Source organism: Aplidium turbinatum, chromosome 4 (assembly GCF_918807975.1).
Source record: "Aplidium turbinatum chromosome 4, kaAplTurb1.1, whole genome shotgun sequence".
Lineage (NCBI taxonomy): Eukaryota > Metazoa > Chordata > Ascidiacea > Aplousobranchia > Polyclinidae > Aplidium > Aplidium turbinatum.
This window is the reverse complement of record NC_137475.1, coordinates 9,126,174-9,270,352: the sequence shown is the minus strand read 5'-3', so window position 1 is coordinate 9,270,352 and position 144,179 is coordinate 9,126,174. Positions and strand designations below refer to the sequence as shown.

Genomic DNA, 144,179 nt, shown 5'->3' with positions numbered 1-144,179 from the left:
GTTGTGTTAACCTGTTTTAGCCACCTTGATAAAGTCAGTCGTGCTGACTGACGAAACGTCGGAAATACAAAAGCTAGTTATCATCTTGAACATCACGAGGTAACCTAGTAAATAGTCACCAGAAGAACGCAAAGTCAAAAATGTTGATAAATAAGCTTGGTCTGGCAGCAGCATAGCATAATGTTCAATTAATTATTTTTCTTGCAGCAGATCTAAGATCAACAACATGTAGCGATATATTGGATACTGGATACGGCACGCATTCTTTTCCAACATGGTCTATCCAAAATGTATGATATTTAGTGTGGCCCGCTACTGCTTTCCTTGGTGCCAAATTGGTATGAATGCAAAAAGGTAGGCGAACCCCTGCGTTACAAGGAAGAAATACTATTTTTTAAGTTTGGAATTTATAATTGAGATAAAATGATATTATATATATTTTAGTTTCTTTGATGGTACACTGCCAAAGTCATCAGAGTCAATGCACCAGCCTCATTGTTGTGAATGAGAAACGGACTTCGCTATTAATGTGGAGCATCTTCAGTTTCAAATATCAAACTTTGACACAAGAATAATGATTATATAATGAAACAATATCAACGGCAAAGTGAAAATCCAGGTAACCTTACTTTATTGCAAATATCTTGAACTTCCTTTGTTGCATTGGCAACACTAGACCACCCTCCACAAAGTGTACCACGATGTTTTTTCTCAGACATCACAGCATGAAAATCTCTATAATACTTTTCATTAACATCAAATATATCTCTAAACAAGTGAACTGATGAGTTAAAACTGTTGTAGGGTGAAAACACTGAAACGGTAGGTACCACATTAAAAACTTTGTTCAAACATAAATATACTTTTCAAAACAGCGATCATCAAACGCCCAGTGCTTCAACGAGATGCATTCAAGATTCAAGTAAAAAAAACACGTAGCCAAATAAGCTACTTAAAAAAAATCCACAAACAAAACATTTTAAAACGTCATTGAATGGAATCCATCATTGGAATGTTGTCTGTGCCACACACAACTCTGTACATTAATTTCCCAAAAAATCTCGAACAATAAATCTGGACAATGCCAGTCATACATAAAGTACACTATACACAATAGTTTGTCAAGAAATAATACTTGCAGAAATTGTCGATAACAATTGCACATATTTAATAATCCAAAAAAAAACAATTCATAATCATAAATGGCCAAGTTAAGAAAATACAAGACAAGCTGCGTTGAAGCGGTCATTGCATTTACTGTACTTTACAAATCAGCCATCGCCATATTACACAAAAGCGGTTCTCAATTTTGGCTCTAATAATTTTACAAAACTGGAAAGTGCACGTAGAAGATACAAACGACCTGTTTTAGCCCGACACTGCGGGTTCGCTATGGGGGCAGCGGTGAAATAGACTTGTCGTATCTACACTGGTGAAACAGCAAGCAATCATGTTGCTAAAAGCGAAACTCAATGAATTATAACATAACTATTAGGGTGGCTCATTTTTCTTGATGTTCTTTAAAATTTTTGTCAGTTTGGAATAAAGTTCCGTTTTGCTCACTGATATTTGTAAACTAAACATTTTTGTTGGGTTTTGACCTTTGACCCTGGTTCACCCAAGGAGAAATTCTGAATTTTTCTGAAAAATTAGTAAATTTCGAAGTGGTTTAGCAGTATCTGAAGAGAGGATTTCTCAAAATCTGACCACGAGATTTTGACGTCACTTCCTCTGTTAACTTCCACGTGGAACATCTTCACCCTACTCCAAGTCTGAGAGTCACTAATAGTGCATGCTTTTAGTGTCATTTTAGTTGATTTTACAGCCTTTTCGCAGTCAATGAATCTATAACATATCGACCAACAAAAATTTTGGCACAAAAGATGAGAGTCATTTTAGAGTATTTCAGGGCCCCTGATTCCGAAAATGCACTTAGTTTTTTCGAATTGGCTCTAGTTTTTGAGATATTCGACAATGAAAATATTTTTGAAATCGTTTCTCAAAAGCTTTTAATTAGCAAATTACTTATTTTCAGCCCTGTTTACCATTATGATGTCATAATTGCACTTGTCTAGTTCAATTGGTTCATATTACACGAAAGTTCAAAACGCAAGCAAAGGTTGAAATGAACTGTGTTTAACGTAAGGGAGACATAAATACTCAATGAAAACAGTTGTGAATCAGTAGGCCTACATCACAAGAAAAATATCCCGAAAGTCATGTGTTTATGAATGCAGCTTTATATTGAAAAGGTAGGCCTACTGAAATGCTGCAATCTTGGCTCCTCATCTCGATCAACATGGCATTCTTGACTCCAAGGCCAAGATTACGTTCTTCCGCAGCAAGGATAAAATTCTAAGCAGCTACTTTACTGAAGAACATAACTTTGTATTCTGCAATTATATAAATGGCCTTCGTACCTTGTTGGGTGTTGCTCAGTAGGCCAATCATAATAAAGAGAATTTTGCGTTTGTTCATCGATAGCTTTGTTTTGCTTATTTGTCTAGTTTGTTAAGCAAAACAATGTATGCATTTTGTTTGTACTGAGTAGCTTACTTAGTAAGTCTGAGACTGTTGAAATCAACAAATATATTAATGCAAAACGCAAGTTATAGATTCTACATCTTGTATCCTCAGGCTTACTTCACATCATATTTTGATTGATACACGGCCAGTAAACGTTAAATAGATGTTTGTTTGGGTTGTAATCAACGTGATTGGTTCCAAATAGCGTTTATACAACTCAGAAATGTGCCTGGGATTACTTCCAGTTTTGTCTATGTAGTAAACGACACGACGTTAAATCTATAGGGGCTCAAAATTGCTAAAAAAATATTTTTGCTGTAACTCAAAAACTAAAGCCAATTCGAGAAAACTTAGTGCATTTTCAGAATCAGGGGCCTCGAAATACCTTAAAATGGCTCTCAGTCTCACGTGTCCTGCCTTTATATAAAAAAAAGTGTTGTTGGCCTGTGAAAATCGATAAACATCGTCAAATGATTCAAGAAACTGAAAGCAGTAGATATTATATTTACTACGGTGAAGGGTGCACAAAGAAAATCATGTCTGAAATGTGGTAGAATTCGACAGTTTGAGAGTAATACATGTGTCAGTGTTCATGGAGTTGCTAATTAAACCACTTTGGTTGCTACAAGTTTGTGTTACTGCCTCTTATTGTGTCCATTAAGATGCTAGAGTGCATTAGAAGATAGCGGGTGAGCAGTTTCAGGGATAAGCGAAAATTCGATATTTTGAAAAAATTCAAACCAGGTGAACCAGGGTCAAACGTTAATATTTTTTTGTGAAATTTGGTGTAGGAGATACATTTACCAAAAGGAACAATATTCCAAACTGACGAAAAATTTAAAAGAAAAAAAATTTTTTTTCGAGATTTTGCGCCAGCCTAATAACTATTCTATTTATCAATCAAAATAAATATAAAGCAAGGTTGATGTGAAAATGCGGATACGTCGAATGGGTTGCATAATCGAGACGTTATTGTCATCACTTTTACGCATGCTGACATTGTCACAATGTAAAATGCATTCCGAATATGCAACTACATATACAGGTTTAAACATATTAACCATAAACTTTTGAAAGGAGGCAAGATTTCGTGTTGTTTAGATATATTTTGTTTAGTTATTTGGCAGCTTTCATGCAAAATTGTACATATTTAATCACAATTTTTTGGCGATGAGAAACATTCAAGTAAGCATACAATTAATGAATATCATCAATGATGATTCATAATTGATGATAATTGATTGATTGAATCTTTATCCTCGGACTGGGAAAGCTTTTTGCAGAGCTTAATCCTGGCAGATTCGCATACTTGTAGGTAGAGGCTTTAAATCCCCCCCCCCCCCCCCCATTAATAATTGAACCAATGATACCAAAATTATGCAAGTTATATAAATATAGAGTTCGACTTGTATTGCTACCACCAAATATTTAAAGGATCATCTTTTGTTTTGTTTTCTTTAACCTCGCCGAGTGACACCTCTCCTCCATAACAGGGCAACTCTCTGCATATTCGTGCATGTATGTAACTCTCACCGCCAACATGAATCTAAAACAGAAAAATATTTGTTTTGTTGTGAAGTATATATAATACAACACGCAAAATTAACATCAACACTCGAAAACGAATTATGAAATGTTATATCTGGACTACGTTACTTTACAATGCAGAAACATGGACACTGTCATCACAAATGGTTAAACGACTTGAGGCATTTGAAATGTGGATTTATAGAAGAATGCTTAAAATTTCATGGAAGGATAAAATCACAAACAAAGATGTACTATCCAGAATACAAACCAACCTGGAAGTTCTACAAACCATAAAATCAAGAAAATTGAAATATTTTGGCCACATGATTCGCAATAATTCTATTCAAAGACAACTACTAGAAGGAAAAATGAACGGAAAACGAAATAGGGCAGACCACCAAGAATTTGGACTAATGATATTGAAGACTGGTCAGGACTTAATTACAAAACTGCAGTAAAAAAATCTCACAACAGAGAAACTTGGCGTCTCATTGCCTCCAACCCTCGACGAGAGGAAGGAACTTAATGATGATGATATATAATTATATATATAGAAAAAAACATAAGGAATATGAGACATTCCCAGTGCTTTGGAACACAGCTGAGCCTCCACGCAGCATTACAAAGGCAAAAGTCAGCACAAAGAATCATCACAATAATGAGGACAAAACATCAACTCAACTTTCCGGTGCATGATGAGTTGCACAAGCAATTTTCGACACCTGTGCCCCGTAAAATATTGTTAATCAGGGTACCGTACTACAAAAACAATTCAAATTTGAAATTTGGGGTAGTTTGGTTTCTCTTAGTATAACCAGTACATGACATCTGGGCGAGCCCAGCTGGACAAAAACCCACTTGGGCGACGGCCAAAGTGGGCGATGGTAGCAGAAGTTTAGACATTCGGAACGGTGGTGACCTATATAATTTATCTACTTGCTTTGCGTGGGTTTCGCTCAGTTGGGCTCGCCCAGATGTTGTGTACCCGTAGTATAGCAGCTTCAAGTTTATTTAACTAAAACTCGATACTAGAATTAGTTGGGGCTTAAGTTGTCAATCTCGTAGTGGTGAGTAGGGTGTACGGTTTTTTACAACCTATAGTGAAACCATTGTTTTTTGTCGGGAAATAAGTAGTTATGACCACATGTGAAATATTTTTTCTCAACTCCATGGTTTCGAGGTCCCAACTGCCACTTTTCTACATTTAAACAAACCTTATCTACAGTGTGTAACAAAAAAATAAACGCATCTCTTGATTTTCATTAACTGATATTTTTTTTTTGCTTCAGCTTCAAAGGCACCAAACCCAATATGTTAGCAAGTGCAACAATAACTTCTGTCCATTTTTTATTATTACAAGGACATGAGTACTGAGCACACAAAAAGGTAGATACATTTTTGGTACACACTGTATGAAACCATCAACACTACTACAATGTCCAATGTACTCCTTTGATGCTTGTCTACACCAAAATTTTGAAATATCAGTCAGAAAACAAACATTTTAAACACTACCATAACACAAAAAGCACATAATCACATCAAAAACGAACAACAAGATTGAAATTTATTGCAGCAACATTCAGGGCTGTGGAGCCAAGCATTTTCTCTGAAGCCTTTTTTTAAATGTCTGTGGAGCCGGAGCTACAAAAATTTTATCTGCTCCAGCTTCAGGGTTGGGTAGCCTAATCTTGATTAGCTTAAAATCAAGTAGTAATACTGATAAACTGATGACATGAAGCTGCAAAATTACTACTTTAGTGTGCTTGCCCCTTTAAACAGAATTTTATATACAGGGTGTCTCACAAAACTTTTAACCCGTATATATAACCTTGCATAACTTTGTCAATTTTAATGCTTTTTTCATTCTTTTTCAGATTTAACTAAATTAATTAGCCCATAACAAATTTAGATCTGCAAGGATGAAGTCAGGGTTGGAAAAAGTCATGATTTTTTAAAAAAAATCAAAAAAATCGGATTTTTTTGATTTAAATCGGATTTTTTTGATTTAAATCAGATTTTTTTGATTTTTTTTTATATAAAAAAGCGTCGAGTCTACTTGGGGGAAGAGATCATTTTAGTAAGATAGCAGAATTATTTTTAACCCCTTGATTGATTGAAAGGCTTTGCGTTGCATGTGTTTAATCATTTTTATTATCATATTGCAGGCTAGCCTGTCTATTGCACATATTTTTAAGTAGGTGTGATATGTTGCTTTACACTAAATCATAATGTGCATATCAAGATTGAGGTACGCCTCAGACTGTCATCTCACTACACTAAGATCTTTCCTATTACGTTTGAGCACACATCACGTTGCTTTTTTGCTCAACTGATGCATAGCCTACAACCAGACTTTTTGCAAAGAAAGTTTAACTGTGTAATATAATTATGTTACCGACGTACCATACCAAAACAATAAAAGTTCAGATGACACAAAATTGCAGTTTATTTTGCATTGAGAAGTTTGTACATAAATACAAGCTCGCCAGCTTTTGCAGTGCCCAATCGATTTCGAACTTCTGATTGAACCAGACCAAAAGTGGAAAAAACTCGCTCAAAAACTATGTTTAGTAAACAACACTGTTTGTGAACTGCCAAGTAAACTAAGTTGCCTTTCAAAACATGCATAGCTTATAGCCTTAAGTATTTAAATATAACTTTTGTATTACAGAGAAGCAGTGAAACGTTTGTTGATGTATTTATTTTTATTTTAGCAAATTTTAGCAAAATTTTAGCAAATAAAAAAATCATTTGATTTTTTTATTGATTTTTTTGATTTTTATTGTTTGATTTAAATCATGATTTAAATCAATGATTTAAATCATTTGATTTAAATCAACCAACCCTGGATGAAGTACACCAAGGAAGAGAAAATTTTCTGTGTGACTTTGTATTTGGAGTCAAAATCGTACAAAAAAGTGCAGTCAAAATTCAGGCAAAAGTATGACTTCAACAAATTTCCATCAAAACCACTCGTTTTTTATTGGGTCAAAAAGTTTCAAGCTACTGGATCACTTCACAACAACCAGACAATGCCTACAACACCAAAAAATGGGAGAAAAAAGACAGCTAGGACTCCAGAGAACATTGCTGCAGTTAGGGACTCCGTTGGGAGAAGTCCAAAAAAATCGAAATCCGTAAACGGCCCAAATGCTTGGTCTGACCCGGCCCTCTGTACAAAGGATTCTGGAGGAAGATTTGAAACTCTATCCATACAGGATCCAGATAAAGCATAAACTTACTGATGCAGACAAGGCTAAGCGAGTTACCATGTGCCAGTGGTTCATGGACATCGTCGAAGAGGACCCTGACTTCCTTGACAACCTCTGGTTCTCTGACGAGGCTCATTTCACCCTGTATGGGTATGTCAACAGTAAAAACAATGTGGTCTGGGGCACCTCTCCTTCTGATGAAGTGCTACAGAGGCCCCTGACTCAGTCAGATGCACTGCCTGGGTTGCAATTTCAAAACATGGCATCATTGGCCCAATCTGGTTCGAAGATGAAAATGAGAACGCAGTCACCGTTAACAAGGAGCGTTACCTTGTGGTCCTCCAGCAGTTCTGGACCGCTCTGGGGCGTAGAAACAGAGCCAGAGGAAGAAGCCCGTTCCTAAAAGCAGAGCAATCGTTCCAGCAAGATGGTGCCACCCCCCACACTGCTAATGTCACCCTGGCGTGGTTGGATTAGAAGTTCCCAGACCGCCTAATCAGCCGCCGCAGAAACCCTGAGTGGTCCCCCATTTCCCGGACCTCAACCCCCCTGACTTCTATCTGTGGGACTATCTGAAGGACAATGTGTACCAGGATAATCCTCAGACCATCCCTGAACTAAAACAAGCCATCACCCAAAAGATCAGGGCCATCCCAAAGGAAGAATGTGTTCGGGTCATTGACAACTTCACTCGCCGTGCTCAAATATGCCTCTAGCGCAACGGTGGCCATCTGGAGCATGTTTTATGAACTGCTGTATTACTACTGTAGATGTAGTATTACATTGTAGGCATGTTGTTTTTCAGAATTGTTAACATCTCAGCCTTCCATTTCAGTTTAGTTTTTGTAACTATGTTGATTGGTTCATGAAATAAAGCTATTTGAATGGGTTACTAAACCGTTGTGTCCTACTGTGGTAAATGCCATAAACAATAAACATACTTAATGGAGCCGGCGCTGGAGCAATTTTTTAAAAATTTGCAGCTCCCGAGCTATTGCATGAATGCTTGATGGCTGAATGCTTGATGGCTTAAAATGTTTGTTTTCTGACTGATATTTCAAAATTTTGGTGTAGACAAGCATCAAAGGAGTACATTGGACATTGTAGTAGTGTTGATGGTTTCATACAGTGTGTACCAAAAATGTATCTACTTTTTGTGTACTCAGTACTCATGTCCTTGTAACAATAAAAAATGGACAGAAGTTATTGTTGCACTTGCTAACATATTGGGTTTGGTGCCTTTGAAGCTGAAGCAAAAAAAAATATCAGTTAATGAAAATCAAGAGATGCGTTTATTTTTTTGTTACACACTGTAGATAAGGTTTGTTTAAATGTAGAAAAGTGGCAGTTGGGACCTCGAAACCATGGAGTTAAGAAAAAATATTTCACATGTGGTCATAACTACTTATTTCCCGACAAAAAAAATTGGTTTCGTTTGAAAATTTAAAAAAAAGTTTAGAAACCGTACACCCTAGACTGACTGGTGAGCCATGGTAATTGATTTTTACAATCAAGCAAATAACAACAAATCGAGAAAGTAACTTTCGATCACAGAGCCCTATACAACTTCATCCTGTGCTAGTACTGTACTGCATTAGTTGATACAATGCGTTACAAGCTCACAATGCATGACGTTTTGTGGTGGTGGTAGGCCATGGCAGGGAGTTTGTTTGACACAAAAAAGTATCACAAGTCAAAAACATAACGTTACACTATCGTAAGATGATGTAAAACAACACGTCATAAAAAGTAAGCTATAATATGACACTCTTACCTCGTCTCAATAGTGAGATAGCCTACAAATTGAAAGCTACACTTGTAGACTAAATAAAGCATAAGCTGTGATATGTACAAAATCATTAAAAAAAAATCAAACTGGCTTGTGCATTAAAAATAATTATGTAACCTAGTGTGCTATTTTGCAAAACTACAATGTTTCAAAAACTACTCCTAGACATACCTTTACAAGATGATGAGATCCTGCGACAACTTGGTATCTAAACTTAGTTGCTTTGAAAGTGTTGTATTGACAATTGGTACTGGCTTCAATTTGTGCTTTGGCCTGAAATAGAGATGAACAAATTTAGATCAGTTAAAACCTAAACACAACTTTAGCAATTGATTACGCCACCTTAATGAATACAAAAGCAGTAGCCAAAAGAGAAAAGTTGTAAAAAAAAAAAACGATTAAAAACACTACAATTTCTGTGCATAACAAAACAATGTTCTGTACACAAAGGTGTTATAATACATCAGGTATCCCAAGCTGGCAGCCTGCATGCTGTTATGTGCCTTCACGCGAAGTTATCAATGTATTGTAGGCTAAAAGTAATCAAATTATAGTTCTAAGTAGGCATCTAGGTGTTTGTGAGCATAGTAGAGTTGCTTGTTTAAGTTTGTAACTGTGATGTAAATGGTGACGTGCGAATCACCGCTGTTGTGTTTCATGAGTACAAATGTTCAAAGTACATACAATACAAACGTTTTTCGGCGTTTTCTACAAACTTTTTTGTCATAATTCCTGGTTTCTTTCTCTTTGTTATTGAAGCGTATTTTGTAGTGGTCAACCATAAAGTGAAAATCCAGGAAACCTTACTTTTTTGCAAACTTTTTTAGTTTCCTTTGTAGCTTTGGCAACACTAGACCATCCTCCACAAAAACCATGATGGTTATTCTCAGACATCACAGGCACAGCTTAAAATGTCAATAACATTTTCTGTTTTTTAACATTTTTATTATTATTCTTTTATTAACATTTTATAACAGATACTAACATTAAATGTATCTCTAAACAAATGAACTGATGTGTTAAAACTGTTGTAGAGTGAGAACTCTGAAACGGTGGGTATCACAATGAAAACTTTGTTCAATCATAAATATATATATATATTTTTAAAACAGCGATCATAAAACACTTTTTGATTTTATTAAATGTCAGATGATTTAACAAAATATTGCAAATAAAATCTCAGACCTTGGCAAAGTATTTTGGAATAAACATGACACAATCGATCTCATTTCGCGGAAGCGTTCACATTCATTGCTGATCCAATACAGATTGCTGAGTAAAATTTCCCGTTTAATCTGACCAATTAGGTCTGGTCAAAACATAGGCGAGCTTGTCCAACAAAATGGAGTTGCTGGTATTTTGCATTAAAATTTCAAGCAAAAAAGGCATAGCCAAATATTTGAAAAAAATCCACAAACAAAAACATTTGAAAACGTCATTGAATCGATCGTTGGAATGTTGTCTGTGCAACACAAAACTCTGTATTTGAATTTTTTTTAAGAAAAATCTCAAACAATAAATCTGAATAATGCCAGTCTATACACAATAGTTTGTCAAGAAATAATACAGTATATACTTGTAAAAATGATGATATTTATCATAAGAAATGATAATAATAATTGCACAACATGACAAAGCAAAGCTGGTATTGACATTGAGGGACATTGTGTAATGCAGATATGTCATCTGGGTTGCATAATCAAAATGTTCTTGTGGTCACTTTTATGCATGCTGACGTTATAACGAAGTTAAAATGTATTTCGAATTACAAGTTTAAACATATTAGCCATAAACTAATAAAAAGGGGACGAATATTTTTTGATATTTTTTAGGTGTAAAACTGAAGTTAAATAACAGATTTAATACAGCTCCAGAGTAGGTTTAAAGCTTGATTAACTTGCCAGCAAAGGTTTCTAGTACTGGTATTGTATTAGTTTTTGGTAATTGCAACATCAGGCTGCACCTTCTGAACTATGGAAGGTGTGATGTGTCATTGGATTAAAATGACCAAAATGTAATTGTAAAGGTTCTTCATTTTTCATGGACAGCAACTGATTTAAAATTGTATATAAAATAGTTGAGGTTATGGGTTGCTGACCAAAATTTGACTATAGCAGCATATGCGTTGTTACTGATGGCTTGGTGTGGCCTTATCCCTGTAATACATTGTCCCAGGCCTATTAAAAATTGTTTGGCAAGCTATTTGAACATATATTATACTGTATATAGAAGGATTCAGATAGTAATAAACTATATTTGATTTTATATTATTTAAGAATATATAGAACTATTTTTACGGTAGGAGTTGTTGTATGTATATCATACAACATACATACTTCATACTACATAAGTCATCAATGTTTACCTGATCACAGTGACCATGCACACCTATCACTTTGTATTTTCATTGCATGTATGGAATACATGAATACCAGTATGTACAATGAGATACAAAATAGTAATAACAACATGGGTGATGCAGTGAATGTAGTGGATTGTGCTGAACTTGATGTTAAGACCTCACAAGACTAATAATTAGAGATGGAGTCAACCTATTAGAAGAATATGATGACTCTGAATTTTTTGATAGACTTCGATTTTATTATATAAATCTAGTTCTACATCTATATTATATAAATATTGTCATTATTATTTTCTAAAGGAAACGTTTCAGCATTACTGAAACTGGTTCTTGTTGATCTAGTTTCTAGAATATAGATCTAATCAAAATTCTTTTGTTTCCAATTTCTGACTACTATGCGTTTTTATGCGACTGGCCACTTTCAGAGAACAGATGGTGACTTGGTTGGTGTTGACCAGTCAACAATTTGTCGCATTATACACAAAGTGACTCGAGCTATTGCCAAGCGAAAGTCACATTTTATTAAATTTCCCACTGGAGATGCCCACAACCTGACCAAAAGAAAGTTCTATTCAGTAGCTGGATTCCCTAATGTTGTAGGGTGCATTGATGGAACTCATATATACCAATCATGTCACGAGGAGGAGATGAAGGGGTGCTGTTCAGAAACCGGAAGGGATACTTCTCTATCAATGTGCATTGTGCAAGCTGTATGTGATTCAGGCTTATGCTTTACAAACATCGTCACCAGATGGCCAAGATCTACACATGACCAGAATGTTTGACAACTCTTCGTTATGTTCGCAGTTTGAGAACAATCTCATTGGTGGACTTTTTTTGGGTGATAGCAGTTACCCATGCCGCTCTTACTTAATGACACCGCTTTTAAGCCTAATTGATGAAAAACAGTGCAATTACAACCATGGTCATATTGCCACACGAACAAAGGTGGAGCGAAATGTTTGGAGTTTGGAAGCAAAGGTTTCGGTGCTTGCGAATTCCTCTCCGAACTAAACAACACCCTTCCCATTATAGTCGCAACTGCTTGTTGTTTGCATAATTTTTCTGTTCGCTGTGGTGGATTTGAAGAATCTTCATCTCACGCCAACTCCAGCATAAGGAGCCAACAGCAACCCATGCCCACAGTTGGTGGAAACGCAATGAGACGGCAAATTATCAGTCAACATTTCTAAAGTAATCCGGTCTTGGAACTCATACACCAATCTTGTTACCTACACCAATCTTGTCACCAGGAGGACATGGGTTGTCAATATTTCTAAACCATAATAATGTTTTTAACGTAATCGATTGATTTTCACCCGGTGCTGTAAATGAGCCGGTTGCTGTTTTCTTTCATTATACAGTGTACACCTGATGAGGGATATGCGAGTAAATACTCAGCCAGCAAATCAGTTTTTTTACATTGATTCAACGTTTACAGACGTTGAATCAATGTAAATAGTGGTTGATTTGCTGACAGGGTAGTATCCTAAAGTACTAGTTTTTCTCTGTTTTAATAAAGTTATGAAACCATGGCTACAGCTACCTGCTGTGTTTGTTTCTAAATTGTTTTGTATGAATCACAATTACGAATAGCAAAAAGTTACAACCATTCAATTGTACATACACAAAACGTTATCACTAGGGCAATTTTTTTGTAACCAAAAAACTAAAAAAGGTTATATACTTCAATTTTGCGAAAAAGTAACTTTATTTAACAAAAACAAGAAAGCGAAAGAAATAGCAGCAATTTCAGATAAAAAAGCATCTAAATTAGTTTCAATTTGTACTCAAATCAGAATGACACATTCAAATTACACAATGTAATGTTTTACATTCTCGGGGAGGAAGTTTCTGTCAATCAAACACTTTAGACAACTTAGCTGTTTCAGGGAAAACAACAGGAAAAAACAAACACTTTAGCTGTTGCAGGGAAAACAATTGGTTAATTATAGTTAATACAATTTGTTTGATCGCAAAAATTTATTAACGAGTTTTCGGTAATACACATGATACAAACAAGCATGGGCTCATGCATACCTAAAATCCATATCATACCATATTAGAAGATATAAAACAGTCTTGGCATTACATAAAATGTAACTTCATCTCTCCAGTAGTAATGAAAGATATATATATATATATACAAATAAGGGAATTAGGCAAAAAAGTATGTAAAATAAAGTGACCTAAAAAATGATAAGTAATCTAAAAACATAAAAAGTGACTTTTGGTAACTTTATAACATCTTAAACATTGACCCCACACAACCATGAAATTTTGGTTCTGCATTTCTTTTGTTAATTGGTACAACTACAAAAAGTTACTTTAGTGACAAAAAATCGTCCTAGTTATCACATAAATACTTAAACAGAGTAGAAAAGCTCAAATTCGTTATTTTTTGTATAGCTCGATTTGTGCCTGTATCAGTTGTTCAGCTAATTCAATTTTTTTCATGTAATACAGCTTCATTTTGTGTTCTTTTTTCTACATTCCAATTCATGTTCAAAAACTTTTATTTTTAGTTGAATTACATCATCGTTGGAAAGTTTACTTTTTTTCGTTTATCGATAGCATCATTTGGGGCTTTTCGCTTGCAACCACCCTGCATGTGCCCTCATTTGCAGCAGTGACTGGTGTCGCTGGAGAGGGGTTTGAACTTTGTACTTCGTGCACACTTTCAAGTTCGTAAACATCATTCTCTGGAGGCGATGCAGTGCTGACCTCTTCTGTGCATGGCTCAAGAAGAAATACACGCATACCTTCATTATTTTCAGTTTCTGCAGAACAAATAAGACAGATTAACTAAAGATAAGATAATAGTAATGTATAATATACATTGTGGTAAGGGCACAACCACAATAAAATACAAACCTGAATGTGGAGGTAATATCGTAGAATTCAAAAATGAATCATCATTATTATTGACATTGAAGGGAGTGCAACTGAGATGCTATCATATCTGCAAAATGAAGAACAACCATAAGACCTTCTACACATTCATGTTAAATAGCATTTGTAGCACTTATTTGTCAGAGTTAACTTACTTTCTACACGATCAACAACACCATCTTTTCGGTGTCACTGCCCTTTTGTGAAGACCTTCTTTTTGCTTGGGCCTTCATGTTTGTCCACAACCTTCGAAGCGTACCCTCTTCTCTAACTGCGAATGTGGAGGCACCATTAAAATCTTTTGTGAGTTCCCGCCAGGCATCATGTTTGTTCTGTGTAGTCACACCATCAGTCTTCTTGCATTCAATAATATTGCGATATGTTGCAATGCAAGTCAGAAACAGATCTTTTTCATGTAGAGAAAAATTTTGTGATCGTTGTTTTAACGTTTTATAAATGAATTAAATTTAACAATCAAGAAAAAATTGTGAAATATTTGTTTTACACTAAAATACAAAACAGTAAAATAATGTAGTGAAATCATTTCAGAAAAATTTACATTAGCCCAATGTGTATGAAAATAAATTTCTAGTTGGCAGTTGTGTCTTGATGAAAAGCATTCCATTATCTCCACCTTAACATCTAGCCGGTTGAGTGGTGAGAGTGTCTGCTCGATAACTATATGGCTCCTTTGCTGCTTCCAGTCGTCTGTTGTGTTGCGTGTGTAATCGCAGTGTACTGTATGCTGTCGCAATGGGGGCAAAATAAAACAGGTTGTTTTTAACAAAGCCTGAGCACTACTGTAAACTGGTCTGGACAGTTTAGCACCCTGTAGCCTTGTAGTGGCGTTGCCAGGATTTTAAACAGCAAGGCGTTGATCCATGCAGATGGACCTCCTCCAGTGTGTTGACTTAGGCAACCCCATTAACAAGTGGATGCCTCCCTCAGAGAATTTTGAAAAACTTATATATATACATTAAATTTTGTTCATTCTGAGTATTTCGAGCACAAAATGGTCAAAACCAAGATAAACCTTTTTCAAAATGCGATGGTTTCTATCAGGGCCGTTGAGAGAACGCTTCGGGCCCGGTACCAAGCAAAAATCCAGCCCCACAAAGCTTTGAAAAGCAAAGCGACCTTGCACAACCATCGCTGACACTTGAAATGCCCTTTCACAACTTCTTAAAAAAGCATGAGATATGGTTTTCCTGATATTAGACTGTCATAACACCTCTCCCACCCCGGTTAGGAAACACTGTTCAAAGTGGAATTGTCTCAAGATTCACTTTCAAATTTCTGATGAACAACCTTGTAGCCTAACTGCATCTGCTAAATTCAGCTGATTTCAGGCTGCTTCAATGTAGTGAAAGTTACGTTACACCAACTTCAGTAATCAAAACCAGGGAGCACTCTAAAAAGGTGTTTCATTGGCACCTGACAAAAAGGCTGCTTAGTACCTGGCTCACATATTACACCAGACATCATTTCGAGCAAATTTGTGAATACGGTACCGGTCTTTAGCTTACGTTTCTACCAAATAATTTATCAGCAAATATAACGCTTTTTGTCATTGCCATAACAAACAATGTATGTATATACCTTTTTCTACCACTGAACTGTACTGGACCACATAACAAATCAAAGAAATACAAATTGCTAGAGTTATGACTCAGCAAAAACCATCAACAGTCTGATTGAATCATTGATCAACTACCGGTAATCGTTTTTAACCCATTTATGCCTAGCGTCCTATATGTAGGACACCTACTCAAATTAAAATTTTTCTTCGCACATTCAGTTTTTAGATTTAGAAGAAGTCAAAATACATTTATGAGTACTTTTGCAGCATATATTACAACTTTTTTCAAAAATTGCTTTTTTGGTTGAGACTTGACATCATTTTCAATTTTCCCGATTTGCTAAGTCTGAAATTTTGAAAGTGCATGTCGAATTATATGAATAAATCTGCATATGCAAACAAGCTTCTAAAAATATTTGTCATTGTCTTTATTTGTTATGTATCAAGATATTTTACAGCAAATGTTTAAATTTAATTGAGAGCAAAATTTTTGAGAAAATTGGTTCAAAAGATCGATGTCCTATATATAGGTCGCTAGGCACACGTGTCAGCAAAATGAAGCAAAATCGGCAATCTTTTTTCACGCATCAAACGGTATCAAACAGCGATGATTCCTTACGATTTCTACCCTGCATAACAAAGTAGTTGTGTTTGTTTTTAGAACAACAACATAATTATCGTAATTTACTGAAATTTTTGATAACTTTTTAGTTTTTTCTTGGCGTTTTTACATGGAGGTCATCTTGACGTAGGCGAATTCGGCCTCAAAGCGATTTCGATCCCCTAAATGACTTGTTTCAGTGATGTGTTGCTTTGCTAATTTTCATCTTCATATTTTGTGAACTTTCGTTTCAATAAAATGCTCGATGACAAGAGATTTCCTATTTATCACCTTGAGCGATAACGATTAGGCCTACGCATTACGCACAAGAAACTTGCGAAATTTGATAGCGGATTTGCCTAGTGTCCTATATGTAGGACGGTCTTTTTCTCGACCAGTACTAACATAATTAAGAAAAAATTAATTGTGAAATGTTTTTTAGGTCATGATTATGCAATACTTAAATTTTCAAATTTTTCAAGTACTTTCACTTTCGGCACAAATGGGTTGAAGGAAACACTGGAGCATAAAAATAAAACTTCATTTAAATCATGTTTTTCATAACGACATTGAAACTGTAAACAAATGTGGTACCGTACTGAAACGTGACATCATTTGAAATTTCAGGTCATTTTGACTTCACAAAGCGCTGTACATGAATAGAGCTTTCCACTTTCCAGTGTCAGCTGAAGACAATAGCGATAGCACATGCTAGTTTTGATTTGAGTGGAGGGATTGGTAGCACATTACTTATCATCGACTGGTAGTGAGTAGCAGATACGCCACTCTTTTGGCATACTGTAGCTGTAGCTGGTTACTTTCAAAGTGGGTCTGCTATAGTGTTGGGCGATATTGAAAAAAAAAAACGATATAGCCAAACCAGCAAATGCGCACTTACAACTGCTGCCAAAACAAACCTCAGGAGTGATTTCCAAAAATTGTTGTTTTTTTTGCTCCATTCCATCTCCTTAGACCTTCATAAATGTTTTAGCCGAAACAGCCATCAACATAAGGAATGGCGCATTGAAGTGTAGCAGTGCGCATTACATATCGATTCTGGAAATGCGTCCGGGCGCATTAGATAATAATGCGTGCTCGCATTAGACAATGCGCACCCGAATTAGATAAAGCAACACGCAGTGTTCAAATCTATAGAAATTTGTTTGTTGGCTGTGTGTAGCACAGTAAAATTTGACCTGATTGTTATTACATCGTATAATTATGTTTCACCATTTACACAAACTTGTTTTTATAGACCACTCCAAGCAAGAATGCAGAATTCCAGCGAAAGATAAAGTGCAAGCAATTTTATCCTGTTCAGTTTATTAAATGGAAGCGATCGCAAGAGTGCAGAGTATCAACATTCTTATTTATAACTACTAAGACTATTGCAGCGTTCTTTTAGTCAAGATATATACCAGTGGAAGATGCGAGCTATGTTTTCAAAAATTAAAGATTATGTAGAAAATATACTGAGTGTTTTTTTGAGCAAAGATGTAGTGATGAAAAGTATAGCTTCTTGCTTATGAAACGGCAGTTTATGCGATTCCTTCCAATCATTGCAGCCAGTGAAGGGTGTCATCGTTGAGGTCTGTCAGGTTAGCAGGGCCGAGAGCGGCACAGTGAAAAAGTATAGCTAACCGCGTGCAAACACTTGTCATTTGTTTGTAAATCGAGTGATTTGTACGATTAGCATAAGTTAACACTCTGTAAAGCTCAACCAATATAGGCTGTGAAGCTCAGATGGTTAAAGCGTTAGGTTAGTTTACCCTTTTGTGTTGACCCAGTCTGACTTGCTGCCTTCACATTATATGACAACCATAAAAACAGTCATTTAATTGAGTGTTGAAATTTTAAGCACGAAGACAAACGCAAAGCATAATAGCACAGGACATAATTTGCGAGTCGGAGACGTAGGCCTAGCCGTAAGCAACAGGGAAAAACCATCCATTTCAAAACAGTATTATTTTAGTTACAAGAACAGGCAAACAGTTAAAAATAAGTTAGAATTTATAGGTTTACTGGGCTACATCACTGACAATTAATTATCATCAAATATCAACAAAAAAACATCACTTTTTGAGACCAAAATGGTTTAATTGTGCTGCATTCGGTCAAATATTGTTGATACTGTCAAATATTGTTGGTCTGCTCTTTTATTTCGGTCAAAATATGCTCTTGCATTTCGGTCAAATATTGTTGGTCTGCTCTTTTAAAGTCTTGAAAAAATTCTGCCATTTTAGCAGCATCTTCTAATTTCCATTTCGATCCACGCAGAGGGACCATCTTTGCTGCGGACATGACATCTTCAATATTAAAGATGCCAATGTCCTGTGGTAAGTGTTCTGGTAGGTTACGATATTGTCCTTGCTCTCCTGCCTCTTCCATCACATTACAATCGATTTCTAAAGCCTTTAGAGCACATTTTTCTTAAATCAAAAATCGTCGTCGAATCCTCCCAATATATAGCAGATCCCTTTTTCCACATGGATAGAGGCAAGCACACCAAGTTCCAATCAATTTGCTTTCCTCCTTTGGTGGTGAGAGAAACTTCCAATATTTTATTGATTCTGCAAGTTTGGAATCAACAATTGCAGTTCTGGACGAAGATTTCTTGGGGGCAACAGATAAAAAAGGGGCTGCTGCCAAGTTTTTAGCAGAACTGCTGGAACTGGGTGTGGTGATGCTCACCGCTTTGCTTCTCTCTCTTTCGGGGTGTAATTGTTGGATTTTTGCAATGTAATTTTTATCCGATATTACAGCTGTTCCTAGATCTATTTTTCTTCGTTTGGTGGTTTTGGGTTTCTGTGCGGGCTTTACTTTTTCTAGAAGAAGCTCTTCGAATGAGGGACAATCTTTTCGAATTGGTGTTGATGTAAGTTAGGGATAGGAGCCCAAATGTTAGGGATAGGAGCTCCACATTTTGCCTTCACCGGGGTCTGCTGTTGGCATTGGGCCGAGTAATTGACAGTATCCTGAGCACTGCGAGTCTTGTGCAGATGTTTGCGCATCAGGTGGAGGCTGAGTCTTTTTTGGAGTATGGATACTAGTTGCCATTAATTCCATACTTTCTTCTTTTCCTTCGGCTTCCCATTTTTCGTATCTTTTCAGCAAGCGAGGGTGAAACCGAGATTGCGGATATTTTGTTTTGTTAACAGGAAAAATTCCTGTTGACTTGAAGCCGCTGATGACATTGCTTTGGCTGAGACTCTCAAACCAGACTTCGGCTAATTCGTCGACAAAATCAGCTTTTGTCATGGCATTTCGGCTTCCACTCACACTAGCACGAGCTTCCAAGACAGCTGACCATTTCTTCTTCAGAGGGCCAAAGCATGTGACGTCTAAGGGTTGCAGAACGTCAGTGACATGAGGAGGCAGCTTGAGAAGAATGACGTTGTTGTCCATTGCTGCTCTTATCACTTCCACTGAGACATGACTTATGTGACCATCAACTATGAGAAGCAATGGACGGTGGGGAACTTTGCGAATAAATTCAAGAAACCAGGCATGAAAAATGCTGCTGGTCATCCACCCTTTTTCGCTTACTGCATAAAGAAAGCCAGGATGACTTCGGCTTCCTTTCCATGATGTTTGAAGATTTTTTTCTTCAAACACAATCATTGGCGCAATAACTTCTCCTGCTGCACTACAGCTTGCCAGGACTGTGGTATTCTGGCGTGCAGGGCCCGGGGTGACGTTATACGCCACTTTCCTTTTGCTCCGATTACCCTACAGGAGTTTGGATCGTGGGGAAATCCGGTCTCATCGCAATTCCAAATTTGATTTGCAGATAAATTGTTCGACGAAATCAATTCCTCAAGTAGCTCGTAAAACGGAAAAATTACAAATGGATTTGCGGTTATCGGCTTCCTTGCTCGGCTGATTATGTTTGCTTTTTTTAAGGATAGGTGGTGGCGCATCATAAAATTTTCGAGCCAGCATTTACCAGGACGCCCTTCCTTAAATCGTGTCGTCATATTGTGTCGAGCAACATACTCCTGTACCAAGTCCAACACATCAGCAACCGTTGGACTAAATCCATGCTGGCATAAAATTCTGATGCATTCGGCCAGTGCACTCTCTATTCATTGTTCAGTTCTTGCTGTCTCCCCACTTTCATGTCTGGAAATCCATCCTCTTTCTTCATACGTTTTCGGATTGAGCTTTCGGGAATTCCAAATTTTTTTCCAGCACCTCTAATCGAAATACTTCCATTTTTTATCTCATTCAAAGCTTTCTCCATGTCTTCTATTCTCCAATCTACGTTTCTACTCATCTTGTTCGATGCCAGTCGCAATTAAAAATGATAATTTTTGATTAATAATACAATATCAAGCTGCAAATTATTTTTTTATTTAAAAAAATAATTGAATTCATTCTAATTGTAAGTTTAGTTGGGTTTGTTGAAAAAAAATTATAATAAAACTCGCCTAGCTGGGAGCGACTTATCAGATTTTTATACTCTCAAAGTTTTGTTTAGCTGCCTAGCTTCACATCAAGCACTCAAAATGATTTAACTTTAAAGTTACAAAAAAAGATGAATCGGTGACCTCCAGTGTAGTCTTTCACTGTCCAGTTACTAAAGGCACCTTGTAATTTGTAATTAATGCTATTATTCTGTCTGGAACTGCGTTTTACTTTTACTTGCCTGAGATAACAAATTATTTGATTGATTGATCATCTTCCTCGTGGCTGATCACGTGACTTCACGGTCTGATACAACCCAGCTATCTCCTGTGATATTTAGCAACCTATATTTACCACTCCTTTCTGTATTAGTCGCATGTATAATGATTTATTGTACAAATAATTGACATCACATTCTTTATAACTTTGCTCCAACTGAACTCTTTCCTCCAATCACACCTTCAATGCGCACACTCTCGGCTTGCTCTTCGCTGGAATGGATTTTTTTTGTTCCATTTCTCTCAAATCATAGCTGAAGAACTCCCCTTAAAATAAAAAAAAAGATTTAATCTCTGCGGTCTTTCTAAAACAAATTTGAGCGAAATTGCCGAAGTCAGTTAGAAAGTTTGTGGCGCGCATTAGCGTTGCGGTTTTGAGTAGCGTAAAATAAAAAGTGGATTGTGACGAAAGCGTAAGTTCATTTGCATTGAAATTCCGTTTGGGAATTCAAGGAAGTATATATTAAATAGTTGTGGTTTTTATTTGCTGAGAAAAGAGTGAAAAATATTTCTGTGAGGGCAAGCGCGCATTACACACTCAGTAGACCGGCGGGCGCATTTGCCACTTTGACTATACGATATTTGAAAAAATACTCGATATTTCGATACTTTTCGATATTTTTGTTCTAATTAAGAAAAGAGTTTCTCAGTCTTCGAAATTAGTGTCGGCAATAGCCGAGGTGATTGCCGACGCAGATGCATGAATGGCGCATTAGCGTCGGCAATAAAAATGCCGAGGCCACACGAGCCAGGGTTGTCGGTATTTTACCCGACCCAAAAAAACCCGGGTGGGTTTTTTCAAAAAAACCCACTTAAAAAAAACCAAAAAAACCCATAAAAAAACCCAGAGCATCATATTTGTCCAGTTTTTACTAGAAAATTGAAAAAATGAACAAAAACACTACAAGGCACTTAAAACAAACTTTAAATTAGGACTTAAGGATGTGATTGTGAAGTAACTTTCCAAGAATAAACTGAAAACGCAGTGGATATTGTACAGTACACAAAAATCAAGTAATACCCCTTTGTGTATACTACACTAAAACTCATGCAAGAAGGCCTTATAGTTAAACTGGTGAAAGTACTACTCTACAGTAGTCTGTATATATGATGTGAAATGCAATTTAGGAGGCTATTTACCAATTACAGATTCTGCGAAGCAGGATATTAAGGCGCGAACAAAACGGCGTGAGACAAAACGGCGCAGAGACAAAATGGCGCAGAGGCAAAACGGCGCAGACATAACGGCGCCAAAGTCAACACAACAAGTTCAATTTATAGAACGATAATACTCTGCAACCATAACGAAAGTTTATGTGTGAATAAGGATTTTTGGAGCTGGTATACAAGTCCCCCCCCACCACCCTTGGCAACTCATGACAAAGAGGAATTGACCAAAACATGTTAACAAAATGAGGAAAAGGTTCTAAGCTTGTTACGTTGACTTTGGCGCCGTTTTGTCTGCGCCGTTTTGTTCGCGCCTTAATGTCGTGGACCGCAGATTCTGGATTCTAACGCTTGGCTGTTTCAGAGCATTTGCCTAAATGGCCATTGGCCACGCAATCGCTCAATTGCTCATCCATTAGTATATATAATATATTTATAAATGATAAAAAATATTTAAACATGATGGCATAAATGCTCCTTGCCTTCAAATCTAAAGCAAATGATGCAATAATGTCATTTCTACCACGGTAGCATCAACTTGGTATAGAAATCAGTGGATATGCAACATCCAACTTGATCTTGAAATTAATGGATGATGCAACATTCAAGCAACAACAGCCTTAGTGCATTATTTTATTGAGTTATGCAAGCATTGTACTGTGAGTGAAAGGCACTTCATTCGTAAAAAGTAGTTTTGAGGTGAAATAAGCATGAATCTACCTTTTTTTGCATCTTTTTTAAAAAAACCCAATAAAACCCAAAAAAACCCGGGTTTTTTTAAAAAAACCCGGGCGGGTTGGGCTTTTTTAAAAAAACCCGGGTTTTTCTCAACCCTGACACGAGCGCTTGCAAAGTTAGGGTTAGACATTCCTCCCAGTCGTTATGCCACAGCCATAGATTTGCTCCTTAGTCAACACCCTGATGGAGCTCTGCAAAAGAGGCGTGTGGATGGGTATCAAAGCACGAAAGCGGCAAAACGTGGACGCTTCATTGCGAACGGCGAAGACAGTGTAGATTTACAGCCAAGCAATGAGCCTCTTGATGTGTTCGATTCCAGTGATGACACGACAATCTCATCCTCCCATATAGCATCTGATGATTCCGATTCTGACATCTAGTTCTTCATCAAACATACCTTGTGTTGCTCGCAGTATCCCAACTGTGCCGAAATTATGTTAGTGCATACCTAAATCGAGGCAATCTTCTCGCAGGGAGCGATTAATTTGTTACCGGTACTTGGTTGAGCAATTAACGTTATTTTATGATAATTCAACGTCGCTAGATGTCGAATTAATGCAAAACAAACGTAAATTTCTAATTGGGCATTGTTGTTACGCAATATAACCCGCCGGGAAAATTAAATCGATTTGTGCTGACTCGAACGTTGAATCAACCCAAAATTAACTTACTTTTCCTCCCCGAGGCATTCCATTATAATTCAACAAATTTTAGAAAGAAATGTAACCACTAGGGGTCAAAAGGTGTTGGTTTTGATATATTTTGTTGTTTTCAAAATTTCAATTTGGGCAAAAAAAAAATTTTGAAAATCGAACAAGTGGTTTTTGAGATATCGCGTTTTGAAATTTTGTTGCTTGTCACTAGGTGGCGCTGTTGATGATCCCAGTGTTTTTTGATTTTAGGGTTATATTTGGGGTAGAAAGTTGGTTGAAGTGTCTATTCCACCATTTTTCATAATGCAGAATTCAAAACTGGTCTCAATTTTAGTCTAAAAGCATTAGCTAAGGAGTTATGGGGCATTTTAAAAATTTGGGGGATGAAATGCCAACCCTCATATTGTCATGTGGGTAACGAGATATCCCGAAAAAAATTCTGTTCTTAAAAGTTTCTTGCATATACTTCATGATAGTATAATATTTTTTTATGAGACTTTTGTCCTTTTTGCACAATGCAACCTTATATCAAAGATCTATTAATGCAATATTTGAATGGTGCTTGCTTATGATGTCACAATAACAAATTACAGATTTCCTCAAAAAACTTTTTTTTATTGTGAAAATTGCCCGGGAAAACAAAATTTGACTGCAATTTTGAAACAAGGGCTGGTTTTCCCAAGCAATTTTCACACAAAAAAAAGTTTTTTGGGAAATTTGTAATTTGTTATTGTGACATCATAAGCACGCATCATTCAAGTATTGCATTAATAGATCATATAACTTCTCATGCAAGGCTTTGATAAAAGGTTGCATAGTGCAAAAAGGACAAAAGTCTCATAAACAAACAGTATATTATCATGAAGTATACGCAAGAAACTTTAAAGAACAAAAAAAAATGTTGAGATATCTTGTTACCCACATGGAAATTTGGGGGTTGGCATTTGGTCCCTCAATTCTTTTTAAATGCCACACAACTCCTTAGCTAATTCTTGTAGACTAAAATTGACATCATTTTTAAAATCTGCATCATGAAAAATGTTGGAATAGACACTTCAACCGACTTTCTACCTCAAATATAACCCTAAAATCAAAAAACATTGGGAACATCAACAGCGCCACCTAGTGATAGCCACAAAACTTCAGAACGCGATATCTCGAAATCCGGTTGTCCGATTTTCAATTTTTTTTTTGCCGAGATGCATTTTTCACATACTATGACATTTGCTTTAGTCATCAAAATTGAAGACTTAGTGGTCATTTGGATTTGTTGAATTATAATGGAATGCCTCCCCCGTGAGTTATTCAACGTGAATTACCGTAACAGCGTGCGTATCGCGTTGCTCACTTTATCGCTACTTTTGGTATTATTACATCACAACAAATCAAACAGTGCGGTCGTGACAGACTAGCATATTTTTCGCTTCTTGTTTTACATGTTTGGTACAATTTTTTTCGTAATAAACGTTCACAGCAATTGCAACTTTTGCCGTTTGGCTTCGGCAACGTTTTTGTAGGGGTTTGCAGTTACGAGTAATCGAACGATATTGAAATAAATATCGATAATGAAAAGATATCGTATCGAAAATTCGATATCGCCCAACACTAGTCTGCTATCATTCGGCGAGTCCAATTCGGCTAGTCTGATTCGGCGAGTGCCCTATTCGGCTAGAGCCCTTTTCGACGAGCGCCCTATTCGGCGATATTTATTAGCCGTGGCCTAATTATCATTGCTGCTTTTACATCATTTTAACGTCGCTAAACGTTCAAATAACCCCCTAACCCTTAACCCCCTAATCCTTAACCCCCTAGCCTTAACCCCCTAGCCTTAACCCCCTAACCCTTAACCCCCTAACACTTAACACCCCTAACCCTTAACCTTCTAACCCTAACCTCTAACCCCAACCCCTAAAACGACAATGATAATTAGGCTACGGTACCCAACAATTAAAAAAAAAATCAAAAAATAGCCGAATAGGGAACTCGCCGAAAAGGGCTCTCGTCGAATACGGCACTCGCCGAATCGGACTCGCCGATTGGACTCGCGGAAACGGGCCATTTCGTTCAAAGTAGCCGATGCTCACCTCCTCTAGGTACAAGCAATCTTTAAAGTGAAATATTGTTTAGATGTAAAACTGCTTTCTCTTTAATTGTTTCAAAATTCAAGTATTGAAATTTCTTTTTGTCATGCGGTCAAAATGAAATGCACGAAAAAGCCAGGTATATAAATGTTTTTTAAACCTTTGATAAATATTAGAACTTACAGGCGTGTAAATAACAAATATTGACCTAAACAAAAATTAATTTTCCTATAAAATATGATTCTCTTTGTTTTGATAAAAAACAAGTTTCTTAGTATGAAGCAAAGCTTTTTGCATGTTTAATGGCTTAGCACGGATTATTTTTTTAGATGGAGAATAGGAATAAAGACAATCGCCACAAGAAAAGGATTGCCTTCCACACTAGTGGGGACAAAACCAAATTTGGAGCTGATGATAATGGTTTTGAAAATCCCTCTTTGCATAAGGTTCAACTTGTCTTGCTATTCAATATCATTTAAAGCAGGGGTCGGCAACCTTTCTTCAGTCGCGGGCTAAAACAAAACTGCGCAGATGTCAACGGGCCGTACAAGTTTTCCATTTGCACTTCCGTTTTCTTTACTTTTCATAATATTGTTAAAATTGGCGTTCTTATCAGAGTATCTCCATATTTAGCTACTATAGGCTTATATAGATTAATATAAAGAAAATTAGTAACAATTGGTAACGAAAAACACCAAGTACTTTATTTATTGACAGCACAACATTAATGTGATATTTGATGTTGTTTCCTGCTAGAAAGTTTCTGAAGGTCAGGTGACAGGTTGGATGAGGCAAGAATCATAACATCTTGCAAGTGGTCATCAGTAAGTTGTGTTCTCAACTTGCCGTTAAATATACGGTTAATTGACTATTACTAATGCAACTCATGTAGCCTGCAACTAGCATGCAGTAAATAGGCTAATATAACCGGACTTCAAGGTGAAACTGCCAAGTACCTTGATGCTACCTTCTGCAAGCTTAAGCTAAATTTTGCCCCAAACCTAGTTTACTATAACAAAGCGACCCGTGATCGATAGGTCGCGGGTACAAAGGCGCTTTGTGATAATTTCCTATGCTTGGTGGATTCTAACAAGCAGCAAATTTTTCAAAGACAAGAATCACTTGTTGAAAAAAACGGAAAAATGGAACTGGGAGTAAATTATAACTCTAAAAAATAAAGTAATTTAAAAGTCTGGACGGATGCAACCTAGTTCGTACCCTGAACAGTTCGGACCCTCAGTTCGTACCCTATAAAGATCGAAAGAAAAAATTAAAAAAAGCGGAAGTCGCTGATCGCAGTTTCCGCAAACATTTTAAAATTTTCCCCCTGAAAAGATCGAGAGAAAGATAGCACAAAGCCGAAGTCGCTGATTGCAGTTTCCGCTAACCTTAACCAGCATAGGCTAATCTATGCTCTAACCCTAACCCTCGCTGATCGCAGTTTCCGCAAACATTTTCCGTAGATTCCGCTGACCGCAGTTTCCGCTAACCTTTACCCTAACTCTAACCATAGATTAATCTATGCTCTAACCCTAACCCTCGCTGATCGCAGTTTCCGAAAACATTTTTCCGCAGTTTCCGCTAACTTTTACCCTAACCCTAACTATAGAGTAATCTATGCTCTAACCCTAACCCTCGCTGATCGCAGTTTCCGCAAACATTTTTCTGCAGTTTCCGCTAACCTTTACCCCAACTATAGAGCAATCTATGCTCTAACCCTAACCCTCGCTGATCGCAGTTTCCGCAAACATTTTTCAGCAGTTTTGCTAATTGCAGTTTCGGCTAACCCTAACTCTAATCATCGAGTAATCTATGCTCTGCTCTAACCCTCGCTGATCGCAGTTTCCGCAAATATTTTTCCGCAGTTCCGCGGTTTCCGCTAACCCTAACCTTCGAGTTTGTTTGCGGAAACTCCGATCAGCGACTACGGCTTTTTTTAATTTTTTCTCTCGATCTTTTCAGGGTACGAACTGAGGGTCCGAACTGTTCAGGGTACGAACTAGGTTGCACCCGTCTGGACCGGCTGTCACTAAAAAGGCCAATTCCTGCTTCCTAAGCTACACATATTTCTAAATTATCAACCTTCAAACAAACTAATTCTTAAAACTTCAAATCTATCAAACTATCTGTCAGGCCTGCAACGTCGCTCTCTCTAAAATGCAGTTCGCAGAGAAAGAATATCAAGGAAATTCAAAATGGCGACAATGCCCTAACTAAGCATTGTTGCGGCATAAGTACACAGGCTACGTGATTACAAGTGAGCGTTACGGATAAATATGGAAAAGTAAAAATTGCGAAAGTTTTACATAACATTTAGTAATCTTAATTCTGTTATGTAAAACCAAATGGCAGCATAAAATAATGGGATGTTCGTTTTGGCCCGCCAACTACAATTTTCAAAAATGCTGCGGGCCGGATAATTTTGCTTGGCGGGCCGGATCCGGCCCGCGGGCCGTAGGTTGCCGACCCCTGATTTAAAGGATCATACTTTGTTTTGTTTGCTTCAACCGCAGTGAGTGACAACTCTCCTCCATACAATGGCAAGTTTTTGTACATATCTGCATGCAATTCTCACCACCAACACGAATCAAAAAAAATGTTTTTCTGTGTTTTGAAGTATCAAATGATGAAATTTAAGAGAATTACACCATAAATATGTGACATTCTCAATCCTTCAAAATGCAGCTGAGCCTTAATCCAGAAGCACAAAGTTTGTACGGTACAAATAATTCTAAACCTACAAGTTCAAAACAACATCTCAATGTCTGATAGAAGATACATTGCACTTAAACGAGTATCGCAAAAACTATTGAAATTTGATATTTGGGGTGAACATAAAAAAATTAAGTTGGTACCAGTAATGGCGGTAAGATAGATATCTCTCAAGATAGTAGCTTTACCAGTTCAAACATGACCCACTTTGTCATTAGTTGAAGCAATATCATCATTAGGCCTATGCATGCACCTTTTTATGACTTTTGTGCTGGTAGTGTGTCAAGGAATTGTTCAAGATAAAAAAATGAACTATTTATTTTCAGAAGAAAAAGATGGAACCGATTTAATAAACATCATCGTTGGCCATACCTGAACAAGGTGTCAGCTACCGTGAGTCTCCACAATGATCGAATTCTGAATAATATCAGTCAAGAATAAAGTCACATATAATAGCCTATCACCTTGTCAAGCAAACAACAAAAACACATATAAAAGTAGAAAGGAAACAAAACTGAGTATAATATACTATTTATCTAAATCTTAGACAAAGTATATAATATATATAAAAGTCAAAACAATGTTGATTGCTTTGCATAATTAGTCAATTAGTCATACTTGTAAAACTTCGCCCCGATAGCTCAGTTGGTTAGCGCGTGACTTCTGGAACGACTTCTATGTTTTTTTTCATGCCGAATATAACTTTACAACAAATAATAATAAGAAAGCCGCCCCGATTGCTCATGCTCAGTTGGTTAGCGTGCGAATTCGTGAACGAAGTAGCTTCAAGATCAAGCGGCGCTGGTTCAACTCTCGGGGTGTACGCTTGAGCAACACACGTTAAGGACTGCTCTCCATTCAGCGGCATCTAATAGATGGAATAATTTCCTGGCAACAAGTCTTCAACAAACGGAAACTTCTGCTGTCAATCTCGGTGACCGGGCCTGCGTCAGTGATTTAAAGCCACTACAAGTATGCGAAACTGCCAGGATTAAGCTCTGCAAGAAGCTTTCCCAGTCCGAGGATAAAGATTCAACCAATCAATCTTCAAATCAACTTATGGTTTGCTGTCAATGAAGTCAAAAAGTATTCCCAACGTAGCATTTTTGTAGGGACGGTACATTACGGGACGCGCAACTCCGTTGTTCCTTCAACATTAGAAGGGTCAATTGCCAATTTGACATTTTTTTTACGCTTTACTGCTGGCTTGCTTTCAACTAAAAACCTTAAATTACTTTAAAACCAACTTCACTCTTCTTATATAACCCATAAAAAGTAAAATATTTTGTAAATTACAAAAAAACGTAATCCTTCTAGTGTTGCGGATAAGCCAAAAGCGGATGAAGTTTCGCATCCCCATGATCTACAATCCCTACATTTTTGTAGATTAGATGGCTTTTCAAAGAAGCATTTGTATACAATAAATAGAGCACATGTCCATGGTTTTCAAAAATATCTTGGTCTTGTAAGGTATAATACCGTATCTAAATTAAATATCTTCACATAGGATAGGCCTACCGTACTCTCTATAGCCTATATAATAATGGTGAAAATCATTTCTGAATGTGTTGGAGTGCAAAAATGAGGCATCACTAGATACGTCAATTGTAAATTTTTTGTGGGATTTTGAGGCAATAGTACCGTATCAGGCCTTAAAACTCGTGTTTTTTCCCGGCAGCCATCGTGGCCTACCGAGAGCTCCTTCTCGGCGGCCAAATCTGCGTACTTGGAGGCCAAAATACAAAATAACGATAGCACAAGTAAATAGAATTGACTTGCAACAATGCTAAAATAATCTCTTAGTGTTGTTGAAGTATAGGCGACGTCCTGCTATAGAATCGTTGTACCACACAATAACTGCTTTATCGGGATTGTAATCCGGCATTGCGGGACCATCTTACGACACTAAATTGTTTCAACTGCTCAATACAATGTTTCAACTGCATACCGCCTTTCATAAAACCTGACCATTTATTTTATACCGTTATCATGTCACCATTTGGGGTGTAAAGTCACCAACCCACAGCGGAAACATTTCTCAACTCTGAAGAAACGTGTTTTCCCCTCGGATGTCAACTAACCTACCCAAACAACAAAATCCGTCATTTTTACATTGATTCTAAGTTTGCTGTCGTTAAATCAGTGTAAAAATAACAAATTTTGTTGTCTGGGTAGTTCCCCTTTTTCACAACGATTCAATGTCCGACAACATTGAATCTACACAAACACGACAATATTGCCAGTTGATGTAAATTAATACTTCGGATTAACATTTTGCTAAAATAAATATCGGAAATTACAAACAAGACTTATAGCTGGATATTTTCCATACAATAGCAAATGTTTCCGCACAATGCAACAGTGGGGATTATGACGCGCTGACCTAATTCTGCGTCACTCTTTGATACTAGATATTTTCGACAGTTAATTTACGATGATTCTATTGCAAAATTAAATACGGTAATTAGCTAGAAGAAACCAGCGGCCAAATTGGCCGACTGAGGAGACAGCACTGGCGGACATTCAAGCACTACTTAGCAGCCATGGCCGCCGGCTGCTTCAAGGCTTGCGTATGCATCCATTTCAACAATCAGACATCGGGAAACTCATTCCAAAACTAAGGCAGGTTAAGGACTGGTGTTAAAATGGCTGTAGCTATATTTACACTATATGTATGTAGTATGTACTATAGTGTAAATATACACTATATAATGTAAATATAGTCTCAATAGCATTGCCAGATAAGGAATTCTTCCTTAACTTGAGAAAAGTTTAAAGCTGTTGAAAACAAAAACTTGCATTTTGAAAATTTTTCTTAGTCCTGGGCAAAGATCAAAACCCTAACCTTATTCCTGACTCTTACCCTTACCTAAACCCTTTCTAACTTTAATCCTAACTCTGGCAACACCTGATTGTAACCACGACAACAAGTGTGTAAAAATAGCCACTTTGGTTAAAAATATCTTCAACAAAACTTAGAAATATGTTGCATTTTTACTAATTTATTTAATCAGAAATGCAAGTAAACTTTCTGAAAGACACTAATGCCTTTGACTCCAAATTTGGGCTCGATTTATCTCTAGCACTTCTTTTTCTAGTTTTTAAAATATGTGCACTTTAATATTTTATATATTATACGGTATTAGTTTATTGAAACAAAAGTTCCTTTTATGTTCTTTTACTGTAATTAAATTAATCTACAAGTTTTCATTCAAAATTTCCACAACACTTACCCTTTACTGTACCACTGTTTTAAAACGAAAAACGTATTTTGAAATCCACATTGCCCAAGCCCTTCCAACTCTAGTCTTAAATTTTATTTTACTATAATAGCCTACTCTATAATTATGTTGTTGCAATGGGAGCAAAAAAACGTGATTAGGTTAGCCTATTAGGCTACTGGACTTCATGTCAACTTTACTGGGTGGCTTATATGAAACTGCCAAACTGGGTAGGCTAAACAAACAAATAATTGAAATCCTTCTGTGGTCGAAAAAAAGATTAAAACGTAGCTTCGATTTCATATCTAAAGTAATCACCAAACTTCTGCGGAAATCCAGTTTTTATTGGGTTGGATGAGTTTAGGCAACTGCAAAGTGTGTTCCCTCACGTCTTCATCAATGGGTTGACCGGTTGGGCAATTGAGCCAAAAAGCGGCCAAAACAAGGTATAACTAAGCATATACCGGTAGCCTAGTAACAATGAATGTTTGTCAACAGTTGATTGTAGCAAGAATTGACAGCAATAGACAGTTAAACACCAGTGTTTCGTGGTCTGCAGCTCGAGCGAGCTTTCCATATGTCATTTCTACATTCTATAATAGTCTAAGCACAGAAACAAATGGAGGCCTAATAATTGTATCGTAGCCCAACTGATGAAGTTAGGCTACGGCCTTGATTGAATAGCAGTCCAACTTATTAGCTTACTTCAGTTGATTCATATTCAGTGCAAGTAGGCCATTAGTGATAGGGCAGATAGGCTACAAATTAAAACCCACTTAGCCTACTTAGCCTATTGTAGCAAATAAGACAGTGATTCTCACTTAGGCTATTATTATTATAAAGACATAGTAGCTAAAGTAGGAAGAAATTTTAAGTCTATCAGAGTTGCAGACCAACAGCGTTTTTCTTGCACATTAACACACTACCAGTAGCCTAGTTCCTTCAAGCGCCATAGCTTATGCGCAGTTAGGCTACTAGAGCCCATTAAATAAGTGGCTTAAGTCAATTGTCATTGTATCAATTGACTTGTTTTTCATATAAAAATAACTTGAATAAAATTTAACAGTCAGATTTTTGTTTTTTAACGTTGATTCCATGTTTTTACGAAGATTCTACTACCAACTCAACAAGTTATCAAGTACAAGCAATTTGGTGCTTGCCAATGAAGCAAAAGCAGCCAGCCTGATTGTTTTCAACGTCACACTTCATTGCACAGAACTGCGGGAAAGGTCTATAAATAGAACTTTCCTACCGACCAACTAATCAAGTGTGACTTTGTTTGTTTGTTTGTTTATCTTTATCCTGCATTGCGGGAAAGCGGACTTGAGCGCTATGCATCGGTGTACGCCTTCCGACGTACACCTGATCCACGCTGCAGCCGACGGCAACGTCTGTTTCCGGTTGTCTACTCTACTTATGACTTAAATTTGGTATTACCCATTACTCGAAATCGATCACTATGGGTAGAGGCAATTATCGTAAAGTTTCTTGCCCAGAGAAACAACAGCAATTGCAGGTGGCTGGAGTCGAACATGCAGGCTCTCGGCTGCGAGCTCAACGCGCTAACCACTCGGCAACTGCTGCCGATTACGTGATAACCACTTACATGATAGAGAGGGAATCTTTTATTTCGTCTGTTGCGATAATAGTAGGGTACAAGTACACAATACAAGAAAATAGCACTATAACAATTTAGATACCACAACAGACAAGAAGCATCGAAAGACTATGTCAGTTATCGAGTCAGCTGCTTTCCTGTTCTTCATGTAAAACATGTCAAAAATCGGCAAATTACGTTGAAACAAGATTCAATTCAATTTATTTTTCTTTGTCTGAAAACAACAGCAATGATAAAGTTACAAATGGTGAACGGGAACAAAATCAACAAAAGGAAAATGTGGCAAAACTACAAAAGTTTAAAACGTGCATGCGATGCAGATTTAAAGGTTACGTACATGAAAGTAAATTAAGCACGGGCACCAAACCTAACAGTTTAAAGTAGATGAATTAGTTGGAAGAACCAGTTGGCTCCACATACCTAAAGAAACTGGAGGATAGGCTGATTTTGTGTAAAAGTGAGGAAAAAAAGAAGTCATGTGCTGCTGCGATCCTCAAGTGAAGTCATATGGTTATATTCAAATATAAATTTTATTTCGGGTTCAAAGAAAATGAAGGGGTGTAGGCTACCACAACGGTAAACCATAATCTCTTCGTGGGAACATTGTAACATAAAGTTCCCGGATCCGTTCGTCTGTATGTAGGCTAATGACCGAAAGACACACTTTTCTGAAAACGTCTATTCAAGAATTGTATTTCTGTAAAAATAGCCCCAAGGCTGTCGAAATTGCGACGCAACACCGTACGCCACTAAAAACTTTTCACTGCAATACATATTACTGAGATAAAGACGGAAATTTCGTCCAGCTGGCAAGCACTAAGCAAACAGTTAAATATTCGACCAACTTTTCAAGCAATAATTTTAAAATGACGAGAATAGATTGCAATATTTCAAACGCACGTAAACTTCTTGTGTGACGTAATAATGATAAGCATTATGAAGCTATTCCAGCACCTGTTGGCTTTGGCTTACACCATGTCTTGTAATTCAAGATTTAACGATGATGTATAATAATGTTATGTGACGTTTGGTTTGGTTTGGTTTGGTTTTGAATCTTTATCCTCGGACTGACAAAGCCTTGATAGGTTATTCCTGGTACTTGTTCGCATACTTGTAGACAAAGGTGGGCAGTAACTAGTTAAAAAAGTAACTAGTTACATAACTAGTTACTTTTTGAGTAACTGTAACTGTAACTTCGTTACTTTTTTGAAAAAGTAACGATAAGCAGTAACTAGCTACTATTATAGCGTTTTTCAACAGTTACTAGTTACAGTTACTTAATTTCCCAAACAAAAATTGGTCGTTTGTTTATCAGTTTATTTGTAATGGTCAAATTATTTGTTTGGAAGAGATTATACGCATTCGGCGACAAGAAGCGAGGCTGTGTACAGAAAGGAGCTGTGTAAACTGCGAGATAGGATTTTGCGGTGTACCAGCGACAGAAAGGAGGCCGCGTAAACTGCGAGATAGAATTTCGCAGTGTTCTATAAGGGTTGATGTCTGTGACGCCACAATCCTTTGTTTGTTCCCCCACTTAGCTGCCTGTTTTTAGAAATTTCAGGTTCTTCTTTTTTGTAAAGCAATTCTTTTTTTGTAGATTGTGGTTATAGGCCTATAGCTTTGAACACAGGTAGACGAGGACTCAGTGGTCGAACGTCGAAATGGATAAGTTTCTGTCTATATCAGTGATTTTCAGCCTTTTTGGTGGAACGGAATCCAACGAAACATTCCAAAATCTCGAGGAACCCCTGTTCAATAATTTAATTTCCTTATGCAAAAAACATAGTTTGATTAATAAAATTAAATTAAAATACTCATGTTCAGAATTATTTATGTACCGGTACAATAAAAATACAAACTGTAAAAAATTACATTCAATCTCATAAAAAATTCAATGAGAAACTTAGCTTGGTGTTTCTTGCACAAGTCTAATATTGGGTCGTGTGTTTGACAGACACACACGAAGTTCAGTGCAGCAAATTTATTAATAGTGGCAAACCTAATCAATATTTGATTACCGGTATATTTAAACAATATGCATATAATAATAAAATAGACTCTCGGATTTGAATGTAAACTTGCGGAACCCCTAGACTTACTGGCGAAACCTTAGGGTTCCGCGGAACCCTGGTTGAAAACCACTGTTCTAAAGTATGTGAGACTGAAACAAACCCCACTGGTAATGCGACCAATATGCCAATCTCTAGACATTCTGCAATCAGAAGAGAAGGCCTATATGGGTATGACGAGGAAAAGACTATAAGAACTTCGAAACAGCAACAAGGTGGCTGTGTGCTTGCCATTTCTTACCCGATTGGCGGAATCTTTGGAAAACAGATTTGGCCATGTTTTTGATGATAGTAACTGCCAGCTAGCTGCTGCGTTTCACCCACAATTCCAACTTTCTTGGCTTTACAAGGGTGAAGAAATTAAGACGGCTCTACATCTCAAAATAGTTAACCTATTACAGAACCACAGCAATTTCAACATCGACGATGCAGCAAGCAACCGTAACACTGCTGATGTTGACAGGCATGAAACAGATGACTTTTTTGCTCCGTTATTTGAAAACACAAAAAAAAGAAAGCGAGTGCCGCAAAAATTTTAAATGAATTTCTCGAACGTAACCCAACAAAGGCAGTTACGTCTGATGCACTCCCCAATAACGCCATGAGGCGTTTGTTCTTGCGATACAATACCCTTATCCCCTCCAGTGCTGTTGTTGAAGGACTGCTCTCGCTTGGAAAGGACATTTTGAAACCAAAGCAAGCTGGACTTAGCAATCAACATTTTGAAATCCTGATGTTTCTGAAAAGAAATTGATGTTGTGCCTCTTCGTTCATTTTAGATACCCGTATCAAAATATTGACACGGCCTACTGCTTATCAGCACGGAATTTCCTGTGCATGTCATTTTTTCGATTTTTTATTGTTTCATATCCGGTAGGCGGACGTTTAGGGGTTAGATTATGGATTCTTAGAAGCATTATAGTATGCGGACAGCTAGCAGAGTGGTCGCTGTTTTGTAGTTAGGCAAAAGCTACGAACAAAGTATCATCTTGCTCTTTATCATGTATTTTTCAACTTGTACTTCATGCAAAGAAGAGTAGTTGTAGATCAGTAGGCCTACTCACATGCAACCATTTTTTTTTTGAAAAGTAACTGTAACTAGTAACTGTAACTAGTTACTTTTTAAAAAACGGTAACTGTAACTGAAACTAGTTACTTTTTAAGCGAAGTAACTGTAACTGTAACTCAGTTACTTTGAAAGTAACTAGTGCCCACCACTGCTTGTAGAGGCACTTGACGCAGGGCCGGTTACCGAGATTGGCAGAGTGAAGTTTTCCGATTGTTGAAGTCTTGTTGCCGAGAAATTATTCCATTCACTAGGTGCCGCTGAATGGAGAGCAGTCCTGAAATGCGTTGCTCAAACGCACACCCCGAGAGTCGAACCAGCGCCGTGTGATTTGTACAGATATTGTCCGGAACATTGCGACCCCTAGTAATGACAGTCTAACATGGCATGACTAAAAAGGAATTTAAGGACAATCTTGAGCCAATAAATAAAAACACTCACGTTTAAGTTAATACGCAAATATAAAGGGCATGCAATAAATGAACAACAATAAGAATAATATGCGACGATACATGAAATCGGTACCATAGGTAGGCTACACGCTATATACAATGATTGCGATAATAACCGACTGTTCTGGGCTCAGACAAGTGTCGACCACCGCAGACAAAACTAGGCTCAAATCCTAACACTTAAGCAGGCTATTCTTTAAGGGGGCGAGGCACGAAATATCCCTCAACACATAGTCTACTTTCACTTCCCCCGTACTCTCATCATAGTTGCAGACGGCAACTTTAGCTCTACGAACCACAGGCTTCCCTTTCCTAATTTGTGGAACTACCTCATGCACCCTCCCAAGTTGATACTTCCCACGTTTACCAATGTCTTGGAGAGAACCCACCACTACAAGTTAACCAGGCTCCAAATTCTCGGCCATTTTTAACCATTTTTTTCGGCCCTGAAGCCTGGCAAGTAAAAATCGACCCATTTACTCCAAAACTGCTGAGAAAGTGACAAATTGAGCCGATAATCTCTTAGTTGGTCACGATCATGTGGTTGCCCAACAGCACAGTATGGGTCTAAATATGGGGTCAACAGTGAGGCAGGGGTGATGACAGTAAAATCCCTAGGGTCGTCACTCAAAGGTACCAAAGGGCGTTCGTTCACGATCCGAACGGCACTGCCTGTGTACGTAAGCAGTTCAATGAAATTGGGCTTGCGTATTGAAGTGTCCAAAATGTGAAAAAAGTACTTGGTCATATCGGCCACGAAACCAAATCCACTAAGCCGAAATCTAGCCAAGAGATCTGACAGAGGGTTTAACAAATCAGGACACGAAAACATTAAGACAAGTTCCTCGAAATTCAGACTTGCCATCGTAAACAATGCGCTTTTTTAATTGTGACGTCACAAAATGTCATTGCCAAACAATTCACAGGTTTCATTTTGCAACATCAAATCCTGAATGACTTTGTACAGGTCTGCTATTTCCATATCACGAGACTCAATTTTACGCTGAAAGCCAGATATGACATTCGACTCTGAAGACGTCTGCACTCTGCACACGTTAGCAACGCTTTCATCTAATGGTGACTTACCACCACAAGCCAACCAACCGAGAGGAGTGAGTGAAGCATGCGGTTCACTACGATTTTTACCAACACGCTTTTCTTTAGCCCACATCAAATAAGCGTTGTCGTTGCCAATCAGTACATCTATGGTACTACAATCATTCAAATGAAACATATTCACGTCATGAAAATGACGGAAACCACTTAAATCCTGCTTATGCGGTAAAGTTTTAACATCGTCAGCCCAAGCTGGGTAACCCCCGAAGTTATATCACAAAACAGTTCATCCGTTTCTAACGACTTGATGTTGAGTTTAACAAGGTCAGCACAAGTAGCTTTCTGACCAGCCAGAGTATCCATTTTAAACGATGCTTTATCGTACGGTTTAAGGCCAAGTTCGCACACCAAATCACTCGAAACAAACGTTAACTGCGAACCAGGATCATACTTACAATACACCAACTTCGATTTACCCGTCATTGGATTCAAAACACGAGCAGCAGTAACGCGGTTAAAGGCTGCTTTAACATTTCCAATCTTAACATTACGCACAGGAACTCTGGCACCAGCATCATCTTTGCCGATCGAATCCAGAGAATCACGTGACGTCACATAAAAATCATGCAGAAGAAAAAAGTGTTTCATATGTGTTTCCTATCGTTGTTAGGCCCACATTGACGACAGTTGTTTGCGTGATTACAGTCCCTAACCATATGCTGGCGCATGGCCACCTAAAGATAGCCTACGGCCTGATTTGTCACATTTTGCAGAAATTTCCAGGTTTTTCTAACTTTGGGCGAACGTTTAAATAATTTTTTCTAAAAATTAGATTTTTATGCTTTCTTTTCTCTTTTCCTCAGATGACACAATAGGTTTTAACTTCATCATTCGTCACATGTTGAAAAACAAAGAAAATTTGATTTCGAAGATTTTTGTCAGACTGTTCATTTTTCATTAACAGTCTGATTTAAAGTTTTTCAACTTAGGCTACTTTTTCTCATTTGCTACTGCTGTGATAGCGAAATCGATTTATGTTTAAAAAATGAAGCTGATAAACTGTTTGTTGCGTTGAGTAACAAGGCTTATACTTATGATACGAGACAGTCAACCGCTTCAAGTGAACAGTTTGTTGGGTTGGTTCACAAAAACACGTCCTTGGACTCGTCACTGCTTTGATAGATATACAACCGGTTATAGGTAAGCTTCATACGTATTAAGTGTATGATTGTGATTGCTTTTACTGTAATCAATTTATTTGATGGCCAAGGGCATACTTTCAACCAACTCACACTCCTGACTGCCCTTTTGATTGAATGTTTTCGCGACCCGGTAAAGACCATATTGCGAGCCTGCACTGAGTCTTGACACGGTGATTGAGGACCCCTGGTATATACAATGCAGAAACTACAAATTTGCTGATAGAAAATGAAAAAAATTAAGATGGAACGGTAGCCTATATGAAATAGAAAATTTCTGTGACGGAATAGAAATAGGTTGGAAAAAGAATCTCAAGATGGAAGATGGAAAAAACGAAATCAACTCCATACCTTGTCTAAAAGTGTGCTTTACAAACTTACTATGAACTCAGCTCGTGAAGTGGTTTGTTTTCCGCGTCACGCTTCATTGGTTGACAGTCGAAAAGGTCTATAAAAAAATAAACAAAAAACACATGTAGGCCTACAGGCCAGCCATGTAGCCTAACCTAATACAGTATATCGGAAACGGATGCTTTCAATATTTGTAAAGTAAACGCTTGCTACAACGATCAGTTATGGCGCGTTAGGGAAACACATCTTGACCTCTATTGGCAATATAAAGTAAATAATGCCAAAAAATAAAAATCTATTACATCAGAAAAGGGGACTATCCAACTTCTATTTGAATCGGTTGAGTGGTTGCCAAGACAACTGTCCTCCCCGATAGCTCAATTGATTTGCGCGTCACTTCTGGAACGAAGCTTTTTTAAAATCAAACGGCGCTGGTTCGACTCTAGGGCTGTGCGCTTGAGGAACCCACGTTTAAGGACTGCTCTCCATTCAGTGGCATATAATAGATGGAATAATTCCCCGCTACAACCCTTCAACAATCGGAAACTCTTCTCTGTCAGTCTCGGTGACCGGGCCTGCGTAAGTGATTCAAAGTCTCTACAAATATCAAGCAATCAATGTTTTATTTGTCAGTAACAGGAACATAGGTACATGTTTGAAATATGCAATATACACAATACAAAAGTTACACAAGTTTCCATACCGACAGGAAGACAACGAGACGACCATACGGTCTACTAGTCAATTGCCACCCTACGGAAATTACGATTTTGCCATTTTAAATAAGCTTGCAAGAGAAAATATAAAATAAAATGTTGAAACGTTCCTGCGCTTCAACAACAACATATGCACAAAAAAAAACATTTTGATGATAACGTAGGCCTAAACACAAAATTCCATATAAATTCAAAAGTCCAAAATTCTCTACAAATATGCTATAAAACTGCCAGGATTAAGCTTTGCAAGAAGCTCCCCCAGTCCAAAGATAAAAATTCAATCAATCAATCAATCAACAACTCAAATTACATTTTTACTACTACTGGCAGTAAAGAGCTAAATGTGTGAACATGAAGTGCCAATATCTTTAGACTTAAAGGTCCAATTCTAAAACACGCTGTTTTAAATTGTGCAGAAAATACAGGGTTATGTTTTGAAGGTACGTTTAATGATTCAAGTTTAAGACAGCGTCCTTTAGAGAAAAAAAATTGGACTTTTGAAATTGAATTTGAATGCCGCGGATCTCATTGGTACTTGGAACAAATTATCCTCTTAACGATTCTGTTCAGCCTTGTCAGTTTCACTTTAAAATAACCAAACTTTCAATGCACACTTGGTCTGGTAGCCTACTGTGGTGCATACGATACATCGACTTTATCATTCATCAGATTAATGAATTAGTGAGTAATATGATTGTAAGGCTACTGTGCAGAAAAAAACAACACTTTTCTCCTAAAGATACATCGTTTCATTCTGGTTGGAATTAAACTTTTGTTTTTTTTATTCAACAAGAACACCAACTTTGGCTTTGTTATCGTGATTATTCTTTTGTTTTCTTCAATAAATGTTTTTCGTGACAATGTGCTTTGTTCTTACTACTTATTGTAAAATGGAAGAGTTTGTCTTGTTCTCAAAGGCAATTATATCCTCGCTAACTCCCTTTGTTTATTGTGAAGAATAGCATGTTCTTGTAAATGAACGCCATGTTCTCTCAAGAACTTCGACTGTTTTTATTATCCCACAGAGCAACGGATGAAACCTGCGTGGTTATTACAACTAAACAATTGTGTTAAAATCAAAAGATTCTTGATACAAAAAACCGTGTGATTGCGTAGTGATTTGACAACTCATCTTCAACGATTTAAAAGACGTTGCTATGAAACAAAAATTATACATCTTTAAAAAAAATTCTTGAGTCAGTATAGGTCTTGAAAACGGTATCGAGTTGTAAAAATAAGATGTAGTCTAATTTAAAATTAGTAGTAGCCTAACTATGCAATAAATTGAAAAAATAATGTTTTTTAGCTTCTGAAACAGTGGTTCTTATTTTAGGTTCGACGGCGCTAATTTAAATAATGAATTAAGAAATGAAAAACAAAATTTTTATGATATCGGTTGAACAGGTTGTTGGCCCTATGTAGCCTAACTGTCTTGCAAATGGTTTGTATAGACAATTTCAATACCGAGCCGCACGAAATTTTGTTTGAATGGAGATTTCAAATAATCACTCGGTGTGAGTAGGCTAATTAAATGAAATCAAAAAATAAACATAAGTTACCAACTAAGGAACGCAATTTAATGTTAAATCAGGTTCGTTGCTTTCTGGAAGATCTGGGAAGTTCTTCCTCAGTTTTGTTATGTCTGATTTTTGCGTATTAATTTGTCTGCAAAGACACTCAGATCACCAATTAGTTGCAAGATCAACTCAAGACGGCTAATTTTGCTGCTTAAGGCGAACAATTGCAAACGTACCGTCCTTGAATCTGACTTTTGCTAAAATCCAAAACTGAATGCCAAATTTGTCTGGCTCATTAGGCACTAAAAGAATAAACGGGCATCTGCTTTTCGTTGAGAACAACTAACTGTTCGTCAATGATTAGGTTCCATCGCAGTGCGTAGTTGTTTAAGTTGTTAGAAGTAAAGACTTCGAAAGTCTCTCGAATATGCACAAACTTATCTGTTGCCAATCTCTGACCTTGTTGCCAAAATTCAGAAATTTTTTTTTCTACAAAAAAATCCCTTAAGTGTCAAAAAATATCTCCGCCGTTCTACGTAGTGTGTTTTGTCAAAAAGCTACATTTTATGAGTGCAATGAGCTAGAAGAGTGAAAAGAAGAAACTTTCTTAAATAAGCTTTCTAAGTCCAAAGTTAAAGATTCCCACAGTCACCCAAACAAATGATAATTTCATTTTTTCCGATCTTATTATGCGTAAAAAACACAAACAATTGGGAACGATACAAAACGCTTTTTTAATTGTTTTTTTTAGTCACTTTTTTTGCTTTTTATACTATTTCCAATGAGTTCATATATTTTTTCAAGTGGAAAATGTTTTCATTAATCATCATAGCAAAGAACTACAAAAGAAAATGTAAAATTAAAGCTGCTTACTAACTTGTGATTGAAAAAATTTACTGTAGCTTTGACTTGGTTATGTAAGTCCGAAATGTGGCCATATGCTCTGCAAGTGGTACCAATAAACCACCCAACTCCGAGCGCATTTTTTTTATGAGTAAATGTTCTTATAGTTGGTGTATCTGCAGTCAGGTTGACTGTTACAAGTTAACTTATCCATGTCTTAAGATTATTTCCGAATATATTTTTCAGAGAAGCAAAAGTGCAAATTTTGTTTCAGCATTTAAATTTTAGACAAATTGTTTGCCTAAAAAAGACTTTTAAAATATGTATAAGCGCAAACAATAACTATTATGTCCTTACCCACAATAGCCTACATGCATACCTAATAATGGCGGAAATACATGTTATGAACATATTAGAGAAAACAAGGCATAAGCGTTTTACCTCTGAACGCCCTTTTTTTCCAGTTTAGTATATAGGTCTAGCTTACGTTTTGTTGCTTTATAGCCTATGCAAATTACCTAATTCATATCTTTTTGCAATTGTTGATATATAAGTTATATTTTTATTCAAGCAAAGAATTTGCAAGAAGCCTATATGCCATCCAAGAGGTCTTTACAATGAATTCAAAATTGAATGTCTTCTTAGCTGTGGCAGTTGCAGTTGCTAATGTTGCTGTGTTCACTGCTGCAACTATCAGCAACCAAAAAGTACCACGTGAGTTTGTTTAAAGTTTTTCAATTTCTGCGTAAAAAGTAACTGTGCACAATATCATCAACACAAAATGTGCAGCAGTGATGTCGCGAGAACAATTTTGTGAAGGCTGATAAGAATAATTTTTTTTAAATCGAGCTGCTGTCACGGAACGCCAAAGCCTTTCTCATCAAAAATATGCACTGCGCCGTATAAAGGTTCGTCTACATTATGACTGTTTTCTTGGTTAAGCAAGCTAGGGATTTTTCTTGACCTTTGCTATGTTGATGTGTATTGTTTTGATATGATGGTCAGAAATAAAAAAACAACTGAACTGAACTGAACTGAACTGGATGCGAAACTACATCCGCTTTTGGCTTATCCGTGACACAAGGGTTAGGCTACTTTTTTCTGATTTACAAAATAATATACTTCTTACAGATTTTATAAGAAAAGTGAAGTTTGTTTTAAAGTAGCCTACCAATTTAAGGTTTTTAGTTGAAAGCAAGCCAACAGCAAAGCGTAAGAAATATGTCAAATTGGCAATTGACCCTTCTAATGTTTGCAGAACAACAAAGTTGCGCGTCCCGTAATGTTTTGTCCCTAAAGCATTCTTAAATTATTGCTTATTTAAAATAATTGAGCTGTGTGCCGCTAACTGAAGTTTTAGCGCCATCATTGAACACGTGCAAACATGAAAAAATAAGCTCCAGTGTAAACAGCTCAGCGAAAACATTCGCTTAAAGAAGCAAAAATACACTTGAGTAGTGAGCACACATGTTCTTCTAGTTTTTTCTTCTTTTATCAATACAATAATTTTTTATTCAGATGTCCAGTGTCTTGTTCCAAACCATGCTTCAAACGTAATCATATCCACAATTAGCACAACTCTGAGTATTGGCGAGGAATTGACATACATTTGCGCATCAGACTCGTACATAATGGCAGATCAAACTTCAGACAAACTGACCGTAACATGCCAGAATGACGGCACATGGTCTGCTGCACCACCAGTGTGTTACAATCGTGAGTATAGTCTATATTATTTTTCATTGAGCTAATGTTTGTAGACAAGTTTTGCTGCATGTAAACCCAAAATAATGAATTCTTCAGAACTTGTTACCTTGGTGAGCAATTATTTAGGTGATCACATTTGCGGAAATGGAACCGTACGATGTCACTTCCCATTCACTTTCAAAGAAGTCTCATACAACCGATGCACAACTAGGAATCACGGAGTGACTCCATGGTGTTCGTATGACGAGGAACATATAACAGGGCGATGGGGAAATTGCCAAGAATGTGGTGGTAATTTTATTGTATTAGCATAAAAATAATATAATTTAAATATGTAAAACAATGAAAACTATTAATACTACAAAAAGTGCTCAATGCTAAGCAAAAAGCAAAGCAGAGCGAATTAAATCAATTTAATTATTTATTTGATTTAATTCGTTCTGCTTTGCTTTTTTGCTTAGCATTGAGCACTTTTTGTAGTATTAATAGTTTTCATTATTTTAATCTTGCTCCTGGCACTGAGCTAGTTGAGCACTCTCTTTTGATACTGCTATCCAGTTATTATGAATCTGGAAAAAATTAATTGATTTAATTTAAATATGTTATAAACAGACAAAACATTAAGCTTGACAATTTCTTTTATCAGGCAGCATAGCCACATATTCGAGGAATGACACAAGTATTGCTTTCGTTTTTCTCCCAACTGCTGTAAAAACTTTTCAACCACTAAGCATAAGCAAGCTTCAGAACTTCAGGAACTTTTATCCAGAGTCTTTCTACCATCACAGCAACAAAACTTAAAGAGTCATAATAGCCATTGTGACGTAAAGTACAAACATTGATGAATAAATCGAGTTTTTAACCCTATTTGTAGCGACACGGGGCTTTATGAGGACGCCCCACTCTAGTACTGAAATATTTTACAGAAGGAAATATTCTAGAAATGTGAAATTTCTTGACTTTTAGTTTTTATTCTTTGCGAATTTTCTAAACCTAAATTAGTCATTTTTCTACCTTCCTGCCCTTCACAACAAGCATTTCGTCTCAGATGACTAGTCATTTTCGTGCAATGTTAGTTATATATATGTTAATGTTAAATCAAATTAATTCGCTCTGCTTTGCCTTTTTGCTTGGCATTGAGCACTTTTTGTAGTATTAATAGTTTTCATTGTTTTTTATATGTTAATGTTAGTGCAATATAAATGTTAGTGCAATTACTTTGAAATGTAAAAACGCCTAAAAATGGCTTATATTTATGAGCAAAAGTAATTTTTTGTTTAGATTAGCATTACTTTATGTTATAATTCAAAAATTTCAATTTTAAAGCTATTTTCGGGAAATTAAATAAAAACCGACTTTTTGACGATTTTTCATCTCAAACACTTTATTTCAATAAATTTGTTAGGTAAAAATTTAGTTTCTACAATACACATGGCTATTATCTTGTAAAATATTTTGGCTCTGTGATTTTCATAGCTCCTGTTATTAGCGATTAATTACCACTTGGCTAAGATAGCCCATAACGTGCTTTTCGCGTACGAACACAGCTCGTATTAAGATAGGGTTATAGTGTGGCACATTTGTCATTAAAAAAGGTTTCGTGTTTTTTTTTGTTAAAAGCAAAAACTTTCTTGATTTTGTCAGATGATACAATAAAGATGACCTGAAATCGCCTATCAAAATGGCCAAAATGAAATTTTGGCCCAATTCATTAACAGTAAAAAACTTACAAAAGTTATTTATGACGTAATACTTTGTAACAAAGTTACTTTGTGACGCACATACAGAAAGCTTATTGAATCATTTTACTCAGCTGTTTTTCATAATTTGTGACGTCATAGATGAATGACAGTAGGCTACCAGAGAGAACCCAAGCTTGTATAACGGTTTTTACAGGTTTACTCAGGCTGCTGGGTAAAAATAACAAAGAAGTGATGCCGGAGTAAAGGGCGAAACAGGCTGTTAAAGATTTTTAATAAATTGAAGAACTCATAGTGGCTGCTTTTTATGTAGAAATAGTTTCTGGCGATGATTTGTGAAGCAAACAGTCTGCGAGTAGTCAGAGTGTCTAATGATAACATGTGATGCACAAATAAACCACTATTGCCTATGATCATTTAAATTATGCACGCCTTTTACCACTTTACATTTCTACAATGCAGCAAGCAGAAAAAGAGCACCCAGAGATCTTGGCAGAGTTCATGAAAGGGAATTTCTGCGTAACCAAAGGTGTTGCTGGATTCACATCAATAGGTGCAGACCACGGGATTGAACAAGAAAATCGTGAACTCAAGGTTATTGGAGGCATAGTTGGAATTACACAGAATCAAAAGTCACTGGACAAATGCTTTCTCATTGCATCCGAACTCTCAAATTTGCAGCATGATTTTGAGAAAAAGTACTACTCTGGTAGCAAGGTAAAGAGAACGCAACACCATGAGCTCACAGGAGGAAAACTCTCCCGAATGACGCAAAATGCTATCAAACTCAGCGTAGTATTTCACGAGCATAGAAACCCATTTGAATCCTCTGACGAAGATAAAATTTACAATTTGCTCACCAAAGCAGTTATGAATGAAACCGCTACCGACGACATCCTTCGGCGTGATGAGATTGGGCAACAGATTTTCGAAAGTTTCGTCACTGAACGAGTGAACGTCTTGTAGAAGGAAAACTTTCCGTGTGGGACAAAATGACCAGAAAGAAACTGTCCATATTCGAAAGTGCCAATGCAATTGCAAAAATCAGCATGGGAGACAAGGTAATCAAAATTAAAGAAGAGCGAGGACTGTTGCAGCGTTTCATTGTAATATCAAGAAGTCGACCGGAGATGGACCTCAAGGAATGCATCAGAACGTATGAGTTTGGTGTGGTGCCCCGATCCCTGTTTGCTTCAGATAGATCCCTCCTGTTGGCATATGATAAGGCATCAATACTCCGTCATCTTGAGAAGCTGCTGGATACCGGTAGTAACAGACAACGGGTACAAGTTGACAGGATTGAGGTAACTGTTACTCAGCGGTCTGACAACCATTCATTCCAAGTACCTTTAAAGATGACAGACACAGCAGTTGAATATACCACTGTGGACATACCAGATGAACTGACAACTCACCAAGTGATCATCATTGATGGGAGGGCTATGGTAAACGCAGTTACCAAAACGGAACAAATGAAAACATGCCAAGACTTTGCCGAAGCCTTTCCTCAGATAATTTGTAACATGGGTACATAGCATGATGAGATCAGGTTAGTGTTTGACCGGTACATCGAAACATCACTCAAGCAACAAATGCGGACAAAGGAGACCAAGGGAAAGCCAACATATTACCACGTGAAAGACAACACTTTAATCCAGAATATTTCCCTGAAGGACTTTCTCTCAAGTATCCGCACCAAAGGAGAACTGACCGAGTATTTAGCTGAAAAGGTTATACAATGTACATCACAGCAAGAGCTCCAACAACAGACTGAAAAAACTACTGGTGACATCGGAAACACAAACCAAGGGCAATGCTAACCTTTTGCGGTCCAATTTTTTTTTTCCGGTTTTGGTCCGTACAGGTCCAATTTTTTTTTTGCTTTTTTCCGATAGATTTCAGTATGCCTATTGCAGATTTAAACTTTTTTCTAAGAAAAAAAAAAAAAATCTCCTTTTTGTCCATCAAAATTTGCCCCAGTTTAGCAGAAAAAAAGTTTTTTTTCTCGTTATAAAGCATGCTTGACACACTCTTTACAAGATAAATGTGAATCCTCTTGACATTGCCTCGCTCATATTTACATAAAAACATATAGTAGATGCATGTAGCAATGTTTTTATTTAATGTACCAATAACAAACGGTGCAATAAAGGGCACACAAAAACACCACAAAACAGTAATTTTCAACAAAATGTTTAGGGTTTGTAATTTTCAAGCGTGTGATACTTTTCGAAGCATTCTCCTGGGCGGAGACCAGGTTTTCTTGTGCAAGTTTTACAGAAAAATAGCGTTGTTTTTCTGCTTTGTTTGGTTGAGCAAACCATGCAGATTCTGTTATGTCCACGTGGCCGTTTGGATACGAAATGTGGCCTTTTGTTCAGTCGTTCACTTGCATCGCTGGTACTTGGTCTTCCTCGGTGTGGATTGCGTCGGATATCTCCAACAAGCTGCACAATCAGTTTTTTCCTGAATTGCAGATGTCTTGCTCTGGGAAGACCATTCACCTCTTTGAAGAGCAAATACGAATTCACAACACACACCTCTACAAGCCAAAAGAAAAGCTTCCTCCACCACCTTAGAGTTTTTCGGGTGAAAGAATATGAAGAACAATAATGATCTGAACGATCAACAGCACCCATGTTGGAGATGTAATCACTGATGACTACAGGCTTTTTCACATCTTTTTCTCTACCTTTTACCCATCTGTGATGCAGAGATGTACTTAGCATGAGAATCAGTCGTCTGTCCTGCCAAGCCAGACTCATCATATCATCTTGATGCCTGTAGAATTTTATGTCACCGTTCCTCAGACGTACCGTAATCTCTTTATTTCTTCAGGCAATCCAACTCTGTTTTTTTGAATTGTCCCTGTGAGATGAACCTGTCGCTCTTGTAGCTGTGCAGCCAGAATGCAGCTTGTGTAGAATCGATCGGTGTAAACATGATACCCTGCTCCTTGAGCTTTGTTGAGAATTTGGTCTACCAAATGTAGCACTATTCGTGTCGTGAAAGGCATCCAAGGATATGGCAAGCTATCAGTGGTTGGCGTGCCAAGGTAAGGTTCAAAAGAGGAAATGTACCCATTTGCACTATCCGATAGAACGTAAATGCGCAATCCCTATTTTGTGGGCTTTTGTGGGTTATATGTTTTGAAAGAAATTCTTCCTACGAAGCCAACAGTGCTCTCAACGGCAACATTTTGGCCTGGTGTATAATTTTCCAAGCATTTTTTCTGTACATAATCGACAACATTACTGATTTTGCTGCCACGAGTAACAGGTCCCACAGTTGGCTGAGGTGATCGTACATGCAACATCCAATGAATCTGCAGAAATCTTTTTCGCGAGAAAACATCAAGAAAAAAAGGACAGTATTCTGTCCACTCTCTACTAAAGTAGTCTTTTACATTACTTTTTTCTGTCAAGGCCATTTTCAATACCACTCCAAGATAAGCTTTCAGCTCTGTCAAGGACACATCTTTCCAGTTATACCAAACTAAACAGTTACTGAAAACTTTTCCTCTCAAACGAATTGTTGCATATGCATTAGTTGCTGTGACCATTTGCATGAGCAATTCATCTGTCATAAAGCTCTGGAAGAATTCTAACTCTGTCTCTGGTGCTGATGGCAAAGTTGCTCCAACACTTTGAGGCTTGAAAGGACAGTGAGGCAGATCTCCATCATTAGGAAGCCATGCTCTCCATCCATTACTAGTCGTTCCACCACGGTCAAGAGATACCGGCTATCCTTGCTTTGCTAAACAACCCTTCAAGTAGTTGCAATAAGAGAGGTAAAACAATGGTGACCTCATTTCTCGTAACATTCTAGAATGTAATTGCTCTAATCTAAAATCGATAAAAAATATTTTTTCGCAAAACAAGCACCCCACTGACGTATTTGGACCTTGTTGAGCAGTGATATGTAGACATCATCCCAGGAATGGTGTTGGACCATATTACATAATTTTATTTTGCATCCCAGGGAAGTTCTTGGACCGCAAAAGGTTAATATTGAAGACTCGCTCCTGACTCACAGCCAAGAAGAGGCAGACACTTTGATTGTTCTGCCCGCTCCAACTGTTCTCAATGAAACAGAACTGGTTGTCAGTTCCCCAGACTCGGACATCTTGTTGTTGCTCATCTACATGTATCCACACTTACCCGGGTCTAAAACTTTCCTTACGGGAAAGGGCAGATTAAAGAGGGACATTTGTGTGTGAAACATATACAACAACTTGGGACCAAAGTGTACTTTTGCACTTCTAGGTTTTCATGCTCTGACTGGTTCCGATATGACTGGGAGATTTGCTGGCAGAACCAAATACTTGGATGCGAAGATGCGAAGGAAACATAGATGCGAAGGAAGGTGCAGCTGCCACAAGAACAATATTCCATGTACAGAAGTCTGTGGCTGTGGTCTCAGCTGTAAAAACAAAACTATCCAACCAGTGATAAATGACGACTGAACAGTTGAAGATGAATTGCTTTCTTTGACATTCAATAAATATTATAAATTTCGTAGATGTCGGTTGTTAACGATAACTGCCATTTAATCAGAAGGCCTAAGACTTCTTACATCTTTCGCATGTAATACGACTTGAAGGATCGAACATTAATTCAAGTTTCATTGTATTTATATCAGTTCATTGGCTTTCTAGTTGCGTATTCTTTGTGAAAATGCATGCATTTAAGTTAATACAGTCCTTTGTGTAAAATTACAAAATTACGTAAATAGCTTAGCATACGTTTCGGGTGCGCGGGGGGTATTTCGAACAACATTTTAAAATTTGGCACATGTATATCATATATGAAACCTAAATTCGATGATCCCATTAGATTTCCTGGCTCAGAAAACATATATTCAGATATTTTATTTGTAATTGTAGCCTATATAGGCTACTTGCGAAAATATTGCATAATTATTGTTGTGCCCCATTTTGGACGCCATCTTGGAATTCGTGGCCCAAAAATGTTCAGAAAAAATGCCACCCTAATTTTTTTAAGCTTATTATGTTTTCTTTCAAAAACAAGTGAGTTTTTGCTTTTAACAAAAAAAAAACATGAAATTACAAATATGCTTACACTGTTAAGCGATAGAATGACACTTTGATCTTAATTGTTTTATTGCATTTTCCTTGCATGTGCTTAATAAAAGCACAATTTTTTGTTTGCTGGAAAATACTGTTGAACAAGCTGGAATTATTAGCTTAAGACTACAGGTTAGAGTCAACTAGTTTTTATCATATTAGATTAGAATTAAAATCAGCGATACTTCGCTCCAATTCAGTGGTTCCCAACCTTTTTGACCTTGCGGCACCCTATCAAAGAGATAAATAATTTGCGGCACCCTGGCAAAACTGGATCATTTTTTATGAGGTTACTGTATTAAAAATAACACAGAATGAGTTGTACAGTATAGCTCGCGTAAATAAATGTATTTATTCAATAGTCAGTGTGAAATTTGGGCTTAACTTCTTGCACAAAGTCCCTTAATATCTGGGGGCACATTCGATAAAACCACCCGCATTTCTTCCTCGGCTATAAGCAGTCTTTCCCGTTTTTTAGTTTTTATGTTTGTTAATACGGAAAATTCACTCTCACATAGGTATGACGTGGAAAACTGCAGCGAAAGCACAATAGCTTTCTTTCCAACGCAAGGATATTCATTTTGATTTTTTATCCAGAACTCGTCGAGAAGCATCTGCTTATGCATAAGATTAAAATTTCCATCGTTACGTATGTCAATTAATTCAAAACAATATGAGAGTCCAGTAAAAATGGATTTCTTACCCATGCGTTAATCCCCCCAGTGCTGGCGTGTGAATAGATTGGTTTACAACGGTTCGCAAACAATCGTGCAATTTTATAATCGTGCTGGGTCACGCAATCTGATAATCCATCACTAAAATTTGACTTTGTGCGCCGTAAAACGCAAAATAAAATCATGAAACCTGGCAATAATGATGCGTTTCAAATGTTTTTATGGAAAGAACAGCAAGAGTCAAAATCTCTTTCACGCTGTTTTTCCTGGGCGAGAAAACAAAGGCTTACCGTTAGCGACTTCCCCACTACGCGATTCTCCAGAAAGGAGCAGGGAATAACTGCGAGACGCGAAACTTAATACGCTCTGCAACTCGGTTTGAAATAAATGAATTCCGCACTTAGCGGGTTAAAGTTAGAAGAACGGGCCGCAGTATTGCAATATCTCGCGGCACCCTTGAGCATTGCAATTGGCACCCCGGTTGGGAACCACTGCCAGTGGTTCCCAACCTTTTTGACCTTGCGGCACCCTATCAAAGAGATAAATAGTTTGCGGCACCCTGGCAAAACTGGATCAATCTTATGAGGTTTCTGTATTAAAAATAACTATGAAATAACACATAGAATGAGTTGTACAGTATAGCTCGCGTAAATAAATGTATTTATTCAAAAGTCAGTGTGAAATTTAGGCTTGACTTCTTGCACAAAGTCACATAGTATCTGGGGGCACATTCGATAAAGCCACCCGCCTTTCTTCTTCGACTAAAGCAGTCGTTCTCGTTGTTTAGTTTTTATGTTCGATGATGGAAAATTCACTCTCACATAGGTTGCCTTGACGTGGAAAACTGCAGCAAAAGCACAATAGCTTTCTTTCCAACGCAAGAATATTCATTTTGAATTTTTATCCAGAACTTGTCGAGAGACATCTGCTTATGCACAAGCTTAAAATTTCCATCGTTATGAATTTCAATTAATTCTCCTTTTTTAGATTCAAAACAATATGAGAGTCCAGTAAAAATGGATTTCTTACCCATGCGTAATTTTCTGTGGACAAACTGGAAAAATATTTCACAATTTTTTCTTCCAATGATTTTAGGTGCTGAGTTATTAATGAGACAACTTCTTTGTTCTTCATTTTAGAGAAATGTGAAAGCATGTCAAAGTTTCCGTTCTCCACTTTTAAGGACCACATTTGCAGTTTTTCTCCCAGTGCTTTTATTTTATCGTTATTTAATTAAATGGTTGAAGATATCTGCTAAATACGCTAATTTGGAGACCCAATTGTGCGTCGTGAAACGCAAAATAAAATCATGAAATCTGGCAATAATGATGCGTTTTAAACGTTTTTACGGAAAGAACAGCAATGAGTCTAAATCTCTTTCACGCTGGTTTTCCTGGGCGAGAAAACAAAGGCATAACGCGGATTATCTACTTACCGCCAGCGACTTTTCAGAAAAGAGCCGGGAGTAACTGCGAGATGCGAAACTTAATACGCACTGAAACTTTGTTAGAAATAAATAAATTCCGCACTTAACGGGTTAAAATAAAGAATGGGCCGCAGTATTGCAATATCTCGCGGCACCCTTGAGGATTGCAATTGGCACACCAGGGTGCCGCGGCACCCCGGTTGGGAACCACTGCTCCAATTCAACAAATTAGACAACTAGAATTATCCAGTTGTCCAAGCCTAAATGACAGTGCCAATTTTAGAACAATCTATCCTTGCTTAAAAAGCAAAAAATAAACTTGAATCCACATGTTCATTTAGCTTTTTCTTTTTTTATCAATACCATCATTTGTTTAGTTGTCCAGTGTCTTGTTCCAAAGCTTCCTTCAAACGTAGTCACATCGACAATAAGCAAAACGCTGAGTGTTGGCAAGGAATTGACATACACTTGCGCATCAGACTCAAACATAATGGCAGATCAAACTTCAGACAAACTGACTGTAACATGCCAGAATGGTGGAACATGGTCTGCTGCACCGCCAATATGTTACAATCGTGAGTATTTTTTCACTGAGCTTTTGTTTGCATGGACACGTTTTGTTGCGTGTTGTTAACCCAACAAATAATGAAGTAGGCTAATTAGACTTTGTTATAATGTTGAGTGCTTGTTTAGGTAATCACTTTTGTGGAAATGGAACCGTACAATGTCATTTCCCGTTCACTTACAAAGGAGTCTCACACAACCGATGCACAACCATGAATCACGGAGTGACGCCGTGGTGTGCTTATGATGAGGAGTATGTGAAAGGACGATGGGGCAATTGCCAAGAATGTGGTGGTAATTTCGTTGCATTAGCCAAAAAGGTTTCAACTATTTTTGAACCGCAACCCCCTCAAAGCAATTAACGTGGCTTCGCAAGCCCCATAAAAGTATTTAAAGAAATTATATTTAATGCAAAATTGAACCGACAACACCCAGATATGTTTCATTTCGCTGTTCTAATGCAGCCTTCTGAAACGAAAAATGTCTTTTCATGGTGTTGTTGCGATTTTATCACATTTCATGTTTCTTAATAACGTCTGAAAGCAAGCAATAGAACAACCTCAGATAGAGGATTGGTTGACTGCGAGAAAATACAGTTTTTAATCTTTTTGGCAAACAAGAATTGAACACAATACACTGGATTTTCAGAAACTGTGAACCCCCAATATTGCTAGAGATCCCCAGATTGGAAACCCTTGCATTGCGTTAGCCCATTGTGATTAAGGGGATTGTCAAGCTTAATATTTCATATTTTTACATTATGTATGAACTGTTTGAATTTGTTTGATAAAATGATGCACCCAAGCCGATTTTAAAATCAATCGCAGATGCAATGGATTGTTCTGAATTCAATGCTCATTTACTTTCTACTGCTCTAAGCAATAGGCTGAGGATACTTTTTTTTGTTTATTTAACAATTACCAAAAATATTGTACATAAAAATAATTACAGTAGTATTCCCTTATTATGCCTACCTCGGGACCAGACGATTTTGGGCATATTAAGGAGGGAAAGAGTTTCTGTCATTCCTATACGCACAATTGAGTATGGACGACTGTACTAGGTTGCTAAATCTGTTACAGTAACTCCTCACCTTACGAACAAGTTGCGTTCCGAACGGCGGTTGGGATCTTGAATTGTTCGTAAGTTCAAACTGTACTGTTGTTTGGTGTAGCCTACAGAACTGCTTAGGCCTATGTCTACTAGACATTCGTCTATCACATACGCAACATACACCTAAGTTCTTTCTAATATTAAACGCACAGAAATAAAGTAAAACACAGCAGACATTGTCTCAGATCATTGCATTCTATTTACATAAATATACAATGAAGTGTGCAAAGTAGCCTACGCACACTGTTTTATGGATTTAAGCTGTCCATCGACGTTAATATAGAAAGGGGGAACGTCTGACAAAGAGGCAGCTTATTTAAAACACATTAGTTGTTGAGTTCAAATGCAGTTCTTCTACGTTTTCTTGAAGACTTTCTACAGATTCGACGTTCTCTTGCGGGTCATCACGCTTCCTGAAGAATTGGTTCAAGGAAGATTGCACATTAACTACGGGGGAAGCCCCCCAAGAACTTCACCGCTGCAGGCAATCGCGAAATCAAGCCGCATCGTGCGTGTTTGTTTTACCAAGCCGAATATGTTTGCATGTGTGTCTCCTCTCATTGCACTATCTTCTGTCATGTCTGTCAGACATGACAAAACAATATCATGTAGCCTATTATTGTAATGTTCAGAAGTAGGCATGAAATGTAAATATTGCAGAATGATGTCCAATAAACGATGGACCGCCGTTTTAGTAGGGAGGGTGGCTAGTACCGCTACTACGAGGTATAGCTCCCTGTGATTGACGACTCTTTATTTCAAATGATGAGCGCGACCACACGTAACAGGAACTCGATTCATCGTAGCAATTATTGTTCGAAAAAATTTTTGAAAATATGTTATGTAGGCCTACTTTAAATTGTCAGAACTTTCTAGGGGGGCTGAAGCAATTTTTGAAAATTCCAGGGGGGGCTGAATTTGTTCTAGGGGGGGCTGCAGCCCCTTGAGCACCCCTACTTTCCGCGCCCCTGGTTGTCTTGCTTTAGACAATTTTACGATTCATTAGACTGTTTTGTCACAAACCTTTTAACCTGGATCTCATTTTACTGGGTTGTGTTGTAGCGGTGAAGCCTATAAGCTTGCTATAAAACATAGCTTGCTGCTGACACAACTTGCAAAAAACGCAATTTCTGGAAAGAACTGATTGTTGTGTAGAGTTGTTAATTAACAGATTTAGCAACTTAGCACAGTCGTCCATACTCAATTGTGCGTATAGGAATGACAGAAACTCTTCCCCTCCTTAAAATGCTCAAAATCGTCTGGTCCCAAGGTGGGTTTAATAAGGGGATACTACTGTAATTCTTTTTGTGTGCAGTATTTTTGGTTATTGTATAAAAATGTATCTTCAGCCTATTGCTTAGAGCAGTAGAAAGTAAATGAGCATTGAATTCAGAACAATCCATTGCATCTGCGATTGATTTTAAAATCGGCTTGGGTGCATCATTTTATTAAACAAATTCAAACAGTTCAGACATAATGTAAAAATATGAAATATTAAGCTTGACAATTACCTTCAGAATGGGTCACCACATAGGCTACTTGAGAAAAGACTCAAAGGTTGGCTCTCTTGCTCTGTCGTTAGCTACTTAAACAACATTTCACCACTTAGCATAAGCAAAATGCAATTTTTCATAAAAAAAGCAAACAAATTTATGTTTTCAGAATTTATCAGTACTTTAAGTGCTAGCCACATAAAAAATCAACCAAACAAGCTTTTATTAATGTTAGACATATTTCTAATTGTGACAGTAGGCTATTTCTTGCGTCATGAAGACAGTGATTGCCATTAAGACCTTGCTTCTTAGGAATAGGCTAAAAGAAAAGAACGTTTATCCATCCACAACCAGCTCTTCCAAAAGATTTTATAGGTCCTAAATCTAACCGAACGTTTGCAGCCAGGATTGGACTCATTAGCCATTCAAGAACTCTTCGATGGCGGTTTTCTTGCGAACACCATCATTCCCGAAGACGAGTATGGCTATAGTAGGCTATGACTTCTTAGAAACAACCTATCTTTGCTGAAGATGCAAAAATACACTTAAACCCACAATTCCTCTAGTTTTTCTTTTGTTTATCAATTCAATAATAATCTTTTATTTAGTTGTTCAGTGTCTTGTTCCAAACCTTGCTCAAAACGTCGTAGCATCGACAGTGAACATAATGTTGAGCGTTGGCAAGGAATTGAAGTACACCTGCGCATCAGACTCGTACATAATGGCAGATCAAACTTCAGACCAACTGACTGTAACATGCCAGAATGGTGGAACATGGTCTGCTGCACCGCCAATATGTTATAATCGTAAGTATGTTTTTTATGGAGTTGTTAATTGCATAAACACGTTTTGCTGCATATTATTTCAAAAATAAAATAATAAAGTTATTTTTTTTTGCTCAACAAGCAGTTATTTGCTGGAGAGGCATCTTTCCTACAGAATGTATATTAGATTACGTTTACTTCAAGTTGATTGTCTTTAATTGCCGCTCGCTGTCTTGTCTTGTGATTACACTCATATGTAGCCTATATCATTATATCAACAAAGTGTTACACCTTTGGTAGGCTATTTGTTCTTCAGTCTTCTTCATCGTGTGTTACACGGCCGTAGCCCAGAGCATCACGCCAGCTCTTGCTCTATCGTTGAACTCGGCCAAATCCTGTGCAGAGCACCTTGCTTTTAGGCCAAGGCATTCGAGTAGATGTTGCATCGTTTGCTCCTGTCCGAATTTGTAACTTGTGCTCCCATTCGGTCAGGAGCAAACGGTGCAACATATACTCGAATGCCTTGACTTAAAAGCAAGGTGCTCTGCACAGGATTTGGCCGAGTTCAACGATAGAGCAAGAGCTGGCGTGATGCTCTGGGCTAAACGGCCGTGGAATGCGCAGACTTTGGTTTTTTGGGGGTTGGCACGCACGTTCTTCAGTTGTACGTTGTACTTAGCTCAGGGCATATTGCAGTTATTTATTTCAGTCACTTATCACAAATCTTTATTTGCAGTTATTTGTTGGTTTAGCTTTTGTTTAGATGTAGCCTATTAGGTATTTTCTGTGGATGGCAAAGAGTTCTTGACGAAAACATTTGAGTTTATGTTATTATTTCATTAGTGTTTTGCATTTGTTTTGAATAATGCAATTCAATCCAATTAAGATACTGCCAGTCATCTGTTTATGATATTGCAAGTTACTTCTCTCACAAAGCTATAGCCTAAATTATGAAGTAATCAGAACTTGTTGTAATGTTGAGTGATAATTTAGGTGATCACGTTTGTGGAAATGGAACCGTGCAATGTCACTTCCCATTCACTTACAAAGGAATCTCACACAACCGATGCACAACCATGAATCACGGAGTGACTCCATGGTGTGCTTATGACGAGGAATATGTAAAAGGACGATGGGGCAATTGTCAAGAGTGTGGTGGTAATTTCACTCCACTAGCTTAACTAGAAACCAAACAGTTCAGACATAATGTAAAAAGATGAAATATTAAGTTTGACATTTGCGTTAATCAGAATACTTCACCACATTTGAGAAAAGATTCAAATGTTGGCTCTCTTGTTCTGGCTTCAGCTTTAAACAACTTTTCCCCACTAAGCAAAAGTAAGGATAGGCTACAATACACTTATAAAAAATGAGCAAACAGGTTTTTGTTTTCAGACTTTAAAACTATTGTGCTAACCAAATAAAAAAAACAAGCTTTTTTGATTGGTAGGCATATTTCTAACTATGGCAGTATTCCTTGCGCCATTAGGATGTTGCTTGTCAGGAACGATCTACCTTTGCTTAAAATACAAAATAATGTTTGGAACCTACGTTTCATCTTACATGTTGCTTGGGTATCACTGCAATAATCTTTTATTCAAACGTCCAGTGTGTTGTTCCAAACCTTCCTGCAAACGAAACAAACGCATCGACAATCAGCACATCGCAAAGTGTTGGTGAAGATTTGACGTAGGCTACACTTGCGCATCAAACTTGTACATAATGGCAGATCCAACTTCAGACAAACTGACTGTAATAATATGCCAGAATGACGAAGTTCATTGCACTAGCTTAACGTAGTAATTTCATAGCACCAGCTTCAGTGCAAGTCGGATAGTCCAAACATGTTGTACTCTAGAAACTAGAACAGCAAATTAAAGTGCCCCTGACAGGTTGGACCCAAGTATAGTAACTTTTCTAAGCATTTCCTAGCGCAGAATTATGCTTAGCGAACCTTTTAATCTTAACCTCGAAGCTCGACTGGTTAGGGCGAAATTTATACAAAACGACTGCTCCGCAGCGCCACCACAGGCGAAACTCCATATTTCACTGCTCTGGGACGACTTTGGTGGTGTTACGTCATCCTGGGTAGGCGTCGTTAGCAACGGATGAAACAAATGCTTTCTAGATGTAATTGGTGGATCACAGTTTGGTCGGAGTTGGTACAAGGCGCGGTTGCTTTTTTCAAAGATTTATTGTTTTTTGCAGTTTAATAAAACTGTACTGAATACGTTCCTACAAAACATAAAATATGCTTGAAGTGAAAAATGAAGAAATCGTACGAATCATCATTCATATTTAATTCATCATCATTCATCACTATTCATAAATGAATAAAAGTTCTCTCTCTCTCTCATAATGTGCCTTCAGTTGGCCATTGAAATCCGGTGTAACGGCCATCTGGACTTGAAAATTGTTTCGGATTCGCCAAACAATGCATGACGGCAGCACAATCCGATTGTTGCTGCCGAGAGCATCACCTTGTAGTATCCACTCCAATACGTGCCTAAGAGCGACTAATTACCGATACTGCAAGCAAGGAAATAAACTCACTTCTTTTAGTGTGCATTCTTTAGCGTTTAGGGTATTTTAGCCTAATGTAGCATCCTTAGCCTACTCTTTTGATAGGTCTTCGTTTTCTCCTTTCGGTTTATTGCTGTTTCTCCAGTTCTTCCTGCTCCTCATACAATAAGTCCTCAAAACTGCAGGATGTAAGTAAAATCGGTCAAATTGGTAACACAGCTAGATGCGTCTTTCTTCAAAAGTTCTTTCGTATGTGGCACTTCATGACAACATACACATTCATTGGGCTGGGACATAGACTCGTACTTGTGGCAAACGCACCACCTAGAGTTCCCAGCACGAACAAACAAAGCACCAACAAAATCATCTCCAGTGAAGTGAAGAGAACATATACGACTAGTTTTGTATGGTCCATCCCACTTTCGAACACTTGAAGAAAACTTTAACTATTTTCTTCTCAGCACCTTGTTTTGTTTGAAACCATGAAAAGATAGCACACGTCTTTGTCACTGACACTGTCACATAAACAGCAATTTGCAGGCATTACCTCAACCATAAATTAAGGGTAGCCTACTGTTTGTGAAATATTGCTGTTACACTGCAAATGGCTATAGCCAGATTAGGACAAATAAAAAATTATGAAAATTGTAGCCCTACAAGAGTTTAGAAAAACTGCAATTTCAATTGAATTGAGATGCTGTTTGATAAAAAAAAAACTCAACCTATTTGATTTAAACCTGATAGTAATAATAAGTTGACTTTTTCATTTCGGTAATTCTCATTTTGCACATGTTTTAGACCAATAGAGCCTCACACATTAACGTTTTGCAGTAGTCGTACCATACCTTACCAACTCACCACAGAGAAAGAAAGTATCCTTCCCACCCATGGTGACATCACAGCGGTGTTGCTGTTTTTATTTTCGCAATTGAATGAGTGCCAGATTCGCCGAAAGTAAACGAAAGTTTGCAAGCGTGTAACTTATTAGCCTGTTGATATTTTTTACGATTTGCTGGTCAGGGAAGTTTGTTAGTGTCATCTATTTGGTATCTTAGGTAAATTTAGCAAATTTATTTTCCTGTCAGAGGCACTTTAAGCTCGACGCTTGCATTGATATGATCCGATTGATCACATGCTTGACACAAGTCTTGGCTTCTTTCTTTTCCCTTCCGCTTCAACAAATATTAAACTACCCAGCGAGAGCAATGACACAACAATCAACTCATAAAAACATGAAAATGTAGTACATATTTGCAATCAAAACTACAAGCCTATGTAGGCCTACACCAAAATATACTTTTTTGTAAGTCGGCATACATCAGTGATATTGATAGGATACCTAGCGTGTTGAAATAGAGAGTTAATGTTTATTCGATTGAAATTTATTTGTGAAAGAACCGTATAGCTTGTAGGGAACGATCTATCATTGCTTAAAATGCAAAAATACACTTTAAGCAAGACATTTTTCCACATTATTTTGCTTTGTTATGAATTTTCTTTTTTCATTGTTGTACCGGTTTTTGATTCCAAGCATTGCTTGTCTATTGAATAAACATTTCCAAGATTTTGTTTTATCAATACAATAATCTATTATTCAGTTGTCCAGTGTCTTGTTCCAAAGCTTCCTTCAAACGTCGTAGCATCGACAGTGAACATAACGCTGAGTGTTGGCAAGGAATTGACATACACTTGCGCATCAGACTCATACATAATGGCAGATCAAACTTCAAACAAATTGACTGTAACATGCCAGAATGATGGAAAATGGTCTGGTGCACCGCCAGTGTGTTACAATCGTGAGTATGTTCGTGGTTGAGCTTTCGTTTGTAAGGACAAGTTTTGCTGCATATTAACTTTAAATAATGAGGTAAGTATTTAGAACTTGTTGTAATGTTGAGTGAAAATTTAGGTGATCACATTTGCGGAAATGGAACCGTGCAATGTCACTTCCCATTCACTTACAAAGGAATCTCATACAACCGATGCACAACCATGAATCACGGAGTGACGCCGTGGTGTGCTTATGATGAGGAGTATGTGAAAGGACGATGGGGAAATTGCCAAGAATGTGGTGGTAATTTATTTTTGCTTGCCCAAATGAAACAAAAAAGTTGAAACATGTTATAGCCTACTGAAAGCGATGAAACGTGAAGCTTGACATTTGCTTTGATTGACTTGTCATATGCTCGACCCTAATAGCTATTATTTTTCTTGTTTTACCTTCCGTTTTAAACTTTGTTCAACCATTAGGCATGAGCAGTGATACAATTATATTATATAAGCTTATAAAAAATAAAAATATTTTGTACGTTTTCAAGTTTAAAAACTGCAGCGTCGTCACATCAAAATAACAAAACAATTTTTATTTCGAAAGTCGACTAAATTTATCATTGCTACTGACAGTAGGCCTATCCTTGGAGTGTTAAAATTTTCAGTAAATTTGGTCCAATGAATGTCATTTATCAAAGAGTCATAGCTTGTTAAGAAAAATCTATCATTACTGGACCAAATTTACTGAAGATTTTAACACTCCAAGGGTAGGCCTACATCACGGCACCAAAACATAATGAGTCATAATAGCCATTGTGACGTAACTGTATAGATATTGATGAATAAATCGAGTTTTTAAGCGATAGAATGACACTTTGATCTTGATTGCTTTATTGCATTTTCCTTGCATGTGCTTAATAAAACCACATTTTTTTTGTTTGTTTGCTGGAAAATACTGTTGAACAAGCTAGAATTATTAGCTTAGAACTACAGGTTAGAGTCAACTAGTTTTTACCATATTAGAGTAGAATTAAAATTTGCTATATTTCGTTCCAATTCAACAAATTAGACAACTAGAATTATCCAGTTGTCCAAGCCTAAATGACAGTGCCTAATTTCAGAACAATCTATCCTTGTTTAAAAAGCAAAAGTAAACTTGGATCTACATGTTTATTTAACTTTTTTCTTTTTTTTCGATACAATTATTTGTTTAGTTGTCCAGTGTCTTGTTCCAAAGCTTCCTTCAAACGTAGTCACATCGACAATAAGCAAAACGCTGAGTGTTGGCGAGGAATTGACATACACTTGCGCATCAGACTCATACATAATGACAGATCAAACTTCAGACAAACTGACTGTAACATGCCAGAATGGTGGAACATGGTCTGCTGCACCGCCAATATGTTACAATCGTGAGTATTTTTTCACTGAGCTTTTGTTTGCATGGACACGTTTTGTTGAGTGTTGTTAACCCAACAAATAATGAAGTAGGCTAATCAGACTTTGTTATAATGTTGAGTGCTTGTTTAGGTAATCACTTTTGTGGAAATGGAACCGTACAATGTCATTTCCCGTTCACTTACAAAGGAGTCTCACACAACCGATGCACAACCATGAATCACGGAGTGACGCCGTGGTGTGCTTATGATGAGGAGTATGTGAAAGGACGATGGGGCAATTGCCAAGAATGTGGTGGTAATTTCGTTGCATTAGCCAAAAAGGTTTCAACTATTTTTGAACCGCAACCCCCTCAAAGCAATTAACGTGGCTTCGCAAGCCCCATAAAAGTATTTAAAGAAATCATATTTAATGCAAAATTGAACCGACAACACCCAGATATGTTTCATTTCACTGTTCTAATGCAGCCTTCTGAAACGAAAAATGTCTTTTCATGGTGTTGTTGCAATTTTATCACATTTCATGTTTCTTAACAACGTCTGAAAGCAAGCAATAGAACAACCTCAGATAGAGGATTGGTTGACTGCGAGAAAATACAGTTTTTAATCTTTTTGGCAAACAAGAATTGAACACAATACACTGGGTTTTCAGAAACTGTGAACCCCCAATATTGCTAGAGACCCCCAGATTGGAAACCCTTGCATTGCGTTAGCCCATTGTGATTAAGGGAATTGTCAAGCTTAATATTTCATATTTTTACATTATGTATGAACTGTTTGAATTTGTTTGATAAAATGATGCACCCAAGCCGATTTTAAAATCAATCGCAGATGCAATGGATTGTTCTGAATTCAATGCTCATTTACTTTCTACTGCTCTAAGCAATAGGCTGAGGATACTTTTTTTTGTTTATTTAACAATTACCAAAAATATTGTACATAAAAATAATTACATTAAGTTAGTATTCCCTTATTATGCCTACCTCGAGACCAGACGATTTTGGGCATATTAAGGAGGGAAAGAGTTTCTGTCATTCCTATACGCACAATTGAGTATGGACGACTGTACTAGGTTGCTAAATCTGTTACAGTAACTCCTCACCTTACGAACAAGTTGCGTTCCGAACGGCGGTTGGGATCTTGAATTGTTCGTAAGTTCAAACTGTACTGTTGTTTGGTGTAGCCTACAGAACTGCTTAGGCCTATGTCTACTAGACATTCGTCTATCACATACGCAACATACACCTAAGTTCTTTCTAATATTAAACGCACAGAAATAAAGTAAAACACAGCAGACATTGTCTCAGATCATTGCATTCTATTTACATAAATATACAATGAAGTGTGCTAAGTAGCCTACGCACACTGTTTTATGGATTTAAGCTGTCCATCGACGTTAAAATAGAAAGGGGGAACGTCTGACAAAAAGGCAGCTTATTTAAAACACATTAGTTGTTGAGTTTAAATGCAGTTATTCTACGTTTTCTTGAAGACTTTCTACAGATTCGACGTTCTCTTGCGGGTCATCACGCTTCCTGAAGAATTGGTTCAAGGAAGATTGCACATTAACTAAGGGGGAAGCCCCCCAAGAACTTCACCGCTGCAGGCAATCGCGAAATAAAGCCGCATCGTGCGTGTTTGTTTTACCAAGCCGAATATGTTTGCATGTGCGTCTCCTCTCATTGCACTATCTTCTGTCATGCCTGTCAGACATGACAAAACAATATCATGTAGCCTATTATTGTAATGTTCAGAAGTAGGCATGAAATGTAAATATTGCAGAATGATGTCCAATAAACGATGGACCGCCGTTTTAGTAGGGAGGGTGGCTAGTACCGCTACTACGAGGTATAGCTCCCTGTGATTGACGACTCTTTATTTCAAATGATGAGCGCGACCACACGTAACAGGAACTCGATTCATCGTAGCAATTATTGTTCGAAAAATTTTTTGAAAATATGTTATGTAGGCCTACTTTAAATAGTCAGAACTTTCTAGGGGGGGCTGAAGCAATTTTTGAAAATTCCAGGAGGGGGGCTGAATTTGTTCTAGGGGGGGCTGCAGCCCCTTGAGCACCCCTACTTTCCGCGCCCCTGGTTGTCTTGCTTTAGACAATTTTTCGATTCATTAGACTGTTTTGTCACAAACCTTTTAACCTGGATCTCATTTTACTGGGTTGTGTTGTAGCGGTGAAGCCTATAAGCTTGCTATAAAACACAGCTTGCTGCTGACACAACTTGCAAAAAACGCAATTTCTGGAAAGAACTGATTGTTGTGTAAAGTTGTTAATTAACAGATTTAGCAACCTAGTACAGTCGTCCATACTCAATTGTGCGTATAGGAATGACAGAAACTCTTCCCCTCCTTAAAATGCTCAAAATCGTCTGGTCCCAAGGTAGGCTTAATAAGGGGATAGGCCTACTACTGTAATTCTTTTTGTGTGCAGTATTTTTGGTTATTGTACAAAAAATGTATCTTCAGCCTATTGCATAGAGCAGTAGAAAGTAAATGAGCATTGAATTCAGAACAATCCATTGCATCTGCGATTGATTTCAAAATCGGCTTGGGTGCATCATTTTATTAAACAAATTCAAACAGTTCAGACATAATGTAAAAAGATGAAATATTAAGCTTGACAATTACCTTCAGAATGGGTCACCACATAGGCTACTTGAGAAAAGACTCAAAGGTTGGCTCTCTTGCTCTGTCGTTAGCTTTAACCCTATCTTAATACGAGCTGTTTTCGTACACGGAAAGCACGTCACAAGCTATCTTAGCCCCTGCTAATTAATCGCTAATAACGGAAGCTATGAAAATCACAGAACCAAAATATTTTACAAGATAATAGCCATGTGTATTGTGCTTATAGAAATTAAATTTTTACTCAACAAATTTATTGAAATAAAGTGTTTGAGATGAAAAAACGTCAGAATATCGGTTTTTATTTTAATTTCCTGCAAATAGCTTTAAAATTGAAATTTTTGAATTATAACTAAAATTAACAAAAAATTACTTTTGCTCATTAATATAAGGCATTTTTGAACGTTTCTACACTTCAAAGTAATTGCACTACCATTTATATTGCACTTACATTAACATATGTATAACTACCATTGCACGAAAATGCCTAGTCACCTGAGACGAAATGCTTTTGGTGAAAGGCAGGAAGGTATAAAAATGACCAGTTTAGGTTTAGAAAATTCGCAAAGAATAAAAACTAAAAGTCAAGAATTTTCACATTTTGCATAAAATTTTCAGAATTAGCATATTTCCTTCTGTGAAATATTTCACTAATGGAGTGGGGCGTCCTCATAAAACCCCGTGTCGTATTAAGATAGGGTTAAACTTAAACAACATTTCACCACTTAGCATAAGCAAAATGCAATTTTTCATAAAAAAAGCAAACAAATTTATGTTTTCAGAATTTATAAGTACTTTAAGTGCTAGCCACATAAAAAATCAACCAAACAAGCTTTTATTAATGTTAGACATATTTCTAACTGTGACAGTAGGCTATTCCTTGCGTCATGAAGACGGTGATTGCCATTAAGACCTTGCTTCTTAGGAATAGGCTAAAAGAAAAGAACGTTTATCCATCCACAACCAGCTCTTCCAAAAGATTTTATAGGTCCTAAATCTAACCGAACGTTTGCAGCCAGGACTGAACTCATTAGCCATTCAAGAACTCTTCGATGGCGGTTTTCTTGCGAACACCATCATTCCCGAAGACGAGTATGGCTATAGTAGGCTATGACTTCTTAGAAACAACCTATCTTTGCTGAAGATGCAAAAATACACTTAAACCCACAATTCCTCTAGTTTTTCTTTTGTTTATCAATTCAATAATAATCTTTTATTTAGTTGTTCAGTGTCTTGTTCCAAACCTTGCTCAAAACGTCGTAGCATCGACAGTGAACATAATGTTGAGCGTTGGCAAGGAATTGAAGTACACCTGCGCATCAGACTCGTACATAATGGCAGATCAAACTTCAGACCAACTGACTGTAACATGCCAGAATGGTGGAACATGGTCTGCTGCACCGCCAATATGTTATAATCGTAAGTATGTTTTTTATGGAGTTGTTAATTGCATAAACACGTTTTGCTGCATATTAATTCAAAAATAAAATAATAAAGTTATTTTTTTTTGCTCAACAAGCAGTTATTTGCTGGAGAAGCTTCTTTCCTACAGAATGTATATCGTTTACTTCAAGTTGATTGTCTTTAATTGCCGCTCGCTGTCTTGTCTTGTGATTACACTCATATGTAGCCTATATCAACAAAGTGTTACACCTTTGGTAGGCTATTTGTTCTTCAGTCTTCTTCATCGTGTGTCACACGGCCGTAGCCCAGAGCATCACGCAAGCTTTTGCTCTATCGTTGAACTCGGCCAAATCCTGTGCAGAGCACCTTGCTTTTAGGCCAAGACATTCGAGTAGATGTTGCATCGTTTGCTCCTGTCCGAATTTGTAACTTGTGCTCCCATTCGGTCAGGAGCAAACGGTGCAACATATACTCGAATGCCTTGACTTAAAAGCAAGGTGCTCTGCACAGGATTTGGCCGAGTTCAACGATAGAGCAAGAGCTGGCGTGATGCTCTGGGCTAAACGGCCGTGGAATGCGCAGACTTTGGTTTTTTGGGGGTTGGCACGCACGTTCTTCAGTTGTACGTTGTACTTAGCTCAGGGCATATTGCAGTTATTTATTTCAGTCACTTATCACAAATCTTTATATGCAGTTATTTGTTGGTTTAGCTTTTGTTTAGATGTAGCCTATTAGGTATTTTCTGTGGATGGCAAAGAGTTCTTGACGAAAACATTTGAGTTTATGTTGTTATTTCATTAGTGTTTTGCATTGGTTTTGAATAATGCAATTCAATCCAATTAAGATACTGCCAGTCATCTGTTTATGATATTGCAAGTTACTTCTCTCACAAAGCTATAGCCTAAATTATGAAGTAATCAGAACTTGTTGTAATGTTGAGTGATAATTTAGGTGATCACGTTTGTGGAAATGGAACCGTGCAATGTCACTTCCCATTCACTTACAAAGGAATCTCACACAACCGATGCACAACCATGAATCACGGAGTGACTCCATGGTGTGCTTATGACGAGGAATATGTAAAAGGACGATGGGGCAATTGTCAAGAGTGTGGTGGTAATTTCACTCCACTAGCTTAACTAGAAACCAAACAGTTCAGACATAATGTAAAAAGATGAAATATTAAGTTTGACATTTGCGTTAATCAGAATACTTCACCACATTTGAGAAAAGATTCAAATGTTGGCTCTCTTGTTCTGTCATCAGCTTTAAACAACTTTTCCCCACTAAGCAAAAGTAAGGATAGGCTACAATACTCTTATAAAAAATGAGCAAACAGGTTTTTGTTTTCAGACTTTAAAACTATTGTGCTAACCAAATAAAAAAAACAAGCTTTTTTGATTGGTAGGCATATTTCTAACTATGGCAGTATTCCTTGCGCCATTAGGATGTTGCTTGTCAGGAACGATCTACCTTTGCTTAAAATACAAAATAATGTTTGGAACCTACGTTTCATCTTACATGTTGCTTGGGTATCACTGCAATAATCTTTTATTCAAACGTCCAGTGTGTTGTTCCAAACCTTCCTGCAAACGAAACAAACGCATCGACAATCAGCACATCGCAAAGTGTTGGTGAAGATTTGACGTAGGCTACACTTGCGCATCAAACTTGTACATAATGGCAGATCCAACTTCAGACAAACTGACTGTAATAATATGCCAGAATGACGAAGTTCATTGCACTAGCTTAACGTAGTAATTTCATAGCACCAGCTTCAGTGCAAGTCGGATAGTCCAAACATGTTGTACTCTAGAACAACAGCAAATTAAAGTGCCCCTGACAGGTTGGACCCAAGTATAGTAACTTTTCTAAGCATTTCATAGCGCAGAATTATGCTTAGCGAACCTTTTAATCTTAACCTCGAAGCTCGACTGGTTAGGGCGAAATTTATACAAAACGACTGCTCCGCAGCGCCACCACAGGCGAAACTCCATATTTCACTGCTCTGGGACGACTTTGGTGGTGTTACGTCATCCTGGGTGGGCGTCGTTAGCAACGGATGAAACAAATGCTTTCTAGATGTAATTGGTGGATCACAGTTTGGTCGGAGTTGGTACAAGGCGCGGTTGCTTTTTTCAAAGATTTATTGTTTTTTGCAGTTTAATAAAACTGTACTGAATACGTTCCTACAAAACATAAAATATGCTTGAAGTGAAAAATGAAGAAATCGTACGAATCATCATTCATATTTAATTCATCATCATTCATCACAGTTCATAAATGAATAAAAGTTCTCTCTCTCTCTCATAATGTGCCTTCAGTTGGCCATTGAAATCCGGTGTAACGGCCATCTGGACTTGAAAATTGTTTCGGATTCGCCAAACAATGCATGACGGCAGCACAATCCGATTGTTGCTTCCGAGAGCATCACCTTGTAGTATCCACTCCAATACGTGCCTAAGAGCGACTAATTACCGATACTGCAAGCAAGGAAATAAACTCACTTCTTTTAGTGTGCATTCTTTAGCGTTTAGGGTATTTTAGCCTAATGTAGCATCCTTAGCCTACTCTTTTGATAGGTCTTCGTTTTCTCCTTTCGGTTTATTGCTGTTTCTCCAGTTCTTCCTGCTCCTCATACAATAAGTCCTCAAAACTGCAGGATGTAAGTAAAATCGGTCAAATTGGTAACACAGCTAGATGCGTCTTTCTTCAAAAGTTCTTTGTGGCAGACTCGATGACCAGTTCGGTCCTTCTGTCACTCCCATCGTCATCAGCAAACAACCTAGCTCACATTGTAATCTTGTATTGTTTTGTTTTTTTGCATGTGCTGATGATGCAAAAATAAAAGAACTTCTTCTTCTTTCGTATGTGGCACTTCATGACAACATACACATTCATTGGGCTGGGACATAGACTCGTACTTGTGGCAAACGCACCACCTAGAGTTCCCAGCACGAACAAACAAAGCACCAACAAAATCATCTCCAGTGAAGTGAAGAGAACATATACGACTAGTTTTGTATGGTCCATCCCACTTTCGAACACTTGAAGAAAACTTTAACTATTTTCTTCTCAGCACCTTGTTTTGTTTGAAACCATGAAAAGATAGCACACGTCTTTGTCACTGACACTGTCACATAAACAGCAATTTGCAGGCATTACCTCAACCATAAATTAAGGGTAGCCTACTGTTTGTGAAATATTGCTGTTACACTGCAAATGGCTATAGCCAGATTAGGACAAATAAAAAATTATGAAAATTGTAGCCCTACAAGAGTTTAGAAAAACTGCAATTTCAATTGAATTGAGATGCTGTTTGATAAAAAAAAACTCAACCTATTTGATTTAAACCTGATAGTAATAATAAGTTGACTTTTTCATTTCGGTAATTCTCATTTTGCACATGTTTTAGACCAATAGAGCCTCACACATTAACGTTTTGCAGTAGTCGTACCATACCTTACCAACTCACCACAGAGAAAGAAAGTATCCTTCCCACCCATGGTGACATCACAGCGGTGTTGCCGTTTTTATTTTCGCAATTGAATGAGTGCCAGATTCGCCGAAAGTAAACGAAAGTTTGCAAGCGTGTAACTTATTAGCCTGTTGATATTTTTTACGATTTGCTGGTCAGGGAAGTTTGTTAGTGTCATCTCTTTGGTATCTTAGGTAAATTTAGCAAATTTATTTTTCTGTCAGAGGCACTTTAAGCTCGACGCTTGCATTGATATGATCCGATTGATCACATGCTTGACACAAGTCTTGGCTTCCTTCTTTTCCCTTCCGCTTCAACAAATATTAAACTACCCAGCGAGAGCAATGACACAACAATCAACTCATAAAAACATGAAAATGTAGTACATATTTGCAATCAAAACTACAAGCCTATGTAGGCCTACACCAAAACATACTTTTTGTAAGTCGGCATTCATCAGTGATATTGATAAGATACCTAGCGTGTTGAAATAGAGAGTTAATGTTTATTCGATTGAAATTTATTTGTGAAAGAACCGTATAGCTTGTAGGGAACGATCTATCATTGCTTAAAATGCAAAAATACACTTTAAGCAAGACATTTTTCCACATTATTTTGCTTTGTTATGAATTTTCTTTTTTCATTGTTGTACCGGTTTTTGATTCCAAGCATTGCTTGTCTCTTGAATAAACATTTCCAAGATTTTGTTTTATCAATACAATAATCTATTATTCAGTTGTCCAGTGTCTTGTTCCAAAGCTTCCTTCAAACGTCGTAGCATCGACAGTGAACATAACGCTGAGTGTTGGGAAGGAATTGACATACACTTGCGCATCAGACTCATACATAATGGCAGATCAAACTTCAAACAAACTGACTGTAACATGCCAGAATGATGGAAAATGGTCTGGTGCACCGCCAGTGTGTTACAATAGTGAGTATGTTCGTGGTTGAACTTTCGTTTGTAAGGACAAGTTTTGCTGCATATTAACTTTAAATAATGAGGTAAGTATTTAGAACTTGTTGTAATGTTGAGTGAAAATTTAGGTGATCACATTTGCGGAAATGGAACCGTGCAATGTCACTTCCCATTCACTTACAAAGGAATCTCATACAACCGATGCACAACCATGAATCACGGAGTGACGCCGTGGTGTGCTTATGATGAGGAGTATGTGAAAGGACGATGGGGAAATTGCCAAGAATGTGGTGGTAATTTATTTTTGCTTGCCCAAATGAAACAAAAAAGTTGAAACATGTTATAGCCTACTGAAAGCGATGAAACGTGAAGCTTGACATTTGCTTTGATTGACTTGTCATATGCTCGACCCTAATAGCTATTATTTTTCTTGTTTTACCTTCCGTTTTAAACTTTGTTCAACCATTAGGCATGAGCAGTGATACAATTATATTATATAAGCTTATAAAAAATAAAAATATTTTGTACATTATCAAGTTTAAAAACTGCAGCGTCGTCACATCAAAATAACAAAACAATTTTTATTTCGAAAGTCGACTAAATTTATCATTGCTACTGACAGTAGGCCTATCCTTGGAGTGTTAAAATTTTCAGTAAATTTGGTCCAATGAATGTCATTTATCAAAGAGTCATAGCTTGTTAAGAAAAATCTATCATTACTGGACCAAATTTACTGAAGATTTTAACACTCCAAGGGTAGGCCTACATCACGGCACCAAAACATAATGAGTCATAATAGCCATTGTGACGTAACTGTATAGATATTGATGAATAAATCGAGTTTTTAAGCGATAGAATGACACTTTGATCTTGATTGCTTTATTGCATTTTCCTTGCATGTGCTTAATAAAACCACATTTTTTTTGTTTGTTTGCTGGAAAATACTGTTGAACAAGCTAGAATTATTAGCTTAGAACTACAGGTTAGAGTCAACTAGTTTTTACCATATTAGAGTAGAATTAAAATTTGCTATATTTCGTTCCAATTCAACAAATTAGACAACTAGAATTATCCAGTTGTCCAAGCCTAAATGACAGTGCCTAATTTCAGAACAATCTATCCTTGTTTAAAAAGCAAAAGTAAACTTGGATCTACATGTTTATTTAACTTTTTTCTTTTTTTTCGATACAATTATTTGTTTAGTTGTCCAGTGTCTTGTTCCAAAGCTTCCTTCAAACGTAGTCACATCGACAATAAGCAAAACGCTGAGTGTTGGCGAGGAATTGACATACACTTGCGCATCAGACTCATACATAATGACAGATCAAACTTCAGACAAACTGACTGTAACATGCCAGAATGGTGGAACATGGTCTGCTGCACCGTCAATATGTTACAATCGTGAGTATTTTTTCACTGAGCTTTTGTTTGCATGGACACGTTTTGTTGAGTGTTGTTAACCCAACAAATAATGAAGTAGGCTAATCAGACTTTGTTATAATGTTGAGTGCTTGTTTAGGTGATCACTTTTGTGGAAATGGAACCGTACAATGTCATTTCCCGTTCACTTACAAAGGAGTCTCACACAACCGATGCACAACCATGAATCACGGAGTGACGCCGTGGTGTGCTTATGATGAGGAGTATGTGAAAGGACGATGGGGCAATTGCCAAGAATGTGGTGGTAATTTCGTTGCATTAGCCAAAAAGGTTTCAACTATTTTTGAACCGCAACCCCCTCAAAGCAATTAACGTGGCTTCGCAAGCCCCATAAAAGTATTTAAAGAAATCATATTTAATGCAAAATTGAACCGACAACACCCAGATATGTTTCATTTCACTGTTCTAATGCAGCCTTCTGAAACGAAAAATGTCTTTTCATGGTGTTGTTGCAATTTTATCACATTTCATGTTTCTTAACAACGTCTGAAAGCAAGCAATAGAACAACCTCAGATAGAGGATTGGTTGACTGCGAGAAAATACAGTTTTTAATCTTTTTGGCAAACAAGAATTGAACACAATACACTGGGTTTTCAGAAACTGTGAACCCCCAATATTGCTAGAGACCCCCAGATTGGAAACCCTTGCATTGCGTTAGCCCATTGTGATTAAGGGAATTGTCAAGCTTAATATTTCATATTTTTACATTATGTATGAACTGTTTGAATTTGTTTGATAAAATGATGCACCCAAGCCGATTTTAAAATCAATCGCAGATGCAATGGATTGTTCTGAATTCAATGCTCATTTACTTTCTACTGCTCTAAGCAATAGGCTGAGGATACTTTTTTTTGTTTATTTAACAATTACCAAAAATATTGTACATAAAAATAATTACAGTAAGTTAGTATTCCCTTATTATGCCTACCTCGAGACCAGACGATTTTGGGCATATTAAGGAGGGAAAGAGTTTCTGTCATTCCTATACGCACAATTGAGTATGGACGACTGTACTAGGTTGCTAAATCTGTTACAGTAACTCCTCACCTTACGAACAAGTTGCGTTCCGAACGGCGGTTGGGATCTTGAATTGTTCGTAAGTTCAAACTGTACTGTTGTTTGGTGTAGCCTACAGAACTGCTTAGGCCTATGTCTACTAGACATTCGTCTATCACATACGCAACATACACCTAAGTTCTTTCTAATATTAAACGCACAGAAATAAAGTAAAACACAGCAGACATTGTCTCAGATCATTGCATTCTATTTACATAAATATACAATGAAGTGTGCAAAGTAGCCTACGCACACTGTTTTATGGATTTAAGCTGTCCATCGACGTTAAAATAGAAAGGGGGAACGTCTGACAAAAAGGCAGCTTATTTAAAACACATTAGTTGTTGAGTTTAAATGCAGTTATTCTACGTTTTCTTGAAGACTTTCTACAGATTCGACGTTCTCTTGCGGGTCATCACGCTTCCTGAAGAATTGGTTCAAGGAAGATTGCACATTAACTAAGGGGGAAGCCCCCCAAGAACTTCACCGCTGCAGGCAATCGCGAAATAAAGCCGCATCGTGCGTGTTTGTTTTACCAAGCCGAATATGTTTGCATGTGCGTCTCCTCTCATTGCACTATCTTCTGTCATGCCTGTCAGACATGACAAAACAATATCATGTAGCCTATTATTGTAATGTTCAGAAGTAGGCATGAAATGTAAATATTGCAGAATGATGTCCAATAAACGATGGACCGCCGTTTTAGTAGGGAGGGTGGCTAGTACCGCTACTACGAGGTATAGCTCCCTGTGATTGACGACTCTTTATTTCAAATGATGAGCGCGACCACACGTAACAGGAACTCGATTCATCGTAGCAATTATTGTTCGAAAAAATTTCTGAAAATATGTTATGTAGGCCTACTTTAAATAGTCAGAACTTTCTAGGGGGGGCTGAAGCAATTTTTGAAAATTCCAGGAGGGGGGCTGAATTTGTTCTAGGGGGGCTGCAGCCCCTTGAGCACCCCTACTTCCCGCGCCCCTGGTTGTCTTGCTTTAGACAATTTTTCGATTCATTAGACTGTTTTGTCACAAACCTTTTAACCTGGATCTCATTTTACTGGGTTGTGTTGTAGCGGTGAAGCCTATAAGCTTGCTATAAAACACAGCTTGCCGCTGACACAACTTGCAAAAAACGCAATTTCTGGAAAGAACTGATTGTTGTGTAAAGTTGTTAATTAACAGATTTAGCAACCTAGTACAGTCGTCCATACTCAATTGTGCGTATAGGAATGACAGAAACTCTTCCCCTCCTTAAAATGCTCAAAATCGTCTGGTCCCAAGGTGGGCTTAATAAGGGGATAGGCCTACTACTGTAATTCTTTTTGTGTGCAGTATTTTTGGTTATTGTACAAAAAATGTATCTTCAGCCTATTGCTTAGAGCAGTAGAAAGTAAATGAGCATTGAATTCAGAACAATCCATTGCATCTGCGATTGATTTCAAAATCGGCTTGGGTGCATCATTTTATTAAACAAATTCAAACAGTTCAGACATAATGTAAAAAGATGAAATATTAAGCTTGACAATTACCTTCAGAATGGGTCACCACATAGGCTACTTGAGAAAAGACTCAAAGGTTGGCTCTCTTGCTCTGTCGTTAGCTTTAACCCTATCTTAATACGAGCTGTTTTCGTACACGGAAAGCACGTCACAAGCTATCTTAGCCCCTGCTAATTAATCGCTAATAACGGAAGCTATGAAAATCACAGAACCAAAATATTTTACAAGATAATAGCCATGTGTATTGTGCTTATAGAAATTAAATTTTTACTCAACAAATTTATTGAAATAAAGTGTTTGAGATGAAAAAACGTCAGAAAGTCGGTTTTTATTTTAATTTCCTGCAAATAGCTTTAAAATTGAAATTTTTGAATTATAACTAAAATTAACAAAAAATTACTTTTGCTCATTAATATAAGGCATTTTTGAACGTTTCTACACTTCAAAGTAATTGCACTACCATTTATATTGCACTTACATTAACATATGTATAACTACCATTGCACGAAAATGCCTAGTCACCTGAGACGAAATGCTTTTGGTGAAAGGCAGGAAGGTATAAAAATGACCAGTTTAGGTTTAGAAAATTCGCAAAGAATAAAAACTAAAAGTCAAGAATTTTCACATTTTGCATAGAATTTTCAGAATTAGCATATTTCCTTCTGTGAAATATTTCACTAATGGAGTGGGGCGTCCTCATAAAACCCCGTGTCGTATTAAGATAGGGTTAAACTTAAACAACATTTCACCACTTAGCATAAGCAAAATGCAATTTTTCATAAAAAAAGCAAACAAATTTATGTTTTCAGAATTTATCAGTACTTTAAGTGCTAGCCACATAAAAAATCAACCAAACAAGCTTTTATTAATGTTAGACATATTTCTAACTGTGACAGTAGGCTATTCCTTGCGTCATGAAGACGGTGATTGCCATTAAGACCTTGCTTCTTAGGAATAGGCTAAAAGAAAAGAACGTTTATCCATCCACAACCAGCTCTTCCAAAAGATTTTATAGGTCCTAAATCTAACCGAACGTTTGCAGCCAGGACTGAACTCATTAGCCATTCAAGAACTCTTCGATGGCGGTTTTCTTGCGAACACCATCATTCCCGAAGACGAGTATGGCTATAGTAGGCTATGACTTCTTAGAAACAACCTATCTTTGCTGAAGATGCAAAAATACACTTAAACCCACAATTCCTCTAGTTTTTCTTTTGTTTATCAATTCAATAATAATCTTTTATTTAGTTGTTCAGTGTCTTGTTCCAAACCTTGCTCAAAACGTCGTAGCATCGACAGTGAACATAATGTTGAGCGTTGGCAAGGAATTGAAGTACACCTGCGCATCAGACTCGTACATAATGGCAGATCAAACTTCAGACCAACTGACTGTAACATGCCAGAATGGTGGAACATGGTCTGCTGCACCGCCAATATGTTATATTCGTAAGTATGTTTTTTATGGAGTTGTTAATTGCATAAACACGTTTTGCTGCATATTAATTCAAAAATAAAATAATAAAGTTATTTTTTTTTTGCTCAACAAGCAGTTATTTGCTGGAGAAGCATCTTTCCTACAGAATGTATATCGTTTACTTCAAGTTGATTGTCTTTAATTGCCGCTCGCTGTCTTGTCTTGTGATTACACTCATATGTAGCCTATATCAACAAAGTGTTACACCTTTGGTAGGCTATTTGTTCTTCAGTCTTCTTCATCGTGTGTCACACGGCCGTAGCCCAGAGCATCACGCAAGCTTTTGCTCTATCGTTGAACTCGGCCAAATCCTGTGCAGAGCACCTTGCTTTTAGGCCAAGACATTCGAGTAGATGTTGCATCGTTTGCTCCTGTCCGAATTTGTAACTTGTGCTCCCATTCGGTCAGGAGCAAACGGTGCAACATATACTCGAATGCCTTGACTTAAAAGCAAGGTGCTCTGCACAGGATTTGGCCGAGTTCAACGATAGAGCAAGAGCTGGCGTGATGCTCTGGGCTAAACGGCCGTGGAATGCGCAGACTTTGGTTTTTTGGGGGTTGGCACGCACGTTCTTCAGTTGTACGTTGTAGCCTACTTAGCTCAGGGCATATTGCAGTTATTTATTTCAGTCACTTATCACAAATCTTTATATGCAGTTATTTGTTGGTTTAGCTTTTGTTTAGATGTAGCCTATTAGGTATTTTCTGTGGATGGCAAAGAGTTCTTGACGAAAACATTTGAGTTTATGTTGTTATTTCATTAGTGTTTTGCATTGGTTTTGAATAATGCAATTCAATCCAATTAAGATACTGCCAGTCATCTGTTTATGATATTGCAAGTTACTTCTCTCACAAAGCTATAGCCTAAATTATGAAGTAATCAGAACTTGTTGTAATGTTGAGTGATAATTTAGGTGATCACGTTTGCGGAAATGGAACCGTGCAATGTCATTTCCCGTTCACTTACAAAAGAGTCTCACACAACCGATGCACAACCATGAATCACGGAGTGACTCCATGGTGTGCTTATGACGAGGAATATGTAAAAGGACGATGGGGCAATTGTCAAGAGTGTGGTGGTAATTTCACTGCACTAGCTTAACTAGAAACCAAACAGTTCAGACATAATGTAAAAAGATGAAATATTAAGTTTGACATTTGCGTTAATCAGAATACTTCACCACATTTGAGAAAAGATTCAAATGTTGGCTCTCTTGTTCTGTCATCAGCTTTAAACAACTTTTCCCCACTAAGCAAAAGCAAGGATAGGCTACAATACACTTATAAAAAATGAGCAAACAGATTTATGTTTTCAGACTTTAAAACTATTGTGCTAGCCACATAAAAAAACAAGCTTTTTTGATTGGTAGGCATATTTCTAATTATGGCAGTATTCCTTGCGCCATTAGGATGTTGCTTGTCAGGAACGATCTACCTTTGCTTAAATTACAAAATAATGTTTGGAACCTACGTTTCATCTTACATGTTGCTTGGGTATCACTGCAATAATCTTTTATTCAAACGTCCAGTGTGTTGTTCCAAACCTTCCTGCAAACGAAACAAACGCATCGACAATCAGCACATCGCAAAGTGTTGGTGAAGATTTGACGTAGGCTACACTTGCGCATCCAACTTGTACATAATGGCAGATCCAACTTCAGACAAACTGACTGTAATAATATGCCAGAATGACGAAGTTCATTGCACTAGCTTAACGTAGTAATTTCATAGCACCAGCTTCAGTGCAAGTCGGATAGTCCAAACATGTTGTACTCTAAAACAACAGCAAATTAAAGTGCCCCTGACAGGTTGGACCCAAGTATAGTAACTTTTCTAAGCATTTCCTAGCGCAGAATTATGCTTAGCGAACATTTTAATCTTAAAGTGCCTCTGACAGGAAAATACATTTGCTAAATTTACTTAAGATACCAAAAAGATGACACTAACAAACTTCCCTGACCAGCAAATCGTAAAAAATATCAACAGGCTACTAAGTTACACGCTTGCGAACTTTCGTTGACATCGGCGAATCTGGCACTCATTCAATTGCGAAAATAAAAACGGCAACACCGCTGTGACGTCACAGTAAGCGGGAAGGATACATTCTTTCTCTGTGATGACTTGGTAAAGTATGGTACGGCTACTGCAAAACGTGAATGTGTGGGGCTCTGTTGGTCTAAAGCATGTGCAAATTAAGAATCACCGAAATGAAAAAGTCAACTTATTATTACTATCAGGTTTCGATCAAATAGGTTGAGTTTACTTTTATCAAACAGCATCTCAATTCAATTGAAATTGCAGTTTCATAGGGCTACCATTTTCATATTTTTTTATTTGTCCTAATCTGGCTATAGCCATTTGCAGTGTAACAACAGTATCTCACAAACAGCACCTTTAATTATAGTTGAGGCAATGCCTACAAATTGCTGTTTATGTGACATTGTCAGTGACAAAGACCGTGTGCTTTCTTTTTCCACTTTCCCACAAAACAAGGTACTGAGAAGAAAATGATCAAAGTTTTCTTCAAGTGTTCGAAAGTGGGATAGGCCATACAAAACTAGTCGTATATGTTCACTTCACTGAAGATGATTTTGTTAATACCACTAAAGTAAAAATGCCTACAGGCATGTGTTGGAGTGTATACTACAAGGTGATGCTCTCGGAAGCAACAATCGGATTGTGATGCCGTCATGCATTGTTTGGCGAATCCGAAACAATTTTCCAGATCCAGATGGCCGTTACACAGGATTTCAATGGCCAACTGAAGGCACATTATGAGAGAGAGAGAGAACTTTTATTTATTTATGAATAGTGATGAATGATGATGAATTAAATATGAATGATGATTCGTAGGCTACGATTTCTTCATTTTTCACTTCAAGTATATTTTATGTTTTGTAGGAACGTATTCAGTACAGTTTTATTAAACTGCAAAAAACAATAAATCTTCGAAAATAGCAACCGCTTGTACCAACTCCGACCAAACTGTGATCCACCAATTACATCTAGGAAGCGTTTGTTTCATCCGTTGCTAACGACGTCCACTTAGGATGACGTAATACCACCAAAGTCGTCCCAGAGCAGTGAAATATGGAGTTTCGCCTGTGGTGGCGCTGCGGAGCAGTCATTTTGTATAGATTTCGCCCTAAAGAGTCGAGCTACGAGGTTAAGATTAAAAAGTTCGCTAAGTGTAATTCTGCGCTAGGAAATGCTTTAAAAAGTTACTATACTTGAATCTAACCTGTCAGGGGCACTTTAACCTCGAAGCTCGACTGGTTAGGGCGAAATTTATACAAAACGACTGCTCCGCAGCGCCACCACAGGCGAAACTTTATATTTCACTGCTCTGGGACGACTTTGGTGGTGTTACGTCATCCTGGGTGGGCGTCGTTAGCAACGGATGAAACAAATGCTTTCTAGATGTAATTGGTGGATCACAGTTTGGTCGGAGTTGGTACAAGGCGCGGTTGCTTTTTTCAAAGATTTATTGTTTTTTGCAGTTTAATAAAACTGTACTGAATACGTTCCTACAAAACATAAAATATGCTTGAAGTGAAAAATGAAGAAATCGTACGAATCATCATTCATATTTAATTCATCATCATTCATCACTATTCATAAATAAATAAAAGTTCTCTCTCTCTCTCATAATGTGCCTTCAGTTGGCCATTGAAATCCGGTGTAACGGCCATCTGGACTTGAAAATTGTTTCGGATTCGCCAAACAATGCATGACGGCAGCACAATCCGATTGTTGCTTCCGAGAGCATCACCTTGTAGTATCCACTCCAATACGTGCCTAAGAGTGACTAATTACCGATACTGCAAGCAAGGAAATAAACTCACTTCTTTTAGTGTGCATTCTTTAGCGTTTAGGGTATTTTAGCCTAATGTAGCATCCTTAGCCTACTCTTTTGATAGGTCTTCGTTTTCTCCTTTCGGTTTATTGCTGTTTCTCCAGTTCTTCCTGCTCCTCATACAATAAGTCCTCAAAACTGCAGGATGTAAGTAAAATCGGTCAAATTGGTAACACAGCTAGATGCGTCTTTCTTCAAAAGTTCTTTCGTATGTGGCACTTCATGACAACATACACATTCATTGGACTGGGACATAGACTCGCACTTGTGGCAAACGCACCACCTAGAGTTCCCAGCACGCCACTCATTGCTGGGAAGATCCAAATCGGGTTGGTGGTGTTAACAAAATCATCTCCAGTGAAGTGAAGAGAACATATACGACTAGTTTTGTATGGTCCATCCCACTTTCGAACACTTGAAGAAAACTTTAACTATTTTCTTCTCAGCACCTTGTTTTGTTTGAAACCATGAAAAGATAGCACACGTCTTTGTCACTGACACTGTCACATAAACAGCAATTTGCAGGCATTACCTCAACCATAAATTAAGGGTAGCCTACTGTTTGTGAAATATTGCTGTTACACTGCAAATGGCTATAGCCAGATTAGGACAAATAAAAAATTATGAAAATTGTAGCCCTACAAGAGTTTAGAAAAACTGCAATTTCAATTGAATTGAGATGCTGTTTGATAAAAAAAAACTCAACCTATTTGATTTAAACCTGATAGTAATAATAAGTTGACTTTTTCATTTCGGTAATTCTCATTTTGCACATGTTTTAGACCAATAGAGCCTCACACATTAACGTTTTGCAGTAGTCGTACCATACCTTACCAACTCACCACAGAGAAAGAAAGTATCCTTCCCACCCATGGTGACATCACAGCGGTGTTGCCGTTTTTATTTTCGCAATTGAATGAGTGCCAGATTCGCCGAAAGTAAACGAAAGTTTGCAAGCGTGTAACTTATTAGCCTGTTGATATTTTTTACGATTTGCTGGTCAGGGAAGTTTGTTAGTGTCATCTCTTTGGTATCTTAGGTAAATTTAGCAAATTTATTTTCCTGTCAGAGGCACTTTAAGCTCGACGCTTGCATTGATATGATCCGATTGATCACATGCTTGACACAAGTCTTGGCTTCTTTCTTTTCCCTTCCGCTTCAACAAATATTAAACTACCCAGCGAGAGCAATGACACAACAATCAACTCATAAAAACATGAAAATGTAGTACATATTTGCAATCAAAACTACAAGCCTATGTAGGCCTACACCAAAACATACTTTTTTGTAAGTCGGCATACATCAGTGATATTGATAGGATACCTAGCGTGTTGAAATAGAGAGTTAATGTTTATTCGATTGAAATTTATTTGTGAAAGAACCGTATAGCTTGTAGGGAACGATCTATCATTGCTTAAAATGCAAAAATACACTTTAAGCAAGACATTCTTCCACATTATTTTGCTTTGTTATCAATTTTCTTTTTTCATTGTTGTACCGGTACTTGATTCCAAGCATTGACTGCCTCTTGAATAAACATTTCCAAGATTCTTTTTATCAATACAATAATCTAACATTCAGTTGCTCAGTGTCTTGCTCCAAAGCTTCCTTCAAACGTGGTCGCATCAATAGCCAACATAACGCTGAGTGTTGGCGAGGAATTGACATACACTTGCGCATCAGACTCATACAAAATGGCAGATCAAACTTCAAACAAATTGACTGTAACATGCCAGAATGGTGGAAAATGGTCTGGTGCACCGCCAGTGTGTTACAATCGTGAGTATGTTCGTAGTTGAGCTTTTGTTTGTAAGGACAAGTTTTGCTGCATATTAACTCTAAATAATGAGGTAAGTATTTAGAACATGTTGTAATGTTGAGTGATAATTTAGGTGATCACGTTTGCGGAAATGGAACCGTGCAATGTCACTTTCCATTCACTTACAAAGGAGTCTCATACAACCGATGCACAACCATGAATCACGGAGTGACGCCGTGGTGTGCTTATGATGAGGAGTATGTGAAAGGACGATGGGGCAATTGCCAAGAATGTGGTGGTAATTTATTTTTGCTTGCCCAAATGAAACAAAAAAGTTGAAACATGTTATAGCCTACTGAAAGCGATGAAACGTGAAGCTTGACATTTGCTTTGATTAACTTGTCATATGCTCGACCCTAATAGCTATTATCTTTCTTGTTTTACCTTCCGTTTTAAACTTTGTTCAACCAATAGGCATGAGCAGTGATACAATTATAATAAATAAGCTTAAAAAAATAAAAATATATTTTGTACATTTTCAAGTTTAAAAACTGCAGCCTGGTCACATCAAAATAACAAAACAAGTTTTATTTCGAAAGTCGACTAAATTTATCATTGCTACTGACAGTAGTCCTATCCTTGGAGTGTTAAAATCTTCAGTAAATGTTTGGTCCAATGAATGTCATTTATCAAAGAGTCATAGATTGTTAAGAAAAATCTATCATTACTTTAAAACAATGAAAACTATCAATACTACAAAAAGTGCTCAATGCTAAGCAAAAAGGCAAAGCAGAGCAAATTAAATCAAATATATTTATTACTATCTGAATCCTTAACAGCCTGTTTCACCTAAGGGATCATCAGAAGGTCTTATTCAAATAGAATAAATACATTCATTCAAATAGGTATCATTACTTTAGATGCAAAACTACACTTCAAACACTACATTTTTTAGTTTTTTTGCTTTTTTATCAATACAATAATCTATTATTCAGTTGTCCAGTGTCTTGTTCCAAACCTTCCTTCAAACTTGGTCGCATCGACAGTAAACACAACGCTGAGTGTTGGCGAAAAGTTGACATACACTTGCGCATCAGACTCATACAAAATAGCAGATCAAACTTCAAGCAAATTGACTGTAACATGCCAGAGTGATGGAAAATGGTCTGATGCACCACCCATATGTTATAATCGTGAGTATGTTAGTAACCGGTGCACAACCATGAATCACGGAGTGACTCCATGGTGTGCTTATGACGAGGAGTATGTGAAAGGACGATGGGGCAATTGCCAAAAATGTGGTGGTAATTTCACTGCACTAGCTTAACTAGAAACCAAACAGTCCCGAATTAATGTTAAAACTTGAAATATTAAGTTTGACACATCATAATGCGTCACCACATATTTGAAAAAAGATGCAAATGTTGGTTCTCTTGTTCTGTCATCAGCTTTCAACAACTTTCACCACTAAACAAAAGCAAGGATAGGCTACAACACACTTATAAAAAATCAGCAAACAGATTTCAAATGTTGGCTCTCTTGTTCTGTCGTCAGCTTTAAACAACTTTCACTACTAAGCAAAAGCAAGAATACACTTATAAAAAAAGAGCAAACAGATTTATGTTTTCAGACTTTAAAACTACTTTAACTGCTAGCCACATAAAACAACAGGAAAACAAGATTTTTTGATTAATAGGCATATTTCTAATTGTGACAGAATTCCTTGCGCCAATAAGATGTTGCTTGTTAGGAACAATCTATCTTTGCTTAAAATGCAAAAAAGACGCTGAAACCTACGTTTCATCTTGCATGTTGGTTGGGTATCACTGCAATAATCTTTTATTCAATAATTGTCCAGGGCGTTGTTCCAAACCTTTAGCACATCACTAAGTGGTTAAGACTTGACGCACACCTGCGCATCAAACTCGTACATAATGGCAGATCCAACTTCAGAAGAAATACCAGAATGACGAAGTTCATTGCACTAGCTTAACGTAGTAATTTCATAGCAATGGCTTCAGCGCAAGTCGAATATTTTAAACATGTTGTAGAACAACAGCAAATAAAGCTCGACGCATGCCTTGATCTAATCAATTGATCACATGCTTGACACAAGTATTGGCTTCTTTCTTTTCCCTTCCGCTCCAACAAATATTAAACTACCCAGCGAGAGCAATGACACAAAAAAAGAACTCATAAAAACATGAAAATGCAGTACATGTTTGCAATCAAAACTACAAGTCTAGGTACAACAAAACAAACTTTTTCGTAAGTCGACATATATCACCAACATTGATAAGATACCTAGCGTGTTGAAATGGAGAGTTAAAGTTTATTCGATTGAAATTTATTTGTGAAAGAACCGTATAGCTTGTAGGGAACGATCTATCATTGCTTAAAATGAAAAACTACACTTCAGGCAAGACATTTTTCCACATTATTTTGCTTTGTTATCAATTTTCTTTTTTCATTATTGTACCGGTACTTGATTCCAAGCATTGACTGCCTCTTGAATAAACATTTCCAAGATTCTTTTTATCAATACAGTAATCTATTATTCAGTTGCTCAGTGTCTTGCTCCAAAGCTTCCTTCAAACGTGGTCGCATCAATAGCCAACATAACGCTGAGTGTTGGCGAGGAATTGACATACACTTGCGCATCAGACTCAAACATAATGGCAGATCAAACTTCAAACAAATTGACTGTAACATGCCAGAGTGGTGGAAAATGGTCTTCTGCACCGCCAGTGTGTTACAATCGTGAGTATGTTCGTAGTTGAGCTTTTGTTTGTAAGGACAAGTTTTGCTGCATATTAACTCTAAATGATGAGGTAAGTATTTAGAACATGTTGTAATGTTGAGTGATAATTTAGGTGATCACGTTTGCGGAAATGGAACAGTGCAATGTCACTTCCCATTCACTTACAAAGGAATCTCATACAACCGATGCACAACCATGAATCACGGAGTGACGCCGTGGTGTGCTTATGATGAGGAGTATGTGAAAGGACGATGGGGAAATTGCCAAGAATGTGGTGGTAATTTATTTTTGCTTGCCCAAATGAAACAAAAAAGTTGAAACATGTTATAGCCTACTGAAAGCGATGAAACGTGAAGCTTGACATTTGCTTTGATTAACTTGTCATATGCTCGACCCTAATAGCTATTATCTTTCTTGTTTTACCTTCCGTTTTAAACTTTGTTCAACCATTAGACATGAGCAGTGATACAATTATAATATATAAGCTTATAAAAAATAAAAATATTTTGTACGTTTTCAAGTTTTAAAACTGCAGCCTGGTCACATCAAAATAACAAAACAAGTTTTATTTCGAAAGTCGACTAAATTTATCATTGCTACTGACAGTAGTCCTATCCTTGGAGTGTTAAAATCTTCAGTAAATGTTTGGTCCAATGAATGTCATTTATCAAAAAGTCTTAGATTGTTAAGAAAAATCTATCATTACTTTAAAACAATGAAAACTATTAATACTACAAAAAGTGCTCAATGCTATGCAAAAAGGCAAAGCAGAGCAAATTAAATCAAATATATTTATTACTATCTGAATCCTTAACAGCCTGTTTCACCTAAGGGATCATCAGAAGGTCTTAATCAAATAGAATAAATACATTCATTCAAATAGGTATCATTACTTTAGATGCAAAACTACACTTCAAACACTACATTTTTTAGTTTTTTTGCTTTTTTATCAATACAATAATCTATTATTCAGTTGTCCAGTGTCTTGTTCCAAAGCTTCCTTCAAACTTGGTCGCATCGACAGTAAACACAACGCTGAGTGTTGGCGAGAAGTTGACATACACTTGCGCATCAGACTCATACAAAATAGCAGATCAAACTTCAAACAAATTGACTGTAACATGCCAGAATGATGGAAAATGGTCTTCTGCACCACCAATATGTTATAATCGTGAGTATGTTAGTAATTTTTGTTAAGCTTTTGTTTGTAAGGACAAGTTTTGCTGCATATTAACTTTAAATAATGAGGTAAGTATTTAGAACTTGTTGTAATATTGTGTGATTGTTTAGGTGATCACGTTTGCGGAAATGGAACAGTGCAATGTCACTTTCCATTCACTTACAAAGGAATCTCATACAACCGGTGCACAACCATGAATCACGGAGTGACGCCGTGGTGTGCTTATGACGAGGAGTATGTGAAAGGACGATGGGGCAATTGCCAAAAATGTGGTGGTAATTTCACTGCACTAGCTTAACTAGAAACCAAACAGTCCCGAATTAATGCTAAAACTTGAAATATTAAGTTTGACACATCATAATGCGTCACCACATACTTGAGAAAAGATTCAAATGTTGGTTCTCTTGTTCTGTCATCAGCTTTCAACAACTTTCACCACTAAACAAAAGCAAGGATAGGCTACAATACACTTATAAAAAATCAGCAAACAGATTTCAAATGTTGGCTCTCTTGTTCTGTCGTCAGCTTTAAACAACTTTCACTACTAAGCAAAAGCAAGAATACACTTATAAAAAAAGAGCAAACAGATTTATGTTTTCAGACTTTAAAACTACTTTAACTGCTAGCCACATAAAACAACAGGAAAACAAGATTTTTTGATTAATAGGCATATTTCTAATTGTGACAGAATTCCTTGCGCCAATAAGATGTTGCTTGTTAGGAACAATCTATCTTTGCTTAAAATGCAAAAAAGACGCTGAAACCTACGTTTCATCTTGCATGTTGGTTGGGTATCACTGCAATAATCTTTTATTCAATAATTGTCCAGGGTGTTGTTCCAAACCTTTAGCACATCACTAAGTGGTTAAGACTTGACGCACACCTGCGCATCAAACTCGTACATAATGGCAGATCCAACTTCAGAAGAAATACCAGAATGACGAAGTTCATTGCACTAGCTTAACGTAGTAATTTCATAGCAATGGCTTCAGCGCAAGTCGAATATTTTAAACATGTTGTAGAACAACAGCAAATAAAGCTCGACGCATGCCTTGATCTAATCAATTGATCACATGCTTGACACAAGTATTGGCTTCTTTCTTTTCCCTTCCGCTCCAACAAATATTAAACTACCCAGCGAGAGCAATGACACAAAAAAAGAACTCATAAAAACATGAAAATGCAGTACATGTTTGCAATCAAAACTACAAGTCTAGGTACAACAAAACAAACTTTTTCGTAAGTCGACATATATCACCAACATTGATAAGATACCTAGCGTGTTGAAATAGAGAGTTAAAGTTTATTCGATTGAAATTTATTTGTGAAAGAACCGTATAGCTTGTAGGGAACGATCTATCATTGCTTAAAATGAAAAACTACACTTCAGGCAAGACATTTTTCCACATTATTTTGCTTTGTTATCAATTTTCTTTTTTCATTATTGTACCGGTACTTGATTCCAAGCATTGACTGCCTCTTGAATAAACATTTCCAAGATTCTTTTTATCAATACAGTAATCTATTATTCAGTTGCTCAGTGTCTTGCTCCAAAGCTTCCTTCAAACGTGGTCGCATCAATAGCCAACATAACGCTGAGTGTTGGCGAGGAATTGACATACACTTGCGCATCAGACTCAAACATAATGGCAGATCAAACTTCAAACAAATTGACTGTAACATGCCAGAGTGGTGGAAAATGGTCTTCTGCACCGCCAGTGTGTTACAATCGTGAGTATGTTCGTAGTTGAGCTTTTGTTTGTAAGGACAAGTTTTGCTGCATATTAACTCTAAATGATGAGGTAAGTATTTAGAACATGTTGTAATGTTGAGTGATAATTTAGGTGATCACGTTTGCGGAAATGGAACAGTGCAATGTCACTTCCCATTCACTTACAAAGGAATCTCATACAACCGATGCACAACCATGAATCACGGAGTGACGCCGTGGTGTGCTTATGATGAGGAGTATGTGAAAGGACGATGGGGAAATTGCCAAGAATGTGGTGGTAATTTATTTTTGCTTGCCCAAATGAAACAAAAAAGTTGAAACATGTTATAGCCTACTGAAAGCGATGAAACGTGAAGCTTGACATTTGCTTTGATTAACTTGTCATATGCTCGACCCTAATAGCTATTATCTTTCTTGTTTTACCTTCCGTTTTAAACTTTGTTCAACCATTAGACATGAGCAGTGATACAATTATAATATATAAGCTTATAAAAAATAAAAATATTTTGTACGTTTTCAAGTTTTAAAACTGCAGCCTGGTCACATCAAAATAACAAAACAAGTTTTATTTCGAAAGTCGACTAAATTTATCATTGCTACTGACAGTAGTCCTATCCTTGGAGTGTTAAAATCTTCAGTAAATGTTTGGTCCAATGAATGTCATTTATCAAAAAGTCTTAGATTGTTAAGAAAAATCTATCATTACTTTAAAACAATGAAAACTATTAATACTACAAAAAGTGCTCAATGCTATGCAAAAAGACAAAGCAGAGCAAATTAAATCAAATATATTTATTACTATCTGAATCCTTAACAGCCTGTTTCACCTAAGGGATCATCAGAAGGTCTTAATCAAATAGAATAAATACATTCATTCAAATAGGTATCATTACTTTAGATGCAAAACTACACTTCAAACACTACATTTTTTAGTTTTTTTGCTTTTTTATCAATACAATAATCTATTATTCAGTTGTCCAGTGTCTTGTTCCAAAGCTTCCTTCAAACTTGGTCGCATCGACAGTAAACACAACGCTGAGTGTTGGCGAGAAGTTGACATACACTTGCGCATCAGACTCATACAAAATAGCAGATCAAACTTCAAACAAATTGACTGTAACATGCCAGAATGATGGAAAATGGTCTTCTGCACCACCAATATGTTATAATCGTGAGTATGTTAGTAATTTTTGTTAAGCTTTTGTTTGTAAGGACAAGTTTTGCTGCATATTAACTTTAAATAATGAGGTAAGTATTTAGAACTTGTTGTAATATTGTGTGATTGTTTAGGTGATCACGTTTGCGGAAATGGAACAGTGCAATGTCACTTTCCATTCACTTACAAAGGAATCTCATACAACCGGTGCACAACCATGAATCACGGAGTGACGCCGTGGTGTGCTTATGACGAGGAGTATGTGAAAGGACGATGGGGCAATTGCCAAAAATGTGGTGGTAATTTCACTGCACTAGCTTAACTAGAAACCAAACAGTCCCGAATTAATGCTAAAACTTGAAATATTAAGTTTGACACATCATAATGCGTCACCACATACTTGAGAAAAGATTCAAATGTTGGTTCTCTTGTTCTGTCATCAGCTTTCAACAACTTTCACCACTAAACAAAAGCAAGGATAGGCTACAATACACTTATAAAAAATCAGCAAACAGATTTCAAATGTTGGCTCTCTTGTTCTGTCGTCAGCTTTAAACAACTTTCACTACTAAGCAAAAGCAAGAATACACTTATAAAAAAAGAGCAAACAGATTTATGTTTTCAGACTTTAAAACTACTTTAACTGCTAGCCACATAAAACAACAGGAAAACAAGATTTTTTGATTAATAGGCATATTTCTAATTGTGACAGAATTCCTTGCGCCAATAAGATGTTGCTTGTTAGGAACAATCTATCTTTGCTTAAAATGCAAAAAAGACGCTGAAACCTACGTTTCATCTTGCATGTTGGTTGGGTATCACTGCAATAATCTTTTATTCAATAATTGTCCAGGGTGTTGTTCCAAACCTTTAGCACATCACTAAGTGGTTAAGACTTGACGTACACCTGCGCATCAAACTCGTACATAATGGCAGATCCAACTTCAGAAGAAATACCAGAATGACGAAGTTCATTGCACTAGCTTAACGTAGTAATTTCATAGCAATGGCTTCAGCGCAAGTCGAATATTTTAAACATGTTGTAGAACAACAGCAAATAAAGCTCGACGCATGCCTTGATCTAATCAATTGATCACATGCTTGACACAAGTATTGGCTTCTTTCTTTTCCCTTCCGCTCCAACAAATATTAAACTACCCAGCGAGAGCAATGACACAAAAAAAGAACTCATAAAAACATGAAAATGCAGTACATGTTTGCAATCAAAACTACAAGTCTAGGTACAACAAAACAAACTTTTTCGTAAGTCGACATATATCACCAACATTGATAAGATACCTAGCGTGTTGAAATAGAGAGTTAAAGTTTATTCGATTGAAATTTATTTGTGAAAGAACCGTATAGCTTGTAGGGAACGATCTATCATTGCTTAAAATGAAAAACTACACTTCAGGCAAGACATTTTTCCACATTATTTTGCTTTGTTATCAATTTTCTTTTTTCATTATTGTACCGGTACTTGATTCCAAGCATTGACTGCCTCTTGAATAAACATTTCCAAGATTCTTTTTATCAATACAGTAATCTATTATTCAGTTGCTCAGTGTCTTGCTCCAAAGCTTCCTTCAAACGTGGTCGCATCAATAGCCAACATAACGCTGAGTGTTGGCGAGGAATTGACATACACTTGCGCATCAGACTCAAACATAATGGCAGATCAAACTTCAAACAAATTGACTGTAACATGCCAGAGTGGTGGAAAATGGTCTTCTGCACCGCCAGTGTGTTACAATCGTGAGTATGTTCGTAGTTGAGCTTTTGTTTGTAAGGACAAGTTTTGCTGCATATTAACTCTAAATGATGAGGTAAGTATTTAGAACATGTTGTAATGTTGAGTGATAATTTAGGTGATCACGTTTGCGGAAATGGAACAGTGCAATGTCACTTCCCATTCACTTACAAAGGAATCTCATACAACCGATGCACAACCATGAATCACGGAGTGACGCCGTGGTGTGCTTATGATGAGGAGTATGTGAAAGGACGATGGGGAAATTGCCAAGAATGTGGTGGTAATTTATTTTTGCTTGCCCAAATGAAACAAAAAAGTTGAAACATGTTATAGCCTACTGAAAGCGATGAAACGTGAAGCTTGACATTTGCTTTGATTAACTTGTCATATGCTCGACCCTAATAGCTATTATCTTTCTTGTTTTACCTTCCGTTTTAAACTTTGTTCAACCATTAGACATGAGCAGTGATACAATTATAATATATAAGCTTATAAAAAATAAAAATATTTTGTACGTTTTCAAGTTTTAAAACTGCAGCCTGGTCACATCAAAATAACAAAACAAGTTTTATTTCGAAAGTCGACTAAATTTATCATTGCTACTGACAGTAGTCCTATCCTTGGAGTGTTAAAATCTTCAGTAAATGTTTGGTCCAATGAATGTCATTTATCAAAAAGTCTTAGATTGTTAAGAAAAATCTATCATTACTTTAAAACAATGAAAACTATTAATACTACAAAAAGTGCTCAATGCTATGCAAAAAGGCAAAGCAGAGCAAATTAAATCAAATATATTTATTACTATCTGAATCCTTAACAGCCTGTTTCACCTAAGGGATCATCAGAAGGTCTTAATCAAATAGAATAAATACATTCATTCAAATAGGTATCATTACTTTAGATGCAAAACTACACTTCAAACACTACATTTTTTAGTTTTTTTGCTTTTTTATCAATACAATAATCTATTATTCAGTTGTCCAGTGTCTTGTTCCAAAGCTTCCTTCAAACTTGGTCGCATCGACAGTAAACACAACGCTGAGTGTTGGCGAGAAGTTGACATACACTTGCGCATCAGACTCATACAAAATAGCAGATCAAACTTCAAACAAATTGACTGTAACATGCCAGAATGATGGAAAATGGTCTTCTGCACCACCAATATGTTATAATCGTGAGTATGTTAGTAATTTTTGTTAAGCTTTTGTTTGTAAGGACAAGTTTTGCTGCATATTAACTTTAAATAATGAGGTAAGTATTTAGAACTTGTTGTAATATTGTGTGATTGTTTAGGTGATCACGTTTGCGGAAATGGAACAGTGCAATGTCACTTTCCATTCACTTACAAAGGAATCTCATACAACCGGTGCACAACCATGAATCACGGAGTGACGCCGTGGTGTGCTTATGACGAGGAGTATGTGAAAGGACGATGGGGCAATTGCCAAAAATGTGGTGGTAATTTCACTGCACTAGCTTAACTAGAAACCAAACAGTCCCGAATTAATGCTAAAACTTGAAATATTAAGTTTGACACATCATAATGCGTCACCACATACTTGAGAAAAGATTCAAATGTTGGTTCTCTTGTTCTGTCATCAGCTTTCAACAACTTTCACCACTAAACAAAAGCAAGGATAGGCTACAATACACTTATAAAAAATCAGCAAACAGATTTCAAATGTTGGCTCTCTTGTTCTGTCGTCAGCTTTAAACAACTTTCACTACTAAGCAAAAGCAAGAATACACTTATAAAAAAAGAGCAAACAGATTTATGTTTTCAGACTTTAAAACTACTTTAACTGCTAGCCACATAAAACAACAGGAAAACAAGATTTTTTGATTAATAGGCATATTTCTAATTGTGACAGAATTCCTTGCGCCAATAAGATGTTGCTTGTTAGGAACAATCTATCTTTGCTTAAAATGCAAAAAAGACGCTGAAACCTACGTTTCATCTTGCATGTTGGTTGGGTATCACTGCAATAATCTTTTATTCAATAATTGTCCAGGGTGTTGTTCCAAACCTTTAGCACATCACTAAGTGGTTAAGACTTGACGTACACCTGCGCATCAAACTCGTACATAATGGCAGATCCAACTTCAGAAGAAATACCAGAATGACGAAGTTCATTGCACTAGCTTAACGTAGTAATTTCATAGCAATGGCTTCAGCGCAAGTCGAATATTTTAAACATGTTGTAGAACAACAGCAAATAAAGCTCGACGCATGCCTTGATCTAATCAATTGATCACATGCTTGACACAAGTATTGGCTTCTTTCTTTTCCCTTCCGCTCCAACAAATATTAAACTACCCAGCGAGAGCAATGACACAAAAAAAGAACTCATAAAAACATGAAAATGCAGTACATGTTTGCAATCAAAACTACAAGTCTAGGTACAACAAAACAAACTTTTTCGTAAGTCGACATATATCACCAACATTGATAAGATACCTAGCGTGTTGAAATAGAGAGTTAAAGTTTATTCGATTGAAATTTATTTGTGAAAGAACCGTATAGCTTGTAGGGAACGATCTATCATTGCTTAAAATGAAAAACTACACTTCAGGCAAGACATTTTTCCACATTATTTTGCTTTGTTATCAATTTTCTTTTTTCATTATTGTACCGGTACTTGATTCCAAGCATTGACTGCCTCTTGAATAAACATTTCCAAGATTCTTTTTATCAATACAGTAATCTATTATTCAGTTGCTCAGTGTCTTGCTCCAAAGCTTCCTTCAAACGTGGTCGCATCAATAGCCAACATAACGCTGAGTGTTGGCGAGGAATTGACATACACTTGCGCATCAGACTCATACATAATGGCAGATCAAACTTCAGACAAATTGACTGTAACATGCCAGAGTGGTGGAAAATGGTCTTCTGCACCGCCAGTGTGTTACAATCGTGAGTATGTTCGTAGTTGAGCTTTTGTTTGTAAGGACAAGTTTTGCTGCATATTAACTCTAAATGATGAGGTAAGTATTTAGAACATGTTGTAATGTTGAGTGATAATTTAGGTGATCACGTTTGCGGAAATGGAACAGTGCAATGTCACTTCCCATTCACTTACAAAGGAATCTCATACAACCGATGCACAACCATGAATCACGGAGTGACGCCGTGGTGTGCTTATGATGAGGAGTATGTGAAAGGACGATGGGGAAATTGCCAAGAATGTGGTGGTAATTTATTTTTGCTTGCCCAAATGAAACAAAAAAGTTGAAACATGTTATAGCCTACTGAAAGCGATGAAACGTGAAGCTTGACATTTGCTTTGATTAACTTGTCATATGCTCGACCCTAATACCTATTATCTTTCTTGTTTTACCTTCCGTTTTAAACTTTGTTCAACAATTAGACATGAGCAGTGATACAATTATAATATATAAGCTTATAAAAAATAAAAATATTTTGTACATTTTCAAGTTTAAAAACTGCAGCCTGGTCACATCAAAATAACAAAACAAGTTTTATTTCGAAAGTCGACTAAATTTATCATTGCTACTGACAGTAGTCCTATCCTTGGAGTGTTAAAATCTTCAGTAAATGTTTGGTCCAATGAATGCCATTTATCAAAAAGTCTTAGATTGTTAAGAAAAATCTATCATTACTTTAAAACAATGAAAACTATTAATACTACAAAAAGTGCTCAATGCTATGCAAAAAGGCAAAGCAGAGCAAATTAAATCAAATATATTTATTACTATCTGAATCCTTAACAGCCTGTTTCACCTAAGGGATCATCAGAAGGTCTTAATCAAATAGAATAAATACATTCATTCAAATAGGTATCATTACTTTAGATGCAAAACTACACTTCAAACACTACATTTTTTAGTTTTTTTGCTTTTTTATCAATACAATAATCTATTATTCAGTTGTCCAGTGTCTTGTTCCAAACCTTCCTTCAAACTTGGTCGCATCGACAGTAAACACAACGCTGAGTGTTGGCGAGAAGTTGACATACACTTGCGCATCAGACTCATACAAAATAGCAGATCAAACTTCAAACAAATTGACTGTAACATGCCAGAATGATGGAAAATGGTCTTCTGCACCACCAATATGTTATAATCGTGAGTATGTTAGTAATTTTTGTTAAGCTTTTGTTTGTAAGGACAAGTTTTGCTGCATATTAACTTTAAATAATGAGGTAAGTATTTAGAACTTGTTGTAATATTGTGTGATTGTTTAGGTGATCACGTTTGCGGAAATGGAACAGTGCAATGTCACTTTCCATTCACTTACAAAGGAATCTCATACAACCGGTGCACAACCATGAATCACGGAGTGACGCCGTGGTGTGCTTATGACGAGGAGCATGTGAAAGGACGATGGGGCAATTGCCAAAAATGTGGTGGTAATTTCACTGCACTAGCTTAACTAGAAACCAAACAGTCCCGAATTAATGCTAAAACTTGAAATATTAAGTTTGACACATCATAATGCGTCACCACATACTTGAGAAAAGATTCAAATGTTGGTTCTCTTGTTCTGTCATCAGCTTTCAACAACTTTCACCACTAAACAAAAGCAAGGATAGGCTACAACACACTTATAAAAAATCAGCAAACAGGTTTCAAATGTTGGCTCTCTTGTTCTGTTGTCAGCTTTAAACAACTTTCACTACTAAGCAAAAGCAAGAATACACTTATAAAAAAAGAGCAAACAGATTTATGTTTTCAGACTTTAAAACTACTTTAACTGCTAGCCACATAAAACAACAGGAAAACAAGATTTTTTGATTAATAGGCATATTTCTAATTGTGACAGAATTCCTTGCGCCAATAAGATGTTGCTTGTTAGGAACAATCTATCTTTGCTTAAAATGCAAAAAAGACGCTGAAACCTACGTTTCATCTTGCATGTTGGTTGGGTATCACTGCAATAATCTTTTATTCAATAATTGTCCAGGGTGTTGTTCCAAACCTTTAGCACATCACTAAGTGGTTAAGACTTGACTTACACCTGCGCATCAAACTCGTACATAATGGCAGATCCAACTTCAGAAGAAATACCAGAATGACGAAGTTCATTGCACTAGCTTAACGTAGTAATTTCATAGCAATGGCTTCAGCGCAAGTCGAATATTTTAAACATGTTGTAGAACAACAGCAAATAAAGCTCGACGCATGCCTTGATCTAATCAATTGATCACATGCTTGACACAAGTATTGGCTTCTTTCTTTTCCCTTCCGCTCCAACAAATATTAAACTACCCAGCGAGAGCAATGACACAAAAAAAGAACTCATAAAAACATGAAAATGCAGTACATGTTTGCAATCAAAACTACAAGTCTAGGTACAACAAAACAAACTTTTTCGTAAGTCGACATATCACCAACATTGATAAGATACCTAGCGTGTTGAAATAGAGAGTTAAAGTTTATTCGATTGAAATTTATTTGTGAAAGAACCGTATAGCTTGTAGGGAACGATCTATCATTGCTTAAAATGAAAAACTACACTTCAGGCAAGACATTTTTCCACATTATTTTGCTTTGTTATCAATTTTCTTTTTTCATTATTGTACCGGTACTTGATTCCAAGCATTGACTGCCTCTTGTATAAACATTTCCAAGATTCTTTTTATCAATACAATAATCTAATATTCAGTTGCTCAGTGTCTTGCTCCAAAGCTTCCTTCAAACGTGGTCGCATCAATAGCCAACATAACGCTGAGTGTTGGCGAGGAATTGACATACACTTGCGCATCAGACTCAAACATAATGGCAGATCAAACTTCAAACAAATTGACTGTAACATGCCAGAGTGGTGGAAAATGGTCTGGTGCACCGCCAGTGTGTTACAATCGTGAGTATGTTCGTAGTTGAGCTTTTGTTTGTAAGGACAAGTTTTGCTGCATATTAACTCTAAATGATGAGGTAAGTATTTAGAACATGTTGTAATGTTGAGTGATAATTTAGGTGATCACGTTTGCGGAAATGGAACAGTGCAATGTCACTTCCCATTCACTTACAAAGGAATCTCATACAACCGATGCACAACCATGAATCACGGAGTGACGCCGTGGTGTGCTTATGATGAGGAGTATGTGAAAGGACGATGGGGAAATTGCCAAGAATGTGGTGGTAATTTATTTTTGCTTGCCCAAATGAAACAAAAAAGTTGAAACATGTTATAGCCTACTGAAAGCGATGAAACGTGAAGCTTGACATTTGCTTTGATTAACTTGTCATATGCTCGACCCTAATAGCTATTATCTTTCTTGTTTTACCTTCCGTTTTAAACTTTGTTCAACCATTAGACATGAGCAGTGATACAATTATAATATATAAGCTTATAAAAAATAAAAAATATTTTGTACGTTTTCAAGTTTAAAAACTGCAGCCTGGTCACATCAAAATAACAAAACAAGTTTTATTTCGAAAGTCGACTAAATTTATCATTGCTACTGACAGTAGTCCTATCCTTGGAGTGTTAAAATCTTCAGTAAATGTTTGGTCCAATGAATGTCATTTATCAAAAAGTCTTAGATTGTTAAGAAAAGTCTATCATTACTTTAAAACAATGAAAACTATTAGGGTAGTGCGGGGCAAGACTAGTCACATTTTGGTATTATTGTGTATATCTTCACATAAAGTTAAAAATGTCTCAATTTTTAGTGTTAAACAGTTGTACTAAGGCTTCCTTAAACAAGATAGCAAAAAAAAGTGAAATTTATTTTTAAGTTATGTTAATACAACATCATTTTTACGACAGAGTCAAATGACTGGTTTTGCCTTTAAGTAAGGGTAAAACCGGTCAGTGTTTTTTTGATGAAAGAAAGAGTATATTTACACATAAAAAGTGCAGTTACACATACAAAGTGCACTACTGCAGCACATTTGTTCAGAACAGACATCAGCAAACATGCTGGATTCTATTTTATGACATTATTTGTTCAATTGCTGTGCCCAGTATCCATGGTTCTTCTTGACGACAAAACAAACTGAGCAAGGAAGATTATGACAAAATTTCCCTTTTTTTTCTGACAATGAGGTCCACATGGTACATTACAGTTGTCAAATGTTGGAACAATGGCTTTGTGAACAATTGATAGAAACACAATCAAAAATACACTTCAAATGTTTTCTAGTAGCCTATAGTTCAATATTGTTACATTTTTTTTAAATCTTTCATTTGTGATTTTTTGCGTTTTTGTCCAAATTTTGACGCACACTTTCTATAAAAAAACAGTGAGAACCATTGATAAATTTTGCATGGTAGACTTACCATATCTTAGTGAATAAGTGGACAAAATTAATTTTAGTCCAAATTTTCACTGGGGTCATGGGCAACCAAGATATTAAAAGGACCCCACTTTTTGCTTTTTTTTCATTTTGACCCACGTTTCACATTAAATAAACTCCCATGTCCCAAACCCTTTAATATTTTGTACTGATATTTTCTCAGTTCATCGAGAATCTTATAAACAACATTTCTACCAAATTTCAGTCAAAACCAATCAAAAATGGGGTCTTGGCAAGGTTTTAACATTTTGGAAAATCTTAGCCGAGAGCTGGAAACGGCCAACTTTGTATGTCTATGTTCTTTGACCGTTTAGAGTGACAATGTAAACGATGCTGTTTTTTCAATATTTGGCAGAAGTACTATCACCTGGAAAAAATTTGGGTTGTTACCTAATTTGGTTTAGCAGTGATAGGGCCTCAAACATGGTCAAAAATCAAAAAAATCGTGCCCCCTTGGCAGACCCCCCCAAACTAAATGCTTTGCTCCACACTAGGATAAGCTGATTTTTAATTTAATAGGCAAATAATACCCTATGAACCAAATGCTAAATTCTTTGGTTAAAGAATTTAGCATTTTCACCAATTGAGGCAAAAATTTGGCACAGCATTTCGTGACTGACTTGTGTTGCCCCAACCAAAATAGCCATGACTGAACAAAAATAAATACGCAATAAAACTAATTTCCAAGGAAGAACTACAAGATGAGTAGTTTTGAGACAAAGTACAATAATTGTAATTTCTTTTAAACTAGAAAGTCTGGTTTAATTAACAATTTTCATAGTGTAATGCTCTGTTTAGTCGAAACCACAAAAAAAAAGTTAGTCCAAAATATGAAGGTAAAATTTTACACCAACTTGCGTTTCGCAGACTAGACCGAGACAGCAAGCAAAAACTGCACAGCAGTTAGCCTACTGTTGTCACATCACAAAGGAGCCACTAAGTGAGCTAAAGCATTTTTTTGAGTGTACTATTTCCCAAAAAAAAGTTATGCTTGATTAAAATCAAACTGACCGGTTTTACCCGACGACTTGTTTTGCCCCGAACTACCCTAATACTACAAAAAGTGCTCAATGCTAAGCAAAAAGACAAAGCAGAGCAAATTAAATCAAATATATTTATTACTATCTGAATCCTTAACAGCCTGTTTCACCTAAGGGATCATCAGAAGGTCTTAATCAAATAGAATAAATACATTCATTCAAATAGGTATCATTACTTTAGATGCAAAACTACACTTCAAACACTACATTTTTTAGTTTTTTTGCTTTTTTATCAATACAATAATCTATTATTCAGTTGTCCAGTGTCTTGTTCCAAACCTTCCTTCAAACTTGGTCGCATCGACAGTAAACACAACGCTGAGTGTTGGCGAGAAGTTGACATACACTTGCGCATCAGACTCATACAAAATAGCAGATCAAACTTCAAACAAATTGACTGTAACATGCCAGAATGATGCAAAATGGTCTGATGCACCACCAATATGTTATAATCGTGAGTATGTTAGTAATTTTTGTTAAGCTTTTGTTTGTAAGGACAAGTTTTGCTGCATATTAACTTTAAATAATGACGTAAGTATTTAGAACTTGTTGTAATATTGTGTGATTGTTTAGGTGATCACGTTTGCGGAAATGGAACAGTGCAATGTCACTTTCCGTTCACTTACAAAGGAATCTCACACAACCGGTGCACAACCATGAATCACGGAGTGACGCCGTGGTGTGCTTATGACGAGGAGCATGTGAAAGGACGATGGGGCAATTGCCAAAAATGTGGTGGTAATTTCACTGCACTAGCTTAACTAGAAACCAAACAGTCCCGAATTAATGCTAAAACTTGAAATATTAAGTTTGACACATCATAATGCGTCACCACATACTTGAGAAAAGATTCAAATGTTGGTTCTCTTGTTCTGTCATCAGCTTTCAACAACTTTCACCACTAAACAAAAGCAAGAATAGGCTACAACACACTTATAAAAAATCAGCAAACAGGTTTCAAATGTTGGCTCTCTTGTTCTGTTGTCAGCTTTAAACAACTTTCACTAGTAAGCAAAAGCAAGGATACACTTATAAAAAAAGAGCAAACAGATTTATGTTTTCAGACTTTAAAACTACTTTAACTGCTAGCCACATAAAACAACAGGAAAACAAGATTTTTTGATTAATAGGCATATTTCTAATTGTGACAGAATTCCTTGCGCCAATAAGATGTTACTTTTTAGGAACAATCTACCTTTGCTTAAAATGCAAAAAAGACGCTGAAACCTACGTTTCATCTTGCATGTTGGTTGGGTATCACTGCAATAATCTTTTATTCAATAATTGTCCAGTGTGTTGTTCCAAACCTTCAGCACATCGCTAAGTGGTGAAAATTTGACGCACACCTGCGCATCAAACTCGTACATAATGGCAGATCCAACTTCAGAAGAAATACCAGAATGACGAAGTTCATTGCACTAGCTTAACGTAGTAATTTCATAGCATTGGCTTCAGCGCAAGTCGAATATTTTAAACATGTTGTACAGTAGAACATTGGTTCTCAAACTGGGGTCCGCGGTCCTTTTGGGGTCCGGAAAACAATTTTCTGGGACCGCGAAGCACCTTTCAAAAAAATTAACACGATCCCGAAGAAAAAAAGTTGTGGAAAGTAAAATTTTTCAGGCGTTTTGGGAGAATCTGATTGATTGATTGAATGTTTATCCTCGGACTTGGAAAGCTTCTTGCAGAGCTTAATCCTAGCAGTTTCGCATGCTTGTAGAGGCTTTGAATCACTGATGCAGGCCCGGTCACCGAGATTGACAGAGTGAAATTTCCGATTGTTGAAGTCTTGTTGCCGGGAAACTATTTCATACATTAGATGCCGCTGAATGGAGAGCAGTCCTTAACGTGCGTTGCTCAAGCGCACACCCCGAGAGTCGAACCAGCGCGGCTCGATCTTGAAGCTTCTTCGTTCCAGAAGTCATACGACACTGTGAGTAGGAGAATATCTGAGCTATCGGAAAACACTTTGTCGCAGAATACAAGATACAGAAGTCAATGTTTGGCTTCTTTGCAATTCAGCTTGATGAAACAACGGATGTTGAACATTTAGCTCAACTATGTGTTTATGTACGCTACACACACGAAAGGCATTTGGAGGATGAATTGTTGTTTTGTAGTCCACTCACCACAAGAACAACTGCTCAAGTATTTATTTTGTGAACAAGTTTTTCGACGAACACAACCTTAAATGGAAACATGTCATCGGGGTTTGCACAGATGGTGCTCCAGCTATGGTTGGCTGCCGTTCCGGTTTTCAGACTTTGGTTAAGAAACAATCTCCCGATGTTGCTGGTACGCATTGCATTATTCATCGCCAAGCCCTCATAGCAAAGACTTTGCCTGATCAGCTGAAAAATGTCCTTGACGATGTGGTTAAAGCAGTGAACTTTATCAAAGCCAATGCACTCAATTCTCGTCTATTTGCAGAATTGTGCATTGAAAGTAATTCCGAATTTGTAACTCTCTTGTTGCACTCTCATGTGAGATGGCTTTCGAAGGGTACCGTTTCGAAGGAAGAATGGTTTTGCTCTAATTTGCCTTAAGTTTTTGGAGGACCGTGAGTCGTCGACAAAATCGCAAGGGGACCGTTCAACAAATTTTTTGAAAAAGTTTGAGAACCACTGTTGTAGAACAACAGCAAATTAAGCTCGACGCTTGCCTTGATCTAATCGATTGATCACATGTTTGACACAAGTCTTGGCTTTTTTCCTTTCCCTTCCGCTTTAACAAATATTAAACTACCCAGCGAGAGCAATGACACAACAATGAACTCATAAAAACATGAAAATGCAGTACATGTTTGCAGGGCCTCCAAGAGCCCTGCCGGGCCCCGGTGCAGATGTTGCTGCCGGGCCCCCCAGCGCGACATGTCGCGTGATATCTCACAAATCACAAGCAAAATTTGCGGTGCGTGTTAATCCACAAGGCCAATGCATACATGGTGTTCCGCACAGTGTTTTTATTTTAAAACCAGATCTATTTAAATAATAATACAAAGAATACATTAGGTTAAAGTATTAACACTCCACTATTTCACAAAGAATGCAGTATTGTAGTGGTGTTTATGACTTTAAATTCACAGATACACACTAGTTATACACAAAGATAAAAGGCTGTGGCTATAGTTACACTATGTAGTGTAAATATAACCTCAATAGCGTTGCCAGATAAGGAATTCTGCTCTAATTTGAGGAAAAGTTTATAGCTGTTGAAAACAAAAACTTGTATTTTGGAATTTTTTTTTAGTCATTTGCAAAGATCAAAACCCTGACCTTATTCCTAACTCTAACCCTTACCCCTTCCTAACTTTAATCCTAACTCTGGCAACACCTGATTGTAACAATGGCAAAAAGTGGGTAAAAATAGCCACTTTGAAGATAAAAATGGCAACACTATCCGGCATGGCTGACATACATATGTGTGCAACTGTGCATACTGCATACAGCTTTACATTAACATACCCTACAATATCATTTCTGACCTTAAAATCAGCAGAGACTAGGAGACTAAACTTGGATGAATGCATTGCTATTGTTCATGACATTAAGAAAAACCAACTTTATTTCAGGATCAATAGGCAGCTTCTTATTTTTACTCCTTTAGTTTTCTTTGCTTGTTTGAGTGAAACTGCATTCACGCACGATTGAGGGTCACTTTCTCTTCATTTCTACAGCAAGTGGTCAGTAGAAACCAAAGTTGAATATATTTATATTTTCAAGTCCTATCAATGTAAATGCACCTACCTACATCTATCACTATACTATGTATCGATACCTTTACAAATACCCTGCATAACGACAGAATGGCTGTTTTGAGCCAATATTTACACTGTTCCTGAAATTCAAGAGTAAGATTGGATTGGCCTGGCTGGAGAAGACTGCTAAAAAATAAATAGTGAAAACAAACGAAAACGAAAACTTCAACAAAACAAATATTTGTTTATATACTAAGCATATTTTTGAAAATCAACACCTTTCTGCAGTGCTGAAAAAGGAAGTTGCATTGCAATTAGGACACTTCTGATTCTGTCTGTAGTTGAAAGAAACTGTACTTCAACAGAAGTAAAGATCTATGATTTTTACTCAGAAAATCATACTTTCACTAATCTTTTAACTTTTTTTCGAATTTTGTCAGACTGTTATGACATTTGGCCCTGCTACAAGGACAAAATTATTTTCCAGCACTGCTTCCACGAAACTTGCTTGCATTCCAATACAGCAAAATCATTCAACAAGTCCTAAAAACTCAAAAATACTGTAATTGTCTCAGGCTATATTAGAGAAGTTCCATGATTTCAGTACATGTAATTAGTATATAATTACTAATTAGTATCATATCCAAAACAAAAAACACTTGAGCATTTTTGTACTGAAAAAGTGACAATAACGACTTCTTGCTAAGCAATTCTAACAATATTTCAATACTTTTTACTATTTTCTGAACTCTTAAAATATCACACTAAACAAGATTATACCTATACAACTAAAATTGTACCAGTTCGACATGATTACACATAACTGTCACTGCTTGCTTGTGTCATAAATTGACAAGATGTCAGAAAAATGCATGAAATACCTTCTGTGTAATGACTGTAACCTAACCTGATCAATCAATTGTTTATTAAAACATACCGTACACACCCAAATATTCACATTAAAACACCCAGACTAACACTGAAATTAAAACATTGAAATAAACTGAAATATTCATTCACACTGCAATATGTGTTTTCTGTAGTTTTTTAAAAAAGAATGCCCATGGTGGGCCCAATTGAAATACGAAACTAACATAAAAAATAATATTTCATGCAAAATCGACCTTAGCACGCAAATTTAAACATTTTGTCAGGCCCCCCTGAAAGTAAAAAATTGAAAATTCTGTAGTCATAAAAAAGAGCATACCCATGAGGGGGATCAATCAAAATACGAAACTAATATAATGTAGGCCTATATACAGTAAAAACAATATATTATCGACCTGAGCACGCAAAATTTAACATGTTGTCGGGCCCCTTGAACTAAAAAAATTGAAAATTCTGCAGTTTTGAAAATGGGCATACCCATGAGGGGGCCCAAAGTCCAATTGAAATATGAAACTACCGGTAATATAAAAAACAAAGATTATGCAAAATCGACCTAAGCATGCAAATTTAAACATTTTGTCGAGCCCTTTAAACTAAAAAAATTGAAAATTTTGTAGATTTGAAAAAGGGCATACCCATGAGGGGCCCAATTGAAATATGAAACTACCGGTAATATAAAAAACAATATTTTATGCAAAATTGACCTGAGCACGCAAATTTAAACATTTTGTCGGGCCCTCTGAACTAAGAAAATTGAAAATTCTGTAGTTTTGAAAATGGGCATACCCATGAGGGGGGCCCAATTAAAATATGAAACTACAACCGGTAATATAAAAAACAATAATTTATGCAAAATTGACCTGAGCACGCAAATTTAAACATTTTGTCGGGCCCTGTGAACTCAAAAAAATTGAAAATTCTGTAGTTTTGAAAAAGGGCATACCCATGAGGGGCCCAAACGAAACACAAAACTAATATAAAAAAAACATTATTTTATGCAAAATCGACCTGAGCATGCAAATTTAAACATTTTATCGGGCCCCATGAACTCAAAAAATTGAAAATTTTGTAGTTTTGAAAAAGGACATATGCTACCCATGAGGGGGGCCCAATCGAAATACAAAACTAACATAAAAAACAATCTTTTATGCAAAATCAACCTGAGCATGCAAATTTAAACATTTTGTCGGGCCCCATGAACTAAAAAAATTGAAAATTTTGTAGTTTTGAAAAAGGACATATGCTACCCATGAGGGGGGCCCAATCGAAATACGAAACTAACATAAAAAACAATATATTATGCAAAATCAACCTGAGCCTGCAAATTTTAACATTTTGTCGGGCCCCCTGAACTCAAAACATTAAGAATTCTGTAGTTTTAAAAAAGGGCATACCCATGAGGGGCCCAATCAACATACGGAACTAATATAAAAACAATATTTTATGCAAAATCGTTCAAATCAACTTTAACGCGTGAATTTAGACATTTTGTCGGGCCCCCTTGAACTCACCGGGCCCCGGTGCAATGCACCGGTTGTCCCCCCCTCTTGTGGGCCCTGCATGTTTGCAATCAAAACTACAAGCCTATGTAGGCCTACACCATACAAACTTTTTCGTAAGTCGACATATATCACCAACATTGATAAGATACCTAGCGTGTTGAAATGGAGAGTTAATGTTTATTCGATTGAAATTTATTTGTGAAAGAACCGTATAGCTTGTAGGGAACGATCTATCATTGCTTAAAATGAAAAACTACACTTCAGGCAAGACATTCTTCCACATTATTTTGCTTTGTTATCAATTTTCTTTTTTCATTATTGTACCGGTACTTGATTCCAAGCATTGACTGCCTCTTGTATAAACATTTCCAAGATTCTTTTTATCAATACAGTAATCTATTATTCAGTTGTCCAGTGTCTTGCTCCAAACCTTCCTTCATACGTCGTAGCATCGACAGTGAACATAACGCTCAGTGTTGGCGAGGAATTGACATACACTTGCGCATCAGACTCATACATAATGGCAGATCAAACTTCAGACAAACTGACTGTAACATGCCAGAATGGTGGAAAATGGTCTGATGCACCGCCAATATGTTATAATCGTGAGTATGTTGATAATTTTTGTTTAAGCTTTTGTTTGTAAGGACAAGTTTTGCTGCATTTAAGTTTTTAGCAGCCGATTGTAGCATCGAATAGACAGCGATAGACACGTGTTTCGCCCATGAGGCTGTTTTTTTTTTTTTTTTTTTTTTTTTTTTTTTATATTGAAAAGTAAAAACAGTTGAACAGTACTACGAAAAATAAATACATTGGGCATGTGATTTCTAATCTTGAAAAGCCAATTAGGAAAGTAACAATGCAGAAGAAACAATTGGTGAGGGCAATCATATTATTGATGCCAGCCTGTTGCACAGTATAGGTTATACCTGAATTAAGAGAATAAACGCATGCGATAGACTTGGAAATTCATTGTAGTTATGATATCACTTTTATGTTTGGGGCTAGTGTTGTATCTCCATAATAACGGACATCTAATAAGTACGTTCATACAACAGTAGCCCAAAGGATATTCTTATCATACATATGCCAAAAGGCGTTGTTGTGTTAAACATGAAATCAGATGCATTTCGCAGGTATGTAGGTAACACATTACAAGTCACAATAAAGGTGTCTATGTTACTGTGCGTCCCACAACGCACATTTGTAGTCAAAAAATAAACAAATCAATAAGTAGGAATATAATGTAATGCATGCAATTGCATAAACGAAGAAGGATCTGCATATTGCCTCATTGCTCTCTTGTAGTGCAATGATGCTACGTGCAGATGGTATGTGTGAATAAGAATCATTTACTATGGCGCATTTCATAAAATTCACAAGTCAGGTACATACACTGCAAATGATAACAATTAATAGCAGAATTCTTTCGAGAACAGTGGGTTCTTGGTTGTCATCTTCGACTTATGCTACAGTGTGGGAGTTTGTAAGGGGCGTCGGTATTACAGAGGTGTCATTTTGAAGATATTCTTTAATTTTTGTTTTAATAACCCAGAGGGTTGTTTTGGTAAATTTTTTGTTGTCCCACATATATTTATCTCCAATGTCTAGTGAAATTTTCTTTTTAATTATGGTACTCTTAACTGTATTTAGGATCAGCAGAATCAGTAGGTTGTCTGCCTGTCTGCTTGGAAAATGGTTGTATAGGATTATATCAGTTGTAAGTTTAATCTTTTGTTTTGTTATTGAATGATATAGCTTTTCTATTTTTTTCCAAATTGATTTCGTGAAGGTACATTCAGTTAACAGGTGTTTTATATTGTCAACAGCCATTTTGCAAAATTTGCACTGAGTAATTTTGTTCTGGCTGCAACGCCATGAGTTAGATTGTTTGTAAAAATCGCCCCATTTAAAAGCTGAATGTGCTATTCGATAGCAGATCGATATGTCAGAGTTTGAAAAGTATGGTTTGATATTTTTCTTCATAAGGAGCATTTCTGACCAGCTTATTGGTTCATTGTTTTGGCTCTTAATTTCAGTTTTAGTTTCTTTTTGTGTTTTTAGGGTTGTGTATATTGTATTATATGATATATCAGTCCAGTCAAGATTGTGTTTTCGGAGTTGGAGAAAAGTGCGAAAAATATCAGAATAAAACGAATTTGGGCAATCAGAGTGTGGTTCACTTAGGTTATATAATTTTTGGTTGATGTGCCTTATTTTATAGTTTAGATTGTACTTTGCCCACTCATGCCATAGTTCTGTAGCTTTATCGAGTGTGGACAGGTGTCTAATTCTGTCAGCTCTACTGGTTTGAAATTTTGTTTCTATGTCAATCATTTTTAATCCTCCGTTTTTAACTTCTGCAATGATTTTTGTTCTGCTTAATTGCTCAATTGGAGATGGATACCATAGAAAATTGTATAAGATTTTGTTTAAGGATTGGATATGCTTTTTTTGTGGGTAAAGAACCCTTCCCATGTGAAGAGATATAGGCACGAGGAGAGTATTTATTATATTGATTTTTCCTAGAAGGGAGAGTGGTCGAAATTTATGAATGTTGGCAGTCGTTTCAGTTTGTTTTATCACTTTTTCCCAGTTAAGAGTGTCTAGTTTTTTGTTGTTGTTTCCTAACCAGATTCCAAGGATTTTTATTTCATTTTGAATTTGAATATGTGGGTAATGTTGCTGTACTTCACTTTGTAACTCAGGTTGTGATACAAGCATTTGTGTTTTATTTTCGTTAATTTTTTGTCCTGACATTTGTTGGTAAAGTTTTAATTCTTTAAGTATTTCAGTAATAGAATTAAGGTTATTTGTGATAAACGTTGTGTCGTCTGCGTATTGTTCGATTTTTACTGCTTTTTTATTTATGGAGAAGCCTTTTATTGATGCATTGCTCTCTATGCGGCGTGTGAGTACATCGGCGCATATTATAAAAAAGAGCATGCTCAGAGGGCATCCTTGTCGGATGCCTCGCCTAATGTCGATTTTTTTTGTCAGTGCTCCATTCATTTCAACTCGACTAGAGATGTTTGAGTATATAAGAGTTAAGTATGAAATCATCACTGGCTTAAATCCAATTTTTTGGAGTATTTTGTACAGAAAAGAATGTTCCACTCTGTCAAAGGCTTTTTCAAAGTCTGTTACCATTATATATAATTTCCTGTTTTTTAGTTTTGCTGCTTCGATGGCTGCTTGAATATTCATTGTAGCGTGTTCAATTCGTCTGTTCGGTAGACCACATTTTTGGTTGGGTTGAATCAGTGTTTTCATTAAGGGGGTGATTCTATTGGCTAGGATTTTGCTTAAAATTTTGTAATCAGTGTTCAATAATGAGATTGGTCTCCAATTTTTCAGCGATGATTTATCTCCTTTTTTGTGAAAAAGTTTAACTATGGCTTCTCTCATCGTTACTGTCATAGTGTTTTTTAAAAAGCAGTTAGTATACATTTCAAGCAAATCATATTTCAAAATGTGCCAACATTTTTGATAAAAGATTGCGCTGAGGCCATCCGAGCCGGGGGCTGAGTTTTTATGTAATGTATCAATTGCGATCTTAATTTAATCTTTTGTTATTAGTCTTTCATTTTCTTGTACTTCATCTGCATGTATTGTGGTGTGATTCAAAATGTTTAGATATTCATCTTGTTCAGTTGGATCAATTTTTCCATCAATTCCCCATAACTTATGGTAAAAATTGTGTGTTTCTGTTAAGATGTCATTTTTGTTGGTTACAACTTTATTGTCCTCTGTATGTAGTTCGGTGATAGTATTATTTTTACCTCTTTTCGTTTCAAGATGAAAAAATCCTTTGCTTGTTTCCTCTGAATCGTTTTGAGGTATTTTGCAGCGAATTTGTGCTCCTCTTTGCGTGTTATTGTGAAATTGTTCAATAACATCGGTAAATTTTGCTCGATCAGATACTAGGTTTGGATGAAATTCGTCTTCAATCTTAGAGTTTAAGATCTGGAGTTGTTGGTTTGCTGTGTCATATGCTTCTCGTTGCATCGTTGCAAGTTGCTGTGAGAGCTCTATCAGCTTATTTTTAAGTATTTCTTTTCCTTTATCCCACCATTCAAGAGTATTTTGAAAGTTTGGTTTTCTTATTGTCCAATTGGTCCATGTTGTTTCTATTTCGGATATTACATGTTGATGTTGAAAGATGGAGTTATTTACTTTATATGTGTGTTGATCCCATTTTATGTGTGTGTGATAGCTTAATGATAAGGTTGGTGCATTATTATGGTCTGAGTACAAATTTGTGTGATGTGTAATGTTTTCAAAGTGCTTCAAGGTATTGTTGTTTATATATATTCTATCTATTCTTGTTTTTGCTTTTGGATGTGAATATGTATAGATTGCTTTGTGTGGATGTTTGTATCGAAATATGTCTATTAGTTGAAAATTATTAACTAGTGTTTTAAAAGTCTTTTTGTCGTAGGTGTTTGAGAAGGATTGAGGGTTTGCAGTATCTAGAGGGTCTGTGATGAGGTTAAAGTCACCAAGTAGTATTATTTTGTCATCATTCCATTTTTTTAAGTTTGTGGATAGTATTTTTGATAGTGATGTTTTGTCTTTATGATTTTGTGGAAAGTATGCATTGATAATATGCATATTTTCACCATTAATATTGATGTGTAGTTGGTGGAGGTGGTTGTTCTTTAAAATAGTATGTCTGGGTTGACCCTTTTGATATATTTCATTTTTTAGTATTATCATAGTTCCTGCACGAAAGCTTGGAGAATCAGGGAATATGTTTGAGAAAAGTTTTATGTTATAAAATTTTTCCCAATTTTCTAATTGTTTAGGTAAAAGTCGATGAGTTTCCTGAATAGCTAAGGCAGAGAGTCTATGAAGCTTAAAGAATTTTATAATGTTGGTAAATTTTTTGGAAATTCCATTTATATTGATTGAGCAAATTTTAAGCTTTTTAACTTGCATGTGACAAGTTTGACTCTCTGCCTCAGAAAGCATTTCACTAGGTGTCAAAAGTATGATACACAATCACATTAGGCTATATTATAGGCTATTTAACACTATGATTATTATTACCTTTTTTTTCGGTTTTTAGGCGATAAAAGGATTCAATAAAAATTCTTTTTAAATATTATAGTTAGTAAGTATTTTCGTTGTCTCTTGGCAGCTCTTCTTCTTTGTTTGGTTCAAGGATAGATTTTTCATCGTTTTCTGATGGCGTGAGAGGGTTTTCATCTGTCTGATTCTGGGATGATGTGTCAATCATCAGAGGCATTAAGCTTTGTTCTGAATCGGAGGATGAGTTTTTTGAGTAGTTTGGATCTATTTTTTGGGTCTTGTTTTCTAAGGGCGGACTATCTTCAAGAGGTCGCTTATTAGGTCTGATGTAGGTGGGTGTTGGTGAATGGTGACTTTCAGGTGCATTTCTTGTTTTAGATATCGGATGTCTTTGTTGATTGTGTGTTGTTTTCTTTTTCTTTTTCTTTGTCTTCTTTCGTGTGCTTTTCTTTTCCCATGGGTTTGATGCTATGTCAGTGGACTCTCTATCTGAGGATAGTCCTTCTGTGTTAGGGCTTGTAGTACCACTTTCAGTTTCGGCGTTTCTTTGTTGAGTTAGGAGAGCACGTTTTGGGCATTCCGTACCTTGATGTCCTCGGTGTTGGCAATACCCACACAATATCCTCATGGGACATGTTGCATCGAGGTGGTCTAGTCCTTTGCAGAAGCGACAAAGATGACGTTGAGGAGTATTGTTCACTTTTTGTGTCGTTCGGCATTGTTGGGCTGTGTGCCCCTTCTTTTTGCATATATCGCACTGGGCGCAATCTGCTGCCCAATGACCTCGCTTTTTGCATATTCTGCACAGGGGGAGATGCTCCTGTCCTGGCTTTGTGATATATATCCATATACCGTGTACTTTGATTTTGTCTGGGATATTTTCCAGGTTTATGTCCCTTAAATGGATATGGACATACTCGTTTTTTATGTTTGGGAATTTTTTAAATCTCCCAAGAAAGATTTTTTCGGGTTTTCCCCATTTACAGTCATTTGCAATGTCTCTTGTTAGTTCTACCGGCCACTCTACTGGAACTGGGTACAGTGTTACTATGTCACAGGGTGGCTTGGGCTTCCATGCTGTGACTGTTATTGTTGCTCCTTGGAATTGATATGCTGTTGGGGTTTGGTGATCTATAGCTAGTTTTTCCAAGTTTTCCTTTTCTGCTTCGGTGTGTGTGATAACGAATTGATGTTCTTTTAGGTTTAACGTGCGCACTCCTTCAAGTCCTTTAGAATACTTGCTTAGAAAGCCATCTTCCATGAAGAAACTAATAAAATTGTCTATGCTCAGCCAACCTTGGCATTCAGCTTTCACTATAAGTCTTCTTTGGAAGTTGTATGGCTCGCTTGGTATCATTGTTGCGAGCTATACTATAGCCTACTGCTTTAATTCTCAGATCACAATTGTATGTACGAGTATTTGTTAAATTTTCAAAGCAAAAGTTAAATAGTTTGTGGAATTATAAACTAGCTCTTGCAGGTTTTACCACGTTGGCAGTGAGAACGCTGCTGGCGCCCAATCAGTTACAAAAAAACTGCCAACCTTTTCGAAAGAAACTGCTTAAGGCGTTTCTTTCCTTTTTACATCAACAAAATAGAGGTTTTTCCTTTTTGAAGAAATCAGCAGAAAGCCTCAGGGAAAAGAAGCCAGCTGATTGCCTCAAAAAAGAAAAAAAGCAAAATATAAGTAAACACTCTAGATCAGTGGAGCCTAAGGCAGAGTCCACTGATCCAGCTGACGTAGGCTACTCTCTTCACTTCTGTATATTTACTATCCTAGGCTAAAGTATACTAAACACAAAAGATCATATATATATATCTCCTTTTACTATACTAAATTCTTTAAACACGAGTTTCTCCCATGAGGCTGGGCTTATCAGTATCGCACCGTATGTGTTAAACTGTTTTATTTGCATCAACAGCGCACGGGTACAAATAATTGACACGGCGAGAGAGCACAAACAAACATAGCCAGGTCAAAGACTTTCAGAAACCGGCCTGCCACACCCCGCGGCGGCGGGGAGCGGCGTGATTTATGGGGTGACGATGCACCCGGAGGGTTAAGTCCACCAGCTTAGGTCGCGAGGGCCAGGCTGGGGCGTCGAGGTACCTGTGGAGGGAGAGTGTGGATCGAAAAACTATATGGCCCGTCCGCAAATTTAGAATGGCGGAGCGGGCCAGGGAGACAGGCTCTTTCTGCATAGCCCAGAAAGAAGCCCTGCGACGAACCGGGCGACCCGTCGTGTGTGGACGCTGGAACCGGCAGTAATTGACCGCCGGGCAGCGCCCACGTCTCCTTCACGCGTCCTCGCGCAGGTACTTTGACTCTTATACCCGGTCTGCCAGTAGGCAGAGCGGATAAAATTGGGGTCTCCCACGAGGAAGAGAGTCGAACCATTTAAGGATAATTTGGCTCTCGTGGCAGACGAATAATCAATAAAAATGTGGAGCAGAGGCTCGATGAATCAATATACTGTAATCAAAAAAAAAAAAAATATATATATAGGTGGGAGTGTAATTAATACTCACTGGAGAAGAGTAAGCTTTCATTCGGCGAGCACGGATGTGCACTGGCCAGACGTTGAGGCAGGTTCGCCCAGCTGGGTCGGGGAGGCTAGCGATCGAAACCAGAGGCACTGATAGACTGCATTACCGGTAAAAATAGAAAATTGGGGTAGAAGTTTTGAGGCTGCATCGAGTTGATCAGGGGATCGTGTTGATCAATGCATTGAAAGCGGAGCGATGTTGATCCGAGCGGGCAAGAACAGCGTTACAAGGCGAAAGCAGCGTATGACAGTTCGAAACAATTGATTGATTAGTACATAGAGAATCTAGTGATGATTGAAATTGCTTAATTGCTATTAAACCAGTCTCAAGTCACAATGTACATGAGGTATTTTATTTCCTTCCTTTTTACTTTAGAATGGTTGTTTTTGAAGAGACTGGAGTATCATATAAAAGAAATGGCGCAGGTTTATAGAAATAAGGTGATGACATAAGGTGATCAATTTTAAGCCAATATTGTTATAAGGTTATAACGTCTAAACGGTTTGCTGTCTTGCGCGCCCGGATACTTACTGTAACGTTATTAGGGAATAAGTTTCTGATCGCTGATGTCGTCTTTTCTATGACGTAGCCCCTCCACAAGTGAGCCCGGCGTTCCAAGCTTTCCAGACGCGGAAGGATCCTTTGATTGAGAGGGAAGCCACTTTTCTAGCCACCTCTGCTACCCCACGAGTAGGAACGCCCAAGGCCGTCAGAGCTCGAGAGCTCATCGGGGCATAGCTCCCGAGGGAGCCTACGACGAACGGAAGTGACAGGACGTCCCTGCAAGGGCGCTTCCTGTCTTCCTTTATGTTGACACATAACTCGCCGTACTTGTCGTGTTTCCTGTCGGCGGCTTTTCGAAGAGAATCCGCGCCGTTGTCGAACGGACATGTGACGTCACATACGACCGTGACACCGTCAGGGCGTTGCAGGACGATGTCAGGACGCAGATCGGCACCGCCCGCTTCCACGTGCTGTGGAACCGTACTATCTATGGAAAGCCCGGGTTGCCATTCGGCAGGCACGTGCCCCACGATCTCCCTTAATACCGAATTGTGTCGTTCCGTGATGACAGTCATCACGGTAGGGCAGTGATTCAATATCGACCGCCGCTTTACCAGTCAGTTTAACTCTTATCTTTGTGGAAAGAAAGAGCCAACAAAACCAGCAGGTGCCAGGGGTAGGTCAATGTGAAGAAAGGCGTTCTTCCCGGCTATCAGCACAAGGCTGATTACTCACTAGCACAGCGAGCAGCAGTAACGCTTCGCTAACCAGAACGGTGTAGCTTCCACGCTAGCCATTGAGACCTCCAATAAACGTTTTGCTGCATATTAGCTCTAAATAGTGGGATAACTATTCATAACTTGTTGTAATGTTGAGTGAACATTTAGGTGATCACGTTTGTGGAAATGGAACAGTGCAATGTCACTTCCCATTCACTTTCAAAGGAGTCTCATACAACCGGTGTACAACTAGGAATCACGGAGTGACTCCATGGTGTTCGTATGACGAGGAACATATAACTGGACGATGGGGAAATTGCCAAGAATGTGGTGGTAATTTATTTTTGCTTGTTTAAAATACAGGGGCTCCGGACACTTCTTGAGAGTATGTGGGGTAATTTAAGCGGGGCCAGGAACGATGTTTTGACATCAATAAAGGGCCTATTGGATTATCGCATCACATATACTTTCGGGAGGTTGCCTCCAGACGCACTTCAAATTACTGAAGGCTTCAGTTTCTTATACAGCGTCTTAGGCGACATCCCGCCGAAGGCGCAAATTTTTTGCTTTCCAGCACGATTTGAAATCGAAAAATTATTTCAACCAATCTGAAATCTCGAGCAAAAGCTCCATAACATTTGCCACATTTTGAAATCTGGAAACCAAAATTTCAAAGTGATTTATCTGAAATGTTATCACTTCGTCTACCGTTTCAACCGAAACAACATTGAAACCGCCTTGAGACCTGCATTAACAAACACTGAGCCACGGTTGGACTTGCTTTGTTCACACTGAATAAATGTGTTTGCTTTTTTGTTTTGTTTCCAGTAGGCTGCCCATAGGCTTCGTTGTTATTGTCAGAAATAAATAAAAGCAAACTGAACTGAGAACGGTAGATTGTTTTTGGTTTTCTTTAGATTTCAGCTTTTCAATAAATATCACAAATGTATATTTCGCACTGTTCGTCGTTTTAATCGTAAGGGGCCGCGAAACATTTTAGGAGATTAAAAGGGGTCGCGAGCAAAAAAGTTTGGTAAGCCCTGATCTAAACTATGACATCATTGTTTCAACCATAGAGAATGCTGTACTGTATGAGAGTAATTATATTGATTGATAGATTGCTCCACCAATCACACACAACCTCACCCACACATGCTACCCATCAATAGTAGGCACATCAGAAAAGTTTAAAGATTGGATTTCATCATTGAGCTATCAAAGATAATCAAACTAGTGTGTATCAAATGAGTGAAGACCTTTTTTTAGACCTCCGTCTCTGATTTTCTGTTTTCGCTACGTTTTCAAAGAAAATTGGCTTTCAAAAGGGTGGGCCAGGTTCACCCAGAAAATAAAGTAGATGGGTCCAGGCCCACGATGCCTACGTGGTTCTTCCATGCCTGGTTCAACCCCGAAAGACATTGAAACAGTGCAGCTGTAGTGGTTTTTGTTCGTGGAAAAAGCGAAATTAAACAGTTTGTAGCAGTGAGAAATTATGACGTCACACATAGCCCCTTGTGAGGCGTATATTTTTGACAGGATACATAGTTTGGCGTTGTCTTGCGAGTCAGAGTTTCCAAGCAAAAACTCAAAATTTGTACAACAAAATAAAAAAATAAAATACAGAAGTAAAAAAAACATATAAAAAAGGAAATTTTTATCTCCACATTAGTGGGGGGGGGGGGGTAATTTCGCATTAATTACCCCCCACTCTAATTGGTGGGAGGTAATCACCCCCGGCCCCCCTCTAACGGAGCCCATGCTTAAATAAAACAAAAAAGTTGAAACATGTGGTAGTCTACAGAAAGCGATGAAACATGAAGCTTGACACTTGTCCGATTTAATTGACTTGTCATGTGCTTGACCCAAATAGCTATTATTATTATTTATTTGCGTCAGACAAAGCTGTCCCTATCTAAAACAAAACAACGAAATAATACACAAGCTGCAAATACACAAAGGTCATAGAGAGCCACTTTGGATGTCGTCAGTTTAAACTCTCACTTAATAGGCTATCTACTGTTACAAGTTTACATACAATGGTACGGTAGTGTTACAAGTTAGAAGAATTGAAAATATTCAGAACGATAAAAACAATCAGATGACATGGCAGCCATCAAGACTATGTAACAGCCTACATAGAATTATTATAATGAAGACGGTAATTTGATATACGATGGCAATCGCACCTCATCAGGGAGGCAACAATAGAGTTAGACGATACTTCGCATCTTTTAACAAAAGAAAAAGCATTTTTCCGAAGTAATGCATCAAATGTTATAATGTTGCACAAGACTGGATGTTCACGTACGCTATAGTGTTTTGGAAAATTGAGTATACTGTAATTCTAAATGCGTTATTGAAGGCAACACGCAGGCGATTAAGGTCACGTTGATGATATTTTCCCACAGATGACATGCGTTGGAGTATGACATGCATTGGAGTACATTGGAGTAGAATATGAACGGAATAGAACATTTTTACTATCACTGGAGCACTTGTAAAATTTTGATTTTAATTTGTTGGCAGAACAGTAGATTGATCACACTTGCCGATTTATATCCTTGTCGTCACACATTGCCGTGTCAAGAAAAACACCCAAATATTTGATTTCACTTCCATTGAGCCGTACAATTGGATTCAAATTTAACTTTAAGTGATTGGTTTGGAAGTACATAGCAAATGACTTTTTGCAGTTAAAAATGACATCGTTAGAAAGCGCATAATCTTCACACACATTCAAGATACTCTGCAGACCATGAACACTTGGAGAGATACAACAAATATCATCAGCAATTACATGAGATGATTGACAAGTGTATTACCTACATAACAGCCCGCCTTGGTTTTGCTTAACACAGTCGATAGATCATCCATATACACGGCAAATAAGTAAGGACTGAGGACACCACCCTATTTGACACCATTGCTGACAGAAAAAGACTGTGAGTAATGACAACCCCAGCGTATGTACATTAGGCTGTGCCAAAAATGGCGAGGTTCATGGATTTTTCCTTAACTTTCTGAAAAGTTGTAGTGGACATTCACAAACACAAATGTGAAAAAAAAATTGAAAATAATGACATCTACGGTCGCGCTGGGCGTTTCTATGGTTACCAGTACCCATTTCATTGAAATTTCCATATCTCGAAAATCACTGGAGATAAAAAAAATGAACGTTACATCAAAAGCTGCAGAAGTGGCATGTTTATATCTGCTCTAAGAACACTTTTTATTCTAGGACTACTTGAAAAATGTTTATAAGCAAAAACTCAATTTTACTATTTTTTTGTAATAGGGGAGATGCAGGACCTATTAAACATTTTTTTCCTTTTTGCTCTCATTTCTTCAGCTTATATCAAAATAAAACAAAATTGTTAGAGAATACGGCCAAGGTCAATATTTATTGACTGTGTAAATATCTTGACAATCAAGTTTATTTTTGTGAGGTTAAATCTTATAAGCCTACAAACTTTTTTGAAAGTGTATAATCGGTCCTGCCCCTGAGGGACCTAGTATACACAAGCAAACATTGAAAAACAAAACATGTTTTTTCACTTTCATTGCAAAAACAAGCACATAAAAATGTGAAATAATAATACTTAGTGTCTATAAACATTTTAATTGCCAAATCAACAACAGCAATTTATGAAGCAAAGAAGAAACTGTGTCAGCAGAGGTCAAAAATTGCCTAGTATTGTGATAGCCATGTATATCATTTAAGTGAGATGAAACAAATTCTTCATTGACAACTTTTTTACCAGTCGAGTTTAGCAACTGATTGAAGTGACACACACATCTACATGTTCGAAATGTTTTTACTTCCAACAGCACTTCCACCGAAGTAGGTAATAAACATCTTTGTGATCCAGACTGTCTAATTTTATCCCAAAATGTTTTAATCGAGGAGTCTGCATGAAATGCTTTGGCAATAGCATCTGCTTTATGCTGATCTCTGTTACTTTTGCACTTTCGTAGAGCAGACTTAAATATTTTACGAGTAGCAGACATGGCCTTGTGTATGCTGCCAGTTTTAGGTTTGCCACCTTCAACCCAGTCCAGGTACTAAGCTCTGGCTTGCTTGTGGAGGGACTTGACAGTATTGTTCCAACCAGGAGTTGAATAAGTAGATATTTTCTTATTTTTGACTAAAAGAACTTTTCTTGAGGAATCTAGGAGGACCTCTAGGATCCTGTCATAAAACTTGTCAATCTTCTTTAAATGACATTATCTTTATTGTTTTCTCTTCCGTTTCAAAAATTTGTTTGACCATTAGGCATGAGCATTGAGCAGTGATACAATTATAGTATATAAGCTTATAAAAATATTTTGTACATTTTCAAGTTTAAAAACTGCAGCATGGTCGCATCAAAATAACAAAACAATCTTTATTCCGAAAGTTGACTAAATTTATCACTGCTACTGACAGTAGGCCTATCCTTGAAGTGTTAAAATCTTCAGTAAATGTTTGGTCCAATTTGGTCCAATATACTTGAAGCTACATAATTGGCTAGATTGTTTTACTTTTTATCAAAACAATAATCTATTATTCAGTTGTCCAGTGTCTTGTTCCAAGCCTTCCTTCAAACGTAGTCGCATCGACATTAAACATATCGCTGAGTGTTGGCGAGGAATTGACATACACTTGCGCATTAGACTCATTCATAATGGCAGATCAATCTTTAAACAAATTGACCGTAATATGCCAGAATGGTGAATTATGGTCTGCTGCACCGCCAGTATGCTACAACCGTAAGTATGTTAGTAATTTTTGTTGAGCTTTCGTGTGTAGCCTAAGGAGAAGTTTTGCTGCATATTAACTCTAAATAATGAGGTAAGTATTTAGAACTTGTCGTAAAGTTGAGCGATTGTTTAGGTGATCACGTTTGCGGAAATGGAACAGTGCAATGTCACTTCCCGTTCACTTACAAAGGAGTCTCATACAACCGATGCACAATCATGAATCACGGAGTGACTCCATGGTGTGCTTATGACGAGGAGTATGTGAAAGGACGATGGGGAAATTGCCAAGAATGTGGTGGTAATTTATTTTTTTTTGCTTATAAAACAGTGAGAAGGAGCGATCCTGTGCTGTGCATATCTATGGCGACAGTAATTTGGTTTAGTTGTTTTCTTTCCACAAGAGTAAGAATTCAATTGACTGATAAAAGTAGCGGTTGAGAATTATGTGGCAAGAACCAGTGGTGCGGCACTGATAAGCTTGGCACTGATGAGCCGGCACAGACGATTGCCAACATCCACAAACCAAGAAGACTCTCCCTCTATGGAAAGATCTTCATCATCAACACGCTCATGGTATCCGTCACTCTGCATCTAAGTAGAGTACTGATGCCAACAAAACAACACATCAAAGAACTCAACAAAATCCTCTTCGGCTTCTGCATCCTTCGCCATTCGAACAACTCCAGAGAAGCAAAACACTTCCTCCTGTCAAAGATGGAAGCATCAACATGGTAGACATACAATCAAAATTCCAAACAAGTCGCATCGACAGAATTCGGCACCTCTTCTCACTAGAAGACGCCACCGAAATCTGGCACGAAGGGGCCATGTTTAATTTGAGTTACAGAATGAGGCACATCAATCCTCTTTTGTTCTCCAACAGCATTCCGCATGCTCCAAATCCAAACGAAATGTATATAGACATCTTCGTCCTTTTGCCCAACTCAAAGGCTTGAAACATGATTGGGATAATACTTCCTATAAAAACATCTACCTCAATCTGAAAACGCAAAATGAGAAGAAAATTGACAAGATTGGCCAACACGGGAAAAGGATTCCTTGGAACGCAATTCTTCTAAGAAATAAAGAAACAAAATTCCTCCTTCCACCTTACCTATCCTCCACGTCCTTTCGGATTGCTCATGGAGGATACAAATGGGGAGAATTTAATAGATCAATACAATCCGATAGAATAACAAACTTTTAAATTTTGCAGAAAACCTGAAGACAATGTGGCCCACGTCCTAACCAAATGCTCCTTTGCGCTAGGAATATGGGAGCGCCTAAAACAACAATATTTTGACCTAACCAACGAAGACATGGAAATAACAAAGGACATGATTCTCTACAATCAATTCCCTGACGGACAAAAGAACAACCCGATACTCTTAACCATGATGAATGTCGCCAAACACACCATCATCCAAAAGAAGATATTTCTGGATATAGGAGACACATACATACGGAACACAAAACGGTCCACCATACAAGCCCTGTGGGTGATCATGACAAAAACAAAAGACATAACACAAAAGCATAACATTCCTTTGTCAGCTGACATTTCTACTCCTTCTAAACCTCCTCCTACGGTCAGAAGAAAGAAGAAACAGTCGAGATCCTCTCTTTAACCGCCCTCTCAGTCGTCCTCGGTGGTAGGGATGACTGATTGTAGCGGTGGATCTCACTAGCACATTACGGTCGTAGAACATCTTTGAAGAAGCTTAGACAGCCAAGGGCGTAAAAACCCACCTTCAACCCGTCCTTCTCACTCATCTGAAACGGCCTGATGCCGGAAGAGTGATTGCAGCGGGAGATCTTTAACCCTCCCTTTCCGTTGTCCCACTCGCCTTGGCATGACAGGATTGCAGCGTCCCATTCCAAGATGACTCTGGGGTTAGCGAAAGCTACCCTCCTTCTGGCTGCTCCTCTCTGGCATCTCCGCCAAATCGGATGTCAGACTGCAGTGGCCCGTTTCCCACAAGCAGGTGCCCTTCTTCAAGCGGGCAACAAGAAGAAACACACACACAAACAAACTCAAATAAAATTAAAATTAATTATCTACCAAAACGCGCTAGTTCTTGAGCTTGACCCGCCATCTTTTAGACTGCTCCAAGATCAGCAAGAGGAAAAATGAGACAGGCAGATGAGCTTGAGGCAGCCAATAACCAAACATTTACATCCACAGATTACCATCTACCGCGGTGGGTCCCTTCGGTCGTAGTGAGTCCCTCGCCTTCCTGGTAGGTATCTTCCATGTAAGTATGGTGTGCCTGCTGAGTGTTTGGGTGTGTGGACGGCTCCCGGAGCGGACGCACTAATGATGAGACAGGAAACAAATCCATTTCATATGGAAAAAAAAGAGCCGAGCCTCACGGGCGAAACACGTGTCTATCGCTGAGTTCTTGCTACTCTCGACTGCCGAGAAACACAAAACAAAACAGTTGAAATATATTGTAAACGAACAATTTGGCTTGGCACTTGCCTTGATCTGATAGACATCACATACTTGACGCAAGTATTGGCTTCATTGCTATCATTTCTGTTTTTAACTACCGGGCACGAGCAAAGATACAATAACAAACTTGTAAAAAATTGAAATATTTTTATATTTCTAAAAAACAAAATTTATGTGTCTGCTCACATCGAAATAAAAAACAAAATTTTACTGAAGGTAAACACTAAACATAACTATAGTATTGACAAGACTTCTAGCATGTTGAAATGTTCAGTAAATGTTTGGTCGATGGAATTTGACTTATCATGGAGAAGTAGTTTGTTATAAACTACTTACCCTTACTTAAAATTCAAAAATATACTTGAAGCTACATAATTGGCTAGATTGTTTTACTTTTTATCAAAACAATAATCTATTATTCAGTTGTCCAGTGTCTTGTTCCAAACCTTCCTTCAAACGTAGTCGCATCGACAGTAAACATGTCGCTGAGTGTTGGCGAGGAATTGACATACACTTGCGCATCAGACTCATACATAATGGCAGATCAAACTTCAGACAAATTGACTGTGACATGCCAGAATGGTGGATTATGGTCTGGTACACCGCCAGTATGCTACAATCGTGAGTATGTTGGTAATTTTTGTTGGTAATTTTGTTGTCCCTCGCCTCCCTGGTAGGTATCTTCCATGTAAGTATGGTATGCCTGCTGAGTGTTTGGGTGTTTGGACGGCTCCCGGAGCGGACGCACTAATGATGAGACAGGAAACAAATCCATTTCATATGGAAAATTGTAAACCTGCAAGATGTAGTGGCATCCATCTTGAACTCTGAGCGTTGCGCAAAATAAAAAATAAAATAAAAAATAAAAATTGTTGAGCTTTTGTTTGTAAGGACAAGTTTTGCTGCATATTAACTCTAACTAATGAGGTAAGTATTCAGAACTTGTTGTAACGTTGAGTGATAATTTAGGTGATCACGTTTGCGGAAATGGAACAGTGCAATGTCACTTCCCATTCACTTTCAAAGGAGTCTCATACAACCGGTGTACAACTAGCAATCACGGAGTGACTCCATGGTGTTCGTATGACGAGGATCATGTAACAGGGCGATGGGGGAATTGCCAAGAATGTGGTGGTAATTTATTTTTGCTTGCCTAAATAAAACAAAACAGTTGAAATATGTTGTAAACGGACAATTTAAGCTTACCACTTGCCTTGATCTGATAGACTTATCACATCCTTGACGCAAGTATTGCCTTCCTTGCTATTGTTTCCGTTTCTAAAGATTTTCAACTACCAAGCACGAGCAAAGATACAATAACAAACTTATAAAAAAAGGAAATATTTTTATATTTCTAAAAACAAAATTTATGTGTCTGGTCACATCGAAATAACAAAATAAACTTTTACCGAAGATAAACAATAAACATGTTATTAGTATTGATAGAATTGCTAGCGTGTTGTAATGTTCAGTCAATGATTGGTCGATGAAATTTTATTTATCGAAGAGAAATAGTTTGTTATAAACTACTTACGTTTAATTGTAATTCAAAAATGCACTTGAAGCCACATAATTGGCTAGATTGTTTATTTTTTTATCAATACAATAATCTATTATGCAGTTGTCGAGTGTCTTGTTCCAAAGCTTCCTTCAAACGTCGTAGCATCGACAGTGAACATAACGCTGAGTGTTGGCGAGCAGTTGACATACACTTGCGCATCAGACTCATACAAAATGGCAGATCAAACTTCAAACAAATTGACTGTAACATGCCAGAATGGTGGAAAATGGTCTGATGCACCACCAATATGTTACAATCGTGAGTATTATGTTAATAATTTTTTTTGAGCTTTCGTTTACAAGGCCAGCTTTGGTGGATACCAAAATAGTGGGATAACTTTTCCTACCTTGTTGTAATACTGAGTTATTGTTTTGGTGATCACGTTTGCGGGAATGGAACCCTGCAATGTCATTCCCATTTATTTTCGGAAGAGTATCTTACAACTGGTGTACAACTAAGAATCTTGGAGTGACTCTATTGTGTTTCTGTGACAGTGTAGGTATGTAACAGGACGATCGAAGAGTTACCAAAAATGTGATAACAATTTCTTATTGCTTAAGATCCTTGCTTAAAGCAAAACAATTCAAACATTTTTTTTTTGCATTTTCATCAATACAATAATCTAATATTCAGTTGCTCAGTGTCTTGCTCCAAAGCTTCCTTCAAACGTGGTCGCATCAATAGCCAACATAACGCTGAGTGTTGGCGAGGAATTGACATACACTTGCGCATCAGACCCATACATAATGGCAGATCAATCTTCAAACCAACTGACTGTAATGTGCCAGAATGGTGGAACATGGTCTACTGCACCGCCAGTTTGTTATAATCGTGAGTAGTTTGATAGTATATAATATCATTTTGAAGTAATGGTAATATGGTGAGCTTAATTTGCCAAAGTTTTAATTTCTGCTGCGCCTTCTTTTCCGAAGTTGGTGGTCTAGTTGGAAAACCTCAATTTTGCAATTAATCAAGGTCTAAAACAGTGAAGCATGACCAGTAACGTTGACACTGGTGTCCAGGAGTACCTTTGGACCGGGGCAAAGGAATTTACGGACCTGGAACCTTTTTAGGGCCCGAGATCATGAAGCAACTACCCCGTATTCTTTAGATACAGTGCGTTTTCTTACAAAATTTCTTGCTTTGAGACCCAAAAATCTCATTGCAACTATGGCCATGATATCGTATCAACGACCCTGAGCATGCACTTCACTCAGCACATTGCTTTGTTTGCTGAGTAATGAGTAGTGTACGTTGTTGAAGCCTGGTTGGCTGGAGAGTGTGAACTGTGTACCCTGTTTGGCTAGTAGGCTAAGGCAGGACTGGACTGGAAGCTGAAGAAGAAGAAAAGTGAAAAGGTAACACAAGTGGAACTAATGAAGTGACAGAAAATTGTTCGTGACTAAAAACCAAAAGAGAGCTTTTGTTGAAGTTAATTGTAGCTGTATCTCAGCTGAGAAAGATTCACAACGAAATAAAAACTTCATCGCCATCGGACTTTAGAACTCTACTTCTTGAAAAACGAGGCAGACAGGACATTTTACCAACGATGCTTTTGCTTCGCTTGACAGAAGTAAGATCAGTGATAAGCATGCAGTTCACACGTTAAGATCAGTGTTATCTGCAACAAGTCAAAATTTTTTAAAATTTGCTTTCAACCGGTCTTTTTTCGACAATATCGCAGAAACTATGGTGAAGAATATAGGTCAAGGAATCAACAATAAGATTCTCAAAGTTATATCCATCCACTAACTATATTTTTTTGGATGAAAAGCAATGGTTGATTTGACACAAGATGAAAAATTTGATCGACTGCTCATGGTTGTTTCTTGTGAGCTTTGACCAGCTTCTCGCAGTATTTAAACTTTGAATGGAAGACGACAACCCATGTAAAGGAGCTTGTACACTTCTACTGTAGAAGCGAAACTTGGGCATAATTGTCTGTATTTAGCATGCACCACTATGCATTGTACTGTATATGGAAATAAAAGTTGGACGTAGGCTACAGCACAGAAATTCACAAAAATTAATTATTTTCAACTCTGGTGCTACAGAAGAATACTAAAAATATCATATAAAAAGCACATTACAAACGAAACAATAAGAAAAAGAATTGGAGTGCAAGATAGATGGGCAAATAATTTAGCAAAATAAAAGGTGTAATTAGCCGGACACATTTTGAGAGGATCGGCAGGACAGCTACACCAATTAGTTTTTGAAGCTGACTTGACAAGCATTGGAGAAGCAAAAAGAGTATTGGAAGAATGCTACGTGTGGAAGCACAAGACAGCCTTCGGCTTGGAAACAGCACATGATGAAGATTGCTATAAGGGCCACCTTAACCTATTAATGCCCAATGTTACCGCATAATAACAAAATTTTAAGAGAGATTTTGGGCAGGAAAATAAAACATATTTGAATATATTTTGATAAAGATCAATAGAGTAAAGTAAGAACTATACCATAATTGCACAAATTATAATCTTTCTTGGTTATTTATTCAACCAAGTGTGAAGGTTAAAGTTAGGGAACATTTGGCTTTAGAGGGTCGCTTCACATTTTGCCCGTTCTTTGAAAGATTGGAAGCGGAAATAATACGTTGGAGTTGTATTCTTATGTTTTATCCTTTTGGGTACTTGCATATCTAGTTTCATGTTTGTGCAAAAATTATAAGATATGGTATTTTTACACTCTTTTATGATGTTCTTATTTGGAAACATTAGTAACTCGTGACTGATTATGCTATACCGCGGCTTTATACAGAGCACTGCGGCAAGCAAAACTAAATTTGGTGAAGCAACAAATGGATCTTACGAAAAGGTTTTTGTCGTAACAGTGGAACTAGGTTATTCAGTTGTATGTGGTGTGTATCAGCAGTGGTTGTTTGCTGGAGTTTGAACTTAGCTCAGATAGCTCAGTTGGTTAGCGCGTCATTTCTGGAACGAAGAAACTTTAAGATCAAGCGGCGCTTGTTCGACTCTTGGGGTGTGCGCTTGAGCAACGCATGTTAAGGACTGCTCTCCATTCAGCGGCATCTAATGGATGGAATAGTTCCCCGGCAACAAGACTTCAACAATCGGAAATTTCACTCTGTCAATCTCGGTGACCGGGCCTGCGTCAGTGATTCAAAGCCTCTGCAAGTATGCGAAACTGCCAGGATTAAGCTCTGCAAGAAGCTTTCCCAGTCCGAGGATAAAGATTCAATCAATCAATCAATTTTGAGGAAGTTTTGCTGGTAATATTCAAAGATGAAGTTTATTTCAAATCTAAAAAATAAGCGATTTTTAGCTAATATACTGGCTGGCTGGGCCCTTACAAACCATCTTGCCTTCTTATTCAATCCAAAGGAACCAGCCAGTTTCCACTCCGGTCGCTGGGGGACAGGGACAAACTCTGACTTGGCCTTTGCGAGCGTCGACCGCTCACTTTCAGACAGACGTGTGCTTGAGAACTTTTTCGGTCTCAACACCGGCCAGCCTTCATCATCGCCCCAAAACTTGTGGCTCCTGTTTCAAGTTCACCGGTGAAACGCTCGAACTTCAAAAAAGCCGATTGGAATCAATACAGCCTCTTGACCAATGACATGCAGTGTAGACAAAGCATACCAGGACTTCTCTAATGCCATAATAACTGCGGCAAAAGCCACAATACCATGACCGTCGAACCAGCTGTATAACGTGCTGGAACTTTAAATGTCATGCTCTCCATCGCTCCTACCTAAACGCCACACCTGGTATTGCTTCTAACACCGCAGCCACCAGATTACTTGAGCAGCTGGACGCAAAGAAGATTGAGCGATGTAACGAAGCCGTCTAAACCATTGACTTTTCACACTTAAGCCGCAAAGCATGGAGAATCATAGACAACCTCACAGGTCGCTCAGCAAACTTCCCTTACCAGTGCCCCATTCCTGCAAATGCCATCGCTTCCCAGCTATAGTGCAGAACGGGTGTACTAGACAAAGACTTGCAAGGTATCGCGCCTTGTCACCAAGGAAGTATCTGCGCTGTGGCGAGTGGAAGCACCAAAAGAAGAAACAATCTCTGGAGATTTTACTCCAAAGGAGTTCTTCACCGCCCTCCGGTTAACTATACAAGTCTCCAGGGCCGGATAAGATCTGCCCTGCGCTTGCACTCCATGCTGGTCCTGCCTTCAAGTCCTGGTTACGTAGATTCCTGTCTTCCTGCTTGCACCACCTCACAATCCCAAAAATCTGGAGAATAGCTTTAGTAGTTGCGATCCCTAAGCCTCACAAGCCACCAGAGGACCCAAAGAATTATCGTGCGATTTCCCTCCTCTGTGTTCCTTTTGAAATTCTTGAAAAGCTAATCTATGCCAACGTCAACCCAATTATCGACCAGCTCCTTCCAAAAAAGCAAGCTGGGTTCCGGCGCTGAAAATACACCGTAGATCAGGTCACACTCTTGACCCAAGACATCAAAGACTGCTTCGAAACAAAAAGCAAGGCCAGCACTGTCGTTCTATAGATTTCACAGCTGCCTATGACACCATATGGCATCGCGGCCTTACTTCCAAGCTGCTTGGCCTACTTCCTGACCGAAATATAGTCCATGTGATCATGGAACTTGTCAGGAATCGAAGCTTCACCTTCCCCACCAGAAAAGCGGACTGAGTCGTCTAAATAACGGCGTCCCACAGGGATTGGTCTTGTCTCCACTGTTTTCAACATCTACACCAACGATCTGCCAACTACGGTCTCCGAAAAATACGCTTATGTGTACGACCTGGCAGTTCTCCACTCCACAAAGTCGTGGGAAAACCTAGAAGACACCTTGAGGCAGGACATGAAAACCCTTTCGGATTATCTTCATAACTGGCTACTGAAGCTCAGCGAAACCAAAACGGTGGCAGCAGCTTTCCATCTACACAATCAGGAAGCTGATTGTGAGCTACATGCTCAAAAGAATGAAAAACCTCTGTCCTTCTGTCCTGAACCAAAGTATCTTGGGGTGACAGTAGACAGATCGCTTACATAACGCCACCATTTGGTGTCACTGCTCAAGGAACTGGCATCCTGCGCTGAGCTACTCAAACGCCTGGCAAGATCTAGCTTGGGGACAAGGGCTGCCACTTTGGGTATAGTAGCCTTAGCTTTTGTCTACTCTTCAGCAGAATACTGTGCACCTGTTTGGTGCCGCAGTGCTCACTGCCACAACATCGGACACTGCCATAAACAGTGCCCTGCGCACAGTGACCGGATACCTGCGTCCCAAACTATTGGACCATCTCCCCATTCTCACTGTCATCCAACCTGCTTAGATTCGTCGCGAAGGAGCCACTCTGTGTCTTGGCCAACAGGCGTTGGAGCCTAACCATCTTTTCCACGACAAGACCTCTGTTTCCTCCAACCGAGCACCCTCAGTCCCTCATCGACTGAAATCAAGACACTCATTTTTGCCAGCCACTCAACTTCGGATCAACGAAGCTAATAAACAAGACATCTCTGCGGCTACTTGGGCGTACCATAAATGGAATTATGAATGAAAGGCAAGTACCACCAGTCCACCAGACTTCATTCGTTCGTCTCCGACGCCGATACACGCTCCATTGGCCTGACACTACTAAGACAAGCATGAGTCCACCTTTACCGTCTGCGTATGGGTCTTGGGATTTTCCGCTCAACCATGCATTTATGAGGAAAGGCCTCTTCCTCCTCCTGTAAATGTGTTGCTAAAGAACAGACCGCAGACCACCTCATCAATGACTGTACCATCTTCAAGCCACCTAACGGAGTGGAAGGTCTGCACGTATTGAATGATGAAATCAACGACTGGCTGCTCTCTAGTAGCCTTCCAGTGTAGTCCGGGAACACCATGAATCTGGGGTAGTAAAAGAATAGAACCTTGGCCCCACAAGCTCACACGACGACGAGCTAATAAACTGAATATGTCAACACAATTTTTGATAACTCTCGAAGCAGCTAATGTGCTTGATGACATGAGTGATACAGAGAATTGCGAATTGGTGGTTTTACTACCAGAAAATAGAGGTAATGTTACAGATGAAGAAAATGACCACGAAGATTTGATAGAAACTCAGACTGAACAAGAAATTGGAGGAAACGTTAAAGTATTCTATTCTAGCCTGGAAGACGAGCAAGATTGCTCCAAACCAAACAGCACAGGAAAACAGAAAGTTGCCAAAATACTGAAGAAAGAAAATAGAAAATTGTCACAAGCAATACCTGAAGGCAAACTTCAATCGTTACAGGAAACCTATAGGCTAGGATGGTGTAAAATTACAATAAATTCATGGGAGGAATCGATTTTCTTGATCAATTTCTTACTGACTCCCGACCGCGACTACCAAGGAAGAAGTAGTTGCGGTTCTTTTCTCTAATTTTTTAAACAGGTTCGTAGTTGAAGCTTGGCGCTTGGATCAGGAGATTGGCGGAAATATGAATCACTTGTAAGTAAGAAGAAATGACTTTCGAACATTGTTAGCTAAACTTTAAGATAAGCCACTTCGATATGGGCCAAGTAAAATGTAGCCTACTTGGTTTGTTGCAATTTCAATATATTGCAAAATGTAAGTATTTAAACCTGAAGGTAGGCCTACCATTGGTGTGGTAACGCAATAAACCCCAGTGACTTTGATTACTCTTTTACACATCGCAGAGCATAGTGCACAAAAAGAAACAAATTCCCCGTACCTTCGACTTCCCCATGTTTCCAAATGGGAACACATCTATTTAACCAAAAAAACAAACAAAGAATTGCAAAAAATGTTTTTCTAAAATGTTGAGTATCAGTAGTTTATACAAGAATATCAAACAAATATATAATTTTCTACCTGCATCTGAGTTTGGGTATTAAGTTCAAGGTATAGCATTGCTGAAAGTTGACCAATTAGGCTACTGCAATGCAAATCAGAACTTGTTATAATGTTGAGTGACTTTTCAGGTAAACACGTTTGCGGAAAGGACACCTTGCAATGTCACTTCCCATTCACTTACAGAGGAGTCCCATACAACCGGTGCACGACTGTGTATAACGGAGTGACTCCATGGTGTGCCTATGACGAGAAATATGTCACAGGACGATGGGGCAATTGTCAAGAATGCATGCCTAATAGTAAGTTAAGAATGAATCACCAAAAAATTTAACTTTATGGATGGTATTTCAGTTGTTTGTTTCTACCCTAAATATACAAAGTAACCAGGTAACTGAGTATAGATAGACTGAATGATTATTTGAAACCTAGTACCTGCATAGTGCATATGATAGATGTTTGTTCCAATTAGTATGTTACGGCTTGGGTGCATATTTACAGAACAAAGCAAGCTTAGGCTATAACGATTCGTTTTTTAGTTGCTAATTTAATATTAATTTGCTACAACTTTTGTAGTTCTCCTAAAACAGGTAATGAATAAAAATGAGATCTTGACAACTATGTGAAAATAATACAGTAGTTTTGAAAACGAAGTCACACTAAAGATGAAGACAGTACCGGTAGTTTTCGAAACGTTTGTTTGCTGAACATAAGTTAAGTAGCCTATCTACCGTATTTATCCGTGTATAAGTCGCATTCGTGTATAAGTCGCACCCAAAATTTGGCTCAAATATTGGTACAGATTTTTTTTAGCAAATTTTATTGAAAAGCAACAATCATCAATTCTCAAAAACAATTGTTTTGAAATAAAAAAAATGCCGTACTTTCATGTCGACACGTGTTTGCTTGCCGAGACGTGCCTTTATCTCATTGCAATCAAATCAGAATTCACATGCATGCTGTGCAGTGAGCCTGTTAATGCGATGCTCGCAATCCTCGAACGCAAAATAATAACGCTTAATAACAGCGCTAACGCGCGATCTGTAGCATTCGTTTGTCAGAAGTTCAGAACCTTGTGTATTAGTCGCACCCTCGTGTATAAGTCGCACCCTAACCTTTTTGGGCAAGATTTGGTGCAAAATTTTGCGACTTATACACGGATAAATACGGTAGCTTATATTTTGGGCTCTTGTTTTACTAGAGTAACCAGGCTTCCAACCAATTTGTTCCTAAGTCACAACACTTCAACGACGATAACATAGACTAATTGATAAAAGTTATTTTTGTTAAAAGCGTATCATATAGTCTAGGCCAGTGGTTTTCAACCAGGGTTCTGCGGAACCCTAAGGTTCCGCCGGTAAGTCTAGGGGTTCTGCAAGTTTACATTCAAATCCGAGAACATATTGTTGATTGGATGGTCTGAATGGCTAGCGTGGAAGCTACACCGTTATGGTTAGCGAATCGCAACTGCTCGCTGTGCGAGTGAGTGCTCAGCCTTGTGCTGATAGCCGGAAAGAACGCCCCTTTCTTCACAAAGTCTATTTTATTATTATATGCATGTTGTTTAAATATAATCAAATATTGATTAGATTTGCCACTATTAATAAATTTGCTACAATTTAACACGTTCGCTGCCATCCCGAATTTTCGTTGTGGTGCGATTACATTTAACTTCGTGCTTTTCCACCAAATTTTGTCGACATGTTTTCTTCGCTTCAAGAAGTTCTTATTAATCAAACGATGTTTTTTTGCATAAGGCAATTAAATTATTGAACAGGGGTTCCTCGAGCTTTTGGAATGTTTCATTGGGTTTCGTTCCACCGAAAAGGTTGAAAACCACTGGTCTAGGCCAAGGACGACTCTCGGGCCAGATCCGGCCCACATGCAGCTTGCTTTTATACGGCCCCGGATAAGATTCATAACTGCTCTAATTATCTTCCAGTGACCACAGCAAAAAGTGGTGTGTTTTTTGTTGTTGGCAAGATGCAATTTATTCTGTATATCTCTTATATTATGCACCTTATATTATAGGCTACTAATATTATGTACTCTATTATTTACTTATATTTTTAGGCTACAAAAATACATTTTTAACTAACCACTGATACTGAAAGGCCTACAGACGTAGGCTAGTGGTTAGTTGTATGAACGTGTTATGCACATTTAAAATTCATATTGTAACACTACTGTGCGTGTGTGTGTGTGCATTAGAACTGTTTCATAGAGTTGTGTTGAGTGGGCAGATGATGAGAAAAGGTGAAAAATGAAAAAGGACGCTGAAAAGGCAAACTCAAAGAAGCTAAAAAGACAATACAAACATAAGTTTCAGATTAAGCAAATACGAGTTAAAGTATTTGACGTTACGTATGCCTACTCTTATGTTATTGCATGAGTATCTTTCAGACAACATTGTTTGTGAGTTTGTCACATACAGTATTTAAAGCAGTGGTTCCCAACCTTTTTAGACCTACGGCACTCTTCAGAAGATAAAAAATATTTTGTGGCACCCCGTGGCAGACCAATGAACTTTTACCTCGAATGCAGTAGATTGTTGCAATAAACCTTAACCGTTTCATAAAGACTTTATAAAGTGGTATTCATAGCTTCTCTGCTTGACTTTCAGCTTGCAGTATGGAGAAAAGTAGACAAGTTCATCGCTTGTTGTGCCCTTGGGAAAGGCAATTAACAATAACACCTTCAGAATTCATCAAATTTAATTGGAAATGAAATGCCACTTAAAAGCGACAGTTTGATAAAAGATTAAAATAAAGCTTTCTTTTCAAAGTTATTGTAAAATTTAATGTATTGCTCCTTTCTTAGCAGACAAGATAGGCAAACCCCTATTTATGCACAGTATTCATCCACAGAACTACAATCGACAATCAGCACTAGTTGTACAGACACTGACACCACAAAGTCAAACCAATATAACAATGCTGCACCATAAATTTATGATTACGAAAAATCCTTATTGTAGCCTACGCCATATGGTATTGCAAAAAATTGTCCTTAACCTTCGTCTAGCGGTAGATACAGGTGCAATTGTAACTTTTGTGTTTTTAGTTGCAATAACTTTTTTAGTGGAAACCATATTGATCTGAGATTTCTGAGATACCGGTATCTACATTTTTAAGTTAGATTGCGAATGCGTAGGCCTAATTTTAGAAAAAAATGTTTACACGTTCCTGGGATAGGGGCCAAGTTGTTTTAACATCCTTAACAGGCGGTACCGGTAGCTGCAATTGTAGTACTGTACTTTCGCATAGGTATTTTGCATAAAATTAATACAAGAAAAAAGATTTTGTTTATTTTGTTAGACTGGGGTAAACATTGTTTATCAACGCTTATTAGGCAACACGCATTAAGCACTGCTCTTCTAGCGCCACCTAACGGATGGAACAATTCTCCAAACACTTCAGTCTGAAACTTCACTCTGTAAATCTGGATAACCGGGTCTGCGTCAGTGATCTAAAGCCTCTACAAGAATGCGAATCCCAGTCCGAGAATAAAGATTCAATCAATCAACCGGCAATGCCAAAGAAATTCGATGAAAATTATAGGCTAAAGTGAGTGCGCTAAAGAGGAACATCATGTGCATAATATCTTATTGTATGAGATTCCCGGTATCATCATTATAATGTAATTAGATGTAGCCTACATTGTACAATGTTTTTATTTTACTTTCAGTATGACGAAAACGCCAAGACTCTCTTCAAAAGCCGTTATATGCCTTCATTTCCTTTTTGTGTGTTTTCCTATAATTACCTTACTGTAGTTTATGAGCGTGTGTAATTATGTTTTACAATAATACTGATTTAGGCCTAAGGTATTTCCTTGCGGATTAGCTGAATAGACTTATTTGTTATTATTTGGAGCAATTTTGATTTATGCTGGCAAGTTTCAAGACTACTATTTAAACAGAAATATGCTGTTCAATGGCTTTTTAACAGTTAAAAATGTGTCATTGTGCTACTAAAGTTTGTATTTTTGATGAGAACTCTATGGAAGATTAACTTGCGCAATTATTTTATAATCAGCCTACTAACATATAGGCTAGTTCTTGTTTTTTGATGTGTGCATTATATATACCTGTATAAAGTGTTAAAAAAGCATATCAAATACAGTAGGTTACCTGTATTGAATGTTAAAGTATCAAGAAGCTGCTAGGTAACAACTTGATGTTGAGGTACAACAGTAAGAGAAGACGGGGCAAAGCGAACAATTATTTTTTACGAAGTGTTAAGGTGCGTCTACACGACGACTGTTTCCTTGCTTAAGCTAGCTAAATTTCTTGTTTGTAAAAGATAATCGCACTTTGTGCCGCTTACTTTTAGGAAACTAAGCGAGTCGGCGAGAAAAAATACGCTCCAGAGCTAAAAACTGAGCGCTTAAGTGAGTTCTCTTGCTTAGAAGTATTTTCGAGGCAAAACCTCAGGTCTGCACTCACAGCACTCAGTAGTCTGGCTCAGTAGCGCACCCAGAAAAAAAATTAGGGGGGGGGCTAATTCAGAAATGTCGGCCGAGTGATTTGCGACAATAGTGAGAGTGACAAAAAGCCTATGCCCATTCCTTTGATTAATATTTAAAGGCACTCACGGCCCACAACCCACCGGTTGCCGATACCTGCGCCAGGGTTCCAAGGGAGCGTTCAAGCTCCTTTGGAAAAATATTTGATTTTAACAATGAAAATACATCCTTTTTAAAGGCTCCTAATAAGGGCCATTATAGGCCTACATTACTTTGCTAAATTACGCGTTTTCACTTTCCTGAATTTCAAATGGAATAAACCAAAACTTATATCTCCCATCATTATATTTTACATTTATACAATGCCTTGTGTAAACATTAAATTAGGTGTAAACATGCAAAATCAAAAGAACTTCTTACAGACGAAAAGAAACAGGTTGTAACATAACTCAAAAACGAAAACAAAATTCACCAGCCAACGAGCTACAAATTGATGTCAAGCCGTCTTTCATGTTTCTGAAGTTCATTTAAAATTTCTGTTGGTGAAATTGAAATTTTCCAATGAATGTTCAACATAGCCAATCCATTTAGCCTTTCTTCTCCCATGCTACTTCGCAAATAGCTTTTGATCCTCTTCAGTGCTGAAAACGAGCGTTCGCTGGTACAAGTGGTAACTAGCAAGGTAACAAATATTTTTAACAATTTGTCAATATTAGAGTAGATGTCTGAGTCGCGTAGCAATATTGCTTCAATTGCCGATGTCGTTAGAGGCACGTCATTAGCCTACTGCTAAACCGTTCGTTCAAAAGTGTCAATTCATTTTGCAACAAAGAATCAAAATCCAACTCCAAATCTTCGCATTCAAATTCACGCAAATTTGAGAAAAGTTGCCTATCTAGGTTTGTCAACTGACATCCAGTGGGAAGTAACAGAAAAAGCGCCTCAAGTATGTTGCCATGCTTTAAAAAACGGGTGTTAAGTTGAGAGATGAAATCGTCGATGAATGGAATGAATATAGATATTCGGTAATAATCTTCAGGCGTTTCTGCAACAACAGTGTTCCGATGAATGTGATGTTCAGCAATTCTTCTCAGTGCAACGCTGTCTTGAAACAAATCAGAAATAATTTTTGCACCTTTCGTGTAAATTGCGTTGAACTTTTCGACAGCATCCAGCCTCACGTCATTTAAAACTTTCTCAAGAGCTTTCACGTGTGCAATTGCACTTGCCATGTCCAATTGTTTACTTTGTAGGCCTAGTTGCTTAGGCCTACAAAGTGGCAAACTGAACGAAAATATTTCGTTCGATATCAGGAGAGAAAATACGCGGTTCGGTTTAGATATTCTGCAGAACATACAAAAACTTCATTTTTGGTGGAGGGTTTGGAGGGGCTTGATCCCCCTTAGCCCCATGCTGGGTGCGCTACAGGTCTGGCTGCTAGTCAAGCAGCTGGGAAGTTTGCAGTTGTTGTTTTGTATTTGTTGCTCTCAGTGTTCTCTTGCCAGTTGCCACACCTGTTTCTAACTTTTTAACTTCACTAAGGTGTCAGAACACTTCTTTCTGAAGTAAATTGCGTATTTGCAACCTTATATTTTTGCAGCATTTTTTACACAAGTTGAGTTCAGTTGCTTTTATTTCTGACCATGACCATCACAATAAAAATAACACACGTTAACATTTGAAAGCCATCATTGAATGACTGCAAGACCTCAAAAGTGTCAGCTCACTCCGACCAGTTATTGAAGAACAGTTGATTTACTTCTTGCTTTGGCGCGAACTTTTTGAAACGTGACGTCATTGCGGTTGAAATACTCACGTGACCGCGGTTCAACCAAGCAAAATCTTTTTTCGAGATTGTGAGTGTAGACGAAACGAGCTTAAAAACTAGCTTAAGCAAGAATTTCTAAGCACGAACACTTTCTCGTGTAGATGCACCTTTATGCTCTTGTGTAACTTAAGCGATGACAAAAAATTACAGTAACAGCGAAGGTGATCGGATTAATGAGATAGAGGTGACCATCCGCTACTTTAAAAATTGAGCGCTATCGTTGCCGCTAAAATATGCAAAAATAGCGGCGCTACCGCTATTCAATACCTACTAGTCGATAAAAAATTACTTCTGTTCAGACAAAAGTACGCGCCCTACCGCTACTTCTCTAAGCCAGGGATTGTTGGTTTGATCTTGATTTTCAAAACTAGTAATATTTTCCATATGCTTGCATGCAGGGCCATGTGAGCATTGAGCACCATCTTGCCCCTCCCCAAACACCCACTATAGTGCGCCCCTATGTTTATTGTTTAGTGATGGCTCTTAAAAATAGTAGCCTACAAGAAAACAAAAGGTTAGCCGCAAACTCTTTCAATTTAAGGGGAAAATTTCACATTCATCATTTCAGCAAAGAGTAAACAACTCTAAGAGGTTTTCAGAAACAATTAGTAGGCTAAATACTGTAGTCCATGCCGACAATGCAGTAGTGAATCTGGAACAAAGTTGGGGAAGAACCAGCGTTTTAACAAAGCACAATTTGTAGAATAAAGAGACAATGCAAACCTTTTTGTCCAAAAACTAAAGCATGAAAGGAGGTGCGGTGGGCTTGACCCCGGAAAATTTTGACAAACATAGTATTGCTTTGGTCACTTTTTAGGCATTTTTGGCGCAATAATTTACTTTTTGGTTTATCAAAGTGCAGACTTTGTAAGATAACCAAAAATCGCTTTGCATATAGCGTAACCAAATTCATCAAATTAAAATCAGATTTGCGTGAAAAGTTTGGATTAAAATTTAAGTTAGCTTACCATAAAAAAATTAGCTAGCTAAGGCTAACATAAAAAAAAAATTATTCATGACCATGACCATGAAGGATTTCAATGATATACTGTATATCTTGAAAATCTTATAACCTGTAATTGTTTTAGCAGGAAAAAACTTCAAAATTCTATGTAAGGTGACCCCAGTGCTGTGTTAATTAAGCCCCTTATGGGCCCTGGGGCCAAACTAATTTTGGGCCTCTTACAGGCAGAGGCTCCCAGAGAGGAGAAGTTGAGAAAATTTCCTCCCTTGCAAAACTTTGTAAAGGAAAATCAAGTAGTTTTTTGTTTTGTTTTTACTATTGAGGGTGGCCCATTTTTACTACTAAACTAAAAATGTACCAACTCAATATAATAAACAAATTCTTGAATGAAGTGCGTAGTTCCAAGTATTTCTCAATCCTTGTAGATGTCACTCCAGACATGAGCGCCATGCTTCCCTGCCCTCAATTTTTCTGTGAATGGGGGGTAGGAGGGGCACCGGTGCCCTTTTAAGGTCATGTAAGCTAATGCACATTTTGAAATATAACAATTTTGCTATTCGCTTTTAGCCTAATTATAATCTTTTATTTTTACCTCAAAATAATATTTACGACACAAAATTCTGTATCACTGTAGGTTACATCATTATAACATAGTAGGATGCCCTTTCGTGCCATTGTTCTTTGTATACCAGCAGTGCCGGTCTTAGGGTATTTCGGGCCCTGTGCAGAATATGCTTTGCGGGCCCCAATGACGACAATCCAATTCAGTAGCGTAGCTAGGTACTTTGAAAGGAGAGGGGCGATGGTGACGGCGTGATCGCCGAAGGCGACAACCAGCGGCGGGGGGGTCTGGGGGGCCTCCCCCAGAAAATTTTGAAAAATTACTTTGAATTTGGGGCATTCTGAGAGCATGTTCAACAGAAATTTAGGTATGAATATTGCTGTAAAATGGTGCTGTCCGGTGGCATAGCAAAAAGATAAGATCATGCTTTCTTTGGCATTTTTCGGAAATAAAGCTATGTCTCTATGTTAAGTCTGGATGCAACCTATTTCGTCCCCTGAAACGATCGAGAAATTTTGAAATGTTTGCGGCAAATCCGATCAGCGACTTCGGCTATGTTGTTGTTTTTTTCTCGATCTTTTCAGGGTACGAAATGTTCAGGTGACGAAATAGTTTGAATTCGTTGAGTCTTTATGTTTTCTTGTTGCTAATTCCTTTGTTGAATTCACTTGTTGAATTTTTCCATTGAAAATGACAAAATTACTGCATTTTCTGAGTAAATTGCGGGCCCCCTAATTTGCGGGCCCTGTGCGATCGCACGGTTTGCACATCCCAAAGACCGGCACTGATACCAGACACTTGAATAATTGTTTTTCTGTTCATTTACGCTGAAAGTAGTCTCAGAATGCGCATTTTTAAAACATTTTTTTTCAAAAATATCTCGGGGAGCTCTCCCATAGGCTACACTCTGTCAGTGCGTTGCTGGGTTGGGGATGACATCTCAACAAAACTGCCCAACATGCAACGTCATAAATTACTCCACAGACCATATTGAAGTGCCCAGTAACCAAGTTTAAGGGAGGATACCTAACAGCCCACCAATGCAAGAACGTGCTCATGGATTGGCTTAATGAAAAAGACTTGGACTTAGGCTTAAAACGTCATACGAAACAACAACTCACATGCGCAAAAATACTCATTTGCCTCCCTTTCAAAACGTTGTGCTGGCTACACCCCTAGTCAATTTCATCCTTTGCATTAACATAGCTGTAGTCTATATGTTTTCTGATAAATAAAGCAGTAAATCTTAACTTATCATATCCTGTGATTGTTGTTGCTTTTACTTTCAATTTCATCAGATGAACGTTGCAACTAGAGCTAGAAACGAAACTTGTTTAGCAGTTATTAGAATTTTTGTAAAAACGTGGAATCAACCTTAAAAAACAAAAAAAGACTGTTGTATGTTATTCAAGTTACTTTTGTAAGAAAAACAGGCCAAGTGACACAATGATAAGCCACTTATGGGCTGTCGGTACTGCGCAGAAGCTATGGCTCTTGAAAGAACTGCTGGTAGTGTGTTACTCTTGGTGTGAAAGCAAAATGCTGTTGGTCTACAATTCTGATAGACTTGAAATTTCTTCCTGATGCGCTACTGTGTCTTTAATAATAAGTAAAAATTATTGTCTTATTTACTACAAGTAGACCGAGTAGGTTTCCGTTTGTACTATTTTTTGCTTCTTTAGTTGGTTAGTTGGTTTTGAATCTTTATCCTCTGACTGACAAAGCCTTGGTACACTAGTGTGTATGAATGTGTAGTTAGATTTACTGTGATGGGGTGGTGGCTGACTAGATGACTGCTTATGGTCTTTCGCTACCATCCTGATTGCGCCATAATCTAACCACCAGTTGTACAATGCATTGTTTTGACAATTACATTTTACTCTGATTATTTGTTAATATATGGCGCTGTTAAAACAAAATAAATTGACTTGACTTGGCAGACTATTCTTGGTAGTTTCGCATACTTGTAGAGGCTCTTGATGCAGGGCCAGTTACCGAGATTGGTTCCGATTGTTGAAGTGTTGTTGCCAGGGTATTATTCAATTTACTTTTTGCCACTGAATGGTGAGCAGTCCTGAAATGCGTTGCTCAAGCGCACACCAAGAGAGCCGAACAAGCGCCGCATGATCTTGAGCAAGGCGGGTAACCACTGAGCTAACGGGGCGGACCATCTTTACTTGTGAAATCTTGATTTACTTTTTAAAACAATGCATCCTGTCACTCAGCATGGTCTACTTGCACTGAATATTAATCTGGAGTAGGCAAATAAGCCTTGTTAAGGGGACATAACCTTAAGAATGTCATTCACCTAGCTCGTTTATTTAGCCAAATTCAACAAACTTAGAATAACAATATACTGTTACGTAGATCAGGGCTACTCAACTGGCGGACCGCGGTCCGAATCTGGACCTTCTGGGTGCTGATGGTGAACCTTCAGCATTTGGAATAATAACATCATTGCTACGTTTTAGGGTTTCTTTAAACAGATTTCTACTGCGAAGAAGGTATTTTTACTGTGATTATTTTAATTGCTGAAGGGTTGGAACTTCGACTGCCAGACTCCACAACACTTTTTCAGAAATCCAGTTTAGTACAGATAGTTTAACTTTCGTGGTTGCGTGTGACATAGCTTATTCACTGGATCGCTAAAAATATTCAACTTGTCAAACTGGATCTTTAATTGTTAAGATTAGTTGAGTAACCCTGTCATAGATCATGGCTATAAAATTAATTATTTTTGAGGTAGGCTATCACAGCTGTAGAGAAAGCGTTTTCTGTGGTTTTCTTCAGCTGGACTACCGTTCAATCACGACCATAACCTAACTTCATCAGTTAGGGCCTAGATGCAATTATGGGGTTTCCGTTTGTTTCTGTGTAGCCTATATTATAGATCGTAGAAAAGAGCTGTGTAAAGCTCGGAGGAGCCACAGACCCCGAAATACCATGTTTATCGCTGTCATTTCCTGACACAATAATTTGTTTGTTTAACCTACCTAGTTTCATATAAGCTATCAAGTAAAGTTGACATGGGGTTCAGTAATAGGCTAACCTAATCACGTTTACGACAACATATAAAGCACGCAGCCTTCACTGCGATCACAAATGCAACACAACAGGAAGCAGCGAAGAGATATAGGCCTATAGGCTAGTTGTCGAGTCAGCTGCTACCCTTATTTTAGCATGCCTTGAAGTGTCTTTGCCGACACACAACCGTAAACTCTGGAGCGGTGTCGAACCGACGTCCATTGCGAACGTCGCGCAAACGTTCTCACCACTCTACAATACAACCACTACATTACTATAAATTGTTGGCAGTTAATTAGAGTTTTGTAATGTAAAAATTTACTAAAAATTTAGATAACAATTAGTACGGTAGTCTAATAATTTACTAAAATTGTAGTAGCCTCACCAAAAAGCATGGTATTGGGTAATTTCACTTGCGCTGTAGTCCAATTCAAAATGAAAACGTGTGTGTCGCAAACTGGAGATATGACCGATCCTATTTCGACAGAAAGTAATAATTGCAAAAATAAAAATTCAGTTTGATGCTATGTCAAATATTAGTTCCATAAGAGCAAAAAAAACAAAAAAAAAACAATCCAAAGACAAACAATAAGTGGCTAGAAACCTGGAGTGTACCTTAGCTTAGTCTAAGGCTAAGCCAAGGTAGTACAAAAGCATCAAGTAGGTTAATAAACTAAAATGCTGCACGAAAAAATTGAAAGCGTAGATTCTAAACGAAATAAGTACAAGTTTATAGGATACCTACTTTAGTTATTAACTGAAATAGTAAATTTAATTTTTTTCTGAAAGTAGATAGCCTGCCTACAGTAACTTGTAATACTCAGGGAAAAAAGTACTTTTAGTACAAAATGCACGACTAAAATGAGCGATTGTTGAATCAAAACAACTACCAAAACGTTCAAAAACTGTGTTTCACTACTACGATTTCAGTTTGTGAAGTGGTTTATTTTCTACGTCCCGCTTCATTGGTTGGCTGCGAGAAAAGGTCTCTAGCCTACTGTGTGTTTACAAAGCTTTCTAAATAAAATAGTTAGCCACAATGGCATTTTTTCTACAAGTGTAATCTAATAATTTTAGTTGATTTTCACATTGAAAGAAGTTGTTTTCATTTTGAAGAAAGTAGGCTAACTTCAGCTTAATCACTTGCAACGAAAGATACAAATTAATTGTATTTTTGCTAAAAAAATATTTTTGGGCCAATTTTTCGTATTGTTTCTCGACCAGTGCTGACTTTTCTCGGAGGCCCTGCCTACAGGAAAGAAAATCTGTGATAATATAACTTAGTGTATATTTTCACTGTATCGATATGGAAAGGTAGTTTAGCCTACTTTAACACTAGAATTGCCAGTTTTTTTAACAACTGATTTTTGCCGCGGTGTCCAATAGAACACTTTCCACTTCTTGCTTTACGCCATCACTACATTATTATTTCACGTCACTTAACCTTTCCCAAAACCTGCACAAATATCATTTATAACTAAACGTGGATTATTTAACATTTACGTCAACAATGAATGCAGTGACGCACTTGACATAGATTACTGTAGGCTACTTTTGAATTATTTACTGAACACTTTCTTCTAGTACCGTATCAAAGACTTTAAAAAGGGTGCCGATTGTGTTCTTTCTTGCATAACGTAGTGAGGATAAATCGGGTAATAATGTGGTGACGTATCACCCTCTTCCAATCTGCCTTGAGCCAGCATGGAAGCAGTACGGCTCATAAAATCACATGGAATCCTAGCAAGTAACCAATGTTGATGCGCAATCTGCTGCAAGCGGAGATAGCGAATGATTATTATTCTTCTAGTAGGCTAGAATTTTACAACGTAAACAAATCAACACAGTAGCATTGCTGCATGGGCTGGTAGGCTATGACATTTTTTGCTTTTTTGTTCATGTTTTCTTTGTAGTACAATTGTGGTAAAGAGGTCACTTTCTTCAACCACAGACATATACAACCAAGCAACCACACGGCATTTAACATAATCCATTAAAATTGAACATAAACTATAAGCTACAAACGTTTTCGGCCATACACACGTTAGCCCTTATCAAGTAACAAAAAATAACTGCTTATCATATCTACAATGAAAATGAATAACTGATCTAAACACTGAATTGAAAAACGAAATGCACAATGAAACGGCAGAGCATAGGATTTTGCTAATAAAATCATACAAACCTCGCCTCAATACACAGTTGTTTGCCTCAGGCGCTTCTTATTTACTCAACGTCTTTTCTTGATATACGTCATATGATGCGTCTTTGCCTCGCGTAATTTAAACGCCATGTGATGTGCCTTTCTCCTTTGTAGCCTAAATACATCCGCCACGACTACATTATCATAATTACAAGTTTGCACCTGACCACGTAGGCCTAGCCATTCAATCAAGTGCAAATTAACATTGCGTCCACCTATGTTTGTCTAAGCTGAGTTCACAAACAATATGGGAGGGTTGATTGCAAAATTGTTGAACATAATCCCGATACATTCTCATCATAGTAGCCTACAACAACATCATCGTGCCAAGTGCGGTTAGTTTGTTTTGAGCTTTTCTCCAGCTTCAAAGCCATCGGTGGTGAGTGATCGTATCAGCTAGCTTTGTCAGTGAAGAGCATCGATATAGTTGGTGAACTTGGTGAGTGCTCACAGTTTCATATCCATAGCAAACACACGTCTAGATGCCTTATTGTAGACAACTTTAAACTTCTTTTTCTATTTATCAGAGACATTGGTCCCCAGGTGTGAATTATAAAGAGGCATAGACAACAATAAGTTCAAAACACAGCAGCTCGTTTTACATCCACATGAAAATGTTTGACAAACTTGAATTTTCTGTGAGCCCCTGAGTTACAAGTTACAATAATTGTTGTTCTTTTTCGTGGTTGCCAGTCAGCTATTAGAGCAGCACGTAAACTATAAGCGTATACCGGTATGGCCTATTGGTCACAGCGGTAAACCATAATCTCTTCGTGGGAAAATTGTAACATAAAGTTCCCGGATCCGTTTGTCTGCATGTAGTGACCGAAAAAGAAACACTCCTTGAAACGTCTATTCAATAAGTGTATTCCTGTAAAATTAGCCCGCGGCTATCGAAATCGAGATGCAACGCCTTACACCTCTAAAAACTGTCACTACGATACAGATTACTTGGATAAAAGACGGAGAATTTGTCCAGCTAGCAAGCACCAAATAAACCAGTTAAATGTGCGACCGACTTCCAACAAACAACTTCGAGAATGAATCAGAAAAATTTGTGATAACTCAAAGGCACGTCAGCAGTTAGTGCGACGCAACATTTCATGTTTAAACAGGTTTCAACTGAAACAGGTTTAAACAAGTTTGACACAAGTCTTATGAACGATGGTGCAATTTTGGCACATGTTTTAGGAATTTCCATGACGTAATATTCAGTAGACTTGAACGGTTGTTATATGACGTTTGATTAGGTGAACAATTGTCTGGAACATAGCGTCCCCTAGTTATGACAGTCTGACATGGCATAACTAAAAAAGAATTGACGACAATTGTGAGCCAATGAATAAAAACACATGATACACAAATTGTTTGAATCACTCACGTTTAAGTTAATACGCAAATACAAAGGGCATGCAAAGAATGAA

The 144,179-nt window shown here is 37.5% G+C and overlaps 3 protein-coding genes across 3 annotated transcripts in view; 1 reads left to right on the top strand and 2 right to left on the bottom strand.

Annotated features, from left to right (window-relative positions):
- Positions 1–3,806, bottom strand: part of LOC145768420 (cystatin-B-like) — a 7,799-nt gene extending 3,993 nt beyond the window's left edge. Inside the window, exon 1 of the mRNA XM_082579908.1 lies at positions 630–3,806. Within this exon, the coding sequence (XP_082436034.1) occupies positions 630–719 (90 nt within the window). The 5' untranslated portion in view covers positions 720–3,806. The remainder of the gene's footprint in view (positions 1–629) is intronic.
- Positions 3,807–3,908: 102 nt separating this feature from the next.
- On the bottom strand, positions 3,909–11,497 carry LOC145769571 (cystatin-B-like). The gene is made up of 3 exons (XM_082581227.1): positions 9,868–11,497; positions 9,232–9,333; positions 3,909–4,072 (listed from the first exon to the last, which is right to left on the bottom strand). The coding sequence occupies exons 1-3, from the start codon at positions 9,952–9,954 to the stop codon at positions 3,941–3,943; spliced, it is 321 nt and encodes a 106-aa protein (XP_082437353.1). The 5' UTR covers positions 9,955–11,497; the 3' UTR covers positions 3,909–3,940.
- A 31,758-nt stretch (positions 11,498–43,255) lies between these two features.
- Positions 43,256–133,844, top strand: LOC145768880 (sushi, von Willebrand factor type A, EGF and pentraxin domain-containing protein 1-like). The gene is made up of 52 exons (XM_082580485.1): positions 43,256–43,352; positions 44,157–44,354; positions 44,472–44,636; positions 53,609–53,806; positions 53,925–54,089; positions 57,010–57,207; positions 58,159–58,323; positions 61,287–61,484; positions 61,598–61,762; positions 62,673–62,870; positions 62,989–63,153; positions 66,717–66,914; positions 67,851–68,015; positions 71,114–71,311; positions 71,425–71,589; positions 72,500–72,697; positions 72,816–72,980; positions 76,543–76,740; positions 77,683–77,847; positions 82,206–82,403; positions 82,517–82,681; positions 83,379–83,576; positions 84,946–85,143; positions 85,257–85,421; positions 86,118–86,315; positions 86,435–86,599; positions 87,858–88,055; positions 88,169–88,333; positions 89,030–89,227; positions 89,347–89,511; positions 90,770–90,967; positions 91,081–91,245; positions 91,942–92,139; positions 92,259–92,423; positions 93,682–93,879; positions 93,993–94,157; positions 94,854–95,051; positions 95,171–95,335; positions 96,592–96,789; positions 96,903–97,067; positions 99,525–99,722; positions 99,842–100,006; positions 105,763–105,960; positions 114,328–114,492; positions 118,711–118,908; positions 119,033–119,197; positions 121,778–121,975; positions 122,324–122,488; positions 122,976–123,173; positions 123,549–123,746; positions 129,839–130,009; positions 133,395–133,844. The coding sequence occupies exons 1-52, from the start codon at positions 43,256–43,258 to the stop codon at positions 133,397–133,399; spliced, it is 9,216 nt and encodes a 3,071-aa protein (XP_082436611.1). The 3' UTR covers positions 133,400–133,844.
- Positions 133,845–144,179: the final 10,335 nt, after the last annotated feature.

What these genes read in the sequence shown, in the direction of transcription:
- LOC145769571 (XM_082581227.1), bottom strand. Translation starts at nt 9,954, where the DNA reads ATGTCTGAGAATAACCATCATGGTTTTTGTGGAGGATGGTCTAGTGTT. An exon ending in CTAAAAAAGTTTGCAAAAAA is followed by an intron (nt 9,334 to 9,867) that starts GTAAGGTTTCCT and finishes TCTCTATTTCAG; the next exon opens with GCCAAAGCACAAATTGAAGC. An exon ending in GATCTCATCATCTTGTAAAG is followed by an intron (nt 4,073 to 9,231) that starts GTATGTCTAGGA and finishes TTTCTGTTTTAG; the next exon opens with ATTCATGTTGGCGGTGAGAG.
- LOC145768880 (XM_082580485.1), top strand. Translation starts at nt 43,256, where the DNA reads ATGAATTCAAAATTGAATGTCTTCTTAGCTGTGGCAGTTGCAGTTGCT. An exon ending in AAATTGCCAAGAATGTGGTG is followed by an intron (nt 91,246 to 91,941) that starts GTAATTTATTTT and finishes TCTATTATTCAG; the next exon opens with TTGTCCAGTGTCTTGTTCCA. An exon ending in CAATTGCCAAAAATGTGGTG is followed by an intron (nt 92,424 to 93,681) that starts GTAATTTCACTG and finishes TCTATTATTCAG; the next exon opens with TTGCTCAGTGTCTTGCTCCA.